Source organism: Perognathus longimembris, chromosome 28, assembly GCF_023159225.1.
Source record: "Perognathus longimembris pacificus isolate PPM17 chromosome 28, ASM2315922v1, whole genome shotgun sequence".
Lineage (NCBI taxonomy): Eukaryota > Metazoa > Chordata > Mammalia > Rodentia > Heteromyidae > Perognathus > Perognathus longimembris.
In genome coordinates, this window is record NC_063188.1 from 17,682,478 (window position 1) to 17,826,656 (window position 144,179).

Here is a 144,179-nt window from a genome sequence, read left to right on the forward strand (position 1 = left end):
ACTCTTTTTACTATTTTGTGAATACAAGCTCTATCAGCATCCTCTTTCAGAAACTAGACATGGGGGCTGGGAATATGGCCTAGTGGTAGAGTGCTTGCCTACATACATGAAGCCCTAGGTTTGACTGCTCAGCACCACCTATATAGAAAACGGCCAGAGGTGGCGCTGTGGCTCAAGTGGCAGAGTGCTAGCCTTGAGCAAAAAGAAGCCAGGAATAGTGCTCCGGCTCTGAGTCCAAGCCCCAGCACTGGCAAAAAAAAAAAAAAAAAAAAAAAGAAAAGAAAAGAAAAAGAAACTAGAAATGCTGAACTGTGAGACTACAATAGAGCCAGCCTGGCCTTTTAGGATTCAAAGATCTCTCTTGAATATGTTTTTCTTTATTGTTATATTTGTTTTGGTGCTGGGGCTCACAATACAACCCATAGACTTGTGTAACTAGCCTGGCATTCTGTCACTGAGCAACATCCCCAGACCATGAATGTATTTTTCCATTTTCCCCGAGTTACCATATAGGACCATTTATTACAAAATTTATCCTCTGTTCATCATTCCCATTGGCATTGAACATGTACAGTGCTTAGTAGCAACCTGATGGGTATTTAGTTGATCACCTGAACACTTGTTTTTGACCTTCATAGATTATTAAATTATAAAAATGGTCATAAGATGCTTAAAATATATCCCCAAAGAATCAGATAGATACTGATGTTGAAATCCAGAGCATAAACGATAAAACGTCTACACATTCTCAAGATGATACTCATCAGACCCTTAAGCTGATCAAAATTCTTAGGTAGCACATAAAAATTTCTCAAGTACTTTGGAAACCCAGAGAGGGCTAAATTCAATTTGCTTTCTCACTTATTGGGAATAAAAATTATTCACATGTGTAAAGAAAATGATGAGATTAGAGATATCACTTAGAAACAAAACATAAAAATGATTAATGCAATGTTTTTTTAAAAGCACTGAATCGAAGAATTCCAAACATCAGATCCTCTGAGAAATTTTTGTCTATAAATGTTACAGGTTCTAGCAATGTTTAATCAGCACTGTGATGAATACCGTGTGATGATTTATGTAGATCTGGGCAGAGTTCTTGCTGATCAAGACATGTTATGGCTGGTTGCCAACAGCTCACTCTTAACACTAGCTACTCAGGAGGCTGAGATCTGGGTAAAATGGTTCAAAGTCATCCCAGGCAGACTAATTAGAAAGACTGTTATCTCCAATTAACCAACAAAAAGCCAAACACGGAGCCTGTGGGTCATGTGACAGAGTGCCACCCTTGAGTGAAAAAAGCTCAGGGATAGGGCCCAGGCCCTGAATTCAAGCCCTAGTACTGGCACAGAAAAAAAAATCATATTAGTTTCTCACAACAGCCTTCCATGTCCAACAGATAAATCTCTCAGAAGTGATAAGAAGGAGGTAAAGAGGAAAAGAATGGCATTTGTGGGTCTTGTGGTCCTACCAAGATGAAGCTGTGTTGGAGGGCAATATAGTCCATGCTCCTATCTGTCTGAGAAGGGTTTGACTATCTTAATAAGGATAACAGCATGAACAGGTAAGTCAGTGACAACTATAGCAAAAATGTAAGTTGGCTTCTCTTTTCTACCACTGTTATTTTATTCTTACATGAACCCTGGAATTCAACGTCAATATAGGATTATGAAGGAGGAGATGGTGAATCTTCAATCCGAGTTTAAATATGAAATTACTAAAAGATCTCCAAATATTGAATTGACCGAGTTTTATGTAGACAAGTCTAGATCATTGTTCTCAAGTCAAATGGCGCCTCTCAAATCAAGTCCAGATACCTACTAGCAGTGTAAAGTGCCTGTGAACTGTCTGTCTTGCCATAGCCATGAGAAATAGGCAACACTATCATTTCCATTGGTACTTGTTCACCGTATCCCTTATAGAAATTTACAAATGACTTAGAATTCTCCTAAGGGTGAATACTGCACTAATCAATTTAATTTTTAATTAAAATTGTTTTGCACTGGTTCTGGGGCATGAACTCAAGGCTAGCGCTCTAATTGAGATACAATTTCACTTTCAACTTTTGTTTTTAACAAACAATGCTTAGAGATAAGAATCTCAGACTTTTCTCTTTCTTTCTTTCTCTCTCTCTCTCTCTTTCTCTCTCTCTTTCTTTCTCTCTCTTTCTCTCTCTCTTTCTTTCTTTCTCTCTTTCTTTCTTTCTTTCTCTCTCTCTCTCTCTTTCTTTCTTTCTTTCTTTCTTTCTTTCTTTCTTTCTTTCTTTCTTTCTTTCTTTCTTTCTTTCTTTCTCTTCTCTCTTTCTTTCTGCCGGTCTTAGGGCTTGGACTCAGGACCTGAGCACGTTCCCTGGCTTCTTTTTTGCTCCAGGCTAGCAGTCTACCTCTTGAGCCACAGCATCAGTTCTGGTTTTTCTGTTTATGTGGTGCTGAGGAATCAAACCCAGGGCTTTGAGCATGCTAGGTGAGCACTTTCCCACTAAGCCACATTCCTAGCCCCCTCTCCCATTTTTTTAACCCAGGTTTGGTCTTGAACTGTGATTCTTAGATCTCAGCATCCTGAGGATTACAGGCATGAACCATCAGTATCCAGTTCCAATGTTTGGTTTTGTTGTTGTTGGTGGTGGTCATGGGGCTTGAACTCTTGGCCTGAAACTCTTTTGATCAAAGCTAGTGTTCTACCACTTCGACCCATAGCACCACTTCTAGTTTTCTGGTGGTTAATTGGAAATAAGAGTCTCATGCACTTTTCTGCTCATGTTTTGAACCTCTATCCTCAAATTTTAGCCTCCTGAGTAGCTAGGATTATAGATGTGAACCAGTAGCACCTGGCTTTTCAATTCAATTTTTTTTAATCAAGTGCTATGTCTTCCTTCTTAGTGTTGATCTGTCTTTCCCACAGTCGCCTGTGACTGCAGCTGCTGGAATCATGTATTTCTTCATTGCTCGCCTCTATTCTTCAATTTCTCTTGTTCTTTGAAGCTTTACTCTGACATCTCTCAGGTGGAAAGCAATGGTTCCTCTTCTGAGTAACAGGATCTCGATGTACCTCTTTATAAAATGTCCTGAAACTTCTCAAGGCTTGTTTTGTAACATATTATTACAGAATGAATGAGCCTGATGGGCTCTGATCATTCTTATCACTCAGCCCTTTATACTCACACTTTTTACTGTAAATGTTTATGAAACAGCTGTGTCTTTATTTTCCTGTAGTATGTCCACATTTTCCTTCCTTTAATGTGCATAAGAGATATGCATAGTTCTACAAATAATTTTAAAGCAAATGTTCATGTAACTTGTTCCTGAGTCAAGAAATCATACATTGTTGTCCCTTTGTCGGTGGCTCTTTATCACTTCAATTCCACCTCCAATTCCATAAAAAGCTTCTGACTTAGCTGGTTGCAGGCAGTTCATGCCTGTAATCCTAGTTACTCAGGAGGCTAAAATCTGAGGATTGCACTTTGAAGTCAGTCCTGGCAGGAAAGTCTGTGAGACTCTTATCTCCCATTAATCATTAGCTGGAAGTGGAACTGTGGCTCAAGTAGTAGAGCACTAGCCCTGAGCAAAAAAAGCTCAGAGGCAGCATCCAAGTACTGAGTTCAAGCTACAGCATCAGCAGGAAAGAAAAAAAAGCTTCTGTCTCTCAATTGGTCAAAGTATGTGCCATACTGGACATTAACATTTTGAAGCTTGGGCTAGAGATTTCACTCAGTGATAGAGCATTTGCTGAGAATGTACACGCTATGTGTTTGATCTTTGACACCACAGGAAAAAGTGTTTTCCTTCTTTTCTATCACTCCTGAACATAACCACTATCATGGTATTTTGATAGTCATCCCTTTGTTTTCATTTTGTACCATTTATGAATATAGTTTAGATAGATTGATCTTTTGGGATCATATAATACATACTATTTTGTACTTTATTTCAATATTATATCATTTATGTGGTAGCATATAGATGCCATTCATTTCACTGGTATATAGTATTCCATTGTGGGACTATATCACAATTAATTCTCCAGTTGATAAATATTTGGTAGTTCCATTATTGGACATCACAAATAAAAGTTATTAGGAATATTCTTAGCTGGGTGGTAGTGGCTCACGCCTGTAATCCTAGCTATTCATAGTCAGTCCGGGGAAGGAAAGTCCATGAGTCTCATATCTCCAATAAATTACCAAAACAAAAAAGCTGGGGATGGAGATGTGGCTCAAGGGGTAGAGTGCTAGCCTTGAGCCCAAGAGCTCAGGGACAGCACCCAGGCCCTGAGTTCAAGCCCTAAGACCAGCAAAAAAAAAAAAAAAGAATATTCTTGTTTCTGATTTTTGGTGCTAGTTTCTTAGCTTGTGACATTGCTATTCCTCCCAAGAACTTCATGAAATATTAGTGTCCCTGGGGCTGAGAATATGGCTTAGTGGTAGAGTGCTTGCCTAGCATGCATGAAGCCCTCGATTTGATTCCTCAGTATGACATAAACAGAAAGAAAAGAGTCTCATGAAAAAGAAATATTAATGTCCCTATTTTATAGATAAGAAATGGTTTTTAGTTGTTTTCTCATTAAGATTTCCACTGTAAAGTAAGAAGCCCTATGAAGAAACAGGGAACTAGGTGAAGTGGGAAAATGAGGTTTTGAGTCAGTCTGGTAATTCAATAGCCAGTCTGTGGCTTTGCCTCTTATTAGCTATGAAGTCTTAAGTGATTTATTCATTCTAAATTTACATTTTTCTAGCATAGTACCTGCTACACTAGTGGAAGGGAGAGAAATAGTAGAGCATACTGCCATTACTTTTCCTCTACCTAGGATGTTTTCAAGAATGCCACTATCATATCTTTTTATACCAGTTCTGGGGCTTGAACTCAGGGCATGTGTGCATTGTCTCTCAGCTTCTTTTACTCAAATCTGGCAATCAACCACTTGGTCTATACTTCCAGTTCTGGTTCTTTGCTGGTTAATTGGAGATAAAAGTCTTACTGGAGCTGGGAATATGGCCTAGTGGCAAACCCTGGGTTCAATTCCCCAGCACCACATATATAGAAAATGGCCAGAAGTGGCGCTGTGGCTCAAGTGGCAGAGTGCAAGCCCCAGGACTAGCAAAAAAAAAAAAAAAAAAAAAAAAGAATAAAATAAAATAAAAAATAAAATAAAGTCTTACCAATTTTCTTGCCTGGGCTGGCTTTGAACTGTGATCTTCAGATTTCAACCTCCCGAGTAGATAGGATTATAGACATGTACCACTGGGTCATATGTCTTTAAAAATAAAAATATTGAGAAAGGTAAGTGACATAAATAGAATGCTACTATAGCTGTAAGCAAGATACTGTGACCAGACTCCTTGTACTAGCTTTGCAAGAACGTTGATCAGTGGGATAACAATGTGGTCTTAAGTCATACTGTGGTTTCAATGACAAGTTTCAGATACAGGATTAGAAAAAGAACACCAAGTTCTTGGCTTTGCATTTACAAAATTCATAAAATTGTTTAATATCACCAATGGACATGCATTCTCATAGTTTCTAAACCAATTTGGCTATGTCAAAATAACTATTCAATATTGTCAATGTTCAAAACCTACCAAAATGGACATATATATTGTACAGATGACTGAGATTAGTATTGAGATTCTCAAGTATGGTCTCCAGCTTTTAAAAAAATAAATATTTGCTTTTTTCTCCAACCCCAAGGGGGTAGAGCAATCAAAGACCTATCCAAATGAAAGAAATATATACCATGGTAAACATAGTAGCAGATGTAGCAAGGTGTGGGGGTAGGATCAGAAAAGGAGTGGCTTGTTGAAGAAAGTCTACTGGATCATGAATTCAGGTAGATCTGTAAATAAGGATAGTGCATGCTCTGTAAATAGCAGCTGTTAGCCATAAGCTAAAGGGCAATATTTACATGGATCCCTTGGCAAGATCTATTGAGTAAGCATAGACCTTTCTAGCCAAATACACACACTTGGTAGCACTTTTAGTCGTGTGTTCTTGAAAAGGAAGGACCACATTATATGTACATGGAAAATTGCCAATTGATAAATATGTTTTGTCCCCAAAATCAGCTTGGAAATTTCTTTCTTTTTCTTTTTTTTTGTAATGTGGGTCACAAGTTTCCCCACAAAAGATAACATAAAGGTATGTGAGTTTTCTAGATTTCCTCACAAAAGTGCATGTAACTAAGACTCTATACTGGCAATAAGAAATCCAGTGGAACAATGTAACCTTACAAACAGGAACACATCAATGCACAACAAATATTTCTCATACCATTGTACTTTGAGGTCCTAGGGAACATGAAGGGAGGGGAATCTTATCTTTCTTTCCTTAGCCTCTATTTGGTGCAAAAAGAATTCCTCCCATTGCTGCTGTATGAAAGGGCATTTCTCCAGTGTAGTCAGGTGACACACGTATTTCAGCATTCTTCCCCTCTGTCCTATTCCAGCTTGTCCAGCAAAGACCCCTTGGCGACTAAGTCAACAGCACATGTGGTTAGGAAGAGACAGGATGTCTATCTGAAAGACTCCAGCTTCTCTTTGGTGAGACTTCATACTTTGTAGCTCATTCCTTAACAGACCTGCAAATTTTAAAAGAAAAAAATTAATTTTCAAACAACTGGTTAAGTGACTTAGTTGTGTTCCATTTGGTTTCTCCTGAAGGTGATGCTCCAGAGATATCAGCTGTTTTTAAGCTGAGACACTATGTCCACTGGATAGCATATCTTTGTGCTGTAAAACGAGAAACTTCAGCAATAGAGGACAAGGGAATCTAAAGTAAACGTGAACATACAGAATCAGAAGGAAGCTAGTACCACCAGCATCTCGTCTCTCATGCACACACCCTATCAGTCTTTTGGGTTTTTCCCCACTGCCTGTTTTTCTCTTTCTAAACCAGTCTCTGGACAAGATCTAATATTCATTTACACCAAGGTGTAAATGCCCTTAAAGAGCTAAAAAAGAAAAGAAGTTTCTTTTATATTACGATTTCATAGTTTTAAAGCATAAAAGAATTTAGTGTATGAGTCCTGGGGGAATGTGTGTATATGTATGTATTCGGCATCAGTTACACAGTATCTTTTTTGCTGAACTCATACCACATTTCAGACTGATAGTTTAGCAATCTATGCCATGGGAAGTTATGTGTTTTTACTTTAGAAGGTATTTGCATCATTTGGAAATTGCATGCTTTCAGATGGTTGTTTGGTATACAAAATGAAACATAAAAGCAATGTTGGAATTTCTTGAATAGTTTGAATGCAGGGCATTGCTCTTGCTTTGCAGACCTACTACCCGTCACTGCACCTTGAGTCCTATAGCAATGTTTAATCATTACATTTGCACGCTGTTGAACCTTTCACAAAGTACTTTTTACATCCTTGGTCATGTTTATTTATAGGTATTGGATAATGATGAAAGTATGAGCATGTGAATAGAACTCCAACTAAAAGAAAAATTTCAGGTGTTCCACACAATTATTATTGCTAAGTACGTATCATATGTTGTCCTCAGTTTTAAAATTTCTTGTTTGAGGAGTTATTTTAAATTTCAGTGGCAACGCCTGGTACTGGTGGCTGACACCTGTAATCCTAGTAACTCAGGTTCGAAGCTAGCTGGAGCAGGAAAGTCCTTAAGAGTCTTTGCTTCCAATTAGCTACAAAATAATAACCAGTAGTGGAGGCATGGCGCAGCAGGAGCTGGAAAGTCCGTAAGATTCTTTGTCTCCAATTAGGTACAAAAAATAATCAGTAGTGGGGGCGTGGCTCAAAGTGGTAGAGCGGTAGCCTCGAGCAAGAGCTGAGGGACAGCCCCCCAGGCCCGGAGTTCAAGCCTCATGACCGACAAAAAAAAAAAAAAAAAAAATCAGTGGCAAAGGCAAAGGAAGAACTCCAGCATACTGGTCATCTGAGTTGAAACAAATATGTGAAACTTAGGATTCAGGTTTTTGCTTTGGAAGTATGTACTTGCCATCAAGAGATTCCAGGGCAGCTACTTTTTCTGTGGAATTTAGGAGTGGGACTACAGTAGTAATATGGTTCCTTTAGGGACCGACGCGCAGTTGCGGAGGGGTTTGAGGGTTTGCGGATCGAGAACGATGTTGTACAATATAGTTAAAGGTTCACGAAAAAGTTCTTTGTGCAAGAACGGGAGAGCGCCCGGGGTACAAAGAGCAGATTTAAGGGAAAGAGGATTCGCTTGGCACACATCTGGGAGACGAACTCAAGCTTACGGCGGGGGGCGTGTGGGAAAGGCGATTTTTTTCGGAGGCTGATGGCTTTGCGTTCCCGCCTCCCGCCTCCCGACTCCACCCCTGCTTGCGCCCCACACTCCCGCAACAGTTGGTTGTTGAGGTCCGGCCTGGGCAGTGCATGGGGAGTGGGAGTCTCGCGATCGTTTAGGGGGGGTAGATGAGAGGGGAGGATGATGGGGGTGGGGGTAAGGCCGTGACGTAGGGTGGGTGGACGGAAGTGGGGCAGGGTTGAGGGTTATTTAAAGAAGGGGGGCCGAGTAAAGGGGTTGGAACCGGAGTGATTCCCCACCCTCTTGCCTCCTTCCAGCGCTTCCCAGTGCAGCCGCTGCTGCTGCCGCTGCCGCCGCCCAGGAGCCTCATCCCCTTCCTCATCTCCCCCATTCTCGTTCCCGCTCCAACGCCATGGAGTCGGACGCCGCTGCAGCGGCAGCCACCGTGGCAGTCTCGGATGCAACCGCAGCTATCGTGGTCTCAGAGGATGAGCAACCGGGGCCGTCCACCTTTAAGGACGAGGAACCGGCTACCGAGGCCACCGAAGCGATCGCGACCCCGGAGAAGGGAGAAAAGAAGGAGGTAAATAGGAAAGGGGGTGTGTATGTGTTGCATGGTGGATAAATCCCGAGCTTGGCCCCTCCGAGGGGCCCAAAGCCTGACGGTTCGGCGCCGACAGGTACTCGCGGAGCACGCCTGCGATGGGGGCGGCGGGAGTGGGAGAGAAACGCGGCAGTGGGGGGGATGGCGGGAGCGTGGGGGAGCGGCGAGTGTGGGGGCGGTGAAACAATCTCGCATTCACTCCCCTCCCCCTTTCCTTGGAGCCGCCTGGAGGGCGGGGGCGGGGCGCGGGCGAGCACGGCGAGGGGGTGGAGTGATGGTGTTATCCTGGGGCGCCAGAACCCTAGCACAGCCGCAGGCCCCCTCTGCCTCCCTGGAACTGGGGTCAAGGAGTGTGTGCGGGGGGGGGGGGGGGTGTTGGGGCAGCGCAAGCAAAAACCTTCTCTCCTCTCGCTTGAGCGCTCGCTCTCCCCCGCCTTCCCGTCGGCCTCTGCCTGGGAAATCTGGGCCCTTCAATCCCACACTCGCGCTAAATGAGCTTTTGGCTGCAGCTTATTTTTGTAATCTGAATATCAAAGTGCTCCTGGTGAGGAGAGACCAACGGATGACAGCGAAGACACTTATTTGATTGGCAGTGTCGATCTTTTAGATTGAATACAATAAAAGAAAAAAATCCCCTCCCTTGTAGGTTTGCTCTCCCGCCTGCTGAGGCAGGGGTGTCAAAAGCTCTGGCGTCGTGCGTACCCCACACATGCATGCTGCTTGAGGAAAATTTCCGACGTTTGCGCTCTCATCCTCTCCTGCCCCGCCCCCGACAGTGTACTGTTTCCCTCCTGGGCCACCCAGATGGTCCCCCAACCCGGCCCCAAGGTTTCCAAGCTTCCGCTTCCCTCTCCTAGTGGGCGCTGCTGGTTCCTAAACACGCAGGTTTCTTTCTCTCCTTTTTCTTCGTGTTTTATTTATTTATTTACTTTGTAATAACCCAGTCTCCAGGATGAGCAGCTACTCATGTAGATAAAGGGTCCGCTGTCATACCTTTTAAAGCCAAATCCACAGAGTACCAATTCTCTCCATAAAGCATATTTCACACGGGCCGAGTCATGCAAACAGAGGTATGAAATGCTTTCAAAAATTGACATTGATAATAGGAGACAGCATAAGGACATTTTATGTATAGAAAATACAGCATGGATTGTTCATGGGTGGGCTTTCACCCATTTAAGAGTAGGCATTCCAATTTAAAAAAACGGAAGGTAATTAAAATTGTGCTTCAGAGACCTCAAGCGGCTTTGTCTGAGTCATTATGCTACTATAGGACTAGAAGAAATGCTTTTCTAGGAAAGTAACACCTTTTGCGTTCAATTGAAACACTAACTTTTAATTCAGTTGCTCAACTCTTAGGAGGTTGACCAAACAGAAGGACAATTGTAGTACTGAGTGAAGCCGTGGAAATCCCACTACTTAAGATCTGTGCAGGAAGTGGCGCTGTGGCTCAAAGTGGTAGAGATCTAGCCTTGAGCCGAAGAACTGTGGGACAGCGCCCAGGTCTAGAGTTCAAGCCTCATGAACGGAAGAAAAAAAAAAAAAAAGATCTCTGCAGCGCCTGCGTCACTACGATTAAACCTGGGCTAAATACTAAACATCGATATAAATCATGTATTGGGATATGTAGTGTGTCTAAATAACTTTTATTTTCTATGCTGCGTGAATGGAAAGGCTAAACTCGAATTTCCACAATGTGTAAGTATTTTGAATTGTGAAAAGACTGAGAAATCAATTAAGAAAAACTTAAATGGTAAGCACAGAGTTGATACCAATATATTCAGGAACTCTATGGCATTATTAGAAATTGCTGAGATGGTACTTTATTTGTGGTGTCAGTATAGGGGAAATAAAATAATTTGCTACAATGATAGGCACTTCCTGAATAAGCTTACTATTGTAGTCCCTGCACTTTTTTCCTCCTCTCTAGTCCTGGGGGGTTTGAGCAATACATAGCTCCACTGCTGGCTTTTTTGATAGAGATAAAGAGTTTCTCATTCTCTGGTGCTGATGGCTCTGTTGGCTCAGGCCCCCCCTAATCCTAGCTATTCACGAGGCTGAGCTTTGAGGATTACATTTTGAAGCCAGCAATCCTGGCTACTCAAGAGGCTGAGATCTAAGGATCACAGTTCGATGCCCAGCCCCCAACAGAAAGTCTGTGAGCCTCCTAAACGCCAATTAACCACCAGAAAGCCTCAAGTGGAGCTGTGGCTCAAAGTGGTACAGTGCTAGCCCTGAGCCAAATTGCTCAACAGCAGTGTCTAGGACCTAAATCAAGCCCCACGACCGATCAAAAACAGACTTTCAGGACTGGCCTGGGCTGGTTTTGAATAGCAATCCTCAGATCTCAGCCTCTTGAGTATCTAGGATTACAGGTGTGAGCCACCGGCATCCGGCTTGGTTTATTTTTAAAACTTTAAAATGTAAAATATGTAGCCAGGTGCGGCAAAAAGGTTACTTTTTTCTCATAGTTATTGTAGTGTGATACAGACACTTGAGATCCAGCAGGTTGTTTGCTTTAAAAAACTGCTTCTCAGACTCATACTATTGTGTTGATTCTTTATTAGCATATATTAATTGTAGAAAAGACCTTTTTGTGATAATATACTTTGTTCACATTCACCCCTTCTATTAATCACCCCTTTTACCCGCCCTTAAAAAAAACTTTTATTGTCATATACATATTGTGATATACAGAGTAGTTACAGTTCCATACTAGGGTAGTATGTTTCTTGTCAAATTTGTTAGCTCCTCTTTCATTTTTATCCCACCTTCTCTCCCCAGTTTTCCCTCCCCCTCACCAAGTTGTACAGTTGGTTTGCTACATATTGTCTTGTAACCTTTTACCCTCTGTCTCACCATTTTGATGTTTCCTTTCCCTTCCTTGATTCAGACAAACATATAAACAATACCCAGGGTACCAGAATCAAATGCAGTGACAACAGGGGCAAAACCACAGGGAAGATAAATAAAAGAAAAAAGAAGTAATTTCACATAGTGTATTAGAAATAACAACAACAATGATAAACTGCTTGTTTCTATCACTTGAAGTTCATTTTGCTTAGGATCATCTTACGTGATCATATATACATAGCTATTGAGCTATTGTAATCATCTGCTAGGATTATCCTAGACATGTACTAATTGTTACCAATGAGGTAAACCATAGAGTCTATGTGTTTTTGCGTCTGGCACACTTCACTTAGTATGATTTTTTCCCAAGTCCTTCCATTTCTTTATGAATGGGGCAAGGCCATTCTCCCCCGCCCCCCCTTTTTTTTTTTACAATTCAATGAGTTTCAATACGATATTCACACATTCATATTAGACCTCCTTTGCTTTCCCCTCCTCCTGCTTATATTAATATGAATATATGTACGCATATATTTCAATATTTATACATACATATGGCATGTTATATTTTGTTGACTTTTAATAATTTCTCCTTCCTCATTTGCCAGGCTGTTAGTCATTAGCTGTTAACTTTTTTTTGTCAGTTGTGGGACTTGAACCCAGAGCCTGGCACTGTCCTTGAACTTGTTGCTTTGAGCCAAACACTCAGCCACAGTTCCACTTTTACCCTGGGCCAGCTTCAAACAGCAATTCTCAGATCTCAGCCTCCTGAGTAGCTAGGATTATAGGAGTGAATCACCAGCACATGGCTAGGTATCACTTCTTTAGCACTTTAATTACTTTCTTTTTGCCAGTCCTGGGGCTTGAACTCGGGGCCTGAGCACTGTCTTTGGTTTCTTTTTGCTCAAGGCTACTAGCACTCTACCAACTTGAGCTATAGAGCCACTTCTAGGTTTTTCTCTACATGTGGTCCTGAGGAATTGAACCCAGGGCTTCATGTATATGAAGCAAGAACTCTATCACTAGGCCATATTCCCAGCCTGTTCAATTACTTTCTTTTGGAAGAACTTACGAGTTTATTGTATACGATATAGTTGTAACAAAATCATAAAATTTCAAACAAATGTAAAATAGCAAAATGGCAGTGATGTTGAACCTCAGGGGCAAGAGACCCTGCTTCACTCTATACAGAACACATTTTAAGTCCTGGCCTCCACCATCTTTTCCTGCTGTCTATGGTGTGCCTTTTTCTGTGTTTGTTTGTTTTTTGCCATGTCACAGCTTTCATATTCAGGGGTGAGGGAAGCCAGGTTATCAAATTAGGTGGAAATGTATGAGAGTACTTCCATGTTCAACATTGTAGATGAGATTTAGTGAATTGACTTATAACACTTAGGTACTTTTTTCCCCTTTTATATATATATATTTTTATTATCAAACTGAATTACAGAGAGGTTACAGTTTCATACATTATTGCTTATCTTTTGGTTCTTGAATTTATTTGGTTTAAACAACAGTTGAATGACTTAACACTAGAAATTAGAAGATGATACCTTTGGTGGAAAGTTATAGGCCTTGTTTTTTTTTTTGGCCAGTCCTGGGCCTTGGACTCCGGGCCTGAGCACTGTCCCTGGCTTCTTCCCGCTCAAGGCTAGCACTCCGCCACTTGAGCCACAGCGCCGCTTCTGGCCGTTTTCTGTATATGTGGTGCTGGGGAATCGAACCTAGGGCCTCGTGTATCCGAGGCAGGCACTCTTGCCACTAGGCTATATCCCCAGCCCCAATATAGGCCTTGTTTTTAAAACAAGGCTTTTTTGGTGCCAGTTCTGGGGCTTGGACTCAGGGCCTGGGCACTGTCCCTGGCTTCTTTTTGCTCAGGGCTAACACTCTACCTCGTGAGCCACAGCGCCACTTCCTGCCTTTCTGCTTATTTGGTGCTGAGGAATAGAACCCAGGGCTTCATGCATGCAAGGCAAGTACTCTACTGCTAAGCCATATTCCCAGCCCAAACGAGGCTTTTAAAAAATTATCTTGTACTATATTCGCATGGCATCAAGCCTCTTAGTGGAGGGTAAAATCCTTGAAGAATATTATTCATCTTTTGTCTTTTCTTTTTTATTCTTTGTTTTTCTTTTTTGTTAGTCATGGGGCTTGAACTCTAGGCCTGGGCACTGTCCCTGAGCTCTTTTTAAGCTCTAAGCTAGCACTCTACCCACTTGAGCCACAACATCACTTCCCGTTTTCTGGTGGTTAATTGGACATGAGAGTCTCACAGACTTTCCTGCATAGGCTGGCTTTGAACTGTGATCCTCAGATCTCAGATTCCTGAGTAGCTAGGATTATAGTTGTGAGTCACCGGCTCATCTTTTATCCTTTCTGATATGAGAAATGAATTTTTGGGAACACACACATAGAATTGAGAAGGTAGGTATTTTAAATTTTGTTGTGGAGGATAGTGCCAATTAAGTAATTATGCATAACTTTTAATAGTACTACTCAAAATGAGGGATTTTAATTAGCATATATTTTTAAATGTGTATTCTACCATAAAGTAAGCAAAGAAGTAATGAATAAAATGCTTCTGCTTTCCACATATATTTGTGTATATGAGGTGACTATGTCATGTTACTCTTTTGACATTTAAAAATTACATGTACTTTTTTAAGGAATGATAGAAGAAGTGTGGATATTGATGCAACATTTTTGTTTTGCCAGTACTGGGACTGAATATAAGTGGGCAAGCAATCTACAATTTGAGCTATGCCCCATTGCCTTTTTATTTTATTTTCCAGGTGGGGTCTCATTGACTTTGCCTGCATTGGCACCAATCTCCCAATTCCCCTAGTTTTGCCTCTCCTGTAGTAGCTGGGATTACAGGAGTGTATCACTATGTCGAACTTGATAATGAATGTTTTCTTGCTTTGAAAATAAAATAACATTTATAGCGTATGTGACAGTTTGAAAGTCTGAGCTTGAAGGGATTTTCATGGTTCTCTATTTCCATCCTTCAAGAATTACATTTTGAACATTTCACATATGTGATGTATACATATGAAATGCTGTAAATAGATGATTTTCTGCTCAGTGCTCTTAACATAGGACTCTGATCAAGGTCAAAGTTTATAATCTTAATTTGAATTTCTTCAAAATAAAAATTTTAGTGAAAATTGGAAGCTATTATTCATTAATTATTGGGGCCATTTTTTTTCTTTTTGCCAGTCCTAGGGGCTTGAACTCTGGGTCTGAGCACTGTCCCTGGCTTCTTTCTGCTCAAGGCTAGCACTCTGCCACTTGAGCCACACCGCCACTTCTGGCCATTTTCTATATATATGGTGCTGAGGAATTGAACCCAGGGCTTCCTATATAGGAGGCAAGCACTCTTGCCACTAAGGCCATATTCCCAGCCCTGGGGCCATTTTTTCTTACATTTAAGGTTGCATTCTGGTGTTGATTTTTGTGTAGGTTTTCAAAACTGGTGGACAAAAACCATGATAAAATTAATATAGCTGCTTTAAAAATTTTCACAAAAGTTTATGTTTTGACTTCTGCAAAGCCTTATGTATTACAACTCAATACTCTGAGCATTGATCTTACTGGTTAGAGTTTTGTTTTTATTATTTGATTTCTTCCAGGGAAGGAGACTTAGTCTACATATGTTCTTATATTTACAAAGCTCAGCTTGTTTTAAAATTACAGGATGTGTAGTATATCACTACTTCTGCTACTAAGATTATTTCAGTCATTAAGTTACTGACTGATGTTAGCTCTTATTAAATTACAGCTTTAAAAATATCAATGGTTAACAGTTAATAGTTCTGACAAACCACTTCTATAAAATATTTATACAATATATTTTAAAAGTTTTCTTTCCAGTTGGAGGAAATTAAACCAACAGTTTGAAGCAGTCTTATTAATTTATTTTTTTAAAATATATGATCACACTTCATTACATAAATTGTAAAGGTTTTACTCTGTGGAAACAGTTTTCAAAAATGTCTTTTCAGGAACAGAAACCACAGTGGTTTCTTCTAAAAACTGGCTTACATTACATAGAGAAATACTTCTGAGAATTAATATTTTCTTGTCTCGAATTCTTTCGTTTGTGGTCAGTTATATTGGCCTGTTCCAGATTTTTAAATCATTTATTTTGTGTATACACATTTCCCCACACTTCTAAAAAAATAGGCAGAAAGTTTCAATGTGTTATCTTTGATTTTATTCTAATTAATGTAATTTCTCTGGCTTTTCAGATTTTTCTTATTGGCCTTCAGTTTCACAGAACTGGATTAATCTTAAGCCCTGCTTCATAATATGATCTCAGCATTGGTCCATGCATGTCCCACAGGGATTTATTAAGTTATTTGATTACTTTTCACTTTCTGCAAGTGAGAACATTGACCAATTTAAAGACCTTGCCTTACACTTTGCTGATATTTATTTCCTTTGGAATTCTAGAAAAACATTTCTCCGTATCAACTCAAACTTGCTACTAAAGCCTCTAAATCTGAAAAGGAAATGGACCCAGAATATGAAGAGAAAATGGTAAATATACGCTTGGCTAGGACAGAAAAATGCTATAGTTAAGTTTTTACAAATTTGAGACAGGGTCTTAGTATATATCCCTGGCTCTCCTGGATCTTGCAATCCTCCTGCTTCAGCTTCCCAAGCGCTGAGATTACAGGCATGAACCACTGACACCTAGCTCCCATGCTCTTTCTTAATCCCAAAGTAATTATTTTACTTCACTTTTTCATTTTATTATTAATTAATTCACTTATTTTTGTGCTACTTAGGGTCTTGTGCTTGCTAAGCAGGCTCTCTGCCACTTGAGCTACATCTCCTGTCCCTGTTTGCCTTGGTTATTTGGCTGTCTGCCTACTTGTGCTTCCTATGTATCGGTATAACAGGCACACACCATTGTGTCCAGTCATTGTTCTTGAACAATATCTGGGATAACAAGATGCTACCACATCCAGCCACTGGTTAAGATGGAGTGTTGAGAAATACTTTTTGCCCTAGCTGGCCTCCAATTGCTATCCTCTGCTGCTCTTGAGCCACCATGTCTGGCCCAAAATAAGTTTTGCTCTTTTTTTGTCAGTCCTGAGGCTTGAAATCAGGGCCTGTGCATTGTCCCTGAGCTTTTTCACTTATAACTAGTGCTCTTACCACTTTGAGCCACAGCGCCACTTCTGGTTTTCTGGTGGTTAATTGGAGGTAGGAGTCTCACAGACTTTCCTGCCTGGGCTGCCTTTGAACTGTGATCCTCAAATCTCGGCTTTCTGAGTAAGGATTGCAGGCCTGAGACACCAGTGTCCAGCCGAGTTTGATCATTTTTTAAAAACAGATGTCTCTATTTTTTGTGCCAGTCCTGTGGCTTGAACTGTCCTGGGCTCTGTCCCTGAACTTTTGTGCTCAAGGCTAGCACTCTACCACTTGAACCACAGCTCCACTTCTGGCTTGTATTTTTGTGGTTAATTGGAGATAAGAATCTCATGGACTTTGCTACCTGGGTTGACTTTGAACCGTGATCTTCAGATCTCAGCCTCCTGAATAGCCAGGACTTTACAGATATGAGCCACCAGCACCTGGCTCCAAAATAAGATGTTTTATGATAAAATACTTTGCCCACTGAGTGATGAAAATATAGTGGCAGTATTAGTGCAACTTTATGTCCTGAGGAAATTCCAGTCACAAAGCCAAACTCATGTGTTTTCTTTGTTCGCATATATGAATGAATGCTTCATGTTAAAGGTGTATATATAACATGATTATACACTTTTGAGACATATTTGCTCAATAACATAGTTATGCAGTACAATCTTAGTTGTAACCACATACTATGTTACTTTTTATTCAAGTATTTAATCTTTACTCACTGAAAAGTTAACAGGTGTTTGAAGCTGATTTTTTTCCCTAAGGACTTGCTTTTGCAGTAATAGGAGTAAGCAGAGATGAAGTACATTTTTTTGGTTGTTGATAGTTATTTTTTAATACTCCATGCCTTAATGTTTTAAGGACACATCTAATGAGACAGTTAATGCTTTAACAACTCTAAAAACAACATTCCAATGAGGATAACATAAAATGGAATGCTTTTGGCCTCTTTCCAGCTTGTGATCTGAATGTATTTGTCTAACTTGTATTTATGTCAATGAACTCTTCTGTAAGTTTCTATTGCTGTTAATCGCATATCTTTCATTAGCAATCATGTATTCTCTACCCCATGGTCAGAAAGTTACTTTGAAAAAAAAAATCATCATGATTTTCTTTTTCCTACAAGGATGTATGTGTATTTTGATCTTTTAAGGTTTTTATAGTGAATAAAGTTTTATTGTATTTATGATGCTTTACAGTTCCTTGGGGGAATTACATATGTGTGTACTTTTTCTAAATCTCTTTTGGGGGCAACTTCATATATTCTAACTTAAAATGCAGTTTTCCAGATCCCTGTAATTGAAGAGACAAATGTTTATTATTTTATTGTACCATGACATTAAAAATATTTCACACAAAACGATACTGTATTTTTAGATTTCAGTTATTTCCAGGTACAACTTGAAAGAATCCTGAGTTCATTTTATTTATCATTCAATAATTTGAATTTCTATAACTGAGATGTATATATGATGTTTAATTTTCTTACTATTTAGGGAAAGGAAATCATATTTTGGAAAGAGGATCAGTTTTCTGTAAGAAGGTTATTTCTTTTTTGGGAGTGGGTATTGGGGATTAAACTCAGGGCCTTAGCTTAACCACAGGACTTCACCCCCTTAACCTCAAGAAGGCTACTTCTTGTTGAGATACTTACTAACTCTGTCAGATCATCTGGCTTCTACTAAAACTGTTTGAAAATATCCTATTTACTAGTTATTGAAGTGTCAACAAGTTCCATACTCCTGTCTGTGCTACAATTTTATTTTCTGTAAAATGTGTATCACACGAGTAACTATTCTTAAGGGAATTAAATGGGTTAGTATGTTTAAACCATGGAACATTGTTTAAACCACTGATGACACTGTACATAGTAAGTGTGATATAAGCATTTACAGAATATTTTTGAGTGAATAAAAAGACCTACTCTTTTCTTTTGTTTTGTAAATCAGAAAACAGACCGAGCAAAGAGATTTGAATTTTTACTGAAGCAGACAGAACTTTTTGCACATTTTATTCAACCTTCAGCACAGAAATCTCCAACATCTCCTTTGAGCATGAAATTGGGACGTCCTCGAATTAAGAAAGAAGAAAAGCAGAGCGTAATGTCTGTTGGAGAGTATGTTGGCATCCTTCTACTTTGTTCATTTTCTCTTTCCCTGTTGCTTGCTCTGTTTCTCCTATTTCCTTTTGGGCTTTACTAATTTAGTAAAATTTTACATAAAATAGGGTTATTACTAATGTGACTCTGTTTTGGAGACAAGAGTATATTTTCTTCACCAGAAATCAATCAGTTAAAATGTTGGTTAATTTTACAAACTTCCAAGTAAGACACTAGCAATATCCTTTATTCCATGAAAGATGTTAGTAGAGAACGCTGATTTCATTGACACCTTGGTATGTGAGGTGAATACAAAGGTCTTTCTGTTTTCAATTCAGTAATCGCCACAGGCGTACAGAACAAGAAGAAGATGAAGAGTTACTGTCAGAGAGTCGAAAAACATCAAATGTGTGTATCAGATTTGAGGTGTCACCTTCATGTAAGTACTTCATTACACACTTTTTAGTTTTCATAAACTTTGACTTGAGTGTACTGATGAATGTATGACATCTCCTTGATTTTTTTTTTCAGATGTAAAAGGAGGGCCTCTGAGAGATTATCAGATTCGAGGACTGAACTGGTTGATTTCCTTGTATGAAAATGGAGTCAATGGTATTTTGGCTGATGAGATGGTAAGGAGCTGGTGATTAAAATACATTATTAGGTATTAGTATTTTAATAAGTTATTTATTATCTTTAGTTGTACAAAGGAGTTGCCATTCAACAGTTTATGAATACAATGCATCATGCTAAATGTCACCCCTTTTATCATCCTTACCCATGTCTCCCAATCCCACACTTTATCTGAATTTTCATTATTTTGTAGGATATGAATTGGATTTTATGACTGTATTCCCCCTCAACCTCCCTTGTCTTCATTCATCTACTCCCTCTACTTGATCCCCCCATTGAGTTCCTATTTCATAGTATTTATTTTGTTGGTCTGTGAGTTAGCTTTTCTAAAGAATTCTACCATCCCTGAATCTACCATTATTTTGGGTAATACATTTGTGTACATTTGCATACTACTCCAGAGTTTTTACTTACATATTTATAAGTTTCATATATGAGAGAAAACATGCATCTTTTGCGTCTTTGGGCTTGACTTCACTTAAGATGATTTTTTTCCACGTCCTTCAACTTCTTTGCAAATGATGCAATATCATTCTTTGTAATGGATGAATGAAATCACATTCATTCATTGAGGTGCATCTGGGCTGATTGCATACTCTGGCTACAGTAACTAGGGTTGCAGTGAACATGGTTGGGCTGGTGACTTTACTGTAACCTGGTTTGTGATCTTTTGGATAAATTCCCAGGAGTGGAATTGCTAGTTCATAGGACAGTTCTATTTCGTGTTTCGAGGACTCTCTATACTGCTTTCCAGAGTGGTTGAACAAGTTTATATTTCTACCAACAGTGTGCTAAGGTACCATTTCCCCCACTTCTGGGCCATCTCTGAATTCTTGATGATGGCCATTCTAACTGAGGTGAGATGGAATCTCAGTGTTGTTTTAATTTGCATTTCATTTATGGCTAGAGATGTTGATCATTTCTTCATGTGTCTGTTGGCCATTTTTACTACTTCTGAGAAGTCTATTTAGGTCATTTATTAATTGGACTGTTGATTCTTTGAGGGTTCAGTTCTCTTTTTATCATTCAGGAAATTATCAATTTATTTCATTTTTTTATCCTCCTCCCTCATTTTCTCCCACCTCCTGCCTCCCCAGTTCCCTCCCCCACGAGTTGTATAGTTTATTTCAATATATTGTCTTGTAAGTATCACTGTTTTCCTTTCCTTTCTATCCAATGGAAGATTTTGAGGAATATTGGTGTTAGCTCTTCTTTGAAGTAATGATAGAATACTTCAGTGAATCCATCTAGTCTGGGCTTTTCTTTGTTCAGAGACTATTACTACTTCAATCTAATTGCTTATCGTGGATCTACCTAGATGTTTTATATCTATCCTCTTGGTTCAATTTTGGCAGGTCAACTGTGTCTTGAAATCTATCCATTTCTTCTAGACTTTTCAGTTATTTAAGTATGTTTCTAAAGTGTTTCCTTATGCTTCTTTGAACTTCTTTAGCATTTGTTGTTATATTCTCTTTTTCATTTGTAATTGTATTGGGTCACTTCTCTTTTGGTCAAATTAACAAGGGCTTTATCAATTATATTTATTTTTTCCAAGAACCAACTTTTTGTTTCATTGAGTCTTTGTATATTTAGTCTCCAGTTCATCAATTTATGCCCTAAACTTTACTATTTCTTTGTCTGCTAATTGTAGGTTTGATTTTTTTCCTGTTCTTCCCACATATTTATTTACTTTAATTTGGTTATATGCCCAAAAGTGGTATGGTGACGTCTTAAAGTAGGTCAGATTTTAATGTTTTGAGGATTCTCCATACTGGTTGTAATTTTCTACCAACAGTCCATGAAGGTTGTTCCTTTTTTCCCTTCATCCTTACTAGTATTTCCAACAATACCATTTTGAAGGTTTTGAAGCATAACATCCATAAAACCTATCCAATTAAGAGACATTATTATTTTTTAGCTTTTCAAATGTAATTTTATTGTTACTATTAATATAATGTATAGAGGAATTACTGTTTCATAAGTCAGGTGATGAGTACATTTCATTTTTTTGGAAAGTCTTACCCCTTCCTTTATTTTCCCCCACCAATTTGCTTCTTTTTAATAGAAAAAACCAATGTATGCATTCATCATCAACAACAAAATAATGAACTGGTGACTTTTGCCTGTAATCGTAGCTACAAAGGGGGCTGAGATCTGAGGATCTCTGTTCAAAGCCAGCCTGGGCAGGGAAGTCCATGAGACTCTTATCTCCAATTAACCACCAGAAAAACTGGACGTGGTGCTGTGGTAGAGCACTAGCCTTGAGCTGAAGAGGTCAGGGACAGTGCCTAGGCCCTGAGTTCAAGAGGCATTATTATTAGGGTTTATCATAAAATTAAACTATGAAAGTGGTTTATAGATAGACTTATAAAGGAAAATATGTTTTCCTTAGAAGTAGATCCAAAAGCTGTTTTATTATTTGTTCATTTGTTTTCATTTGTTGTGCTGGGGGTAGAAGTCAGGGCTCATACATTCTAGGCAAGTGCTCTACCAGTGTACTAAACCTACACCAACTGTTTTCAGAGGTCAGACAGCATAAGGTATGGTCCTTTCCCCATGTTAGCTGGCATGTTCAAGTGTGTGTGTGTGTGTGTGTGTGTGTGTGTGTGTGGTGTGTGTGTGTGTGTTTATGCATGCCAGTACTGGGGCTCTAACTCAGATCTGGGCACTATCCTTGAGCTTTTTTGCTCAAGGTTGGCACCCTGCTGCTTGAGCCACAGCTCTTCCATGTTTTTGGTGATTCATTGGAGATAAGAGTGTCACAATATTTTCTACTTGGGTTCTGGCTTTGAACTGTCATCTCAGATCTCAGCCTTCTAAAAAAGTAGCTAGGATTGTAGGTATGAGCCACCAACATCTGGCTTAATGTGTGTGTGTGTGTGTGTGTGTGTGTTGTGTGTCTGTGTGTCTGTTTGCTGTGCTGGGAATTGAACGTAGGGCCTTGGCCTTGCAAGGTATACATCCTCATTGGTATGATGAGTATGTTACTTCTTAAGAAGTCCATTAGAGTAGATGACCTTTTTTGCCCATGGGCACTGCCTCTGACCACTTTTGGTTTTCTTGTGGTTAGTTGGAGATAAGAGCCTCAAGGACTTTCCTGCCTGGGTTGGCATTGAATCACAATTCTCAGATCTCAGCCTTCTGAGTAGCTAGAGATTATAGGTATGAGCCACCAGTACCTGGGTAGGTGATCTTTAAAGTCCTTCTTGATGCAAAATTTTAATATTTTGTTCCTCAGGCCTGAAGACAGTGATGTACTAGTAGAAGCCACATACCTCTTTAGATGCATAGCCTGAGTATTTCATGTCTGTGTTATAATAATGTTGGGGGCATTAGGAAAGGCTGACAAAGAAAACTTATCTTTGTGAAATACACACACACACACACACACACATACACACAAGCACACACTTCCTACTTTTGCAGCTTAGAAAAATTTTCTATTACTTTGTTCGGTCTTTTAGGAGTAAAAATATCCTAAAATATAAGTTGTTTCTTGAGCAACATTTTGAGTGCAATTTCATGATTTTTTTTTTTTTTGCCAGTCCTTGGGCTTGGACTCAGCCTGAGCACTGTCCCTGGCTTCTTTTTGCTCAAGGCTAGCACTCTACCACTTGAGCCACAGCGCCACCTTTTGCCATTTTCTATATATGTGGTGCTGGGGAATCAAACCCAGGGCTTCATGTACGGGAGGCAAGCACTCTTGCCACTAGGCCATATTCGCAGCCCCTTCATGATTTTTTTTTTTTGTCTTCACAGTAAGTAGTGAATTGAAATGTGCTTTCTTGGTATGATTTATAAAAGACTTTCTTAGGGCAGGGAGAAGGGATACAGAAAGAATTATTTGATCAGCAAAATCTGCCACATTGAACAATTGTTATGTGTCAAAGAGAAATATGCCTTTTTACTTTTAATTGCTAAAATATAATTTCTGATGTAACCTGGTAAGCAAGCCTCTGATAATATTATTACTGTTTCATTACATTATAATTGTTTTATTAAAGCAATTCTATTTATGCATTTTTTCCCCTGTGGTGATAATGCAGGGTCTTGGTAAGACCTTACAAACCATTGCTTTGCTTGGCTATCTGAAACACTACCGAAACATTCCTGGACCACACATGGTTTTAGTTCCAAAGTCGACTTTACACAATTGGATGAATGAATTTAAACGATGGGTTCCTGCTCTTCGTGTTATTTGCTTCGTGGGAGACAAAGAAGTGAGAGTAAGTGAGAAACAAGTCTAAAATGTCTTGTTATGTGTCCTTTAAGCTATGTCTGTATAACTAACATATTCTTTTAATCATCTTGACATCATAGGAAGCAATTTATCATGCATCATCTCTTTTTACATTGAACTAAATCATTAACATAAGCATTTTTTTGTGCTAGTCCTGGGCCTTGAACTCATGGCACTGTCCCAGAGCTTTTGTGCTGAAGGCTAAAAGTGTTTTACCACTTGATTCCCAGTTCCATTTCTAGCTTTTTGGTGGTTAATTGGAGATTAGAGTCTCACAAACTTTTCTACCTGGGTTGGTTTTGAACTGTAATCTTCAGTTTTCAGCCTCTTGGCTAGCTAAGATTACAAGGTGTGAGCCACCACTGGTGCCTAGCTCTTAAAAGTTTTTAAATTGTACTTTTAAGTGACTCTTTTTATTAAAAAAATCTTATTTTACTCGCAGTATATCTGATCAGTGACTATTGTTTGTGCTATTTTGGAGTCAGAAATTTATGTATTACATTATTACATTGTTTTCTATTTAAAAGTTCTCACTTTTTTTCCCCCAGTACTGGGGTTTGAAACAGGGTTGTATATGTGCTACACAAGCACTATCATTTGAACCAGCCTACATCTCATTTTTGCTTTTTTTTCCAGCCTTGGGGCTTGAACTCTGCACTTGAGCCTTTTCCCTGAGCATCTTTATGTTTAAGGCTGGCGCTCTACCACTTCAGCCACAGCACTACTTCCTGCTTTTTCTGAGTAGTTTTTCTGAGATAAGTCGTGGATTTTCCTGCCCAGGCTGGCTTTGAACTTCAATCTTCACATCTCAGCCTCCTGAGCAGCTAGGATTAGAGGTGTGAGCTACTAGTGCCTGGCCCAGTTTTTCTTTTCAAAGTTATTTTTAGGAATACGGTCTTGGGGTTGGGGGAGGAACTAGCCATGGAAGTTGGCCATCCTACTTAAGCTTCCTGAATGAATGATAAGTGTGTTTTTACCACACCCACTTTTTTTATTGAGTTAGAATTCTCACTGAGTGTTTTGAACTCCAAGATTCCAGGTCTCTGTCCTGGTTTTTAGGCATGAGCTGGCTATGAATTCTAACTTTCAACTTGGTATACACAATCACATGTATATATTTCAAGTGGAATATCTATATAAAGCCTTATATTTTGTGTGTACGCATAACATGTACATGTTTATATATCCTCAGGTAATATTACAAACTTGTCTTTATCTAAATTAGCCATTTATCAATCTAGCAGACCATAATTATTTTAGAACTGTTGAATTTTTCTGAAAGAAATTATACAAAACACAAAATGTATAATTTATTTACAAAGCATATAGAATTTGTCTTTAGTTTTGCCTCCAGAGAATGTAATTTAAAGATATCTTTTACATATTTAGATAGATTATCAAAAGATATTTTCAAAAGAATGCTAGCTTAATGAATTATGTAATTTTTTCCTGTTCATTTTGCTTGAAGAAAAATGACTTAAATTTAACTTATACATAATTTAAATATTGAAATACTGAGTTCATCAATTTAGAATTATAAGCTTATAATTGTTCCCTATGCCTAATATCTCCCTAAAGGAAATTAGTAATTTATACTCCTTCTTGGTCATTGCTATTAAGAAGTTTGCAGTTGTAAATTATTGATCTTCGGCTAAAATCGTTGTTGCTGGCAGCCCTGGGGCTTGACCTCAGGGCCTGGGCTCTGTCCCTAAGCTTCATTATGAGATTGGTGGTTATGAAGAGTTATTTTGTCTGTGTCTTTTTGGCATATTTGTGTTATGAAGACAGCCTAATAATTAGTAATCTGTTGATGTGAGCTTTTCTAGTTCATCCAGTGTTCTTAGTACTTATTAAGGAGTATCTTCGTTTCTTTTCTGTTGGTGAATATGTTAGCTTCATATCTGTGTGAGTGGCCACAAAGGTAATTGGGCTCTAATTTTCTTAATCTAAGTGGATGTGACTAAATGATCCTCAGTCTTTCAAACTCTTATTTTCTGGCACTTGAAATGTATGATGATCTTATTGGCAGTTTCTAATGTAAAGAACTTTATTTTTAATTAGGCTGCTTTTATTCGTGATGAAATGATGCCAGGGGAGTGGGATGTTTGTGTTACTTCTTATGAGATGGTAATTAAAGAGAAATCTGTATTCAAAAAGTTTCACTGGCGATACCTTGTCATTGATGAAGCTCACAGAATAAAAAATGAAAAATCTAAGGTAAGTTCTCAGTATCATCATTGAAATTTTAGTTACCAGATCTGTTTGTTTACATTTTTGTATTCAAAATTAATGGAAGATTGTGGTTTTATTCACAGAATGTGAATGAAAATCAGTTTATGAAAATAGTATTACAATGTAAATTATTATGAATACTAAATAAATAAAAGTTGAGCACAAATTTTAATGTAAAGAAAATTGGGTTCTCATTTGAAATCTCTCCTGTTGTAGCTTAACTATGAAAGCTACATTATTTTAGTATTGTTGACAATCTCTGTGTACAAATATCATTTGCATTGACTTTTTTTTATTGAGGAGCTACCTCATGTGTATTCATATGGGTTAGAAAAAAGAGACTTTCCTGGAATTATCTGACTTAATGTGAATTAGATTCTGTTGTTAACATTGGAAAATACCAATATGTTTTTGCCATTCAACTTTATCAACAGTAGAAAAAGCTTCAATTATTTTGATGAACACCTCTCTTTGGATCACTGGGCTACTTTGGGGAAAACAGGGACAGAACTGGAGCAAACTCACCAGGTGGAGCATACTAGTTTCAAATTGCAACTAATACCTGATAAGAGAACGCATGTTAGAGAATAATTATTTTAAGAGTTTTAAAAATGTATTTTTATTAATACTGTTCTTTCTTACTTTTGACTTAATTTTTTGTGGTAGTACTGGAGATGGAACTCAGGGCCTCATATGTGCCAGGGCAGGCACTACCACTTGAGCTATGTTTCTAGTCCCTTTTTGGTTATTTTTTAAGATTATAAACTGGCCTCCACTTCCTCTCCTGACATGCCTACCTCCAGGGACCTCCACATACATTGCCAGCTATCTAGAAGTACTCCAGGCCAGTCCTTTTAGGTTTGTATGGGAGCTTCCATTACATGAGCTTGATTAACTTAACCTTCAGTCCCTCTCCCCTACCTGCATGGCTTTGGTCTCTCCCATGTCCAGTCCCATTCTGAAGCTAACCTAACCAGGGGCTACCAGCCATTAGTGATTCCAATAGCATGCAACCAAGGCAATGCATTCTGGAGATAACAGGGCAGGAGACCAAATATATGCGCGCGCGCGTGTGTGTGAGTGTGTGTGACAGTACATCCTCCCTGTATTCCAGATGGTGCTCAGGGGCTTCTTCCCATAGTGATCTCACAGGCAGGCTGCATATGAATTTGCACCTCTAAGTGTTGGAAAGGACAAAACAGGAACAGAAAAGGCTATCTGTGGCCCCAGCCCTATCTCAATACTTGGTACCCCTATTCTTGATAGGGTAAAACTGCGGTTTACACTGTTTTGAAGGGACCTTTCCCCCCATCCTCTGCTTAGTTTCCCTTGAATAAGGAAACACTTTGCAGTGTTTTGCCTTTGGGCTGGTAGTTTACACAACAGATCCATCTCAAGTGCGGTGCTGTGCGAAATCACCTTTACATAAAATTTTAAAAAATGTACTCATTACCTGATTTATGTCACTGTAATCCCTCTGTACATACCTTTACAATAAAAAAGAATAAAAAATTTAAAAAGCTCTTTTGCTAAAAAAAGAAAACCTTCACTATTCAATAAAAGTATTGCACAACACTGCTACTGCGAAGTATAACTATGTAAAATGTTTGAAGCATTTCTATACTTGAAAGTACCAAGATACTGATATCTGATACTCTTCCCATCATTTCAAAATTATGTAGTCTAGGTTACTATTTTATACAGTAATATCTTCTCAGCAACTATAGTCATTTACATACCTACCTAAGCAAGAATAAAAAAAAACCCATATTCAAAAAAACCCCTCCAGTGCTTCTATTATATTCAAGGATGTTTTCTGTTTAGAGGTGGAATAAGGGGTTCTCTGCTTAGTAGACTGAATTCAAGGTTTGTTGCTCAACTTCCAAGCCAGTAAGGAGGAGCGCAGCTGTGAGGTCTCTAAGCCTACCCCGAATTCTCTAATCTTTTTGTGGCTATGTCTTCAAAATAAAATGTAAGAAGGAACTAATGATTTGTTAAAGCAAATGGATGCTGTTGCTATTAGCATATCCCATCTAGCCTAGTGCACAGGACTTGATATAATGGGTTAATAAAATGCCCATATCCTGCCAGACAAACACAACCCAGGAGATAAATCTTAGCTCTGGACATAGTTGCCTATGAATGTGAGTTTCACAGCAAACATACAGCCTTAACTTAGGTTTTCAGGTTTTACAATCACTGCCTTATTGTTTAACCTCTATTTAAGTTGTCCTAATAAAGGAAAAGGTGCATGTTTATTTATGGCCCTTGTAAATATAAATGTAGTGACCTATGCCTTCAAATTATGTTTCTGTGGCAATGTATATTCCAGTCAATAGTTGTTTACAGAAAAAAATGGAACATGGTAATTGTTTATGTATAAGAATGCCCCCTGTAAAATCTTAGTCCCTGGAATTGTCTGTCCTAAAACAATTCATAAAACCCGAAATTCAGTAACTAAAGAGAGCCTAGAATTCTAAAAAAATTCTGTTTTCTTTAAGTAGTTATATATGTGTTGATTATTTTTAAGGCAGGGTTTCTCATTATGCCTGTGCTTGCCTGTGCTGTCATCCTCTGACTTGTGCTTCCTTGTGTCTCTGAGAAGTCAGGTGTGTGCCCAGCTACATAGCGTAATGGAGTCTTAAGAACTTTTCATTCTTTAGGCTGGCTTGGAATGGCGATCTCCTGAATTCTTAACTACTAAGTAGCTAGGATTACAGACTTGAGCCTTCTTTTGTCTTAATTTAGGAAGCGAATATAAGGCATCAGAGAAAATAGGCACAATTCTCATGCTAAAAAATTGTGACCAGGCTCTGATGGAACTTGATTAGGTAGGTATGTAGATGAGTATAGTTGCTGAGAAGATATTACTGTATAAAATAATAGCCTAGATCACAATTTTCAGATTATGGGAGGGATATCAGATATCAGTATCTTGGTTCTTTCAAGTATAGAAATGCCTCAAATATTTTGTATACTTATACTTTACTGTAGCAGTGTTGCCCAAACTATGATATTTTCCCAGAGAAAGTTAATTTTCATGGCTTAGGTTATTCAAAAAATGTATTGGCTGGATACTGACTGAATGTTGAACATTCCCATAAAAACACAGTATTCATGTAACTATTATATTTTAGCTTTCAGAGATTGTTCGTGAGTTCAAGTCGACTAACCGCTTACTTCTAACTGGAACACCTTTGCAAAATAATCTGCATGAACTCTGGGCATTGCTGAACTTTTTATTGCCTGATGTTTTTAATTCTGCAGATGTAAGTTTAAGCCATACTGTTTATTGTGGGGTGATGGTGATAGGGGTTAAATTTAGTTTGCTTAGCATGCATCTATAACTGAATTACCTCCTCAGCCCAAGCCAACATTTGTACAACCTTACAGGCATCTGTTCGCAAAACATAAAATAGAGACTCAACTTTATAACTCTTCATTTTGTAATATTTTGCTTTTGTGCTAGTATGGGGGCTTGAACTCAGATGCTTGCACTTTTGATCCAGTTTTTCACTCAAGGCTGGCACTCTAGAATGTGAGCCACAACTCCATGTCTGGCTTTATTTTGTAGTTAATAGAAGTTAAGGAAAGTGAGACTTTCCTGCCTGGGCTGGCTTTGAACCTTGATCCTTCGATCTCAGACTTCTGAGTTAGCTGTGATTTTCTTCTTTGAGATTAACATGTCTGTTAAACTTTGGGTCTATCAAATAGCTATTACAATTTCTGACATAGGCTGAGTTCAGAATATTGTATTAAACATTTTCTTTTCATTAAACTGGAAGGGCTTTAAATATCTGTATTAGTGTGGCAAGTGGGAGCTTTAAAGTGATCTTTTATTATTATAGTTTCATGAGTTTCATGCACATTTCATGAGTGCTAAAAGCTTGTAGTCTGATTCCAAAACTGGTGTAATGCAAATGTGTGAATTATTTTGCTTTTTGTCATCAGAAGAAAGTTATGCTAGAACAACAAACCAAATTGAATTATGACTTTGATTTTATGTTTCCTTAACTAGATGTGACATTACTATGGTATGGGGAAGCTTTTCTTTTGTAGGTCATGATGCTTTGTCCTCAGGGCCTGGCCACTGTTCGTGAGCTTTTCTACTCAAGGCTAGTGCTCTACCACTTTGAGCCACAGCTCCACTTTCAGTTTTCTGGTGGTTAAGTGGAGATGCATCTCATGGATGTTTCTGGCCTGGATGACTTTGAATTGTGATCCTCAGATCTTAGCCTTTTGACTAGCTAGGATGACGGGTGAGCTACTGGTGCTCAGTGGGAAGCATTTTTTTTGCCAGTTGTGGGGCTTGAACTCAGGGCCTGAGCACTGTCCCTGGCTTCTTTTTGCTCAAGGCTAACACTCTACCACTTGAGCCACAGCACCACTTCCGGCTTTTTCTATATATGTGGTGCTGAGGAATTGAACCCAGGGCTTCATGTATATGAGGCAAGCACTCTACCATTAGCCCATATTCCCAGCCCGGGAAACATTTTTTAAAAGGAAAAATATGTTGATAAAATATGATTTAAAGCTTTCTTTACTGTTTCAGTATTGTACCTATTACAAAAGTGAATAATACTAGGCATCTCAGTAGAATTTTTTGTGGTATTGGGGATTGAAGCCAGAACCTTACACTTGCTAGGTTAAAGCACTACCACTAAATGAGAACTACATTCCTAGCCCATATATTTTTGCAGGTACCTTTTTTGTGCTGGTACTTGGACTTGAACTCAGGGCCCAAGCACTCTTTTATAGCTTTTTTATTCAGGACTGGTATTCTTCCACTTGAGCCACATTTTCATTTCTGGCTTTTTGGTAGTTAATTGTCAATAAGAATCTCATGGACATTTCTTTCTGCCCAGGCTGGCTTGAAATATAGTCCTCATATTTCAACCTCCTAAGTAGCTAGAATAACAGACATGAACCACTGGAGCCCAGCTGAAAGTACTTTAAAAATGGGTTATTTCTGTACCAGTTGTATGAGGATTTGATAGAATATTGAGTTTATTTTAAAAGTTGTGTACTTATTGTATCATTTTCACCCCTCCACAGGACTTTGATTCTTGGTTTGACACTAAAAATTGTCTTGGTGATCAGAAGCTTGTGGAAAGACTTCATGTAGTAAGTAATAGACAAAAAGTTAAATCATGAAACACACACACACACACACACACACACACACATAAAAGATACAGAAAAACAGAAACAATTATGTTTGAACTATGTGTTTGCTTCTTAGTTCAGCCTCACTGCTTGTTTCTCACAGCCCTTCTGACTACCTCTTTGCCCAGAACACTATATGCCATATCCTCAGGCTCTGTGGAATAGCTTTTACCCTGATTCTCCCTCATGATTATGTGGTCATCTCCTGTGGAGCTTCAGGTTCTTCAGATAGCATCAGTTTTGTTGCCCAGGGCTGGTTTTGAGCTTCTCCACTGTCATGCTTGAACTTTTCCCTCCAGGCCTTGTGTTTATGCCCCAGGTGACACTCCCACACTGACTGAAAACCATTTTCCATTCTTTCAGGACAGCTTCTTATATCCATCTAGGTCTTTGTTACTGCTGAATCTGTTTTACCTTACAGAGACTTTTAGTTCCTGGACTCCCTTTTCTCCCCATTCTGCTTTTCTAACCCATTTCTGTTTAAACTTTTTTGTATCTGTCCCTTGACCCATTCTTTTTGTCAGTCCTGTCAAACTCCTTTGCTTCCTTGTCCCTGTGCTAGACTTGCCCTGAAAACCCCTGGAATTGTCATGAGGGGGTTAGAATAAAGAAAGAGCAGAAAATAACTTCAACAGACCAGATCATCTTTAATGGAAAGCTGAAGAGGGAGGCTTTGGTGATTTTAGGGGTCAAGAGACAAAGTATCATGGGCAGCAGGTTCCCAGGTAGCTCCAGGGTTTAAAGATTTTTCAGAGTTCAAACAGATTTAAAGAATTATTGTTTGAACAAATCTCTTGTCCTTTCCTTCAAGAGCCTATCATCTGAGATGGTGAGGAGAATGGGCTTTCATATTTAGATTAAGATTCTGGGATGGAGAATGGGCTGGAGAATATTGGGAATTCTGAGCCAACCCTTGGGGGCGATACTGACTTGTGAGAGAACAAAGCAGATTTCCATCAGGAATAATGCAACTCCTTCTGTATTCTGAGTTTAATCCTGCTACAGCCCTTGTTAGCAGAGCTACCTTCTGTGTAGTTGGCCTCTCAGTACTGATGAGGAAGATTTTACAACTCTACCTGGTTTGAAACTACTTTAATTTCATGTCCTTTAACATGAGCTGGGATTTCATGGTACTGGTGCTCTTCAACATAGTCTTCTATAGCTTTCTTTCCTGTTTCTTGTCATAGCTATTTCAGATGTTTCTCAATGTCCTTCAGGCTTCCAATCCAAGTATCTCCTGGGAAAGTAGCAGAAAATAAAGAAAAATAGAAAATAGAGGAAAACACAGGTCATTAGATAGAAAGACCTTCAGACATGTCTACATTCGAAAGATATTTCTATCTTCATTAACCTAATTATGTCTCACTAGAAAAGTTACCTTTTTGTGGTCAGTATGAAGTCTTTTTAAATTTTTTTTGCCAGTCCTGGGGCTTGGACTCAAGGCCTGAGCACTGTCCCTGGCTTCCTTTTTGTTCAAGGCTAGCACTCTACCACTTGAGCCATAGTGTCACTTCCGGCTTTTTCTATATATGTGGTGCTAAGGAATCGAACCCAGGGCTCCATGCATGCTAGGCAAGCACTCTACCGCTAAGCCATATTCCTAGCCCTCAGTAGAACTCTTGGCTCTTTTCCTCTTAGGAATTTGTCTCCATGATTTATCCTTTTAATTAAATTTTTTCTCACTTCTCTATATCAGCTTTTTTCCCTCAACATGTTAACATGCTCAGGTATCTCCATTATTCTAAACTGGATCTAGTACCAAATTGGGCCCATTTTGTTTGGGATGCACAGTATTCTTATCACTGAAACAATCACTTTCCCTTTTTGTAACCAAGAAGGAGTTAAATGCAAGGTAGCCAAGTATGGAGGGGGAAGACCCAAATCTTAAATCTGCCCTGTGAGAACAGAGTTTGGGGTTATTTATGGGCTAGAGAAATAGAGTGACTTAAAGTGTGAGGAAAAGTGATGGGAGGTAAAATAATCAGTGAACTTAGCATGCATGATCAATTTTCATGGCTCCTCATGGGATACATATTGAGGAAACAGTTGCATTTAGCATGATCTGAACGTAGAGATTTTTGTTCTCCTGAAGCTGTCAAACAATCACCTATTAGCACTTGCACAGCCCCATGTGAAAATTCAGTAAGTTTAACAAAAGCAGATTTCAAGCTTCAAGTCATAGGCATCCATTACCATCATAATCTGTACGTTAAAGTTGTTACAGAAAAAACAGCGGAAGCCTAATAATGTTGTATTTACTTGTGTGATCTTGAAAAGTTTTAAAGCTATATAAAAACAAGAAACGAAGGGAGAACATACGGCCAGAATAAGAAAACTAAAAGATGCAAGGGTTGATTAGTATATGGGAGACTAGGCCAGCTGTGAACGTTGGCTGTTAATTATCTGAATTAACATTCTTTCCTCCTATGGAGTCTTGGAGACTAAAAGTCTTTCTTTTGGGGTGATTCTGTTCCTGAGAAGGCCTCTCAAGTTCTTGAGAGATGCCCCTCAGCTGCAAAAAGGGACTGCAAAAGACACATTTTTGCAACTGTATGCTCCTTTTTTTAAAAAAGAAAATGCCAGTGTGCAGTGCCCAATTTATGAATTCAGCTTTATTCTAGTTACTTATGTATAGGGGAAGTCATAGTGTATGTAGGGTTCAGCACAACTTGCTGTTCCTTTTTGTGGTCAAGGCTTTACCACTTAAGCCACAGCACCTCTCCTGGTTTTTGAATGGTGAATTGGAGAAGAGAGTCTCATAGGGACTTTTCTACTGGGGCTGGCTTTGAATCATGATCCTCAGATCTCATCATTGAGTAGCTAGAATTACAGGCGTGAGCCACTAGTACCGGGCCTGCACACAAATTTTGATATTATAATGGGTCATCACTTGATAGTTCTTTACTAAAAAAAGTGGGCAACTGCTGTTGGTAGTATCAGATTATACAATAGGGAGTAAATTTCATATTCAAGTATTGTTAATGAAATATATACTTTGTAAAGGTCAACGTTTTATACAATTTGATTAAAAACAATTTTTTTTAGGTTTTAAAACCATTTTTGTTACGCCGTATAAAAACTGATGTAGAGAAGAGTCTGCCTCCTAAAAAGGAAATAAAGATTTACTTGGGCCTGAGTAAGATGCAACGAGAATGGTGAGCCATTTTATTTCCACTAACATTTATTTGAATAAAAGGATTTACTCACAATTAACTTTGCCATTGTTTAGTTATGTCTTTAGCTCAAAATTACATTTTATGTTTTAATGGTAATTATGTAGTTCCAAATGTTTACGTAGAAAATTTAGAAGCATTTTATTTAACTTCTGGGTAGGAATAGAGTTTTTGAAATCTACACAGGTATGTTTGAATCCCATTCATTGTTTCTTCATTATTTTATTTGTTTTAAATTCAGGATTCATTGACAGTACAGAAGGATTCCATGTAAAAATTCCATACATGAGTACAATGTATTTTGAGCAAGTTCACCCCTTCTATTAAATTTTCTTATGTGTTGCATCTTTATAGCTCTTTTCTTTCATGAAGTTACACAACCTAAGTTTTCTAACTTTCCTAAGTTTCTATAAAATGAGGCTGATTATACTTAGCTTATGAGGCTATTAGGATTAAAGGAGATAATGCCACTGATACACTCATTAGTTACTGTTACTTTCTCCATCAGTGAAAATAGTAATAACCACAGTGATAGTTATGATAATAGGGGAGTCTTGCCTAGGGATAACAGATATTGTAAAAGAAGAAGCTTGAGCAGACTACAAGCAAAGCAGGCAAATATAAGCTACCTCCCAAGGAATGATAACATAGCAATGCAATTTGATTAAAAGGAGCAAAATATTGCTTATATAAATAAAATAGGTGATGATTTATGTACAGTACAAGCCAGTTAAGAGTCTAGTCTTTGGACTCAAGTATAAGATCAAACCTTGCTTTTCTCCTTGTTACTACTCTGCGTAAGTTTAGCTTCTCTTATCTGCCTGAATTTCCATCTATAAAATGTAGATACTGTTAGTATTTACCTCAGAGTTGTGATGATTTGGTGGGGGATTCAAAGCTCTTGACTTGGCCTGACACAATCTATATATGTTGGCTGATACTATAATTGAACTCTGTTATTGGTGGATTATAGGTCTCTTTTTGCCTGAGTGAATTTCTAGAAAAGTTAATGAAAAACATTGATATGATAAGAAAAAAAGGACTGTGGGAGAAGTAGGGATTGTTATTGGGTTTTAACACAAATGTTTTTAACTCAAACAAGTAGAAGTTGAATGCCAATTCTCAGCAACTGTTGTAGTTATTGCATCAGATGTAATATTCTCTGAGTAATTATGAGTTGTTTACAATTTTGGATAATAAGTAAAGCAGGAGGAAACAGGTCTACTAAAATGGTCAAGCCTTCTTGGTTTTGCTGATCAGATTTAGTGTCCAGTAAAATCATCTTTAATTTGGTGTGGGGGATGAACCCAGTGTCTTGTGTCTCCTGTGCAAATGTTCTTCCACTGAACCAGGACTCTAGCTTTATTTCTAGTCTTTATCTTATTTTTTCCTGTTGAGGAATCTAATCTGATCACCAAAGGAACGTTTCATGCTACTGACTTTTAATGACCAATGGTTAACTATTTAAAATTTTAGGTACACAAAAATCCTGATGAAAGATATTGATGTTTTAAACTCTTCTGGCAAGATGGACAAGATGCGACTCTTAAACATTCTGATGCAGCTACGAAAGTGCTGTAATCATCCCTATCTGTTTGATGGTGCTGAGCCTGGTCCACCTTATACCACAGATGAGCATATTGTTAGCAACAGTGGTAAAATGGTAGTTCTGGATAAACTGTTGGCCCGACTTAAAGAACAGGGTGAGTAATGAATTTTTAAATTAGTCTGGAATAAATTCATTGCAATGATTTTATAAAGATTATATTTTCCATATTTATCTATTTACTCAGCAGACGTCATTGAGTAACTATTTGTCAGGAATTGTCCTATAGACTGAGTGTACAATGATGACTAGAGCAGTGGTCTTTCCTTGGAGAAGCTCATAGGGTAATGAGAAGGGATAGTTGCAATTCTCTATGATCAGTGCTATGATATGTTGAGAAGCTGGGAGTTGGGAGAGTCTTAAAAGAGATGGTGTTTGAGGTGAGTGCTGGAGAATGGGTAGGAATGAGTCATTGGAAAAAGGAAGGGAAGGACTTTCAAGGCCAGTGGAACAAGTGTAAAGCAAAGGAATGGAATAGGGAGCTGGTGGTATTGGTTAATCTAACATAAATGGGGCCATATTCTCAAGTCTTTTTTTTTCATTTTTTCCAAATATCTTCTAAACTTCACTTTGAGAAGTTTAGACATTTGTTTTTTTTTTTTTTGCCAGTCCTGGGCCTTGGACTCAGGGCCTGAGCACTGTCCCTGGCTTCTTCCCGCTCAAGGCTAGCACTCTGCCACTTGAGCCACAGCGCCGCTTCTGGCCGTTTTCTGTATATGTGGTGCTGGGGAATCGAACCTATGGCCTCGTGTATCCGAGGCAGGCACTCTTGCCGCTAGGCTATATCCCCAGCCCAGACATTTGTTTTGATGGCGGAGAAAAGGCTATAGATTTGGCTGTGAAGAGTGACATGACAAGAATTATATGTTAAAGCTGGGCACTGGTGGCTCATGCTTGTAATCCTACCTCCTCAGGCTCAGATTTGAATATTGCTCTTTGAAGCCAGCCCAGGTAGGAAAGTCTGTGAGATGCTTGTCTCCAATTAAGCACTAAAAAAAAGCAGGAAGTGGAGTTGTGAAAAGCTATGGACAGTGCTCAGGTTCCAAGTTCTAACCCCAGGACGGACGGGCACATACAATAAAGAGTTGTATGTTAGATGTGTGTGTGTGTGTGTGTGTGTGTGGGGAGGGAGTCTGTTGAAAATGAGAGACCATTTCAGCAGTCCAGTGAGAGAGCTATCACTTACAGTGATATCACAGGGACCTATCACTTAAGGTTAAAGTAAAAGCAGAACTTAAGTCATTTCAGTGTGTGTGTGGGATTCTTAAAAACCTTAAATGTATATCTTAACAAATGCCTAATTTTGTGTAACATACTTGATTATATATGTCCGTGTATATAGTGTAGTGTTCATGAGCTGTGTGCTTATATTGCATAGAATGGATACTTTTATTTGTCTGTAGTGGGGCTTGAACTTTGGTCTTAGGCACTAGTGTGTCTCTGAACTCTGTTGTTCAAGGCTAGCATGCTACCACTTTGAGCCACAGTGCCACTTCTGGTTTTCTGGTGATTAATTGGAGAAGAGTCTCACAGACTTTCTTGCTTGGGCTGGCTTCTAATGGTGATACTTAGATCTCAGTCTCCTGAGTAGCTAGGATTACAGGTGTGAGCCACTGGCTCCTGGCTTTAAAAATTTTTTTAAATTGTTAGTTTAAAATATAATTAGCATATATTAGTTGTGTCAAATGATGTTTTATTATGACATTTGCAGACTTTACACAAGTTATTTCTGGTGAAATATTTTAGGTTCAAGGGTTCTCATTTTTAGTCAAATGACTCGTTTGCTGGATATTTTGGAGGACTATTGCATGTGGCGTTGTTACGAGTATTGTCGATTGGATGGACAAACCCCACATGAAGAAAGAGAGGTGAGGAAAAGAAAAATAATACAAAACTTCAGATCTAAGTTCAGTTAAGTAATTTTTTAATCAGGTAGTTTTGTTGAGCTTTTTCCTTGCTTTCCCTAAAGTGCATTGACTATCTCACTCCTATCTTCCATTCTACTGACTCTACAAATAATTTTTTCCAAGGTCTTCAGAGACATGCTTATCTAAACAGTACTATACAATTCCTGTCCTTATCGCTTTAAACCACTGCTATCTCTATCCCTTTTGATTACTGGTTTTACCTTACTCTTTTGAGTCACTTGTCATTTTCTTTCCTTGATTGCCTCCTAGAGGAGACTCAAGTCATTAACAGTGGAGATTTTGCTGGCTTAAGAGCAAGCCTACAGACTAATGGAATGGAATAGTCTCTAAGTAAATAATCTTGTAAATAATCTTTTGTAAAGTATAGATGTTTACCATGAATTTTGGATCTCAGGAACACTAAAGTGTTGGTGTATAGGAATGAGTCACTTAGTAAGCCTGCCTAGCAGGCAGTATCTTTCTCAAATTCAGGAATTCCTATAGGTCTTTATCCTTTACAAATGTCAGGGATCTAGTAACTCATTAAAGCTCTTGTTTGAAAGGCTTTACTAATTCATCTTCAGTTTTCTATGATCTTTCAGGACTCTGTCTTTGGATTTGTTCTAAGTCTGTGCTTAAAGATAAGGCCATAATTTTATGATATAGTGGAAAATGTTGAACTAGGTTTTAGAAGACCTGACATTTAGTATCACCACCACCACTTTGTAGTGTGTACAAGCTATTTAGTTCTCTGATAATGTTTAAAGCTTATATCACTCTTTAATCCATATAGTTTTGTTCTTTTTCCTCACTCTTATTAGCATCAGTTAGTTGTATAATATATAGATACAATGGATCTTGATTATACTCACCCCCTCCATCACTGTCATATCCTTGCTGTATTTCCCTGAACTAATCTCAACACCTTGCTGTTCTATGTTCATACACGTATATAAAGTATTATGGCCATATTCACTCTTCTTCAACTTTTCTTTCCACTAATATTAGCACTCCAGACAGAACCTGTTTTACATTCTTGTCATTCATTTTTTGTGTATGTTAATTGTTCAAAGGGGTTTCATAATGTTATTTCTCACATGCAAGTATATACTTGGATTAGATTGACCCCTTGTTTATTTCCTAGTTTGTTTTCTTTGTGATGATTACTTGAAGCCTTACTGGGTTTTTCTGGTTCCTGAGAAAATTTCTTTAGATCTACATAATAATAGCCCCTTCCATACAGTTCAACATTTGCTAGTACCAATTCAGAATAGGGTACTGAGTCTGACCTCTAGCTAGTTTGCACTTCTGACCCCTCCCCTCTCTCTAATCATTACTTATGTCCAAATTCTCCTGATTTAAAAAAATTTTAATTTTATTGGCAAGGTGATGCACAAAGGGGTTTCAGTTACATATGTAAGGTAGTGAGTACATTTCTTGTTGAACATTGTTATTCCCTCCCTTGTTTTTCTCCCACTTTTCCTCCCCAACCTCCCCCTACAAGTTGTACAGTTAATTTCCAGCATACTGTCTTGCGAGTATCGTTGTGGCATTTGGTTTGCCCTTTGTCTCACCATTTTGTTTTTCCCCTTCCCTTCCCCAATTCAGATAAACATACATACAATACACAGAGTACCAAAAATCAAATAATGTCCTCCCTCTAGAGACTCTACATTATATGTATTGAATTTAAATATAGCAAAGCCCAAGCTGTTCACTTATTTTTGGCAAGACCCTGCTTTCCCATTATGTTCATCTCTTCCTGATAAGAAGGACAAAGCACATTTTATCTCTTGTTCTTATTCTGTGCCAATTGTAAGCAAAGTTTTTTCCTAATAGTTCCCAAAATTGCTCTTCTATTACTGTGCTTAAGTTCAGCTAGCTAGGCCTCTGGCCATCCTTTTGACTTAATTGACCTTCTCACATTTATGGGGAAAGGAACTCATATTTGTCAAACAACTATTAAAAGTTAGGCAACATACAGTCCCAAATGTTCAGGTAAAGTATTGAGATCATTTCCCCCATATGTCTCAAAAAGGGTAAATACTTTCCTGGGATTTGATGCATACCCAGGCTTTTGCTGTTAATTATACAGCAAGGTGCCTCTCATTCCATCATACTGCTACCTTTATTGCCCCTTTTCACACTCTAGTGATTGGTCATGGAATCACCTCAGCCTCGAATGTTGTCCATGCTAGTCCATTCCTTTAAAAAATAAGAACTGCATTTTGTGTTTGTACAAACAATATAAGAATGCTGTAAGAAATTTGGAAAGTGAAGTATTTCTGGCCAATCTTTATGAATATATAATATATGTAACTAATTGCTATTTTGCTATATATGTTGATGTGCTCTATCTAAAGTTCAGTTTCCTGATACATTTTACTCAACATTGTAAAATTAGTTTTAGGGTAAGATTTCATCATAATGATGTACTATAAATAATTTACTCCTTTATGTTGATCATTTAGGTTCGTTGCAGTTTTTCACTGTTATAAGTAATGCTACAATGGAAGTGCATGTAAATCTGGTGCATACCTCTGATTATTTCCTTAGGATAAATTTGTACAAGTGGAGTTCCTGGGTCAAACTGAATGAGCATTTTTAAGGCTCTTGATGCATATTGTAAAATTACTTCCCAGAAAAGTAGTACCAATTTACACTCACAGCAGTAGTGTCTGATAGTACCCATCTCACTGTCCCTCATCAACATTATATATAATTATTTTTAATCCTCAAAAACTGATGTCATGGGGCTGGGAATGTGGCCTAGTGGCAAGAGTGCTTGCCTCATACATGAAGCTCTCGGTTCAATTCCCCAGCACCACATATGTAGAAAATGGCCAGAAGTGGTGCTGTGGCTCAAGTGGCAGAGTGCTAACCTTGAGAAAAAGAAGCCAGGGACAGTGCTCAGGCCCTGAGTTCAAGCCCCAGGACTGGCAAAAGAAAAAACAAACCAAAAACTGATGTCAGGTTGTTTTAGTTTGTACGTATTTTATTACTAACGAGAATGAACATCATTCTTGTATTTTTGTCCATTTGTATTTGTTTTGTGAATTGTTCACTTTGGGGGCTTATTTTTCTTTTCTTGCATTTTCAATTGTTAATGGAAAGGTAATGTACAGAGCAGTTACAGTTACATAAGTAGATAAGTGTACATTTCTTTTTGAGCAGTGTCACCCTTCACTTACTCTCTCTTTCTGTTTTTCCCTTCCATCCCTGCCACAAGTTCATTGCAAACATAGTGTCTAGTGAGTACTACTGTTGCATTTGTTCACCTTTTGTCCCTCTATTTCTGTGACCCACTACCCTCCCAAAGAAGATCACCAAACAAACAAGGCAAAAGGAAATGAAAACAAAAACAAGAACCAAAGGGGAAATAAATCTCATTTTTCATTTCCTATTGGAGTCTTAAACTAATTTGTATGAACTTTACATAAAGGATTTTATCATTAACTGTTACGATTATTTACTAACAGTCCCTTTATCATACTGATGGAATTTTTTATTTATTTATTTATTTATTTTTTTTTTGGGCCAGTCCTGGCCCTTGAACGCAGGGCCTGAGCACTGTCCCTGGCTTCTTTTTGCTCAAGGCCAGCACTCTGCCACTTGAGCCACAGCACCACTTCTGGCCGTTTTCTGTATATGTTGTTCTGGGGAATCGAACCCAGGGCTTCATGTATACGAGGCAAGCACTCTTGCCACTAGGCCATATCCCCAGCCCCTGATGGAAATGTTATCCTACCCTTATTTATGACTTTCATTTCCATTAAAAGTTATTTTCTCTCTTGGTTCTCTTAGCTGACCTTTAGTCTTTCAACGTAAAACTGAGATTTCTGACATATCATCCTCTCAGATATATTGAAGCTCTTAATCTACTAGGGTGTTGTCACTGTTGTTTTCAAGAGAATGTAAATTAATCATTACTTAAGTTAAATTTGAGTATGTGACTTTTTCTATGTTTTTCTATTGGTATTAGCTTTTAAGGTTTAAGAGCTTAATTTATATATTTTCTACAACTATTCACACAATATAATGATGTAGAAAGATACTTTCAAGACAAGAATATTATAAAGTATATAACTTTTCTTACATGCATGTTAAAATTTTTGTTTGATTCTTAAGATTTGGTATATAATTCATTTCTTTCTTCTTTATATTTGTCAATTTAAAAAGGGAGCAATAGAGGCCTTTAATGCTCCTGATAGTAGCAAATTCATCTTCATGCTGAGTACCAGAGCTGGAGGTCTCGGAATTAACTTGGCAAGTGCGGATGTGGTTATCCTGTATGATTCAGACTGGAATCCTCAGGTTGATCTACAAGCTATGGTAATCCTAAATGATGACAAATTATCACAGCTCAGAATGCTATTGTTATTTATATAGCACAGAGGTAATTTATGAGTAAAGGTTAACAATTGGAGGAAGGTTTTGTAGAACTTAGATTATCCCGGAAAATGAAATTGTTGTGCTAAATGTTAACAAAAGTAATATAAGTAAAGCAAATAGACCCCAGATCCAGTTGTAGCATTCATGTATCAATTTTAGCTTTTATCATGAAATAGAAATGTCTATTTTTTCTTATTCTTGAGGGTTGAAGAGGATTGTATGCATTTGTTTGAATGAAACAGGTTAAAAATCAATCTCTCACTTTTACTGTTTCATAACTAAGTTTGTTAAAATCCTTAGTAGTGGGATGGAAATTTTAACTTTCATAATGGAACAACTGGAATGTAAAAATGTAAGGAAGGAATATACATATACATATATTCTATTTTTTACCTAAGGAATCATCTGAAAACTACATTAAACTACATTAAAACTACATTTTTCAGGAAGCTGTTTTGCTTTTTATCATAACCCTAACAAAGTAACAACTTTGATATTTTGTTGTCATTCATTGAATTAGAGATATATATTCTCTTAATGTGATTCTTATTTTAGAGTAAAAATATAATTCCAGAAGTGAACCAATGCAAATTTGCGATGTATTGACAATTTCAAGAAGTAGTGGAACAAAATAGCTGTCTTTTGGGAAACACTGAAAAATCATATGCCCATAAGGCATAGTTTAAAAGTTTTATAATAGGTAATTAGGAGTTATAGGCCATTGGAACATTTAAAAGCCACACTTGGGCTTAATTCTTATTACTTTACTTGTTTGCTTTAACTAAGTAGGAGTAAGCCCCAGTAAGTTACAATGTCATTGAACTAGGAAGCCTAATGGCGAAAGTCCTTAATTTTCTTCATTCTTCAGAGTATTATCTATCTTTCAGGACTTACTAGTTGCAGTTAAAATTTTAAAATACTTGTAGTATATTGCTGTTGGGCTAAAGAGCTCTTTGACTCCCCCACTCCGCCACCGTGACACACCTCTTTTGTATTGAGGTTACCACCTGTGTATTACCTTTGCAAATTATCAAGGACAGGACCAGTTGTAGACGTAAAGACATTAACGTCCTATTGGTTTTTGACCTTGAATAGCCTCGCTAAGCAGAAAGAACTCTTTGATGATGCATTAAGTAGACTTTGCCACCATAGCAATCTTTGCTAGATAGTTTATTTCCTTATTTAGGAAATTCCTTGGGAGTCTGGAAGATGTTTGTACTTAGTATCCTAAAGTTACTTAGTAACTCACTGCTAAAGCTTTTTAGCTTCCCTTTTATTCTCCTTTGAAAGGGGCTTTGCCTTTTGTCCTTTTGGAAGTTTTCCACTAGGGCTAGTCTAACTACAGTTTTTCTTTGCTTTTAGGGATCCTTGGATCTTATTAACATTTATCATCCTAATTTTCATTTTAGAATCTTACAGAATATGATGGCTATGTAATTGTTATCCAGAATGGGTAATGTCTTATAGTAGGACTCTTTCTATTAGGATCGAGCACATCGTATTGGTCAGAAGAAGCCAGTACGAGTATTCCGCCTCATCACTGACAACACTGTTGAAGAGAGGATTGTAGAGAGAGCAGAGATAAAGTTGAGACTTGATTCCATTGTTATCCAACAAGGTATTGTATGTATACATTTAATTAAGTGGTTGTATTCAAAGAGGATTACTTACTCTTACAAACTTAAAGGAAATAGTTTTAAAAATTGCTTGATTCAGGCACTGGTGGCTCATGCCTGTAATCCTAACTACTTAGGAGGATGAGATCTGAGGATCACGATTTCAAACTAGCCTGAGCAGACAAATCCAAGATACCTTATCTCCAGTTAACTAACAAGAAGCTGGAAGTAGAGGTATGGCTCAAGTGGTAGAGTGGCAGCTTTGAGTAAAAAAGCCAAGCAAGAACGTGAGGCCCTGAGTTCATCCACTTTTTTTTTTTTGGACTCAGTGCCTGAGCACTGTCCCTGGCTTCTCTTTGCTCACTCTGCCACTTGAGCCACAGCACCACTTCTGGCCGTTTTTCTATGTATGTGGTGCTGGGGAATCGAACCCAGGGCTTCATGTATACGAGGCAAGCACTCTTGCCACTAGGCCATATTCCCAGCCCCTGAGTTCAATTCTAGTACTGATACACATCCAAAAATGCTTGATTATTCCTGACTTGAAAATCTTGCATTTAATAAATGTCTTGTTTTTAAAATTAATTTATTTATTGTCAAAGTGATGTACAGAGGGGTTACAGTTTTATAGTAAGGCAATGCGTACAAAATGTCTTGTTTGGAAATGAAGTTTTCTTTTTTTGTGATATTAAATAATGAATTCAAGATCCCACTCTTGGTAAGCAGACATTGTTGCCATACTTCTGGCCCTGATTTTTTTGAGCATTATTTTTGAGGTAGGGTCTCATTTCCTGGCCAGGAATACAACTTGGTGAGATCCACCTGTCAAGCTTCCTTGTAGCTAGGATAATATGTTCATGCCACTTCATCCAGCTCTTCTTGAAGGGTGTCTCACAAACATTTTTCTGTCTAGGCTGGTCTTCAACTGCAATCCCAACAATTTCGACTTCCCAAGTAGCTAGAATCACAGGTGAGAACCATTGGTGCCTGGCTGTTTAAAAAAATGTATTGGAGGGCAATTCTCTATATACAGACATTTGAAAAACTAGGTTTAAACATGAAAAGAAGGTTTCCGTCCTTCTGAGTTTTAACTGCTTTAAAAGAAGAAAACTTGTAGGGTTGCTCATTTAATTGATAACTTTGGAACTCACTGAGCTTACTTAAAAGCTACTTTATCAACATATATTGTACTCATAAACTACTTTGTTAAATGGCAACTCTTTTGTACAAATACTTAAAGATCATTAAAAAAGAATAAAAGGCTTCTTTACGCATGGTGATAGGATCTGATTAGAATTATTATGGTTTCTTTGGAGAATAATTGAACATATGCAATTTTTATTTTTATAATTAGGAAGACTCATTGACCAGCAGTCAAACAAGTTGGCAAAAGAGGAAATGTTACAAATGATCCGTCATGGAGCCACCCATGTGTTTGCTTCTAAAGAAAGTGAGCTGACAGATGAAGACATTACAACTATTCTTGAAAGAGGAGAAAAGAAGGTTAGTTAAAATGATATTTGGTTATCGTGAGGACTTGTTTTAAAACCAACATATTTCAGCACACATAGCTTATTTATATTATACCAAACTGCATATTTCGAATGTTCTCTAAGAACTTGGAGATTTATTTCCAGGAAATTAGGGTTTTAAATGATGTTTTTGGATGAGAAAGATTGAGCACCAGATTTTTTAAATGAAGTGTTCTTATGCTCCTCATGCTTGTTAAAAGTAGTGCTTATTGAGAATACTGTAATTAAAAGTAAAGCCAGGCACCGGCGGCTTGTGTTGTAATCCTAGGCACTCAGGAGGCAGAGGAGTGAGATTTGAAGCCAAAAAAAAACAGAACTGAAGATGTGCCTCAAATGGTAGAGAACCATCCTTGAGCAAAACAGCTAAGAAAAGCCAACCTGGTCCTCAGTTTGAGCCTTGTAACTGGGGCCTCATTGTCACAGAAGCTATTTTTCTTATTTAAATTATATACTAGAAATTGTTGTATGGGTACATCTTCAGTGATACACGTTTGTAAAGACAGCTTATGTGAACAAGCTTGAAAAGCACTGTTGGAGTATTTAAAATACTTGAGACAAGTGGAAACTTTTCAATTTTTGGGGATATTGAGGTCAAACTTAGCGCCTCATATATCCTAGGAAAGTGCTTTCTCACTGAGCCACAAGCACAGCCCAGGAATAGTTAAATTTATATTTAAGTTTGATGGCAGCATTGTACTTTTACTTTTGTACATTTGCAGATTGGTTATTTCATGTCAAACTTAAGTTTTTATAAAGGTAGAAAATCTACAATTTTGCTGGGTGCCGGTGACTCGTGTCTCTAATCCTAGCTAATCAGGAGGTTGAGATCAAAGGATTGCCATTCAAAGCCAGCCCAGGCAGGAAATTCTGTGAAACTCTTATCTCCAATTAACCACAAAAAAGCTGGAAACTGCTGTGGTTCAAGTGGTAAAGAGCTAGCAAAAAGCTCAGGGATAGTGCCTACTCCCTGAGTTCAAGTCCCAGGACTGGCACAAAAATTGTTTTTGCAAGTAATGTGGTAATTTGTGCATTTCAATTTATCCAACTTTAGACTGCAGAGATGAATGAACGCTTGCAGAAGATGGGCGAGTCTTCGCTAAGAAATTTTAGAATGGATATTGAGCAAAGTCTGTACAAGTTTGAAGGAGAAGATTATAGAGAGAAACAGAAGGTAACTTGTTGCTTTCTACCAGTGGACTCGGAAATTTTCCTCTCTCGTAATTAAAAAAATAATACTGGCAGTTACCTACTGTAATACTCTGCTCTTGAGTGACACTTCACATAGGGCAAAAGATCTCCTCTTGAATAGGCTATCTTTAATATATTTTGGTTTAGTATCATCATCATCATCATCATCATCATCATCATCATCATCATCATCATTGCTGTGGCCATTATAGGTTGAAAATATGCTTTTTGAATTTTGGGGGCATTTTGGATTTCAGCTTTCCAGACTGGAGATGACATCTTGTGCTACTACTTTTGTTACTGAGAAGGACTGAGGTTGAGTCTGAACCTGAACTCAAGCTTGAATAGCAACTGCATCACTAGTTACGTGACTTGATTCGCACTGGTCAAGTAGAGACTAGTAATATCACAGAGTAATTCAGATGATGAAGAAACGAATTAATATTTGGAAAGTAATTACAACAGTGCCCGACATTTGTATGAGGAGCCAAATTATTAATAGCGTTTTTTTAGTTGGATGGCAGAAGGGCTTCGTTTCATGTGGTCTTTAAAAAAAAATCAACACTTTCCTTTTGATTTATAGACTTGTTGCCCCTAATAGTAGAAATTTCATGTAATCCTTCTCATCTCTTCCTTTAATATTAACAATGTATGTATTAGTTTAATTACTGAACCTAGGGAATTAACATCAATTTTTTTCTTAGTCTTCTGTCCCATGGTATCTATCTAGGATTCAAAACTTTAAAAATACTTGATTTTTAAGAGCAATTTTAGGTTCCCTGCGAAATGGAGTGGAAAGTACCCACATACCCCGTGTACTTCTTACACATGAGGCCTCTTTGATTGGCAACATCCTTCACTCAAGTATTACCACCATGAACCTAGAGCAGTGCATTATTAACATCCAAAGTCCATCATTTACACCCAGGTTTCTTTTTGTTGTGGTATTTTCCATGGGTTTTAACAAATACATTAGATATCTGCCATTATCATATCACAGAGTGCAACTTCTCTCTAGATTTGCCTTTGCCAGTATGGCATATAGTTTCAGTTTGGCCTCTTTTAGTTAGTCATATGCATGTAGGTTTCCTCCATAGGTTTTCAATTTAGTTCTGAGAAATTTTCCATGGGCTAGGTGCACCATCCACTGAAGGCCATCTTGGTTACTTCTAAGTTTTGGCAGTTATTGCTGTAAATATCTATATGAGGTTTTCTTTCATGGATATAATTTTTCAGTTCTTCTCCAATAGCAAGGAGTGTGCTTTTTGGAACCTTATAGTAAGAGTGGGTTTGATTTTGTTAGAAACTCTCAAATTTTCTTTAAAAATTGTCCTACTATCTTTATTCCTGCGAGCAAGAAGTGATAGTTCCTGTTGTTGTACATACATGCCTACGTGTGGTGGTGTCAGTGGTTTGGGTTTTCACAATCGTAGTTACGGGTGTAGAGGTTTCTCATTGTTTTAATTTTCTCTATGACATATTGAGGCTTGAAGTTAGGGTCTGGCCTTTTTTTTGCTCAAGAATGTTGCTCCACTTCCAGTTTTTTGGGTGGTTATTTAGAGATAAGAGTATGTGGATTTTCCTGGTGGGGCTGGCTTCCAACCTTGATCCTCATATCTCAGCCTCCTGAGTAGCTAGAATTTCAGACATGAGCTACTAGCACCCATCTCTGAATATATTTTCATATACTGAATATGTTTTCATACTTTTTGCATATCTTTTTCAGTCTTTCCATTTTAATTGAATTGTTTGTTTTCTTAATGTTAAATAGTTCTTTATGTAATTTGGATAATCATCATATATGCTGGTCATTGGGCTTGAACTCAGGGCCTGGGTACTGTTGTGTAGCTTTTTCGCTCTAGGCTTGCAGTGTATCACTTGAGCCACACTGCCACTTCCGGAGATAAGCGTCTCACAGACTTTTTTTTTTCCTGGACTTGCTGTGAAAGAACATCCTCAAATTTCAGCCTTCTGAGTACTTACAATTACAGGTGTGAGCCTCAGATGCAGTTTTCTGACAGTTATTTTAACCCAGTCTGAAGCGTGCTTCTCATTTTATTGTCCTATATTGCATTTCTGTTAGCTGTGTGTCTTCAGTCTCTTTTCGTCTGTGACAGTTCCTCCATTTTTTGATTGGGGGAAGGTCTGTCATGGGGCTTGAAATTGGGGCCTGGGTGCTGTCCCTGAGCTTTTTTTTGCTCAATGCTAGCACTCCATCATTTCTTGTTTTCTGATGGTTTATTGGAGATAAGAGTCCAGTGGAGCCTTTCCTGTCTGGGCTGGCTTTGAACCACAGTCCTTAAATCTCAGCCTCCTGAGTAGCTAGAATTACAGGTATGAGCCACTGGCATCTGGCTGATTCCTCCATTTTTCCTCATCTTTTTTCATATCGACACTTTGGAAGAGTATTCATCAGTTATTTGTAGTTTGTCTTTCTCATTTTGAGTTTGTCTAAAATTTTGACACAATTTGAGATTAGACCTTTTTTAGCAAAATTGAACAGATTTTATGTCCTAAGGGCATTTAATTAGGGCATATATGAGGACAGTGTACCAAATTGGTGATATTAACCTTTACTACTTAGCAGAAATAGCATCTACTGACTTTTTCTTCTGTGAAATCAGCATTTCTCCCTTTGTAGTTGGTGACTATCTTAGGGTACAAATATTCCCAAAGTTTTACAAAGCATCATAGCATTTGTTATTAGAGTGGTGTTTGCCACTATAATTTTGTATTTCCCTCATTATATTTGTATTTGTTAGTTGGAATTTTTCTGTCAGAAAGCATTGCCCTTTCTTCTTCGTTTATTTACATATCAATTATCTATGTCAGTATGGACTAATGGATGTTTATTTTTTGAATTATAATCCAATTCTATTATTTACTAGGTTTAGTCTATTGCACAAATTCATTATGTTGGTTTGAACTGGCAAAACTATTTTTTTAAATTAAAAAGCTCATACACCTCACTATTACTAAGAAAATGAGAGGCGAACCATTTTAGTTTGTGATGCACATACTCTGAGGATAATGCTTTGTTGCTATCAATTGCTCTTGATTTGTTTCTTGGTTGATACTTTTCTGGTTGTTTTATCTCTAATCTTAATACAGACTACTTCCGTTTTATCCCTCTGAGATGGAAGTGATGGCCTGTCTGCCGAGCTGGGAAATTGCCTTCGTAAATGCTTTTTAGATCTAATTATATGATAGGAATTTTATTAATATTACAATTATTCCTTTGGGCGTACTGCTGGTACTAGGAGTGTTTTATAAAGTAGAAAAATATTAATAGAGTGTGGATATTATTACAGCTTCTTATCCTCAGTTTTATAGGATTGAACCCAGAATCTCCTACCAGCTAATCATGTGTTCTACCGCTCACGTACATTCCCTACTGCCCAACCTGCATTTTCAGAGGAAGATTACTCTTAGTACAGTACTTGTGTATTTATGATGTAAGAGGTTTTAGTATGCTTCTGAGTTTTACAGATTAACTTGTACAGATTCAGAGAAGTTTTCATACTGATGATGATTTTCATAATTGAATGATCTTATAATTGAATGTTCAACAGTAATAAAAATGTCCAAAATCAACATTTTTGAATTGTTAGCTAACATATTTTCTTTCCATCCACTTATATTTTCTACTTTAGGTTCTTAAGTCAGATTCCAATTATCTTTGAGGAGAATTAAAAAGCTGAAAGCATATTATCTATAAATCAGAGTCATTTTTGTGAGGTAGATTTTCATTTACAATTTATTGAGTCAGTTGCAGTATTTTACTATCGTATCTGGTAAATTAAATCACTGTGGCTGACATGAATCTGCAGTGAATTAACTTGATAGGTTACTATTAATATGTTCTTGTCTAAAACAAACTAATTTAAAATTCAGGAATCATTTCTTAACACCTATTTTATATTGGAATGCATAGGCCTTCACACAAATGTAGACTAATTGGCAAAGTACATTTCAAAGAATTAGTTTAAAATATTGCCTGTTTTCAGTCGTTGAGAAAGATAAGGACATAAGTTTAAAAAATTTCTGTAACTATCAGCTTACACTAATCTACTTGGGATTAAAAGAAAGCATTTTTTTCCCTTGTGTGTCTCTTTTTCTTTCTCCCTTGTTTCCTACCTTTCAAATTCATGACCTTGCATGTGCCGGAACTGTGACCTACAGTTCCATCTGTGACAATGCCTCATTTTACTGACACATACATGTTAATATGCACATGCCCTAGCAGCCTTGAGTAGAAGAGATGTTAAGAATTATTTACTCTTGGGCTGGGGATATGGCCTAGTGGCAAGAGTGCTCGCCTCGTATACATGAGGCCCTGGGTTCAATTCCCTAGCACCACATATACAGAAAATGGCCAGAAGTGGCGCTGTGGCTCAAGTGGCAGAGTACTAGCCTTGAGCAAAGAGAAGCCAGGAACAGTGCTCAGGCCCTGAGTCCAAGGCCCAGGACTGGCAAAAAAAAAAAAAAAAAAAAAAAAAAGAATTATTTACTCTTATAAATTCTTACTTTCTTATAATTTAGAAAACCCACTTTCAAGCACAGGTACTGGTAGATCAAGCCTGGAATCTTAGCTACTTAGGAAGCTGATAGGTTGAGGCTCTTGATAGCAGGCCACCATGGGCAAAGTATATGGTAACACTTGCCTATTATTCCAGTTACAAAAGGAGGCCTAAAATAGGTGGATTGCAAATTAGGTATATACCCAGACAGGAAGGAGATCTCACAAAAATACAACCTTTCGAGGCACTGGTAGCTCATGCCTGTAATCCTAGCTCTTGGGAAGCTGAGATCTGAGGATTGTAGTTCATAGCCAGTCAAGGTAGGAAAGTATGTGAGAGCCTTATCTCCAGATAATCATCAGAAAACTGGAGCTATGGCTTAAAGTGGTAGAGCAGTAGCCATGAGCGAAAGAGCTCAGAGGTAGCACCCATACCCTGAGTTCAAGCTCTACAACTGACCAAATATATAAAATAAAATAACTTATTTTTTTATTCATCTGTTTCTTCTTGACACTGATTTGCAAATAACACTGTAGGTACTTATTAATGCATAATTGTTAAGTATAATCATTTTTTGTGATGCTAGGTTTTGAATCCAGGGGCTTGTATATGCTAGGCAAATGCTCTACCTCTAAGCTACACCTTAGCCCTGTTAAATTGTATTGAGTAGCGGTCTGTTTTTTATATAATTTTTTGCATCAAATGTAATTTTACAGATCAACAAAGAATTGTATTCTTTTCTACTGCATAGACTTTCACTTATGTGAATGCCAATAACATGCCTGACTTTAATCTTTACTTCTCTAGACATTGTGACAATTTGTAGATCTCTAACCGTCTTAGTTATCCTAATTTATCATTTACTGTCCACATATGATGCCAAAGTTAAACTCTTAGATAAGATTGAATAGTATAGGACCATTAATGATAGATTAATGGCCTCTTTTAGGGAACTAATGGTCTATTTTATGTAAAGTCACTAGGCTATGCACTGAAATCAAGGAAAGCATAGAAATAAGAAAAACGTTTCTCAGATTTTAAAACTGTTTTCTATTGACTAATAGTATTTTCAAGCTGATAATGTGATAAAATTTTGGAATACTACTAAATTATTGCCCACACCGCTTTGGGTGTTTAATAATACCTTACATTTAACCCTTGACTATTTTACCTAATACTTTCATGTATTTTATTTTATTTTTTGATGCTGGGGATAGAATCGAGGGCCTCACGCACACTTAGCATACATTCTACCAAAGACCATATACCAGCTTATATATGATCATATTTCATTTTCAAGGTAAGTATTATTACTCTCACATTATAGACAGAGAAGATAGTTTTCTCAAAGTTATAAAAACAATGCAGTGGCAGAATTTGGATTTCAACGTAAGGCTTTCTGATTCCACTGACTTCCCTAACTTGTATGTTAGTTACTGTTTCTTTAAGTTGACATATATCAATAGTAAATATATTGCTTAGATATTTTTCAATTGATAAGGAAACATTAATTTTCAACTACTTTGAAAACACAAATAGAAGACCCATCTTTGCAACATTTTGTAGTACAAGGTTACGGAACTTGGAGGTATAAGTGTGATTTATAAAGCAAGTTTAATTCTTTCTAGAGGCTTATTTTCCAATGTTTCTGTGGTCTACATATACTTGTAATGAAGTGTTAGGAGTCACTAAATACTTTGTTCTGGCTTATTTTGCATAGCCTGGTATGGTGGAATGGATTGAGCCTCCTAAACGAGAACGCAAAGCAAACTACGCAGTGGATGCCTACTTTAGAGAGGCTTTGCGTGTCAGTGAGCCAAAGATTCCAAAGGTAAAACAGTGTGAGGTCACTTCTTATGTCGTAGAGTAGAAATTTCGTGTCACATTGTCTGTGATTCACATGTTCTCTTTTCATTTCTAAACTACAGTCATACAGAAAGCTACTTGCCATAGCTAGCCACATAAATGGGCTACGTTTACTTTCCATGTAATAACAAAAGACAAGCACGTTCACTTTATATATACGTGTAATATATTTTCTGTTCACAGGCTCCACGGCCTCCAAAACAGCCAAATGTTCAGGATTTTCAGTTTTTCCCACCACGTTTATTTGAGCTCCTGGAGAAGGAAATTCTTTATTATCGAAAGACTATAGGTTATAAGGTAAGTTTTTCAATTGTTTAGGTTAATATGATGTAATTTTTTAAGATACTATCATCTAGTAAGCAAAACTATTCTCGTTTAGTAACGTGAAAGGATGGAAGTATAAACAACAACGTTTTAAAAAGCAGAGCAGAGATTTAAAGTATCAAACTACTGAACCTTCCAGCAGGACCATCACTAAAAGGGATTATTAGGGAATTATCCAATAGTTAAGATATTAATACATTTGATAACACCTATTTTTGTAAAATTCTTTTTTTTAAGTTTTTATTATAAAACTGATGTACAGAGAGGTTACAGTTTCATACGTTAGGCATTGGATACATTTCTTGTACTGTTTGTTACCTTGTCCCTCATACCCCCTCCCCCCTCCCCCTTTCCCCCCCTAAGGTGTTCAGTTCACTTACACCAAACAGTTTTGCAAGTATTGCTTTTGTTGTTGTTTCTCGTATTTTACCCTTTGTCTCTCAATTTTGGTATTCCCTTTGAATTTCCTAATTCTAATACCAGTACACACTGTTTCCCATACACTCAGATAAGATTACAAAGATAGTGTAGATACAATCACAAGAAGGTGATACACGAACATCATCAATAGTAGAAACTACAGATACACATGGGATGTTGAAAGTAGTTACAACTCTGATATAACAATCATTTTCATAAAATGGAGTTCATTTCACTTAGCATCATCTTATGTGATCATAAGGATACAGCTCTTGGGCTCTTGTGATCCTCTGTTGTGACTTGCCTAAACCTGTGCTAATTATTCCCAATAAGGGAGACCATAGAGTCCATGTTTCTTTGGGTCTGGCTCACTCCAAGTCCTTCCATTTCCTTACAAAATGCTTGTACAAGGGGGTTACAACTTCATATGCCCAGAGTCAGGTCTTCCATCATTCTCCTCTACCCATTCCCCATACTCTGCCTGCCCTTTCCCCTCCAGTCCATTTCCTTTTGCACACATGTACGCTGATTATAATGACTGTAGTTGTCTACTGTTGACTTTTCCATCTTCCCACTTCTATTACCCCCAATTCAAAACATGTTTCAGCTTCCTGATAGTCTTTTTTGTTAAACTGTCTGTTGATTGTTCCAGTGGTTTACACCATTTAGTTTTCCTTCTGCATGTTATCTTAGTCATGTATATATACATATTCCCCTTTGTATGTTGATGCGGGAGTTTGTATTTTCAGTCTGTGGTCATGCACATAGGAAAGAAAACCTGTGCCATTTTTCTTTCTTAATCTGACTTAACTTCCCTCAGTATATTCCCTAGATCAATTCATTTTTTTCTGCACATTACTTAATGTTGTTCTTTCTGGTGGCTAAAGTTTCATTGTATATATGTGTGTGTATACACAATCAAAATACACATGTATATGATCCATCTATCCATACCTATCATCTATTTGTCTGTCTGTCTGTCTGTCTGGTCTGTCTGCCCGCCTGTCTGCCCGCCCTCCTGCCTATGTAATCTCCATTCATCCACTATAGGACACCTGGGTTGTTTGTATAGCTTGACCATTGTGAATAGTGCTTGACCAGTGTGAATAGTAGTAAACACAGGTGTGCAGTTTCCTTTGTTGTATCCTGTCATGCAATCTTCTCCATAAATGCCTAGGAATGGTAACTCTATGTTTAGTTTCATGAAGAATATTATTCATCTTTTATCTTTTCTTTTTTTTTCTTTTTTGTCAGCCATGGGGCTTGAACTCTGGGCCTGGGTGCTGTCTCTGAGGTCTTCAGCTCAAGGCTAGTGTTCTACCACTTGTGCCACAGTGCCACTTCCAGTTTTCTGGTGGTTAATTGGAAATAAGAGTCTTATGGACTTTCCTGACCAGGCTGGCTTTGAATCGTGATCCTCAGATCTCAGCCTTCTAAGTAGCTAGGACTACATGTGTGAGCCACTGATGCCTGGCTTCAGCTTGTTTTTGAGCTATGCTCTCATTTACTTTTTCCTGGGCTTGCCTCAGGCTCTGATTTTCTGTCTCTGCCTCCCGCATAGCTGATTACAGGCTTGTGCCACATGTTTGGTATATTGTTTGTAGCAACCTCATTAGGAAAGCATCATTTTCATCTCTATACAATAGGTGAAGAAACTGAAGTTGAGAGAAGTTAAAATACTTTGTATAAGACCCCATAGTTATTATAAAGGTTGCCATGGGTGCAAGTGTCAGTGTCAGTTGTCAGTGTTGTAATACTATTCTCTCTTTGCCTGGACATTCTATGTGTGAGTGATATAACCCTGTTTCTTTCTGTAGTCCTAAATAAGAACTGTCTATAATGGTGTGACATACCATTTAGGAGATAGGCCAATAGCAATAAAAATGATCTCTGATGATTAAACTGTTTATGCTCCTTCTTTGGAGATAGTGAAATTTTGTTCCTTGTCATAATCACAGTGTCCAGTACATTCTGGCCACAGACCTGGTTTCAATATAAACAGTGCCTCGCATTACATGCAGTATAGAGTTGAGTGAGGGCTTACAGTGATAGCTTGACTGGTGGTAAGCTGGAAGAAGATGGAGAGAGGAAACTTTAGAAGACAGGAAGAGGAAGGGACAGCTGCACAGGGCAAGGAAAGAGAAAAGTGTAAGAAGAGGGGAAATGACCCAGTGGGGAGAAGAAAGATAGCACACAATTCAAGATATTACATCTTACTATTCTGCTAGCTCACCTCCTATGAAGAAGTGCCAAGAGAAGGAAAATAAAAGAGGAAGGCTTATTGAGTACTGCTCTATACCAGATTCTCTTTCTAGCACTTGGGGTAAAGCAGTGAACAAGTGAAGGTCTTTCACCTCTGGGAACTTAGATTCTAATGGCAGAGACAGACATTAAACAGATACCACTGTGTAATACGTTATTATTTGTGCTTACTAAGGGTATCGCACCAAGTGAGTCAAATAGGTGTATAATGTGGATGGGAGATCAGAGTAGTGTTCCTCAAGGACATGCTTAAGATGAGATCAGAGCTGTGAATGAGTCATATGAAGTGTGGGACAAAGAAGTGGAGGGCGGTGTATCTCTTGTGCCAAGGTGTTTGTTGAGGAGTAAAGGAGTCCCTTTATCTGTGGATAATATGAGCATATGGAGCCTTGAGAGCTCATAGACTGAAGTAAAAAATTAGCTTTGGAGTAAAGACAAACTATTGACATACCTTTTTTGTGTGTGCTGGCATTGGGGCTTTAACTCAGGGCTTTGTACTTTGACCTGGCTTTTTCATTTAAGACTGGAACTCTCCCACATGAACCAGTTCTGTTTCTGGCTTTTTGCTGCCTAAGCAGAGATAATTGTTTCATAGACTTCACTGCTTGGTTACAATCCTCAGATCTTAGCCTCCTGAGCAACAACAATTACAGATATGAGCTGATAGTGTCAGACTCCATTAAAGAAAGGAGATGAGGGGCTGGGAATGTGGCTTAGTGGGAGTGTGCTTTCCTAGCAAGAAGCCCTAGGTTTGATTCCTCAGTACCACATAAACAGAAAAAGCTAAAGTGGCACTGAGGCTCAAGTGGTAGAGTGCTAGCCTTGAGCAAAAGAAGCTCAGGGACAGTGCCCAGGCCCTGAGTTGAAGCCACAGGACTGGCAAAAAAATGAAAAAAGAAAAAGAAAGGAGATGAGTGGGCTGCTAGTGTGTCACAGTAATGGCAGATTCTTATTTGGGGTTCACTTGTGTTTCAGGATTGAACTCAGGGCCTCAACCTTGCTAGACAGGTACTGTACCACTTCAACTATGCCTCAAGTCCATATTGCTTTAGTTTTTTTTTTTTCAGGTAAGACTCATGATTTTTACTTCGTCTGGATTTGAATTGCCACTTTTCTGTCTCCACTGCTGAGTAGCTGGGATTATAGATGTGCACCTCCACACCAAGCCATGTTCTCTGTTCTTTATACATACTAGCTATAAATATCGCTTTAACAGTCCTGGAAGAGCAGCCTCATTTTTATAGATGAGTAATTTGTCCTGAGGAATCTGTGTAGTCATATGGCTCATACAAGTCTGTGATTAAGTGTAAATTTTGAGGAAATCACTTTGGCTATGATGCAAAGAATGGTGTTTATCTAGGGAGAACAGCAAGAAGTCTGTTGAAGTATTAGGGTTAGAGAAGATGGTGGTGACTTGGACTGTGGTGGTGGCACCGATGTTGGTGGTGACTCCAAGAGAACAGCTTTCTTGCCTCTCCCTAGCTTTGTGCTCTCCCCAGCCCTGTCCTGTTGGGCCCTTTTGAACCTCGTCTCTTTGCCTTTCTGTGTGCCTGTACTGGGACTTCAACTCAGGGCCTCACAATCTCATTTGGCTTTTTCACTCAAGCCCGGTGCTCTACCATTTGAGTCAAATCTTCACTTCTAGTTTTTTTTTTGGTTATTTGGATATAAGAGTCTCACAGACTTTTCTGTCCAGGATGGCTTTGAACCAACATACTTATCTGAGGAGGAGCCCCAGGAAGCACAGAGATATGTAGCTTCCTGACTAGCTAGGATTATAGGGGCAAGCCACGATGCCCATCATTCTCTTCCATTCTGTACCAGGAACTATGGACTTGAGCTAAGGCGGGGGTCTTTCTCTGGGATGGTTTCATGTGTGAGTTCAGAGCATAAGTGGATCAACATTTCTTCATCTTCAAATCTTTAAGGATGATGTGGTCCATAGCTATTAGACACATCTTCTCAAGGGATATGTAATATTGATCTCTGGCCCCCCTCCATGCCTTTGGAAAACTAGGCATACACTAGTTTATTCTCAGATGAACAAAACTGCTGTATTGGATTTACCTGGTGATCTACCTGTATTGGTTCTATAAAAGGTATTCTCCTTTTCTGCTTGAAGGATTTGTCAGCTCAAAGAAGATGAGTGTTACACATGACAGCTGGTACTATGGTTCATGCCAGTATTTTAATCTATTTTGAGTCACAAAGTCTGACCTCAAGGAATGCACTAATCTGGAAGCAATTGGTAGTATTCGTTTGAGAGCTTGCTTTATTTGCATTTTTTATTTTCTGTTTTGTTTCTCCTTCCATATTCAGTACAACAAGGTCACAGCAGTATTGCTGATAATAAGATCTGGAGTTGAAGGATTTTGTTTTATTTTAGGCTGAGGGGAATGTTTGTTTGTTTTTTCCCTAATCACTTGGTGGTTAGCAGGGCATTAGGTGCCAGCTTCTCTATCTAAGCTTTGGCCTTGTTGTAAGGTAGGCATATTCAGCTGTCTCCTTCATCTTGACAAATTATAGAGGTTGTTGTTTAATGCATTTGTTCACTTAAAGTCTTTATATTGGAAGAGGATGATTTAATTGAACTTTCCATTGTAATATAAAAAGTTCAGAGTATCTGTAGGTTCCATTCGATTTAAAGACATGGAGCCAAAGAGTATTGCAATATTCAAAGCTGACGAAAGCTACAGAACATTCTAACATTTATCCCCAATAAAAATTGTTCAGGGATAAATATGAGCACTTGAAAAATGGAGGAAGTTCTATAATCTTGGTGAGTTTTAGTAATGTGTCATTGTGGGCCACCTGCTTTGCAATAGGAGAATTAAAATACGATGAGATGATTTCAGGTTATTGCTTTCATTTTGTGTACTGTCACATTGAATTCACTATTCCATATTTCTATGAGCACATTGCTAAAACTCCCTCTTAGAATCAAGACCCAAAAAAGTTTTTCATGTATCAAATCTAGCTCTTAGTCACAAATTCCATAGAATTTAACTAGAAGTCCAAACAATAATTGATATTTTTTTAAATTTATATTTGTCTAGAGGGGCTATAGTTACTTGTCATACTTGTTATCCCCTTCGTCATTTTTCTCCCACCTTCCCTTCCCCCTCAATTCCTTTGAAAGACAAATTTTCACAAATATACCATGTTACTGAATGATAAATACTTCAGATACTCACTAATATCTCTTTAGTCCTATTGGTCTCTAGTTTATCTGCTTAATTCTTGAGTGTGATGTGTGTGTGTGGGGAATGGGGTGTGCTGGTACTAGGGCTTAAACTCAAGGCTTTGTGCTCTCCCTTGGCTTTTTTTGCTCAAGGCTGGTGGTCTACCAATTGAACCACGCCTTCAGATCTTTTTTGCTGCTTAATTGGAGATAATAGTCTCTTGGATTTGTTTGCCTAGGCTGGCTTTGAACCTCCATCCTCAGATCTCAGCCTCCTAGGAAGTTGTGAGTTACCAGCACCCAAATACTACTAACTTCTTATGTAGCATTTTGAAATAATTCCACAAAGCTTAATGTTAATAAGGTTCTCATTAGGTAAATAGTAAATTTATGAGAAGTGATGAGTATTCAGGAGTGTGTGTGTGTGTGTGTGTGTGTGTGTGTGTGTGTGTGTGTGTGTGTCGGAAGGAGATACAGGAATCCAGGAATTTGAAATGATTTATAACTCTAAATATTTTTTTCATCTTTGTATTTGAGTAGTGAAATAGTAAACAGCACAGATTCAGTCACTCTGGGCACCAGTGGCTCATGCCTGTAATCCTAGCTACTCAGGAGGCTGAGATCTGAGAATCAGTTCCAAGACAGCCTGGGCAGGAAAGTCTGAGACTGTTACCTTCAGTTAACCACCAGAAAACCAGAAGGGGCATTGTGGGTCAAAGTGGTAGAGTGCTAGTGTTGAGGGAAAGAGTTCAGAACAGTGTGCTTGCCCTGAGTTCAAGCCTCACAACCAACAAAAAATATGTCTTTGTAAAGCTTTAGTTTTTATTTAATTAGTTAATATGTAAGAATGAATTTGTTGGTGTGCCTGTAATTTTACAATTGAATTTAATTAACTGTTGAAAAATAATTACTCTTAATCATTCTTACCACTGGGCTACATTTTATTTTATTTATTTATTTACTTTTTGTCAGTCCTGGAGCTTGGACTCAGGGCCTGAGCACTGTCCCTGGCTTCTTTTTGCTCAAGGCTAGCACTCTGCCACTTAAGCCACAGTGCCACTTCCAGATTTTTTTGTTTATGTGGTGCTAAGGAATCAAACCCAGGGCTTCATGCATACCAGGAAAACACTCTACCGCTAAGCCACATTCCCAGCCCTATATTTTATTTTTAACTTAGGCTTTATTTTCCATTTCTACCTGCCACCAGGTGATCTTATCTGATTTCCAGGTTATGACAGTTTAACGGGTTCTCTTACTCCTACTTGCTTCCTTACTTTAATCCATCCAGCAGAAGGCTTATAGTAAAAACAGTGCATTTGGACACTTTACTCCTGTGATTAAAAAAAAGTCCAGTGCCCATAATGTAATTTCAGGATTCTCTAAGTGCATCCACACCTGGCCTTTTTTTTTTTTTGCCAGTCCCGGGGCTTGAACTCGGCCTGGGAGCTGTCCCCCCAACTCCTGGCTTTTTGCTGGTTAGTTAGAGGTACGAATCTCAAGCACTTTTCTGCTTGGGATGACTTCATTTTGAATCTCAGTCTTCAGATCTCAGCCTCCTGAGTGGCTAGGATTATAAGCATGAGCTACTAGTACCCAGCTAAGAAGGCATTTTATTTTGGTAATGCATTATTAGCAGAAATGTGGAAAGAAATGTGTGGTGTGTCATTTGAGGTATGACTATAGTATTTACTTTTGAAATAATTCTAAGATTGATACATATGTATGTTCACTTTTATTAATTAAAATTTCTCGTTTTATTCATTATTCATCTCTTGACTTACAGGTTCCAAGGAATCCTGAAACGCCAAATCCAGTTCTGGCTCAAAAAGAAGAGCAAAAAAAGATTGATGGAGCTGAGCCTCTTACACCAGAGGAGACGGAAGAAAAGGAAAAACTTCTCACACAAGTAAAATATTTTACGTGGCTGAATATTTCTAGTAGAAAAAGAAAGCATGCATAACACTTTTTATTGTGTATGCCCTAGTGCCCTGATTTGAAACAGCAACAAAACTCCCCTTTATGGAATACACTCTTCTGAAAACAATAGAAAATACATTTATGCAAAATATGTGTCAATTAGCAGAAATATGACACGCCTTTTTACCAATTACACTATGGTCACTGAATCCACATTTGAATCCTGATAGACAGTAACCACTAATGCATTCTTGAAAGTTTAAATTTCTTTTGTTGATTGATGTGACGTTCCCCTGAAATTATACTGTAGTTATCTTTTATTTATAGAGTAATTTCATAATTAAAACAATTCCTTTTATCTTTTCTTAGAACTTTAATACAATGAGGAGAGATTTCTGATCACTGTATAACAGCTAACAGTCATTGACTAGGGAAGGTTTCCATTTGAATAAACTGTTAATATTTTCAGAGTCATTGTTGGCTTTAGTGAGTTTTGTATCATACTCCTCAAAAACTATAAGATAAAGGTTCAGCATAAAAGACTGTTAGAAAGTAGTAAAAATGTGTACAATAGGATGTTTCTTTTGAGTAGGATGTTACTGGCAAAATTTATCCAACATTTTTTTTGAACAATTTGCAAGGCACAGTAGAAAATTCTGTATGTTTGTTATCAGAAGGTAGTTTTTTAATGTTTCCAACACAAACGAAAGATAAATGCATGAGGTAGTGGAGGTGCCAATTACTTTGATTTGATCATTTCACATTTTGTATGCTTGTCAAAGTATCATACTGTGCTCCAGGAATTTCAATTCCACATAAACTAGAAGTGAAAAAAAGAATTTCATATTCACGTGTTATTTGATATAGGTACTTTTCTTGTTATAACATGCAGTTTTGTTGAATGAATTTTTATAAAGTGCGTGTATAAGTTTTCATTCTCTTCAAAATAGAAAAGCATTTATAATAACTTTCACACTTTGATTCCAACATTAAAACGAAGTGATTTCTACAAAGAGGAACATTTAAAGTCTTTTGAACTGCTTTTAATATGTCATTATATAGAACTGTGCAGGACAATAAATGGATTTATAATGAAACTTCTACTGGTGATCATTCACTTTTTGTTCCCAGGGTTTTACAAACTGGACGAAGCGTGATTTTAACCAATTTATTAAAGCTAACGAGAAGTATGGAAGAGATGACATTGATAACATAGCTCGGGAGGTAGAGGGCAAGTCCCCTGAGGAGGTCATGGAGTATTCAGGTTTGTCTATAATTCCAAACATAATCATTTATTTTGATTTTACTTTTTTTTTTTTTTGCCAATCCCAGGGTTTGGGACGTGGCCTGAACACTGTCCTTCTTTTTGCTGAAGGATAGCACTCCATCTCTTGAGCCAAAGCGCCACTTCTGGCTTTTTTTTTTCTGTTTATGTGGTGCTGAGGAATCGAACCCAGGGCTTCATGCATGCTTGGCAAGCACTCTACCACTAAGCCACATTGCCAGCCTGTAGTCATTTATTTTGATCACATCCATTCATTGTCAGTTTGATTTTGCCTTTGATGTTTTTTTAAAACTTTTGTGAATAAGATGTAGGTGAAAGTATAAAATATAATTGTATTTCTATAGAAGGTTATAAGACTTATCATAACAAACTACTGTTGTTTCCAGGAGGTAGCTAAGAAAACGAAGTAAAACTGATAAAAGAAGAATGGCAATTGGATGAGCATCGACAGAATTAGTTTCTAGAATTTGGTTCTCATCTGGTCTAGTTGTGAGACTAATTGAAGTAGTCTTTCTAGAAATGATCTCAAGGTTCCAATCTACTTCAGTCAGGTCACATGGGTCCTATTAACTTGAGGCAAGCTGAAATAGATTAAAAAGATTGCTTGAATAAATGTGTTCGTTAGTCTGCAAATTGTCTCCCTCTCTTACTCAGCTTTAGCCAGAGTCAGTGTAGCTGACTCTGAAGTATGTGGAGTTAATATTAATTCCCATGCCACACTATACACAACCTTAGATATCTGAAAGGAAATCTTGTTAAAAATATGCCAATATTTCCGTTTTGTATTTGTAGAACTAAAGATATTTCTAACTGCCAAACACCTTGAGCTCTCAAATTTAGTCCAACTAATCAGCTGATTCCAATCTAGAGCATTTTCCCCAGGGACACAATATAAAAAGTAGGTCTGTGTTTCTCTGCTAGCCTCCCAAAGCCTATTATATCAGCTAGCCACTGAAATTCTGTTTTTGTTATAGTAGGAAAGAAATGTCTTAATACCAATAAATAATAGGAATAGATTTTAATTATCTATAGTATTTATGCATCCAAATATTGAAGTTTAATTAAGAGAAGATATTTTTTTTCTCCTGGAGATCTAGAAGGGTCTTGTGGCAGGTACTACACAGTTTTGTTATGTTGAGTTTTTATTCAGTATAATGTAGCATCAAGCTGTTAATAAAGTTTCTTTTTCCTTGATACTAGGATTAACATATAAGATGACAGCATTTGGGAATTTAAAAGAGAGGGGGTACAATGGATGAGAAAAAGAAAATTTAGCAGCAAGAATTGAGTGAGAAGAGTGTAAATGGCCTGTACACTGATAAGTTCTGAAGAACTTCCTTCAGAAGCTAAAGAGATAATGTCATGTGCTTCAAGTTTCCAGAAAACCATAAATTTTAAAAGATACAATAGAGCCAAGCTAGGGTGACACATACCTATAGTTCCAGCCCTCAGGAGGTAGAGGCGGGAAGATCACAAGTTCATTGTTATCCTTGGCTACATAGTGCATTTAGGGACAGTTTACACTATGGAGCTAGATTCTGCCTCAAAAGATAAGAAAGTTGGGGATGCAGCTTAGTGGTTAGTGTGTTTCCCTGGAATGTGCAAGGATCTGGCTTGCATCCCGAACAGCACAAATAAACCAAAGAAGATAGCATGGACTTATAGAGAGCTTACTTATGTGCATGAGGCCCCAGTATAACAATATAAAAAATCATTTCAACTGTTTCCTTAGATTTGACACTAGGTTGGGCAAGCCATCGAATTACTGCCCATCAGTTGCCAGAGAATGGGGAGATTGGAATGGTTTTATTTGGTTGCAGAATGAGAAATGTGTGCAGTTGGCTTTTCATAAGTATATGTTATTTTATGTGTAGCAGGATGAAGTGGGTAAATGAATAAATGAACATAGCTCCTTAGAAAATCAGAGTGCTAACATACCTTTCTTGATAGGCTGTAAAAATGATGAATTTGAGAATGTAGAGTATGTCATTAGAAGGCTTTCACTGGAGTCATAATATGTGACATATTAATGTAGCAGATTATTTGTCTCATTTATGAAATTAGCTTGGATGATTTGGTAATTTGAACATTCTTCTGTATGTATCTAATTAAGATCCAGTGAGGTTTAAAGAAACTATAGGTCACTGGAAATATGATTAGTGAGTGATTCCAGAAACAAGTAACAGCTTTAGTTAGCAGTTGAAAATGGTTCTATTTTCATTTTGGATCACTGGAAAGCCATGTTTCCATTTCTATGCTGCCCTCTCCTGTTTCACTTAAGTATTTAGTCCTTTTTGTATAATATTCGAATAAAAAGCCTACCTGAAACTAGCATTTCTGTTAGCATTTGAAATACTGGTAATTTAGAATGGATGATCATACGTCAATATTTCATACCCCATGCAAAGAAAATTGCTAACTGAAAGCCTCATTGGGTTCTTATTGTTAAATGAAAAGTTAGGAGCATTAAATAATTGAACATATTATTCATACACATGAATCTGAGATTTAGTTTTTTTAAAAAATATATGCTTTTTGTTATTCCTTCTGTGTTTTTTTTCTGACATTCTATAATTCCTAAAGTCCATTTGTATTTATTTATTTACTTATATATGTATTTGCTGGTCCTGGAGCTTGAACTCAGGGCCTGGGCACTGTCCCTGAGCCTCTTTATGCTCAAGGCTAATGCTCTACCACTTGAGCCACAACACCGCTTCTGGCTTTTTCTGAGTAATTTAATGGAGATAAGAGCCTCACGGATGTTTCTGCCTGGCTTTGCTTCAAACTTCGATCTTCAGATTTCAGCCTCCTTGAATAGCTAGGATTACAGATATGAGCCACTGGAACCTGGCTTATTTATTTTCTTTTTACCTGGATGGGGCTTGAACCTAGAGCCTAGTGCTTTTGCTTGGCCTTTTCTGATGAAAACTGATGTTCTCCCAATTGAACCAGATTTGCTTCTGGCTTTTTCTTTGTTAATTGGAGATAAGAATCTCATGGACTTTACTACTCAGGCTGGCTTCCAATCTTGATTCTCATATCTCAGCCTCCTGAACAGCTGGTGTGAGCCACCAGCCGCTGGACCTCCATTTTTTTTGCCAGCATTGGGCCTGGGCACTGTCCCTCAGCTTCTTTTGCCCAAGGCTGGCACTTTACCACTTGAGCCACAGTGCCAATTGCGGCTTTGCTTATGTGGTACTGAGGAATTCAACCCAGGGCTTCATGCATGCTAGGCAAGCACTCTACCACTAAGCCACTTTCCCCCATCCATTTGTTTTTTATTTGTTTTGTTTTTTTTTGCCAGTCCTGAGGCTTGAACTCAGGGCCTGAGCACTGTCCCTGAGCTTCTTTTGCTCAAGGCTAACACTCTGCCACTTGTGCTATGACACTATTTCTGGCTTCTCCTGTGTATGTGGTGCTGAGGAATCAAACTCAGTGTGTTCATGTCTGCCAGGCAATCACTCTACCTCTAAGCCACACTCCCAGCCCCCCCCCCCCACCAATCCATTTGTTTTTAAATTATAGTATTTCAGACTAATAAACTCTTGTTTTCCAGCTGTATTTTGGGAACGTTGCAATGAATTACAGGACATAGAGAAAATTATGGCCCAAATTGAACGTGGAGAAGCAAGAATCCAGCGAAGGATCAGTATCAAGAAAGCTCTGGATGCCAAAGTACTACTATGTTTTACATGAATTTATTAGTAGAGCAATTTATTTGATGTAGTGATTAACATTGACATATTGTACCTGTTATACATTCATTTAAAAGCACTATTTCATTGAAATATGCAGATTGCAAGATACAAGGCACCATTTCATCAGTTGCGAATTCAGTATGGAACGAGCAAAGGAAAGAATTATACTGAGGAAGAAGATAGATTCTTAATTTGTATGTTACACAAAATGGGCTTCGATAGAGAAAATGTGTATGAAGAATTAAGACAGTGTGTGCGGAATGCTCCCCAGTTCAGATTTGACTGGTTTATCAAATCTAGAACTGCCATGGTACGTATCTTTTTGGTTACTTTTTGTTTCCTTTTGAAAAATGAGCATCTTGTGTCCTTCATGTAGATTTTCTAATTGTCACTTTTGTCACTTTGGCTTTCTTTGCCACTCCCTTTCTGTATATACTTCATATATATATATAATATACACACAAACACTTTATGTATAATTATACACCTGGGCATATATCTTTCTATAGTATGCAATTATATATTTTGTGCTCAGGAAATGGAAATATCTGTATTCTGTATTCAGAAATATATTTACTTATGAATAAGTGCATATATTCATGATCCATCCAAAACAAGTTGCATACAACATGAGTCTTCACATCTCAATACTTTAGCATGTACTTACATAACTACAATCCCACATGAAAATGTTAACATTGATTAATGTCATCTTGCATACCATCTATGAACAAACTTTTCTATTTGCCCCTAGAATGTCTTTTATAGCTTCTCATCTGAAATGGATGATCTAGTGAGTTCACACACTGGTTGTTGGGTCTCTTTAGTCTCTTTTAAATCCATAACTATTTTTTTCCTGACAGTACCAGTTTAAAGATGTCTTGGCTAGTTTTCTTATAAACTGTCCCATACTGCATCTCATCATTTGCTCACTGTTAAATTTAGGTTCAACATTTTTGGCAAGAAGTGCTACAGAAATGATGTTGTATGCCTCCTATTGTGCCATATTATCAGGGATGTTTTGTCAGGTTGTCAAACTGTTGGTGATACTGAGTTTGGTCACTTGGTTAATATGATGCCCAGAGCTCACCATTTTAAAAGTACATTTTCTCGTTTGTAACTAACCACGTGATGCTGTAGACTGTATAAGAATTTATTTTTAATGAAAAGGAATTGTTGCCTAAGTTGAGTGTTTATAAGACATGATAGAGAATATGTTAAGTGAAAGTTAATCATGTTTTCTACAATTTCCCCTATTACTATTAGGTGCTAGCATAAATTATGTCCCTATTAATACTAGTGCTGTTTATCACTATTCATGATGATATTGAAATGAAAGCAGCACATTATTTGTTTTTTCTTTGAGACAGGGTCTTGCTTTATAGTTTGCAATGACACTCAGGCTGGCCTTATATTCATAAACCTCCTGCTTCAGACTCCTGAGTACTAAGATTGTAGGTATAAACCATCACAGTTAGCCACATTTTAGTATTAATCCTGTCAGTCTCTTGTCAGCCAGGGTTATTAAGACAAAAATAGATTTATATAGTCCCCAAATTAAAGTCAACTGGAAGCTAGCAATCCAAATCACAGTTCTGTGACTAATTATAAACACTTTCTTGCTCAAAACTTCACTTGAATATGAAATATTGCATCATATTCATATTTGCAGTTCAAGTCCAATAAAAAGAAAAATGTGAGTTGGTGAATTAAAGGCATTAATTTTGACAGGTTGTTTGAAAGATTACCTGTTAACTTGAATAAAAATTTGGGTTGCATATAGATTATGTCATTATTAGAAAGTGCCCATCACATTTATGGGTAATAGAATGCTGAAAGAACTAAAAATAAAATTAGACCAAGCAATAATCCACAAGGAACTAGAACAGTTCCAATAACGTTTCTGTTGCAAGTAGCAACATAGTATTCATTAAAGATAATTGTAAAGTACTATAGCAAAAGAAGATGTAATATATATTACCAAGATTGTGGAAGAATTGAGAAACACAAAAGATATGAGTTAATGTGTAGCATGTTTGACAGTATTTTTTGGATCATTGAAGTAGATTATTGAATGATACAGAATAGCTTTTGGAAATGAGATTGTTCTTTGATTATCTGAAGCCTGACCGTGAGTTAGCTAGCCTTTTAAGGTGCTATCTGTGACCATACTTAGCAGAGAACTCCTTTCAAAATCCATGCATTTCTAATTTCTAGCCATTTGCGTTTTTATGCATGTAATAACATAATTTAGGGTGACATTAATAGCCTGTAATAGAAAAATGCCTGAACTGCATTAGTCAGTGAATCAGGTTTTAGAAAATACATGCTCTTTTCTGTTATGGAGCATTTATTGCATTCTGAGTTTTATTTCAGTGATGTTTTTCTAATATTTAAGAGGTTGATAGTTTAATGCTGTTTCTAAATTCTGGATTCATTAAACTAAAGAAGTAGTATTATAGAGATTCAAATGGAAAGGAAGTCTTACGTAGAATATAAGCATCACCGTAGAGCTACATAACCTCTTACAGCATTTCTCAAGAAAAACTCCAGTATATTATTAACAACCACTAGATGTCTCTGAATTCCCTTGTAAAGAAGCTATTTTCCTCCTTTTTAAGAAGAAACATTTACATCTGTACTTCTTTCTTTACTCACAGATTTAAATCTTTAGTGTATATGCTCTAAAAATGAGATAGTTAAATGAAATATTTGTCTAATAAAAAAGACCTGTCTGCCCTCAATCATCTCCTAGAAAATATAATTTTTATTAAATAATTAAAAATATAAAGTAATTTCATATTAAATGTTAGAAAGTTTTAGAATAACTTTTATATTATTTTAAATTTTGATTCCTTTTCTGGTTGATGGTTATTTTTGCTTATATTTCTAGATTTAGAATGTAAGTCATATTAAAATATGCATTTATTTATGTCAGTTTTGGACTATATCACGACATCAGCAAGGGATTATAAAAATGGATTATTAATATTTGTAGTTGATCTCTTTACCCCCTCATCAAGAAATAACTTATTCCTTTATAGTGAATCGTATTCACAATTTAGGATTCGAAATAGCCCCCTCGAAAGAGGCAGCTGTGATTTCTGAAATGAAAACAAATTGTTTCATTGGAAATTTTCATCTCAGAACTAGAGAATGTGATTTGGTTCATTTTGTGAGTGTCACTGTGTTCCAATTAAAATCTTGCTAATGATTGAACTCATCTCTCTAAAAAAGCTATGAAATACTTAGAAAAAAACTAGAACCATTGGTAGTTAAATTTTATGCACAGATCTCAAAATACTGAATTCACCGTTTTCTGACTAAACTAACAGTCATAAAGTGCTCAAAGGCACAGTCTTCTACTTCCAAATATGCCTCATTTTGAAAGCCTTCAACTAAAGGTTGATGATTTCTTTGAGGCTCTTCTCCATTTAAAATGCTGGCTGTACAAAAGAAAAAAATGAGTTTCAATTCCATTTCTCTGTGCTAAAAAGATTGTGATTTTTTTTTTCCTCTGAGAACTAGTGTGGTCTTTAAGTAAGCAATCAGCCTCTATTGAACTACATTAAACAAGAAGGGAGGGATACATTTAAGCTCAGAGCCATATGAATTGCTTTACCATTTTCTTCCCAAGAAAAATAGAATGGGATTCTTAGGATATTAAAGAGCTATCAGAATTAAAAGAATCTTTACCAAATGACTCTAAGAGGAACCGATAATACTTTGTATTTGCATAGTACTATATATAAAATGCTGTCAATCCCTTTGCCAATATTAGCTCATTAATTTTCTTGACACTTCTGCTAGGGAATTGATATGAAGGTGCTATCCCTATTCACTTAGTGACTAACATCACTAGGAATTTTTTTTGTCTTTTTCTTTTTTTCTTGGTACTGGGGATCGAACCCAGGATGTTGCACTTGCTAGGCAAGTGCTTTGCCACTGAGCTACATCCCAGCCCCATCACTAGGAATTTTGAGAAGAATCTGCAAGGTCCTCAAGTAGTCAGTTTACTGCACAGGACACATGGAGTAAGTGTCCAAAGTTTAATCAGGAATGTCTTGGACATTTTTCTGTCCTCTTTATTCTTGTTTCGTGGGGTTTGCTAGGTCTGCATTCTATCACTTATTAAGACATGCCTCCAGCCCCTTTTGCTTTGGGTATTTATCATATAATAATATTATTATTATCTAAGTTGTACCAAAGTGTTTCTTTTTTTAAAATTTTATTTATTTTTACCGTCAAGGTGAAATGCAGAAGGGTTACAGTTACATATGTTAGGTAGTGAGTACATTGCTTGTCCAACTTGTTACCCCCTCCCTCATTTTTCTCCTACCTTCCCTTCTCTTCAATCCCTCCCTTCTCCTGAGTTGTACAGTTAGTTTACAACATATTTTCTTGTAATTATTGCTGTGTTGCATTGGTTTACTTTTTACCCATTGTCTCAACATTTTAATGTTCCCCTTCCCTTCTCTAATTCAGACAGACATATATAAAATACCCAGGGTACTAGAATCAAATACAGTGACAACAGAGGTTAAATCATAGGGAAGATGAACAGAAGAAAAAAGAAATGATTTCACATAGTACCTTGAAAATAGCAACATGAATGTTAAACCACTTGTTTCCATAGTTTGGGGATCATTTCTCTTAGTGTCATCTTTTGTCATCATATGTACATAGCTATTCAGCTATTGTGCTCATCTGTTAGGGCTATCCTAGACATACAGCAATTATTACCAATAAGAGAGACCATAGAGTTTATGTTTCTTTGGGTCTGGCTCACTTCACTTAATATGTTTGTTTCCAAGTCTTTCCATTTCCTTATGGATGGGGCAATGTCATTCTTTATGATAGAAGCATGGAATTCCATTTTGTATATATACCACGATTTCTTGATCCATTCATCTACTGAAGGGCATCTGTTTCAAATCAGCTGTAATATATTTTTTTTGCTAGTCTTGGGGCTTGAACTCACAGTTTAAATGCTGTCCTTGAGCACTTTTGCTCAAGAGTAGCACTCTATTACTTGGAGCCACAACTCCACTTCTGGTTTTGAGTGGTTAATTGGAGATAAAACTCTCACAGGGACTTTTCTGCCCAGGCTGGCTTTGAACAATGATCCTTAGATCTCAGCCTCCTGAGTTGCTAGGATTATGGGCATGGCCAGCACCCAGGTGCTATAGATATTTTTCAGATAGGGTCTCAAGTTTTGCCTGGGATATCCTGGACTATGATCCTATTTATATTTCCTGACATAACTGGAATGACAGGCATATGTCACCACAACTAGCTTGTCTTTTGAGATCGAATCTTTTTAAAAAAGTTATTATTAAATTTAATAATTTTCATTAGATAGTTGAGCAAAGGAGTTACCATTCAACAGTAGTTTATGAATACATTGCCTCTTGATCATTGCCACCCTTTTAACATTCTCACCCACCCTTCCCATCCCTTCCTTCACTTTCTTACTTCTAGGTTGTGTATTGATTTTTTTGCCCTTTAACAAAGCAATTTATGTGTATGATACATCTTGATCTGTGTCATCCCTTCAACATCCCCACTTCCCCATCTACCCAACCCTTCCCTTATTTTTCACAGTTCTATGGCATATGCAATGCATTCTTGGAATCATCCCAGATGCCCTCGAATGGACAAATGGATCAAGAAAATGTGATATATATATGTATATATATATATATGCACACACATAGATATACCCACATACATAAACACACAAATTCTGCTCATCCATTACGAAGAATAAGATTGAACCATTCCTAAGGAAATGGACAGACTTGGAGAGGATTATGTACAGTGAAGTAGGCCAGACCCAGAGAAGCCCAGGTTGCCTGGTTTCTCATTAGTGGGAACTAGCATGTGCCTATAAATCTAGGAATAATAAGCACACTGGGTAGAACCCAAGTGGTTATAAACGAATTATAATAGAATCATTGGAGAATGAAAATAACATAATTATTTTAGAAAGACCAAATCAATGCCCAACAAAATGAATACTAGGATATGGGTATTTGCAAAGGACAGACAAGAGGAGAGAGGGGTAGAAGAATAAAAGGGGGAAATGAGTAGAATGAAATTGAATCTTGATCTTTTTTTTTTGCCTGGGCTGGTTTTGGAATCATGATTCTTGTGAACTTAGCTTCTTCCTGTGTAGCTAGGGTGACAGTCACATGCTACCTCCCCCAATTACTCATTGAGCTGTCCGGGAGGCAGGGGAGGGATGTGTCTTATGAACTTTTTTCTTGGACTGACTTCGAACAGTCATCTCCCTGATTTCCCAGGCAGTGTGAATTAAAAGTGTGTATCATGCTTGTCTCTTAGGTCCCTTCTTAGAACTTAAAGTTTAGAAAAAAAAATTTAATTCTCTGAAGTAAAGATCAGTTTTGATAAAACATTTACTGCTTCCTTTACATGGTTGCTTTGACTCTTTAGTTTAAAAATTCTCACCTTTTAACTTCTGGAGAGCTTTTTTCTTTCCTCTTGAGCCAGCTCAAGAAGCTATGTGTGCATTGCCTGTGGCCATGTACGTTGCTGTTGAAGCAGAGTATTAGTAATTAGTCATTACAATTACTGTGTCTTTTGTAGTTGTTTAAATGAATTTTTGTGATAGCATCTCAGAGAGAGAATCACAGTGTTGAATATAATGTAATAAAAATTTCATGTTATTAGTTTGTTTTCAAATCACAACTTTATTATTAATGAAAATGTTCCTTATTTAAAAGTAAGAAAATGTCATTCCTTATTACAACTGTAGGAGAAAAAGTACTTTTTAGAAAATAATACTATAGCTTTTTATTAACTTGCTTCTCGTTTTATAGGTTTATCACAGTAGCTAGTAAATGTTAATTAGGTTATGGTTTCAGCTCAGGATATTTTATATATTCTCTAGCCAGTTGAGAAAGGATTGTCTTTATAGGTGTTTTAGAAGAACAAAGGTGAAACGTGTGAATTCTCTACTTGTTACATTTCTCTTTGTTCCTTATGAAAACTAGTCTAGTAAATTTCATAAAAATTATTCATGAAGTTTGATTTATATGTTTGTACTTGTGTATTAACAACTAGTAATGATATTGTAGAGTATTACATTGTTAATGACAAAGAAATCTGAATAAATCTTTAGTAACATTGATAAACTGTAAAATATATGGATGGGTTTTTTTGTGAATATAGAATTAAAATCTTTTTTTTTTTGCCAGTCCTGGGTCTTGGACTCAGGGCCTGAGCACTGTCCCTGGCTTCTTTTTGCTCAAGGCTAGCACTCTGCCACTTGAGCCACAGCGCCACTTCTGGCCATTTTCTGTATATGTGGTGCTGGGGAATCGAACCCAGGGCTTCATGTATACAAGGCGAGCACTCTTGCCACTAGGACACATTCCCAGCCTCATAAAATTAAATTAAAATCTTAAAACCAAATATATCGGTAATCTCACAGATTTCTTTTTGCTCGTCATACATGGGAAAGACCAAAAAGTCCCTTTTCTGCCATAATTTTGAATAAGTCCTATGGAGAGGAATGTACAGACAAAATAGTGTTTAAGCAAAGGAATCAGAGGAGTAGCTTCACAAAAGAGGTCTTTCTTGGAACCAATCTTGAAAACCTAAGAGTTGACCTAGGGAATACAATTCCAGGTTGTGCCAGCAGGATTACACACTGGGCACTGGTGGCTCATTCCTGTAATACTACATCTGAAAATCGTGGTTTGAATCCAGTCTGGGGAGGAAAATCCATGAGATTCTTATCTCCAACTAATCATCAAAAAACTGGAAGTGGAATTCTGGTTCAAGTGGCAAAGGTCAGGGACAGTATCTTTGTCTTGAGTTCAAGCCCCAGGACTGGCAATAAAACAAGAGCAGTGACATGATCAGATTCATATTTTTAAAATACTGCTTGGGTAGATGGAGGTAGATATCTATCTCATTTAACTACAACTATGCTAACAATTTCATATTTATTTCTAGTTTTTCCTCCTCACTTTGTTTTTCTGTCCTTTGGCTAATATGCCACTATCCACTGTCTGCTCCAGAGTCTTTTTTACTGCTGCTGTTCTGTTTTTTTTTTTGTTTTTTTTTTTGGCCAGTCCTAGGCCATGAACTCAGGGCCTGAGCACTGCCCCTGGCTTCTTTTTGCTCAAGGCTAGCACTCTGCCACTTGAGCCACAGCGCCCCTTCTGGCCATTTTCTGTATATGTGGTGCTGAGGAATCGAACCCAGGGCCTCATGTATACAAGGCAAGCACTCTTGCCACTAGGCCATATCCCCAGCCCCTACTGCTGCTGTTTTAACCTTGAAGTGTAGTTGGTTATATTTAAGCTAGTCAGCATAGTTATGGAGCTCAGAGTAGGTACCAAGCGAATGAAGGAGTATCAGACTTTTGTACACTTCACTTTGCTTCTGTCACACAGATTCCTACAATTGGACCAGATCTGAATAGAATGTAAGCAAATGTACCAATATGTCAGAGTTCATTCTAGTTTTTTTCCTTGTACTCTATCTTTTTCCATTGATAGAGGTTGTCTGTCATTCCTGAAGCAGCTTTTATATAGTCATATTTCAATATCTAATTGTAAATTCTGAAATGTTATGCAGCCATACCATTTCATTTAGGGCACTAGACTATACGAATGAACAGAACTACAATTAATGCACTAACAAGAATCCATATTAGGTACTTATATTTATGCATTATCTCTTGAAAAAGGTAACAATATTTTATAATAAAGACAGTTTATAGGTGGTAATAATTACATACAAGTATCCTCATTTGGTCCTTGTTTAGGAAAGGTAGGATATACTTATTAGAGTATCAGTTTCCATTTTTACTCATAGTATTCTTGGGCTATGAGATTTTAGTATAGACTCTTAAGTTATTTATTTTTTGTGCTGGTATTGGGCCTTGAATTCAGAGCTTGGGCACTGAACTTAAAGGTTTTTTTTTCAAAACTCAAGGTTGACATTGTTTCACTTGAGCCACAGCTCCCCTTGCAGCTTTTTGGTGGTTAATTGGAGATAAGAGTCCCATAGATTTTTCTTTCCTGGGCTGGCTTTGAACCATGATGTTCAAGTCTTAGCAAAAGGTTCACATGTGACTCAAAATGTGGAAAGTATGGCACAGAATTTATAGACAAACGTATTAATTAAAAAATTGTCTTCTAGAGGTAAAGTAAGGGTATATATAAAAAACAGAAACAAATAAGCTTTTTTCATTTTACTAAGAACTGTAGAACAAAATCCTGACATAGAATTTGATCACAAATTCAGAGGAACAAATGTGAAGTGTTTCTTTTTTTTTTTTCATTTTTGCCCTTGCTCATTCAGCCTCTTTTGACTTTCAACCATAAAAGGCGCAGACCTTCTGTCATTCAGACTTAGGTAGGCTTAGTGTCTAGGATTTTAGTACATAGGAAATGTAATGTGGAACCTCTTTAATCTCTTTCAATAAGTCACTTCAAGTCTACTGATGTGCCTTTTGAATTGATGCTTTGAAGCTGAGTAGGGGCAAAGAATATTTGAACTTGGTGCCTGGGGTGATTAATATTCACCACACACCAAGGGGCAGCATTGTGCACTGCAAACATTACATCATTTATCACACATATACATATATATATATATATATATATATATATATATATATATCTCTCCTACTATTCAAAAGTTGAAATGTGAATGGATTTGCATTGAGTGGACTCCTAAGCCGTTGGAGAGAGATGAGAAAACAGAACAGCACAATTTTGTTTAAAGTAAATAGGAAGCCTGTAATTTATAGCAGGAGTTGGCAAAACCTGTTTTGCATAGTTTCCAGGCTGCAAATTTTTTTTTTTTTAGAATTTTTTAACTGGTTCAGAGAAATAAAAAGAAGAATAGTATTTTGGGACATGAAAAGTATACCAAATTGCAATGTTAGTGTCTGGAAATAAGGTTTTATTGGAACAGAGGTACATACTCATTTATGTATTGTTTATAGCTGTTTTCATGCTAGAGCAGCATAACTGAATAGTTGTGACAGAGACTGTGGCATTCGCAAAGCTGAAAATATTTACCATCTGGCTCTTCACTGAAATAAATATACTGAAATCTGGTTGAAAAGAATGTGTATGAAAAGTGGAAGGGAAGAAATAATAGAACCAAGGGTAGGGTGGTATTTATCATCAAACTTCCTGTTAGTGGGATAAATACCTGAGGAAAAAACAACTTGAAGGAGGAAGGATTTATTTTGCTTCATACTTTCAGAGGTTTCCATGGATCATAGTGGGGAGGGTGTAGCAGAGTGAAGAACTGCTTGCATCATTGTGACCAAGAAGTGGAGATAGGATATGTGTATGTATACTGGCTGTCTCCTTTATTCTTTTGTTCCATCTGGAGCCCCAGACTGTGGGATGGTTACTGCCTACTATAGTCAACAGCTCTGCCTCCCTTATTTAATGCTTTCTGGAAGCACTGTCACAAATGGCCTAGGCGCTTCTCAGTGAAATCAAGTTGATATCCAACAACCATTAGAAGTCTGTTCCTTTTCATTTTACACCCATACATACCTTTTTAACATTCTTAACATACTACTCCTGCCCCCAAAGACTCTTGTTCATTTCTTTGAATTTTCTTCTTTTTTTCTTTATTGTCAAAGTGGGGTTACAGTTTCCTATGTAAGGCAGTGAGTACATTTCTTATCCAATTTGTTACCTCCTCCCTTATTTTCTCCCCGCCTCCCCCATGAGTTGTACAGTTGGTTTACGCCCTATAGTTTGTAAGTATTTTTGTTGCATTGGTTTGTCTTTTTATCACTTGTCTCTCGATTTTGGTATTCCCTTTCCCTTCCCTAGTTCCAATACACACACACGCACACACACACACACACACACACACACACACACACACACACACATACAATATCCATATAGTGATTACAGTGATATCAGGGGTAAAATCACGGGAAGGGAATATAAAAAAAAAAAAAGGCACGGTTTCACATGGCATGTTGAAAATAACAACAATGATATACCACATGTTCCATAACGTGGAGTTCATTTTTCTTAGCATCATCTTATGTGTTCTTATGTACATAACTCTGGAGCTATTGTGATCTTTTGTTAAGTCTATCCTAGACATATACCAATTATTTACTATGAGGGAAACCATAGAATCCATGTTTCTTTGGGTCTGGCTTGTTCATCTCTTAATACAAAGTACATTCAATCCATCTCTACAAGTCCCCACAGTCTCAACAGTTCGAGCATTGCTTGAAAGTTTCCTTTGAGACTCAAGGCAGATTCTTAGCTGTGAGCACTTGTATGATTAAAAAAATTGTGTACTTCCAAGATACAATGGCACAGAGTAAACATTCTCATTCCGAAAGGGAGGAATAGGAAAACAGCGTGGAAGGATTGGACCAAAGCAAGACTGAAAGCCCAGCAAGGTTAGTGTTAAATCCAGTAGCTTCATGTTTGGCATCCAGGGCACACATGAGTGTGATGTGAGCCCCAAAGGGCTTGGGCAACCTGGTCTCTGTGGCTTTGGTGTCTGGAGCTCACATAACCTCTCTCTAGGACTTAGTTTACTCATTGCCTGCCACTTTCCCCAGTGTTTCCCCAGTTGCCCATGTTCACAGAATCGCCTGACTCCTTAGGTTTCCACTGCAGCTTAGGTTTCGGTGTCACAGCTCTCAGTGGCTTCCTGAAGAGACTCTTATGCTTTCACAGACATTTCTTGGCCTCCCTGGTTTTCCTTGGAAACTACGTGGATACCTACATGACTCCATAATTCTTTCATTTTGCATGTTTGTAAAACCAGCATCATGTGGACCACAACAAGGTCTGAACCTAGTTCAAGTGGTACCTAGGCCCCCTTGCACCATGGCTGCAGCAGTCTCCGTGCCTGGATGGCTGAGCACAGACAATACTTTCCTCAATGGGTCTGTATGAGCATTGTTCTCAGAAGCTTTCTTCTGTCTGAGAAATGCAATAAAATATGTTCCCTACTTTCCGACTGGAATTGTCTTCTGAGCTTTTTCGAGAATCACCCATTAAGCTCTTCTGGGGCTACTCTAGCCCACATCTCCATGGTTCTCCAAACTCCAAAGATTTCTAAATCATATCATCAGCTAGTCACAGGAATGGCTCCCCCTCTCTGGCATCAATTTTCTGTGTTAATTCGGCTTTCCATTGATGTCACAAATACTTGAGAATCTTAGAAAGAGGAAATACTTGTTTTGCCTCACAGTTTTAGAGATTTCAGTCCATCATGGCAGGCAAACTATCTCAGGTGGAGGGAGGAAAGACAGACTGGCACAAGAACACATCTCCACCGTGAGCTTTCCCTTCTCCCTTTTATCTTTCTATTCTGTTCAGGATCTCAGACTATGAGATGGTGCTTCCACATTCAGAATGTATCTTTTTCTCTCTTAGTTAATATTCTCTTAGAAATGCCCATATAGATATACCAGAAGTGTGCTTTACTAATCTCCTAGGTGTCTTTTAATAGAATTGATCTGACAAGGTTAGCCATCACAGTCCTTTTAGAGACATATTAAATGAATGATAGGAAAAGGGATAGGACGTTTAGTTAAAGAGTGGTGTTTGTAGGTCTAGGGAATAATTATGGTAAGATACAAGAGCTGCCTGGAAATACTTGATGTCAGGAGAAGAGGAAATTTGTTTGTTTTCTTTCTTTTTTGCCATTCCTGGGGCTTGGACTCAGGGCCTGAGCACTGTCTCTGGCTTCTTTTTGCTCAAGGCTAGCACTCTGCCACTTGAGCCACAGTGCCACTTCTGGCTTTTTCTGTATATGTGGTGCTGGAGAATTGAACCCAGGGCCTCATGTATATGAGGCAAGCACTCTTGCCACTAGGCCACATCTCCAGCCCTGCTTGTTTTCTATGATTACCAGAAGGTAGCAAATTGTATCTTGCAAAAGAAAATCATTTATAACGCCCAGAAGTAGAATAGCCAGCCTTAGGATGCAGTTGCAGAATTCTTACAGGCAGCCTCCATGACTGACTAGCAAGTACATACTACAAAGCATTATTCAGGAATTAACTTGAATAATTTTTATTGTTAGGTCCTTTCTTGACTTTCCCAGTGAGAATCTGTATCAAGAGATATTTGGGTAGTAAAATACTATGACTGTATCAGTAGTCCTCCAAAATTTTCAGAGATGCTTTTATCAACTACTTAATAATGTAAAACTACTTAGTTTTTTGTTCTTACATCTACAGTCTTTGAGCTAACTCTGATCTTACTTAATCTTAGCTCTTACTCTTACCTTGCATAGCATTTATCAAGTTGGCTTTTACTAAACATAGTTCCAGAATATGTAAATGTGTTGAAACACATTTGGGACATACCGACACTGAATCCTGTCATAGATACTTCCAATCTATATCAGAATGCTAAAAGCTCTGAAAAGTCCTGCCATGGGAATATATGTTTGACCTTTTTAAAATTCAGAATTTTGTACATAGTTAAAGATAGAATGATTTTTCAAAAATTGCCATCTTCCTATTCTCTTCTGCTGTCTTCATTGTCTTTGCATGTCTTTTCCCTCAGTGTGATATTTTTCTCTCTCTTGCTTAATAATTCCTAAATGAAGAGTGCAAACTTGGTGAGAAAAAGACTTCATTATACCACAGAATTGTAGAAACTGATTGAGGCACGACAATTCCTTGTATAACAGGAATACAAATGGAACAATAAGAATCTAGGGGAATATGTAAGTGGAGAAATTAGAAAAAGACACAAAGTGCTAGAAAACTTTTCATATCACTTAATTATTTAAGCAGTGAGTCACTGCTTTATTGGTAATCTGGCTTTTGTGATTTTGAGCAATATTCTGTTTGTCATACCATCTGTTTAGTTAGGCAGTTGTTAAGTGTATAGCTAGAAAATTGGGCTGGTTTGTCTCTAGAGAATGTGTCATGACCTATGCAGGAAGGTAATACCCATACTCAGCCAGTCTTTGATCCCTTCCTCTAGAGAGTTAGATTATTTTTCTCTGTCTGGAGGAGTTAGTGATAAGTTGAAGGTAATGAAGGTAGAAATTTATTATACAGTCTATTTTTAATCATTTTGCAATACTCTACTTCCCCACATATGAGAATGTCTCAAAGTATTAGTGTTTTCCTGTGAATCATTCATATGAATCATGAATATGTATCTAAAGATATCTACAGTCACAGGCAACTGTTACTTACTGAGAATAATAATAGCCACAGGGTATAGCTTAATGATTCAAAAATCAACTTCATATAAAGAATCTTATCTAGTCTCCCTAGAAACCAATGATCAAATCTCATCAGGGTCAACTTCACCCTTTCTAAAATAGGTAAATTGAATAACATGCTGTTTAATTTGTATGTGTATTACTGAATGAAGCTATGAAGAGTATTTGATCTGCATATTAAATACATCACCACTATTGTGGTACGTAAGGAAAATTTCAATGTTATTTTTCCTAAATTGTTTAACTTTGGATAATTGGGGATATATGGGAAACCAACATTCGAGTTTTATGTAAGATCATTTTTAAAAAATTTATTTATTTGTTGTTTTTTTTTGCCAGTCCTGGGCTTGGACTCAGGGCCTGAGCACTGTCCCTGGCTTCTTCTTGCTCAAGGCTAGCACTCTGCCACTTGAGCCACAGCGCCCCTTCTGGCCATTTTCCATATATGTGGTGCTGGGGAATCGAACCCAGGGCTTCAAGTATACAAGGCAAGCACTCTTGCCACTAGGCCATATTCCCAGCCCCAGTAAGATCATTTTTAATTGGTAAATAATCTGTTAATCTGACTTTTCTGGCTAGACTGTCTTTACTTTTCTGCCTCTTTGGGGGCTGAAGAAAAGAAAGTGTTTGGATAGTTTATAACACTTAGAATTTAACATTTCCTATGTTGGTATGTCATTCCTGGATTTTATTTGGAAATATAAAGCTATATTGAAAATGCCATTTCTTAAAAAAGAAAAAAAAACCCAAAACTTTAAAACCCAGTGCAGGTGATCACGCTTGTAACCCTAGCTATTCAGGAGGCTGAGATCTTAGGATCGTGATTCAAAGCCAGCCCGGGTAGGAAAGTCCTTGAGACTCTCATCTCCAATGAACCTGTGGCTCAAGTGGTAGAGCACTAGCCTTGAGCTGAAGAACTCAGGGACAACGTCCAGACCCAGAGGTCAAGCCCCACGACCAAAACACACACACACACACACACACACACACACACACGCACGCACACACGCGCGCACACACACACACACCCCAATTTCGAAAATGCAAGCTAGCATAAAGAACAAAATAAAACTTTCTAGTCCAACTACTTGGTGGCAGATGATCTCTTGGGCCCTGGGCAGCATGGGCAAACAAAGTCCTACCCTATCTCTCTCTCTCTCTCTCTCTCTCTCTCTCTCTTCTCCCATCATTCCTCTGATTTTTTAAAATTGGGTTTGTTATTACATATATATATATCACAGTACACATTTTAACTTTCACAATGATGAAAATTATCATTCTACTCAACATGGCTTACAAAGTCTATGACCTTTAACAATAAAATCATTTTCTCCATTCCGGATGATATGTTCATTATGTTCCTTTTGTTTAGCAAAATCTGTTCCTTCCTTCATTCATTCCTTCCCATTCCTACCCATGAGTTGCTTAGTTCCCTTTCATCGCTGTCCACTGTAGCGATGGTCATATTATTATTACTATTCTCACACACTTTCCATTCATTCTGTGTCCTCTTTTTACTGTATTTTGGTATATTGAGACCTGTTTACTTTGTTCTGTCTCTGCATTTTAATTCTAACACCTGCATATCAGGGAGACCATATACAGTTTGTCTCTATTCTTGGCTTGTCTCAGCATGATTTGTTTTAGATCCATCCATTTTCTAGCAAATGCCATTATTTTGTCTTTTCTAATGGCAGTGTAAAATTCCATTGTATATAGGTACCTTATTTTTTGAACCCATTCATCTGTAGTGGGGCACCTGGGTTGTTTCCATATCTGCTTATTGTGAATAGTGCAACAATGAACATGGAGGTACAGATGTCCTTGTCATATCCTGCCTACCCCATCTCTTAAGAAAAAAAGAAAATATTGCTGGTCCCACTTTCAGAAATAGCTGCTGTTAATTACTGGTTACATTCTTGTTGATACTCTTCCAGCTCTTAATTGTGTCTATGTATGTGATTTTCAAGTTACCCAAAAATATAACTAGTTACCAGCCTTTCCCCATTTACACTGTTGAAAAATTCTTTTGAACTATTTGTAGGCATTTCTTACTTGCTAACAGTAAAATAATAATAATAGAACTGTTAGGTCAGAGTATAAAAGTTTTTTAAAATAAAAATTTATGGTTATTAGGTGTTGTAGAGGTAGTGAGTACAATATTTTGGACTATGTCACGCCTTTCTTCACTTTCCCATTTCCCCCTCCCAACCCCCATAAGTTGCACACATAAGTTACACATAAGTTTTCCACACTGTCTACTGAGTACCATGACTGCATTTGTTCACCCTTCCTCCTTCAATTTCTACATCCCATTGGTTCCCATTAAAAAGACAAAAAAATTAAATACAAAAAGAACATCACCACCAACAAAAATCATTACTTTGTTATTTTCAATTTGCTTTCCAGGAAGGTATTATATAAAGAGTCTGGCTTTGCTGCCATAACAGCATACCACAGGCTAGGTGGCCTATGTGACAAAACATTTTCTCACAATGATGGAGACTGGAGGTCCAAGATTATAGTGGCAGCAGGGTTGTTTTCTGGTTCACATTCTTCTGTATATGGTATCGTCACATCTGAGTGGAAGCAGAAGAAGCAGCACTAAAGGAGGAAGAGGAGGAGAGAAAAAGATACTAACAGTCCTGTTGCCTTTAGGTCCTATCATATGGGCCCTACCATTATGGTCCAACCATTTTTTATCTCACATAACCTTATTTAATTGCTTAAATAATCTAAGTATAGTCACATTGAAAGTTAAGACGTTTAAGATATGAATTTTGAAGAGACAGTTTATTCCATATCAGGTATGAATATTGACATTCATTCTCAGTGAGTGAGAACTCCAATTTTACCATCTTACTGTTACAGTACATATACTATATTTGTACAGGTGCACAACTCATATCATTGCTAATTTGATATTAATAGAATTGTTTTACTTTATTTCCTTGACCTTTAGTTTCAGTTAAACTGTGTGTGTGTGTGTGTGTGTGTGTGTGTGTGTGTGTGTAGTTCAGTGTAGTTTTGGTACGTGTAAATTTGTGTAACTAATAATCACCTACCCAGGATTCTATTGTTTTCTGTTGTGATTCTCACTCGCCCCTCCCTAGCTCTCACAATTGACCTTTTTTCCATTTCTATAATTCTGTCATTTTAAGAATTTTATATAAACAATAATATATGTCACCTTTGAAACTCATTGTTTTACTCAGGATAATCCCTTGAGGTTTATCCAGGTTTTTATATTAATATTCTTCCTTTTTATTTCTGAGTAGTGTTCCATAGAGTAGATGAACTATGGTTTAGTTACCTCCTAGCCATAGTTTGTTGGGGATTCACGCTGCCCTTCCCCCAGCCCTGGGGCAGTGTAAAAAGCTAGCCACTCCCATCTTCCGGCTTCAACCGGAAGAGAAGTCCCCGCCCATGGGGGGGCAAACACGTGCGTGCCATCATGGCAGGGACTTCTACAGAGACCCAGCTCTTGGGAGGGCTGTGATCTCTGCCCACAGAGGAAGTTTCATGACATCACCTGATGGGCAGCCCAGCTCAGCCAATCAGCTAGTCACCCCAAGCCCCTCTCCTTCCCGCCTTTGTCACCGTAATAAATTCTTCTGCCCTACCTCTGGACGGGGAGACCGGCGGAACATCCAGACCTGGCTCCCTGAAACCTCTGTCCTGTGTCGGCTCCTGACACGTGAGGGGGACGGGGGAGGTTTCGGCAACTTTCCTCATCTTAGCGTAATCCATAAGAACACGCTTTGTTCCTTCCCCGGGCGGGAGGGATAAAGCCGAGTGTTCTTTCATAGTTTGGGATTCAGGCATCCCCCTGGGAGATAGGGAGAAGGGGGTCCCGAGCCCCCAACAATAGTTGTAGTGCATCTTATAATATATACCCTGTATGAATATTGTTCTGAGGAATACCAGTTATAGAAATTCTCTACCACAAAAATGACACAGGTAAAGAATTGTCACCTTTGGAAAGACTATGAGGTAATTTACAGAAACGAAGTCATTCTTTTATTTCATTTAGGAATTTCAGAGACGCTGTAACACTCTCATTTCATTGATTGAGAAAGAAAATATGGAAATTGAGGAGAGAGAGAGAGCAGAAAAGAAGAAACGGGCAACTAAAACTCCAATGGTAAAATTTTCAGCATTTTCCTAACTTTTAGGTAGATCTCATTTTTTTACATAACTAAAATGCCTATATTATGTTAATGGCAGAGTGATATCCACAAGCTGTTTCTATAAAATGCTAGTTTGTTTTGGAGAGGAAAAAGAATCATACCACAATCATGTTTATCTGTCTGTAGACCATATGATTGGATTCTTTAGCAATGTGACTCAGTATTTTATAAATCCTCACAAATATAAACAGAAGTATAATGAGAGAAAAATCCTTTGACTTGAGACTAGGATATTGTGAGGACAAGAAAAGGTTGGTTACAGGTGGGATGGGATGATGCTGAACTTGAAAGCAAGAGTTCTGATTTGATCAAACATGTCATCTGATCTCTGTGGAACCATGACTGCAAATAAGAACTTTGAGCAGACAAAAAAAGCTTTACATGGTAATGAGTGAAATGTTAGATAAAAAGATAACTTGATTTTAATCAAGTTGCTTTTTGTATAGCTGTAATTTATTCATTAGTATATCATATTATTATTTAAGTGTGGTTAAATAAGCTGCCATATTTCATGAAATCTAAAATGCCTTCCATTGTAAGACACAACATTACTGTATGTGTCACTAAGGAAAACATACTGCCAAGTTTAATGTGACTGATTGTAACATGCATCCTGATTTCAGAGATGCTAAAAAATGAAAGAAATGACCATCATGGAGGATGTGAAATATGGTATGCTAAAATCTATCAGAAGTTTTTAAACAGTAACATAAGTGAAATTTCTGCTAAAACTTAAAAGTTTTGAATAGTCCTTTAAGATAAGAGTACATTTATAAATCGTGTGTAAGTAGATACTTGATGACTATTTTTGATGGCTATTTTATGTCTTTTCATAAGAAGAAAACATCTTTAAAGGTTATTTTACATTGGGTTATATAGTTTGTTGGGCTATGTAGAACGTTAACTGTAAGTGTGACATTGAAGTGAATATTCATGTTAAAATTTTTTAATGCATTTACATCCTAGATTTAACATTGTTCGGCCATTTAAAATGTGCATATTGGAGCAGAACATTAAATCTATTTCCATTTTAGTCACAGAAAAGAAAAGCAGAGTCAGCTACTGAGAGCTCTGGAAAGAAGGATGTCAAGAAGGTGAAATCCTAAAGCCTAGAAATAAAGTTTTAAATGGGAAACTGCTATTTTCTTGTTCCCATCTTCAAATGCTAATTGCCAGTTCCAGTATATTCATGGTACTCTTAAGAAAAATCTCTTTGGTTTTGATTTCTTGCATATTTTATATATTTTACAATGCTTTCTACCTGAAATGTGTAGCTTTATATTTTATGCATTTTAGTATTTTGTGTACTGTATTTTGTGCATTTCATGTCTTCATCAAAAACCTCTCAGTCCTTGTTTTTTGAAGCTTGTGCTGAGGTTTTAGCTTTTCTATGTTTTATATGCCGCTGCTTTGAAAGAGAACCTAGATTCTATAGTTGTATTATTGTTGTTTCATACTTTAAATTTATATGGCTGTGGAAAATCGAATTAAAAATGATTTGAGGAGAAAGACGTTTTCACTTCTTTGTTGCTTTCTTTTCTATGTGTTACTGCATACCGTGATTAGCATAATAATTGTTTCTTTGCGGTCATCTACATATTTTTTCCTAAAGGAATAAAGGGTGAGAAAAGAAAAATATTAAAACCCTAATATTTGATACTGTGCTTGCTGTCAGTATACATTACATTTAAATTATTCTCTAAATATTAAAGTGGGAAAATATAATAAAGAAATGTCTATAAGAAATTTAATTATTTCCTGTTTTTTGTGCAGTAGAAAGCAATCTTGTTTACTGAATTATATTGCTCACTACTGTATACTTGGTTGAAAGCTAAAGCTTTGCTTGTTGAATTGTTCACGATCTTCTATAGAGCCAGTTCAGAGGAGTCTGGGGCATGACATGTAGATTTATTTACATCTAAATTAAGAATATGAAATAACTGTTATGCATTGCAGATGGGGGAGGTCTATCTTCATTAAGAATCCTATTATGTATGCTCAGGTAGTATTCTCAAAATGTCAGAGGGTTTCTCACATGAAGATTTAATTTCTGGCTCACAATACCTATGTCAGGCAGGCCAGAAGAATAGGTTGGGATGTACTTCACACATTCACTCAAGGTTCCAAGCTGACTGAGACTGTTGTTTTGTAGCCACACTATTCAGGATGTGAATCCTGTCCACCTGCCACTGTAACAGAAAAATAAGAGGCTGGAGAATTTCATGTATGTTTTCTAGTGCTTCAACCCAAGCATGACACAAGTTGCACCCACTTAGACTGTGTGTCCTTAAACCAACCACATGGTCCTGTGCACCTGCGGGGGGGGGGCGGGGTGGGAAATGCAGGGGGAACAATGGAATGTCTTCCATCACTGCCTTCACTAGCTTGTGTTTTAGGTTCCAAAACTCCAATCTAGAGCTCTTCAACCTTGAATCACATTTTGAAATTCTCCATTCGAGTGAGGTGAAAAGCTACCATCACTCACTTGAGCTGGATAAAATAGTACCTGTCAGAATTTTACCGATACCTTCGAGTTCTATTGTGCTGGAAGAAAAAGCTGAATAAGCGCCTGGATTCAAATCAATCAGTTTGGCATTTTTCTCCCTTAAGGAAGATGAAGCTAGAGGGTGGTAACAGGTAGAGGTAGAGTCTTTGAACACTTCCATGGAAATTTAACAATCTCTACTTCTTGTTCTTTTTCTGTTAACTCAAAGTGGTTAATAGCTGAGCTGTATGTGATTGTCTACTGTAAGGGAGAAAATCTGCAGGTAAGTTCAGCCAGACTTTCCATATAAGATCCCTATCTTATGGTACTTCCTTGGACCAAAGAGATGTGAAATTCAGTTCGTCAAAAGCATCAGTGAATGTTTAAGTTGTCATCCTTACAAACTCGTGAAATGGTTCTATGCAGATCACGCTATGTCTTTGGTGAAAATTCACCTGTACCTATTTCTCATCTTAAAGAATATAGAGCGGTATTTTCCTTCGCCCACCAAGAGGACAAACACGGCAGATGATAATATATTCCAAATAATACCATGTTAAGGATACAAAATGTCTCAAGTCTAAATATGAAACTGCCCATGTGGCCAAATTTGGAGAGAACTTAAACTAAGAAAAAGTATAAAATCTTTTTCATTTCAGCTTAGCACTGGTGACTCAAGCCTATAATCCTAGCTACTCAGGAGGCTGAGACCTGGGGATCTCACTTCTGGTTTGGGCAGGGACGTATGTGAGACACTTCAGTGACCTAGCAAAAAGAGAGAAGTGGAGATGTTGCTCAAGTGGTACAGTACCAGCCTTGAGCAAAAAGCCAGTGAGAGCATAGGTCTTGAGCTCAAACCCAGTACCAGTACACACACACACACACACGCACGCGCGCGCACACACACACACACACTTGTTTTTTTTAACCAAAGTCTAGACTTACAGAGGAATACCTTTATATCTGGAAGCCACGTTGAGAAAAACAGGGCAGAGTTTATTTCACATTGCTGCTTGGGGTCTAGAGGAATCAGAATAATGTTCTGTATCTACCTATAGTCATACAGAATCTCAACGACCCTGTTAACTAGCAAGAAAAGACTTAGTTGCTTTTACTGGAATCTGACTGAATTTGATTGTTTGCTTGGAAAATGTTTGAGGAAAGGGAGTGGAGGAATAGGGATGTTGAGGAAATTTTATTCACACAAAGTCTCTTTCTCTGTTGAAAATAAGCAGTGAATAGGTTTCTTAGCAATTCCCGGGCTTCCCTGGAAACTCTCAATTTGTTACTCAGGCCCTATGTTCCTCACAACCAGATGAAAGTGGTATGTCAGGAATCATTGTCTTCATAGCCATTTGCTTTTTGCCAATCCTGGGGCTTAGACTCATGGCCTGAGCACTGTCCCTGAGCTTCTTTTGCTCAAGGCTAGCACTCTACCATTTGAGCCACAGCGCCACCTCTGGCCTTTTCTGTTTATGTTGTGCTGGGGAATTGAACCCAGGGCTTCATGCATGCTAGACAAGCACTCTACCGCTAAGCCACACTCCCAGCCCCTTCATAGCCATTTGTATTTTAGTCTCTGTTGCACAGATCCTTTTCCCCTGACTCTGGTATATAGGTATTTTGTTATGGAGAAAATGTGAATACTTGTTTTAGAATTCAATGAAACATGTCTCCAGATTTGGTCCTTTGGCTCTCCAGGTGAAACAAGTTACTGAACTTGAATCATTGCAGCAGTCATATTTGCTTGATGTTTGCTTTCAAGTGGTGAAATTACCCACTGTCACCAAAACAAAATGTTATTTGTTCCTGATTTCTGGCAAAGGTTCCCACTGACCATTGTCCCTCTTTTATGGTACAGTAGCCAGTGCAGTAGTTTTTAAGTTGCCCAGGCATTGTGAAGATGATTCATTTTGATGTTCATATTGCTTTCTTGCAACAGATCCTGAATTCTAGTTGCCATCAAACTTCAGATTTCTTGTGTTCCATTCAGTGTTCCCTTCATTTATTCTGCCTCAGCTATTTTCCCCAATAGACAAAGGGGAGATTTTTCTGTAGTTCAAATATATGTAGCTAATGTTCCTTGTCACGTCCCCTATTTCTCAGCCTTGTTTCTCTGTGTGCAAACTGATTTTTAACTACCAGGGCTTCTTCAGAAACCTGGAAGGCTTCTCTAATCTGCATGGTAGGCTGTAAGATATAGAGGTTAACACTTCTGGGAATATCCCTGAACCAAAAAATGGATAGAAAATGGTTGTGTAAGTATCCCGGCTGTCTTTACCTCTTGTGAGGTAACTAATGCACATTATTTATATGAGTTTTTCAGAGTTTATCCTCACAGTTATGTTCCAATCACCCAGAGAAATGACTGTCTTCACAGTGCATTTTAAAAAAATTTTTTTTCAAATTTTTATTATCAAACTGATGTACAGAGAGGTTATAGTTTCATATGTTAGGCATTGGATACATTTCTTGTACTGTTTGTTACCTCGTCCCTCATTTCCCCCCGCCCCCCAGTGTATTTATTATTGACTTCTTTCACTTTATCATTTTCCTACTTCCCAGTGGGTGTTTCGTGAGGTTAGTTCTTAAAACTATCTGCATTGGAATCTTTGTCTTAGGGTCTGCTTCTGGAGTAATCCAAATTAATAGGCTCACCTTGCATGTATAGCTTTTCCTAACCTTGAATTAATTGATAAAAATGTGTGGGACATTTAAGGAAAGTAGTGTTTAGATAGCATATCATAGCTGTTCTTATAAGATCTAGCTCTCTGTTGTAGTGGTAGTGGCTAGTGTGACTGGATTAGGATATTCTGCCCTGCTACCAAGTACTGGTCTCTTGAGTTCTCTCCACTAGCACATTTTCTTTGCTATGTTATTAGAAACTATTAGGGAGGAGTTACAAGGTGTTTAGTGAGTCAAAAGAATTGTGTCTGGTCCACTTTCTAAGTGTTCTCTGTGCTAATTGGTACCCCTTTCCTGCAGTTTTATTTAGATAGCTTTACTGTTAGGCTTTCTCATGGTACTGTGGTTTAAAATCCCTTCTGGTGATGCTAGCTAGGCTTTGCACTTTTTTAGTGACCTGATTACTTGTCTTTTAAGGCAACTTATCCTTTTCTTGACACATTGTCTTGTAACTGGGGAAACATTCATCTACACCAGCCAACCTGTCTTTTTTAAAAGTTTTGAGCTCTGCCTCTACGTTGTCCCCAAGACCTGTATTTTGAACTTGTTCTTCCTGTAATATAAACTACAATTCATCATTATGTTAAACTATCAAATTATTTGGGTTGTTTTTGAATGTTTATATTTATTGGAGATTGATGGGGAACACTACTTATATTTGTTTGCCTGCCATTATGATGAGAGGGAGTTTTTTTTTTTTTCCTGGTGCTAGTCCTAGAGTTTGAACTCAGGGCTGGGGCTTGGTCCCTGAGCTTTTTACTCAAGGCTAGCTCTCTAGTACTTGAGTCACAGATCCATGTCTGACTTTTTTGGTGGTTAATTGGAAATAAGAATCTATCTTTCCGACTGGAGCTGGCTTTCAACCAGGATCCTCAGATCTCAGCCTCCTAAGTAGGCTAGGATTATAGGTGTGAACCACTGTTTCCTGACTCCTTGAGTATTTTTGCTTAAAGTTAACACTCTTATTACTTGAGCCGCAGTTCCACTTTTGTCTTTTTTTGTGTGGTTAACTGGAAATACGATACCCCACACTTTTTTGCCTGGTCTGGCTTAAAACCATGGATCTCGGCCTCCTGAGTAACTAGGATTGCAGATATGAGCCACTGGTGGTCAGCTGTAGTTTGTTTTGTTTGGTTTGGTTTAAGCAGCAGAATCTGTGGGGATAATTTTTATGCCATTTTTTTCTCCCATGGAGTTCATCCACAATCCTAAATTGCTGTGTGGCCTTCCTTCAGCCTCATGGAACCAGATCGCATGAATATGTCTTAGGAAGCAGGGATTCAAACTTACTCATAAAGGAAAAACATTGAGTTGTATTCAAGCTTTATCATTTATTGTCAGTTTCTCTCCTATTTGTGTATGTATTGCCTTACTAGATATACTCCTGATTTTGTTTCTTAGAATTCCATATTGTGTAGTCTGTCCTACATTTACTGTTATTTTTCCTGGCCATGATCTCTAGCTGTTCTTTCTTTTTAGATAGCATTTGGGGTTGAACTCAGGGCTTTATGTTTGCTTGGCTTGCTTGCTTAGCTCTACCATTTGAGTCATAACTTCAGTAAAGTTTTTGCTGGTTATTTTGGGCATGGAATGTATGGATTTCTCTGCCCAGGCTGGATTTCAACCATGGTTCTTTGTATCTCAGCCTCTTGAGTACTTATAGATTATAAGTCTATGTCACCAATGCCGGGCTCTAGCTCTTCTTTCTACCTACCCCAGGTTTTGTGGTTTTTAGTGAGAGAACCATATAGGTACAGGTTGTAATAAGCTGACTTCTAGATAAGTGGCTGGGTTGCTGTGGCCACATCTCAGTCACGGACACACCCCCTGTGGTTAGAGGATGGTAATGTGGCTTAAAACTGGGCAGTGTGGGTAACCTAGGCAGTAAGGACAGAGGAATTGGGGTCGAACATATAGTGATGGACATGTTAAGTGTTTATATTGACTGTCAGGGTTGATTTTTCAGATATGATTTATCATACTGCTTTTTTTTTACTAATGCTGGTATAAAATTAAAATATAGTATCAATTAAAATGTAATGCAATTATTTAATCAGCCAAATTGTTTATTAACATGTTAAGTACTTGGTGATGAGTAAATAGTTCTTCTCACTAAGCCCCTTAAGCACCCTCACCTCAGGTGAAGTAATCACTTCTGGTTTTCTAAGACATTTGGTCTACCTGGCAAATATAGTTTAAACTGTGGCATAGGAGAGCTCTCTATACTTCTGCTCCAGGGCTAAGACTGGTCTCCATTTTAATTTGCTGATGTTAGTATCATAGATTTAATATCAATCCCATAATGTGGATAGAAAGAGGACCACATTACAAATGGCATATATATATATATATATACACACACATATATATATATGACATTCTACATGTATTGGTATAGTTATAAATACTGTAATTCATGCTTTCGATCATTCTAAAACAATTACAACATTTGTTTCTCTAAAGTTTTCATTTTTAAGCATTTACAATTTATTTTTGTAAAAGAGTAGAAGCCAATCACTGGTGGTACACACCTGTAATTCCAGCTACGCGGGAGGCTCAGATGTGAGGTTGAGGTTCAAAACCAGCCTGGCAGGAAAGTGAAGTTCTTATCTCCAAGAAGAGGAGCTGTGGCTAGCTTTGAGCAAGAAAAAATTCAAGGACAGTGCCCAGGCCCTGAGTTCAAGCCCTGGGACTGGCAGGCATGTGCAAGTACACAGACACACACACACACACACACACACACACACACACACACAAACACAGTTTTAAATGATACTCTTTGGTTCAATATCTTTTGACAAGGAGTAAATTTGGGGGTCACAAATCAGAATGATTAGGTTGTCTGTAGGTTGGTACTACATCCCAGTAAAAGGGTTCTAAAGAAAAAATTCCCTTTCTTTACAAAGCACTGATTTCATAGTAGAAACAAATTTATTAGAATCCTCGAAAGGGCTGTGATGAAAAACAACATCAAAGCAAGCTAAACACTGTTGGATGTTTTCATTTCTACTAGAGATTTGGCAAGATGTACAGTCTGCGATGGATGATTGAAGGATTCAATAAAGTCCACAAATGGACATATGATAATTCATAGAACATATGATCCCTTGAAACAAGGCAGAATTCATCAGCCAGTAGTGAAATGTATTGAATGCCAAGTATTGCCCTGAACTTCTACAGAACAAAACTACTTTGGGTATTTTCTACAGCACTTGAAGTGTATTTGCTGCAAGGAACTGCATTATGTAGTTCAAACTTAAAGAATATAGACATTAGGAAAATGGAGAGGGAGCCAAAAGCATCACTCAAGAATTGTTTCTTGTTACTAACCCTTTCAGTGTATTATTGAAGTACCAAGCATAACTATAAAACACCATGATTACTTGTGTGTTACTTTTGGAATAAGAGCTGTTATTTTAGAGCAATAAACTCTGATTATTCCTATTTGGAGAAGCGAAGTCGACTAGTGAATAGACATTGTACAAAATGTCAAGAAACTTAGACTTAAGTTCTCACATTCCTGCTAGGCTTAGTCAAGGTAGAAGGAAAGTGTAATAATACAGTGTTTGGGAATCTGAGTCATCTAGGGCCTGGTTCTTGCTTCTTCATTTAGCAAGCTTGTCACATTCTCAAACTTTTGTGAACATTCATTTGCCCATCTGTAATGTGGGGATGATACACTCAGAATTGACATTCAACAGCATGGATGGGATAATTGTTTACATATGATCTCAGTTCTGATTGGGCCAGTGTCACCCCTTACCCCCATTGATGGGATTATCCTGATTGTTAAATATTTTGACTATCATTCTTATGATCTAATGGGTGTGGTTACTAGGAGCATAAAATGAGAAGCAACAGATGGGCTTCAATACAAACAAGTATAGATTCAGCATGAACCTGTAAGGTACCTTTGTGCATATTTAGTAGATATCTTTTCTATCTAGGCAGGTACATCCTGGTGTGGCAGTTGAGCCTAAGCTGGATTTCAACTCCCACTTGCTCCCTCATCTGTGCCCTAGCTGCCCTTACTATGCAACATGTATGATTACATGTGGCAATTCTGAGAACTGTTCTAACAGAGGCATCCACCATGTGCTGTAGGCCTGTAATGGTAGGAGAAAAACTGCAGAATAAATGACATTGTGCCCAATGTAGATGAGGAGAAAACACTAGGCTTTGTGCAAAAACAGAGGCATGGAAGCACCAGGAATTAGGGGGCTGTGGTTGTTTCTGTCAGATAACATATTTGGACTCCATTTTCAAGAATACAGTTAAACAGTGAAGTTACTTTATGTAAGGTTTCTTATTTTTTTGATTTGATAACTTGCTTCTTATTTTATTTTTAGTAAACAAAAGGAGTTTATTTCTCATAGTTCCTGAGATTGGGAAGTCTAGATCAAAGTAGCGGCTGTTTTAAAATTTTTTACTTGTATTAAAATTTTTGCTTTGAATTGGTAATAGCACAGTCATTTAAGGTTAATTACTTGAGGTCATCTAGTGCTTTTTCCAACAGACCTCAAGCATAGAAAAGAAATAATCAAAGGAGACAGAGATGATGTCTTTTAGCAGAAAGAATATGGAACACTACCACAGAATCAGGGATCAGTGTTTTCTTCATAGAAAGGTTACAGTTTCATAAGTCAAGTAGAGTACATTTATTTTTGGATAATGTCACCCCTCCCCTTGCTCTCTCCTCGGTTTTCCTTCTGTTCCCACCCATAAGTTGTATAGTTCACTTTCAGCATAGAGTCTACTGAGTATCACTGCTGCATTGGTTCACCCTTTGTCCTACCATTCCTATGTCCCCCTTACTCTCCCAAACACAGATAGATGAACAAACAAGACAAAAGGAAAAGAAAATGAAAACAGCAACAAAGGAAAAAACTCTCTAGTTTCCATTTCTTGGAGTTCATTTCAAGAAATACTATTTGATATTATCAGAGGCACACAGACATGACATCTTTGTGTTTCTCCCCTAAAAACATCCTCTTTTGGAACAATGAGGAAATCTTATGTGCTAAGGTATTATCTGAGATTTAGAGCTAATTACTACCATGTAAGTCCAGCTTATTCTGATTCATATAAAATTCTTGTAATTCTTGTTGATATTTCTTATATTAGTTTTAGTGTCCTCTTATGAAACTTACGTTTTCATCTAATATCCATTTTTCCATTTGACCTACTTAGTAGTTTGTTATTGATTTGTGTTTGTCAAGAAATAAATACTATGCAGAGGATGAATTTGATATAAAAATACATTATATACATATGTGGAAATATAAAACCCATTTGTCCATGACATGAATAAGTACTGTTCATCATTCCATTATTAGTCATGTATTGAAATTATAGTTTATCTTAATGATATTTATTATATCTTATATAGACATTTTAAATTAATGTTGTCATACTGGTCAATTTGTTCTGATGTTTATGTGTACTGTGGTTTACTTTTTGTTTTTGGTGCTGGGGCTGAGGCTTAAATTTAGGGCCTGGGCCCTGTCCCTGAGCTTTTTTGCTCAAGGTTATTGTTCTACCGCTTGAGCTACACCTCCACTTCTGGCTTTTTTTTTTAGGCAGTTAATAGGCGATAAGCGTCTTACAGACTTTCCTGCCCATGCGGGCTTTGGTCATCCTCAGATCCCAGCCTCCTGAGTAGTAGGATTATTGGCATGAGTACCTAGCACCCAGTTTGTGTTCTTTTTATTTGGTCCTTTTACATGTTTTAAAGCAATGCTGGGGCTTGAACTCAGAGCCTGGGTGCTACCTCTGCGCTTTTGTGCTCAAGGATAGCACCCTACCTCTTTAGCCCCAGCTCCACTTCTGACATTTTTCTTTTTAACATAGTTTAGTGGAGATAAGATTCTCACAGACTTTCTTGCCCAGGTTGGCTTCGAACCACATTTCTCACATCTCAACCTTCTGAGTAGCTAGAATTACAAGTGTGAGCCAACAGTGCCTGGCTTGAGTCCTTTTACTTTCTTTCATGAATCAATTGTGCATTTCTAATTAAAAATTTAAATGTTGCCTTTTGCATTTAGGTCTTTAATTCATCTGAAACTTATGTGTATGCTATAATGTAGGGAATCAACATTTGATTTCCTCAACCATTTTCAGATAACAAATTGTCCCAGTATTGTTTATTGAACAGTCCTTCCTTTCCCCACTAATTTTTAATGTCACATCTGTTATATACCAGGTATGTGGACTTTCTTTGGGGCAATGCACTAGGATGCACTGATCTATATATACATTTTGTGTGTGGTGGGGGTCAATGTGCTATGTGTCTCAGGCCAAATCAGGCCCACAAGCACTCTAAAGCAATCTAGTAATATAAGCCATAGGGTTCCTGTCCTGGCATTTGCTTCTGCCTACATCCTCCTCTCTGCTTCCAGTACCTGTTTCTTCTTCTGATCATCACCATTTGTTGCTTCCCAGGGTCCATATTCTCTTATCAGTTGGTATGCACTCCACTCATGGTGGCCAGGAATGTGGGGGACGGATAGAGATAGAGAGATGGAAGCCAGAATGAGGCTTTGTTGTTAGTAACTGATAATGTGGAGAATTAAATCTTTGTCTACTAGAATCAGTCTTGGAGTCAATGACTTAGAAGTTAGGGTGGCCAAACTCTGAGCAGAGAGCCAGGTGTCCTACCATCCTGGTATAACTAGGGATGAAAGTGAAACACTATGGTGGCTACCCTCTCTTCTTTGCTCCATCAGAGCCATCTCCCTTATTAGAGTGATGAAATGTGACAGCTTTCTGGAAATGGAGAGGGTATTCAGGACCTAGGACTTTCAGGGCCCAAATACAGACAGTTCCAGGCAGATGGGAACGGTTGACTTAAAGTCATTTTACTGTTTGGACAGTGGTCCTTCATCTAAAGAACAGAGCCAACAGAGGGTGCAAAGCCTGTTCACCACCTAAGATCACAGCCCAGGCACACAGCATGGGGTAGTTCCAGGAGTTTCTTGTTATATAAGATTTACATTAGGTCTTCAGTTTGCCCCTTTCTATGAAAAGCCTAAACATACTATCTGAGAATTTATAAAAAATTGCCAACCTGTTAGGTATTTGATTCTTTGTAAGCTTTTATATTGTTTCAAAATTAATACAGTTTAACAATAAATTTTTGGCTAGTAGAGTGATTCCTTCCTCATATTCAAAGCTTCTTAAAGAATTCTTGGCCTGCTATACTTCCATATCATTCAGAATTACCATGTCAATATCAGTAAAAAGGAACTTTTAGGATATTGGTGGGAATACAATTGTGGTAATTTTCTCCTTCATGAGGATTCATGTTAGTTTTATTCCTATGCACATTACAGGTTTGATTGGTACTATGATATTTTTAGATAAACATCTTCTAATAGTTTCTTCAAATTTGTATGTTGATTAGATACCCAGAAACATTGCTGATATGTCAGTAGTGCCAGTAGTTTGTTGCAAAAACAGTGTTAGTCAGCTTTCCATGACTGTATCTAAATACCGTAGTAAGTCAGCCTGAAGGAGGAAAGATTTATTTTGTCTCATAGTTGCAGCCCATGGATACTTGTCTCCATTAGAGGGTATGATGAAATGAAAGGAAGGTAGGGGTTGGAGTGGGGAGACCAACCCATGTAACACATAATGTGGCAGTTTAATTTCAGTGTTCTCTCTCATTTTCTTTTCTTGCTTATTTGTTTTATATCCAATAGAAATTGTGATGAAGATTTTTAATTGTTTTATTTGAATAGATATAATTTTAATGTTTCAACATTAAGTATGATGCTTATATAGCACGTTTTTGTAGCTACTTTTTATCCTTAGACAGGTTAATTTACATTCTGAGCTGGCTAGGAAGTATTTTTCTAAATCATACAAATGACTGTTGTACCTTGTCAAATGGTTTTTGTTTTTTTCTGCACCTACTGAGATTTGATGCATTTTCTCCCCTTGGTACTTTTGTGAATTACATGGGTTTTATAATATTTAATTTACTGTACTTTATATTGCTAAGATATGTACTACTTATTCATAATACTTTAAAACTGTAATACATTGCTATTTAGTTTTCTAATATTTTATTTAGGATTTTACATTAGTGACTTCAAATTATATTGTCTTGGTTTTGTTTTCTTTTTGAAGTGTTCTTTTACAATTTTAACGTCAAGGTATATTAGATTTACCAAATGAGTTGAAGAAATTAGCTTGTTTCTGTTTTTCCTGGACATTTTAATATACAATCTACACTATACATTTTTGAAAATATGATTAAAGTTGCTTTCCAAATCATATGGGTACTTTGCTAAATGTGATCCATTTTCATTTATTGAGGATAGTGGTACATTTGGACAATTCTTTTTTGTTTTTGTTTTACATTTACATAGTTACTATGATTCTGGGAATTGTAACTAGGGCCTCATGTATGTTAAGCAAGTGCTACATCACTGAGCCATCCCCTAAGCATTATTTCTTGACTCCTGTGGTGTGTGTGTGTGTGTGTGTGTGTGTGTGTGTGTGTGTGTGAGAGAGAGAGAGAGAGAGAGAGAGAGAGAGAGAGAGAGAGAGAGAGAGAGAGAGAGAGAGAGAGAGAGGGCTGGTCCTGGGGCTTGAATCAGGGCCTGGGCACTATCTCTCAGCTTCTTTTGCTCAGGACTAGTGCTTTACCACTTGAGCCACTTCTGGATTTTTTCCCCTATTTTACTAGAAGTAGAGTCTCACAGATTTTCCTGCCCATAGCTTTGAGCTCTGGTCCTCTGAGTAGATAGGATAATAGGCATAAACCACCAGCACCTGGGTCCAAGCTCTGTATCCTAGGTATAGATCTACTGAGGTATAATTCACATAATTTGTTTTCTCATTTTTAACATTAATAGTTCAGTGGGTTTTGTTATAGAGAAAAATTAGTGCAATCACCACCAGAATCTTAATTTTAGAACATGTTCATCAGTTAATAAAGAAATATTACATATACAAACAGTCATTTCCAATTTTCTCCATCTGTTAGCTTCGGGAAACCACATACATATTTGCTGACTCTGAGTTGCCTGTTCTGGGCAATTCATTTGAATTGAATCATAAAATGTATGGCCATTGGCAGGGTGCTGGTGGCTCATGCCTGTAATCCTAGCCCAGTGAAACTGAGATGAGGATTGTGGTTCAAAGCCAGACCAGGCAGGAAAGTCTGTGAAACTCTTACCCTCAATTAACCACTAAAAAGTCAGAAGTGGAGTTGTGGCTCATATGGTAGAGCAGTAGCCTTTAGCAGAGAAGCTCAGGGACAGTGCCTATGCCCTGAGTTCAAGCCCAGGACCACCCATCTTCCTAAAATGTATGACTTTTGACTTTGGTATCTGGATCTGTTTAGTTAGCATAATACTTTCAAGGCTTGTGTATATTGTACCATATATTCAGCCATTGTATGGACATACTGTATTTTGCTTATCCACTCATCAATTGGTCAACATTTCTGTTGCTTCTGTTTTGGCTATTATGAATAATACTGCTAATAACATTCATATACAGGTTTTGGTGTGGTCTTATGCTTTAAATCCTCTAGGGATTATGTTTAGGAGTGGAATTTTTAGGTCCTATAATAACTATTTTGCTTTTTGAAGAGCTGCCAATGGTGATTCTTTTTATTTATGAACTGTTTTCTTTTCATATTCTAGTCATTTGGAAGTGATGCATTTTTATTTCTGCACTTGTGTAGTATTTTTAAAATTAAACTAATATGTATCTCCATACTTTTTGGGGTTGTTCCTGGGGCTTGAACACAGGGCTTGGCTGCTATCCCTGAGCTTTTTTGTGCTCGAGGCTAGCGTCCTACCACATAAGCCACAGCGCCACTTTTGATTTTTGAGTGATTAATTCGAGATAAGAGTCTTACTTGGACTTTTCTGACCAGGTTAGCTTCAGACTGCAATCCTCAGATCTCAGCCTCCCAAGTGGCTAGGATTACAGGCATGAAACACCAGTGCCCGACTATCCATACATTTTTATAAAAAAATGTGACAGCTTGGTATAAAATATTTATTTTTTGAGAGTATGCTTTACTATGTAACCAAAGCTGGCCTTGGACTTGACAATCCTCTTGCCTCAGGCTTCTGAGTCCTGGTATTACAAGCATGCCTGGAATAAAGTCTGGTATTCATTACTATTTCTATTGTTTTGAACAGTGCACAGACACCAGAACACAAATGCCTAAAGTCACCTTCTTTTCTACATTATTTTTCTAGTATATTAACTTTCTTAATAAACTAATTTCTACTGCTATTCTTGTTTATTTTTATACTCAGTGCTTTTTCAATTTGCAAACATTGTTTTTCATTTTCTCTCATCAACGGTGTTTCTTGTGTTCTAAAATTTCCTTCAGAAATTATTTTTTTCTTACTGAAGTATTTTCATTGTCTTGCTTCAGCAAGGGTTTGTGAATGGAAATTCTCATAGCCTAGCTTATCAGACAATGCTTTTGTTTATTCTCATTTCTTAATGATTGTTTAGCCAGATATAGGCAGCAGAGTAGCAGTATTTTTCTCATTACTTTGAAGCTATCATTCCATTTTATTTGCACCTCCATTGTCAATCTATAGTCATTCCTTTGTAAGATCGTTTGTTTTGTTTTGTTTTATTTTATCTTTGATATTCTGCATAATGAGTTGCCAAAAAGCTAGTGATTGGCACTTAGGATAGAAGAGTTCATTACTTTGAAGCTAAATATAAAACTGCTTCCTGAATATTCAGCTGTGAAAAACACATTCTGCTGGTTTGTGGTGATTTGGGAAGTTAATTTAAACTTCACATGGGGCTGTGTATTAAAGAAAAGCTGTCATTATGGCATGTGCACAATTCAGAAACTGATATATACATATTCCATTTCTTGAGCAGCAATGGAGTGTCAAGAGGGTCAAGTGACTTCTTACAAAGAAAAAAATAGACCATAGGATGAATAAAAGAAAGATTACAAGAGAAATGAACATAAAGAAAAGAGTACAGTATTATGCACTAAATCTTAAAACCATGGAAAAGAAGTCATTTTGAGCATTGGCTATATTGTGAAACAGTATGGTGTATGTTTTTAACAACAAAAGAGAAATCAGCATGGTATTTCTTTATATCTAAACCACTGATTTACAAACTACATAAAGCGTCTTGGGCTATAAAGTAAGAGGAGAAGTAGGACAGTGTTACTTTTCTTTCTTTGTTTAAATGAGGCCTAGTTGTTAGCATCATATAGATTTTTATAAAAACACAATGCTAAAAATGAAGGTCTGCATTTACAAACTAAGTATGCTATCAGTTAACTGTGGGCTTTGAAGCTATCTTTCAGCTAGTTTCAACATTTTCTCTAGGATTTTTTTTTTTACATTGAAAACCTATGTGTGCCTGTTCAGGCCCAGCTTCCTAACTGGTATGCACACATTACCCCAGTTGCCTTAATTGAATGAATTATTTTCAGCTTTTTTTTTTATCATGTATCTTGTTTAGTTTTGCTTCTGTACCCATTGATCATAATGTTAAAGGGAAAAGCCCCATTTCCATTCTAGGTAACATACTTCCTCAGCATAAAACTCTTATTTCCCAGATTACTGCACCAACAAACACAATGGTTTCATCCACATCTGGTCTCACACATTCAGCTTCATGGGAGTTCTTTACTACACATTTCATGGGTACCTGAAGCTAATTTACATTTTCTTCTAGCTTCTTTTAGCTTCTAAATGTTCTTTTGTTAATTTCATTTACCTTTGTCTTTACTATCTACAGTGGAAATCTACCATTTCCAGAGGAGGACCAGGAAGTTTGTGTTGTAATTTTATCCCCAACAGAATTTACCACAATGGTTTATAGAAACAGAAAGTGCATAATAAAATTGGACTGACTTCATTTGAATTTGTTCTTCCAGAAAGATTTCCTCTTGCTTGTGAGCCACTGTGAAAGTCACAGACGGCTTCGATGTCACTCTGGATGTCACTTAGACCTCCATCAGTGCCTCTTCTCTATTTCCAGTCCATTTCTTTTTTTTTCTTCCATTGGCTGAGTTTCAGGAGGGAGATAATTGGCTCCATCAATTTTTATAGCTTAATGAAAGTCTCAACCATGTTTACCTGCTTTTTTTCCAGGGTAAATGTGCCACAAGTCAAGACAAAGTCATTCCCACAAGTCTTGTTTAGAGAATATATGATTTTTATATTGTCCCAATTAAGCAATGCAGTTCAGTAGCTATAACCTCAACCATGACCTTCTTTAAAAATGAGTATCTCTCAGTGTGAAATGTACATTCTTAAGACCAGGCCGATGCCGGGGTTTCAGAGTTTGCAGCAAAGGTCCCAGATTACTGAGGAAAGTAGTAATGTTGTTTTCTTTCCTGTGGCATTTGCTGTGTGTGTGTGTGTGTGTGTGTGTGTGTGTGTGTGTGTGTGTGCATACATGTGCATGTGAGCGCATTCATTCTTAAACTGAAATACTGACATCTTTCTGCTCCATCCCACTAGCCATGGTAAATGGCTATAGATAGATAACAGAGTATAGGGCTTGTTTTTGATTCCTTAACAGCTCAAAAGACAGGCTGCATACCAATTGGTCTTTATTAGGCATTTGTTGAACACAAAGCCTATGTGAGCAACAGGGACATAGGTAAACAAGTATTAATGGAAAAATAGGGAAAATCTGGGATCACAGATTTGTACTACCTTTTTCTTGTTGTTGGATATCTTTGGCCCAGGCTGGCCCTATAAACCAGTCTTCCTGTCTCTGCCTCCAGAGTAGCTGTGATTGTAGTAGTATTATAGATGTAATTACAGTTTTAAGATTTAAATCTAAGTCTGTAATCCAGTTTGAGTAATTTTTGTGTATAATGTGCAATAAGGATTCAATTTCATGTCTGCTTCCAACGTCCTTTATTGAAGAAACTGCCCTTTTCCTGCTGTGTTCTTGGACCTTTTGTTGAAAATCAATTGACTGTAAATATATGGATTCATTTTTGGGTGCTCTATTCCATTTGACTGATTAATGTATCTCTTTAATGCCAATACTATACTGTTGTAAATACTGCAGCTTTGCAACCCAAAGTCAGATAGTTTGATGCCTTCCAACTTTTGCCTAAGATTATCTTGTCTATTTGTAGTTTCTTGTGATGTCATATGAATTTTAGGATTTCAAAAATTTTCTGTGAAAAATGACATTGAGCTGGATATGATAGCACACACCTGTAATACAAGTACTTGAGGCAAAGACAAGAAGACTGAAAGTTTAAGGCATTCCCTTCCCTGCGTTTTCTTTTCCTTTTTTAAAAAATAAATTTATTTCTTGTCAAAGTAATGTACAGGGGTTTACAGTTTCATCCATAAGGCAGTGAGTACATTTCTTATCAAACTGGTTACCTCCTCTTTCGTTTTTCTCCCATCTTCTCCCCTCCCTGGCTCCCTCCCCACCCTCGCTACCCTCTCCACCCTCCCCCGAGTTGTACAGTTGGTTTACAGCATATAGTTTTGTTGCATTGGTTTGTTGCATTGGTTCACCTTTCTCCCTTTGTCTCTCCATTTTGATGTTCCCCTTCCCTTCCCTACTTCTGATAAATGTATATACGATACCCAGTGTACCAAAATCAGGTATAGTGACATCAGGGGTAAAACTATGGGGAAGAGAGACAAAAGAAAAAGGCAGAATTTCATACAGTACCTTGAAAATAACAACAATAAAGATAAATCACTTATTTCCAAGTCTTATAGTTAATTTCACTTAGCATCATCTTACGTGATCATAGGTACATTGCCACTGAGCTACTGTGCTCCTCTGCTAGGACTATCCTAGACAAGTACTAATTGTTTCCAATGAGTGAAACCATAGGGTTTACATTTCTTTGGGTCTGGCTCACTTCACTTAGTATGATTTTTTTCCCAAATCTTTCCATTTCCTCATGAATGGGGCTAAGTCATTCTTTCCGTATATGTGCCACATTTTCTTGATCCATTCATCTACTGAGTGGCATCTGGGCTGGTCCCATATTTTGGAGATGGTAAATTGTGCTGCAATAAACATGGTTGTGCTGGTGGCTTTAGTGTGATCTTGCTTGTAATTCTTTGGGTAAATGCCCAAAAGTGGAGTTTCTGGGTCACAGGGAGCTCTGTGTTTAGACTTTTGAGTAACCACCAAACTGCTTTTCAGAGTGATTGAACAAGTTTACACTCCCACCAACAGTGTAGTAGTGCTTTTTCTTAAATTTGTACTATGTACATGGAGTTCATGCCTGTGGTTGTTTTCAGTAGCTTGAGTTTTTAATCCTTTACTAGAGATAAAATTATCTTAGTAGAGATAAAATTACAGTCCTAGAGGACTCTTAATAAGATTTTGTGTTATGTATACCGTTGAATTTTGTAAATGTATGTGCTTTATGTTTCTAATTAGTGTCATTTTTGTTTCCGTTTAAAGAACTTTAGTTATTTTTGTGAAGAAATCCTAGGGTTGAAGAACTGGTTTAGCTTTTGTTTGTCTAGAATAAGTTTTATTATTCACTTATTTCTGAAGAACATCTTTGCTATATATTTTATTCTTGGTTGGTAGTTTGCTGTTCTCTTCATTGTTGTTTCAGCATCTAAACTATATTTATCCTGCTCTCCTTATTTGTAATGTGCAATGATTATGCTAAGAAATCTGTATTAGGACTTCCTTCTATGCAATGTGTTTCTTATATCTTGCTGTCAGAATTTTTTTGATTATTATGTAGGTTTGGGTTGAAAATTTGATTGGAGACCTCTTATTGCCTATGCTTGACTGTTACCATCTTTTACTGTATTTGGGAAGTTTCTAGTGTTATCATTAAATGTTTTCTAGGTCTCTCTTCTCTCCCTTTTCTCCTTTCCTCTCCTTCTCTCTGAAGTTCTTATACAAAATGAAACTCATATAAAAGTAATCTCCCTCTACCCCCCAGTCTTGTGGCTTGAACTCAGGGCCTGAGCATCGTCTCTGAACCTCTTTGTGCTCAAGGCTAGTATTCTACCATTTGTGCAGCAGCACCACTTCTGACTTTTTTTCTGAGTAGTTTATTGAAGATAGGCATCTTGGTTCATGGTTCAAAGCTAGTCCAGGCAGAAAAGTCCATGAGATACTTATCTTCAATAAACTACTCAGAAAAAGTCACAAGTAGTGCAGGGGCACAAATGGTAGAACAGTAGCCTTGAGCACAAAGAGGCTCAGAGATAATGCCCAGGCCCTGAGTTCAAGCCCTAAGACTGAGTAGAAAAAGCTGAATCCTCCAATCAGGTGTGACGATAGGCTAGAACATCAAACTTTGAACGTGTGACCACTATCAAGGTCTGTGTGCTTGTTGCTGTGAACTTTACCTCCTTTCTTTATTACTACTTCTTGTCCTCTTTTCCCTCTGTAGAAGTCATGAGATCACGAGAACCCCCTGCTTGACACTTTGATTACTTGGTAGGAGAAGTGCATGTGTGTGTGGGGGGGAGGGGGGCTTGACACAGCCAAAGTAAGACTATCCTCTTATCCTTCTAATGTGGTTTTTGCTTGGGTCCGCACTCTAGTGGGTGTAGTAGTTTCGTTTCTGTTTCATGGTTTTCAAAACAGTGTTTTTCTTTTTTTTTAATGTGTGGATAGTTGCTAGTTGGGATTTTGTGTCACCAGGTGTGAACTATTTTATTGACATCACTCTAGCAGAATTTTTGAAAAATCAGTGAAATGACTAAATGAGCAAATGAATCACACCATCCATTGAAGCATAATACTTTTCAGAAAGTGTGAGACAATATAGGGAACGATAAATTGGCCATATTTCTCCCAGTTTTTGTTTTATAATTTTCTAAACCACCTTAAATGGATACCTTTTTTAGATCTTGAAAATGTCTGCAAATGCCAAGGATGTGCTTGCATGTGATAATTAGATATTTGGCCAAGATGACTATGGCTAAAAATCTTGCCAGTGATTCGATGGCAGGGTTTTTCTTTTTACTTGTAATTATGGTTACCTAAAGTCTACAAAGAGTCATTGGGGAAATTAAGAAAAAACAAAAGATAATTAAAATGTAAGGGGAAATAACACTTTCTAAACAAATACAGCCAACTAAAGGCATAGACGCTTTTTTTTCATCAGCCATGTACAATTTCTGAACCTCAACGTGTTTTGCTGAGAAAGGGTTATTTTCTCTGTGTTATGGGCACAATGGCAGAAGGCTAAGCAGAGGAAAGCTCAGATGGGAAGAAGGAACTATTAAAGGCCAATTCAACAAATGGACATTTCAACTTCACAATTCTCTAAATCCCATGATTTCATTCTTAATGAAAAAGGGTGACCAATTTTGAGCCCTGGAGGTAAATCATCCTGCCTTTTCAACTTGCAAGCAAGTTAGTAGCTTGCAGCTTTCTGGTCAGGCCTTTGTGACCTCTTGGATAAAACCTGCTAACTGAAAGAAGGTCTTGGATTCCTACATCCGGTTCATAGTTAGGAAATCACACCAAGGCTGATAGAGAACTGGGCCCAGCCTCCAGCTATTTTTGGAAAGTGGAATTGGATATCCCAATTCAATACAGATGCTGCCTCTTCACAGCTTCTTCCTCCTATGAAGGTGCCTTTTAAAAGTAAAAAAATCAGCCCTCAGTTAAACAACATATGAGCTGAGCGCTAGGCAATGCCTTATTATGATGCCAGACTGAGTAGCTTAGAGGCAGAAGACTTGTCTCAAGCCAATGCTTCCCCTGAAGTGATTGCGTATTCCCAAGAGGCTTTCTCTTTAGATGAACAGAAATAAAATCTCAAAGGAAAAACTGTTGGTTATATGATAACTGGACCACCCTCAGATAGACTAAATAGTATCCTAACAAATGAAAATGGAAGTAAGTTTGTATGGCTTTTATATCATTCTGAGTCTTCCATGAACCTAGCACCTTTATTTTTATTTTGTGGTGCTGGTTTGGGGCTTGAACTCAAGGTCTGAGAGCACTGTCCCTGAGCTTTTGTGCTCAAGGCTGGAACTGAACCACAGGTCCATTTCCTGCCTAGTACCTTTATAATAGCTCCTATTATCCGTAGGCCCCAGTTTATGGCCTCTACATAAGCTGACCCTTCTTACAAGTATTGTACTATAGTAATTTGTTACCTACAATGGCAGAGAATAAATACACTTCACCAACCCACCCTTGCTGTTTAATACTTTCCAATTCATTTTTTTTTTTTTTTGCCAGTCCTGGGCCTTGGACTCAGGGCCTGAGCACTGTCCCTGGCTTCCTTTTTGCTCAAGGCTAGCACTCTGCCACTTGAGCCACAGCGCCACTTCTGGCCGTTTTCTGTATATGTGGTGCTGGGGAATCGAACCCAGGGCCTCATGTATACGAGGCAAGCTCTCTCGCCACTAGGCCATATCCCCAGCCCTCCAATTCATTTTATTAGTATGTGACTATTAATTTTTTCAGTTTTTTTAAAAAAAATGATAAAGCATCATCACAAACTAGGTGCCTTGGAAGAATGAGAATTTATTGGCTTAGTTCTGGAGGATAGAAGTCCTAAAACAAGGTGTTGGCAGGGCTGTGCTCCTGAAGGAAGTAGGGCAGGATCTCAAATGGGCTTATTTTATTTTTTCTTATTGTCAAAGTGATGTACAGAGGGGTTACAGTTTCATACGTTAGGCCTTGGGTACATTTCTTGTACTGTTTGTTACCTCCTCCCTCATTCAAATGGATTTCTTTTCTAGCTTCTAGTATTCACTGGTTTGTAGCAGAGTAACTCTGTTTCCATGGTGGTATCCCTGTATCTGTGTGTTTGTCCCTTTATATGGTACTCTTTTGTAAGGACCTCAGTAATACTGTATGGTCCTGCCCCACCCATGACCACATGACCTTATGTTAACTAATTACATCTACAATGAAGTCATATGTAAATAATGTCGCTGAAGTTTAGGACTTTCACACATGATTTGGGGGAGATACAATTCAATCCATATCAGCTTGTGAGTTTGCAGTAAGACTAATGACTTAAAATTGCGTAGTACTCTCGTGAATACATTTATTTCAAAAGAAGCCTTCTGGAATTTCATTGAAAGTGTACCTGAGAGTAAAGTTCTAGAGACCATCATTCTAGAATATTAGCTACTTGGAGACCATGTAATATAGAGTTCTTCAGATATTCTAACTTTCTTTGGAGACAGTTTTGCATATTTATACAGAGGAGAAGTTGCTTCAGAGGAAGAGGGTTCTGCAGTGGAGGAGTTATTTGTATTAGGTAGTGTTTTAGTTTGGGGTAATGGGAAGTTCTGGAGATGGATGATGATGATTACACAATGATTTGAATGTTTTTAATGTTACTGAATTACACTAAAAAATGGTTCCAATGGAGATTTTTGTATGTGTATTTTACCACAGCAAAAATCCCAGAGACACAAGCAAGCAAGCAAACAACTACAACAAAAGAGAGACTTCCTGTGACTTTCCCTGAGGTGAGTCAGAATTGTGTGGGTGAGGAGATAGTCTGAGGCCATAATCAGGATTGAGAGTAGAAGGCAGCATCCCATGGGGGCCTCTTGGTCAAGACTGACTAATGAGGGAGTTAGGAATTATATACTGCAGATGGTGACTTTGAGATCCCTCTAATGTTCTCTAACTTCTTTAATAATTTTTTTGCCAGTCCTGGGCCTGAACTCAGGGCCTAGGCACTGTCCTTGTCTTCTTTTTCCTCAAGGCTAGCACTCTTCCACTTGAGCCACAGCACCACTTCTGGCTTTTTCTATATATGTGGTGCTGAGGAATCGAAGCCAGGGCTTCATGCATGCTAGGGAAGCACTCTACCACTAAGCCATATTCTCAGCCCAATACCTAAATTTTTATGTTATTAATCGAGTACTTACTAATTGCTACATACTTTGTGGGGATTCTTTTGTTTAAAACAATAACTATTTTATTTGTTCACAGTCTGGGGATGGGCAGTATTTTGGTTTGAATTCTGGTTGGTGGTGTTTTTGTTTATCTGGCCTGGGTTCATTATTATTATTATTTTAAAATAGTTAAGAAGCTGTACAAAGGAGTTTTCACTCAATGAAACAGTTTATGATAACTATATATCTTCATCAGTGTCTTCCTTTTCATCATTCTCCATCACTCCAAGCCCTACCCCTTTCCTCAAGTTCCTTAATTTTGTAGGATATGTATTGAACTTTATGACTGCCTTCTCCCTCCTTCCTCTCTTCATTGGTCTATCCCATCCCCTTGAGGTTTTTGAGTACCTGTATTTTAATTTTTATAACAACTTTGTAAGGAAAGAGTATCTACTATTTATATAAGAAACAGACTTACATGTTAGCTTACATAGGAAATTGTGCATTTTCAAGTTAGGATTTTAATTTAACATCAAAACATTTTTTGTTTTATAGATAAGTTATTCTCCATATCTCTGAAGGGACAAGTCAAACTCTGTGAGTCTTTCTGTTTTCTCCATTAATTTTGTTTCCCTAAACTTAAACTCTTTCATAGAGTTTGTCTTTTCTCTTTAGCAGTAAATTTTCCTTAAATATTTGATAGTTCATTTCTTTGCACAATCTGCTTGAGGGACCAATTGGAAATTGGCACTGTGTATTGTAACTATCTTTAGAGACACTAGAATATATTGCTGGCTCTAGTACATGGGCAGCCATTTTGGATGTGGCTGCTACTCTCTTATTCTCTTGTGTTTTCTTACCTCATGAATTAATGTTACCAGATTTAGTAAAAGGATTCCTAGTTATGTTTGAATTTCATTCAGATAACATACTTTTTTATTATAAGTATATCCCCATGTGTGATTTGGAACATGTTTATAATGAAATTCTTATCTGCTTATATGAAATTCAAATTTAACTGGATATTCTATATTTTGCCTGCCAACTCTACACCTAAAGTATTACTGTACTGCTTCCAGCTTGATATATACACTTCTGTTGGTATCATGGCTACTCCCTAGCCATAGAGAAGAAGGAGGGATTATAGATCTGATTTGATCTTTCACAACTGTCCCACAATTGAAGGTCTGAAACACTGTTTGTACTACTCTCATCTGCTCAGAAGAGTTTCACTGCCTATGCCTTTGTTGGGGTCCATCTTTCTCGCCTTGATGGAAGGGGCTTGATGCACCTCCCCCAGTCCTGGGGAATGCGACCCTGCTACCCCCTCTGGATTGGAATCCAGAGAAACCGGTTGGACCAACCGGTTGCCAGCCAGCCCGGCGCCTACCAACCCCGCCCTGGCTCGGCGCGCTCAGAGTGACGCTAGCCCTTGGGGGGTCAGGTGACAGCTCTTGGCCTATCGGAATCCTGGCCAACCCCCTTCCTTCGGAATCCTCTCCCCTTGTCCTTCTCTCAATAAAGTCAGTTCGCTCTCAGAAGCCAACTCCGTGGTCTGTGTACGCTAGCTCCCAGGGAATGATAGTGGCCACATTACCACGTAGGTCACGCGCGCGCGCCAGGCCGGACCGAACCCCCACGTCTTACTCTAATTTACCTGCTGGTCGGGAGTTGGGGGAGAGGATGTTACGGAGGGCAAGAAGAGGGAAGAAAGAGTCCGAGCTGGGAGGGGCAAGAAAAAACCCCAACATGCCTTGACCTCTGTAGTTTCTTTCTTCAACACAATTATATCTGTTTGGAGTCTTCCAAGTATTTCCCTGTATTTTAGTAGTGCTGGATGGAGAGATTCTAGTGTGTATTAGTAATCTTGCATTTTTATGTACCATACTCTGTTTTCTGGCATGATTATTAGCTGTTGATTGTTTGAGGCTTCACGTAAGGAGGAAACTGGTAGTTTGTATCCTCTTTAGAACTAGGCTGTAAGGATGAACAGAACTCCATGAGACTAAATGGAAGATGGCATATAGAGAGAGATGAAAAGGCAATGAGGCCTTTGGCAAAGAAGGAACTTGTCTGTATCCCTATAGACAGGCACATGCATGGGGTCCAGAGATATAGGCTTTAGTCTTTTCACTTTGGAGAGATCATTTCCTCTTCTATAAAATGGAAGTGTTACCTATTTTCCTAATTATAACATTTCAACACTTCCTGTATCTGATATCTGGCTTCCAGTCTATACATAAAATTTGTATAGGATTTAAACAATTGAGCCAATGGCATTTAAATGGCATTTAAGCCAATGGCATTTAAATCAGAACAATGGTGTAATTACTCATTTCACAGCGTTTTATGAAAATTCAGTGAGATAATGCATTTGATGTGCTTAGCTGAGTGCCTGTTACCTAAGTAAGTACGCACTGGGTATCTGCTAATATTGCTGGAAATGTGGGAAACTGTGGTACTAAGAAGAAAAGAGTTCTTGCAGTTTGAGGGTCTTGAGGCAGTTAGACCATGATAGGAATTTTGGACACTAGGACAACCTCCTGGGGAAATCTTGATTAGGGAGTAGACTGTAGTGCCTTTCAAAAAATGAAATCAGCCTGGATTTTCCTGAGAGGTGTATGTCAGCATATTATGTGTAATTTGGACTCCTAGCAGCAGGATCATAACCAAGCATAAAGAACTGTTTAATTTCTGGACAGGTAGCAAATCAGGAACAACTGCCTTTACTGTGTGGTCTATGGATCCGTCTAATCGAAAATCTAGAGGGATTTGCAAAAGAAGAAGGAAGGAAAAGAGTTAACATGTTTACCTTCTTTGCAGGAGTTGACTTTTAACACTGTTTACCTTCTTTTCAGGAGTTGACTTTTAACACTGGAAGGGAGGCACATAAGCTGTGAGCTCAGTGCATTTGTATTGGGGATTTATCTGCCTAGCATACAACCTACAGTGTCAAGAATGATTCGTTTGCTTTAAGCTTTGTGGGAGTCCAATCGATAATTACACATATTGATCAAAGGCATACATTTAAAACATTAATTTACATTGAGCATCTTAACTTCATAAAATGGCAATAACTGAATTGGTTGGAATTGATTTCTATTTTGTTTTCAAAAGACAAAATTCTCAGTGCTGTGGACATCCTCAGTGTGAATCAGAGCTCAGATGTGGCTAATTATCCAGCAATATCACAGAGCAGAAAACCTGGTAAACATTATTGTAAACATTATTCAGATGACATTTGGAATCCCAGTAGAGATTGTTTATACGTGTTTTCTACAATTCATTTGCACAGATAGGAACCTCTTAATGACATAGAAGGGCTAGAACATGAGGATGATGTCATGGTCAATGCAAAAGATGCCTTGGCTCACAGGGATGGGCTGGAAGTGACTTTCCCACGACCAGAATGTCCACATATTTGTCAGTATGCCAAATATCAATTTTGTATTTTCATAACAAAGACAGACCTCACTAGGTTGGTTCTGTTGTGATAATTCACAAAACTGTCGAAAGAGACTCATTGTCAGTGAAGATTTGCAGGTACTTTTTGACTTAGAATACATTGTCAAAAACTAACTTTCTGCACCTAGCCTTGCTGTTCTCAGCCCACATTATTTTGAGAGTCACCTCAGAATTGAGGCCATCCAGCCAAACTTCTTGATTTGTTCTAGTTTATGTTGGTCTCTTTCCAGTTCTAAAGCTCATTTAGATAAAAGCATTGTGTTTACTGTGTCCTTTTTTTTTGTGCTGGTCTTGGGAATTGAACTCAGGGCCTGAGAGCTGTCCCAGGCTTTTTTTGCTCAAGGCTAGCATTCTACCACTTGAGCCAGAGTTCCACTTCTGGCTTTTGGGGGGATTGATTGGAGAAAAGACTCTCACACAGTTTCCTGATAGGGCTGGCTTCAAACCGCATTCCTTGGATCTCAGCCTCCTGAGTATCTAGGACTATAGGCGTGAAACACTGTCACCCAGTTTGCTTAGTGTATTTTTCTTTTCTTTTCTTTTTCTTACCATTATAATGATTCCATTTCCCAGAAAATAATCGAAATTGTTCTGACCTTAAAAGAGAACCTTGGTAAAGTGGAGGTGATGAGGTTGCTGGAAGAAAGCTGAGCTTAGAAGTGGAACACACTGGAGCTATTCAAGAGGACTAAGGAATTTTCAGAAATGAAATTATGACAGCAAAGCATATTATCTTAAATTAGTAGGCAAAAAGAAGATTTTTCAGCAAGCTCTCTGATGAAGGTAATTAGAAAATGGAAAGAACATTCAGTGTAAAGAAAGGAAAATGACGAAAATGAAGAAAATTATGAATTAATCATTATCGTTGCCATAGAGATCAGAAAAGTCTGAGCGTCTTATCTTCAGTTAGCGGGCAGAAGACCAGAAGTGGAGGAATGGCTCAAGTGGTAGAGTGACAGCCTTGAGTGAAAAAGCCAAGTGAGAAACTGAGGCCCTGAGTGCAAGTCTTAAGTACTGTTACCAGAAAGAAAGCAAACAAACAACAAAGGATGACATGGGATATGGTAGTACATGCTTCTATGTCTCTATGGGCATCACTTAGGAAGCAGAGAGAGGAAGACCAGTAGTTCAAGGCCACAATGAGCAATATGTTGTTGAGGGATGCAGACCTTTTTTGTGATTATGGCTTCTTCACTTGAATACAATGACCTGGGATGAATAATCTTAAAATCTGTGACCTTTTCTTTCTGTAAAATAGGGATAGAATTTATCTCATAGGATGATTGTGAGAATTTATTAGATAATACAAAGATTGTGGTGGCAATTTTGATACAATATTTTGATTATATAATGCAAGTACAAAATTTCAAATTTGAAAGTTGGAAATTCAAAAGGAAATAGTATAAAAAAAGACCTTTTCTCAATCAGGTTCCTGGTCTTTTAGTCCCCCCCCCCCCCCCCGGGAAACTCCCACACTCACTTATTTTTAGAGTATTCTTCCAGATATATCCCTCATAGCCATTTCATATGCATTTATTTCTTTCTGCTTCTTTTTTTTTTTTTTTTTTGGCCAGTCCTGGGCCTTGGACTCAGGGCCCGAGCACCGTCCCTGGCTTCTTCCCTCTCAAGGCTAGCACTCTGCCACTTGAGCCACAGCGCCGCCTCTGGCCGTTTTCTGTATATGTGGTGCTGGGGAATCGAACCTAGCGCCTCGTGTATCCGAGGCAGGCACTCTTGCCACTAGGCTATATCCCCAGCCCCTCTTTCTGCTTCTTTTGAGACACAGAGCATTTTGTAGAGAGCTGGGAACTTTTCAAGATCCAAAGATATGATTGCTCATTTACTGTTCAGAAATGTAGATTAAAGTCAGGCTTGGTGTCTCATGCCTGTAGGCCTAGCTTTTTAGAGGCTGAGATCTCAGGATCCAAGATTCAACGCTATTCCAAGCATAAAAGTTCATGAGACTCTTATTGTCAATTACCTAGCAAAAAGCTGAAATGGAAATGGGATAGTGCCCAACATCCAAATTCAAGTCCAAGGAGGAGGGAGAAGGAGGAGGAGGAAGGAGGAGGGAGAAGGAGGAGGAGGGAGAGGAGGGGGAGAAGGAGGAGGAGGAGGAGGAAGGAGGAGGAGGAAGAGGGAGGAGGAGGAGGGAGGAGGAGGAGGAAGGAGGAGGGAGAAGGAGGAGGGAGAAGGAGGAGGGAGAAGGAGGAGGAGGAAGGAGGTGTGAGAAGGAGGAGGAGGAAGGAGGAGGAGGAGGAGGAAGGAGGAGGGAGAAGGAGGAGGAGGAAGGAGGAGTGAGAAGGAGTAGGAGGAGATAGAGGAGGAGATAGAGGAGGAGGAAGGAGGAGGAGGAGGAGGAGGGAGGAGGAGGAAGAGGAAAGAGGAGGGAGGAGGAGGAAGGAGGAGGAGGAAGAGGAAAGAGGAGGGAGGAGGAGGAAGGAGGAGGAGGAAGGAGGAAGAGGAGGGAGGAGGAGGAGGTGGAGGAGGAGGAGGAGGAGGAGGAGGAGGAGGAGGAGGAGGAGGAGGAAATGTAGGTAGAGATAGAAAATTAGAGAAATCAGAGAAAATTAGTGCCAGATGCTTCTAGGGAAAATGTTTGTCAGTCTATCTTTCTGTAATTGCTACTTTTTCCCCGTAAGAGCTAAGTGCAGGAAATTTTCAATTAACAGAGGGTTGGTTCATTACTTGGGTGCAAGTTAATATAACTTTTACTGTTACCACTACTTCTTCTAAAGTGCTGAGACAGGGAATACAGACTTCACTAACCCCAACTGAAAAGCTAACCAAGCAGAGGAAACCAAACTAATAATGTGGCTTATATTGTCAAATGCTATACATACTCAGAGAGAGGAAACTTGTATTGACATAATAATAATAAATATGTAAAGAAAGCTCATGGCTTACCAATAAAATCATTTACCGTGTTGCTGACTTTACTGGAAAATGATGCTTTATTACCAGTCTCTCAATTTGATTGATACCTAATTAAAAATTCACCAGGCTCAACTTCAAGCACCTCAAGCTATATTAAAGTCACTGCTCTACTAATGGGGGCCTAATATCATTTAAAACCAAAGCAAGTATGATCATTTATTTAAAGCTTAGAAATAGTTTTGCGAATTGCAAAGTTGCATAAAATCTGTGGCCTTGTACAGAGAAACAGCAGCATGGTTCAGCGCAGGAATCTGGAGGGTCAGGAGTGGTCTCAGTTCTGGTGCTGTCTTGGTCATTCTGCATGATCTCAGGGAAGTCACTCTTCTCTGTGGCCTAGTTTCAGCCTTGAAATAATGAAACATCTTTGTGTCTATACCTCACGGGATTTTTCTTAGGCTTTATAAGCTGATGTATGTGATCTAGCTCAAATGGTATAAGGCAATATTCACATAGGGTTCCAAAAACTAATATTGAGGTCTTGCCATGTGCTTAAGGCTGAATATGCTGAATAATCACAAATTTCAAGAAACTCATAATTGATCTACCAGAAACACTAGTGCAGTGTATCATTAAAGTAGTTAGATAAAATAGAGTGTTCAGTTAAGACTGAGTTTGAGAAAATAAGTGATTTTGTCCTAAATATGTCCAAAATACCACAAATATGTCCCAAACATCACTATATTACTACAATTATTTATCTGAAGTTCCATTTTAACTGAATTTCCTGCACTTTTACTTGATAAATCTGAGTTATGTATCACATGATAGTATAAATATGTGCATCACAGAAAAGTTGTGCAGTGGAGAAAGAAAAGGATTCTGTCTTGATGTCTCAGAGAAGGCTTCATGGAGAGGCTGAAGAGATGAACAAGCATTTGACAAGTGAACATGGTTGTGTACGATGTTGAAAAGTGGAGGCGACATTTCAAGCAGAGAGAAAAACAGTAGCACACGCAAGAAACACCTTGGGGAGTATAAGCAACTCCAGGCTTCTCAGTGTTTCTGAAATATCAATTGTGAAGGAGAGAGTAACAAAAAATTTAAGACTGTGGAGGTTGGGAATGATGGCTCAAATGTGTGGAGGATTGCTGGAACCTGGCCCATAGAAAAAGAACAGGAGACCTTATTGGAAATATCACAAGCAAAAAAGGACTGGGGGGAGCATGGCTTAAGTGGTAGATCAACTAACTGCCTAGCTTGCATGAGGCCCTGAGTTCAAACCAGAGTACTGCCAAAAAAAAGAAAAACAAAAAGCACCCCAGATTCTGGAAAGAGACTCAGGTGGACTTTATGAAGGAATTTACGTGTCTATTCCATATTCACAGGATACTAGCCAAGGAGTATATGGAAATATGTTAGATAGAAAACATTCACACACAGAGAGACTTTTTGAACCCAAGAAATTAAGCCCTGGGCTACATGGCAGAGAAAGCCTGCAGAATCCGTTCTTTTGGAAGCCTCTTCAAAGACTCTGTGTGAAGCTGGTCCTGGGCCAGAATTGCTTGGCTGATTCCAGAAGGGCTGAAGATCACCACATTGACACAAGCTGGGAAGTTAGAGAGAGCTGAATGCTCTTTGATATCTTGTTTGTTCTCAAAACACCTGTTTCTCTGTGAAATGCCCAAATAACACATGGAAGGCTGTAGTTGTGGGGGTAAGTGATGGGTAAATTTGGCCACAAAAATAAGGCCTTAAACTACCTATGTGATAAGAGAGGATGGTTCACATGAAAGCGATTTTTGCTCTCAGAAAGGTGATGGAAGGTGGTAAGAAAGCACAAGGAGCTGTTGTTTAAACACTGTATCCTGAAAAGAGTAGGTAAAGGACCCCTTTTGAAGCTATGGGACCAATGAGATAACTTTAGAATAAATAAAGTAGAGGATTACAGACTTCATTCAGTTGAGAGGATATTGAGATTTTATTGCTCTGAAGAGTAGTATAGACTGAAAAGATAGAGAGGTTAAAGAAATGCTGACATGTGGACAGAAGTCCCAAGGTGTAAGATAAACTATAAATATTCAGCTTAGTTACATATCTGGAGGGCTGGAGAGGAAAGCAGCTAGGTGACGGTTGATAGTTGATAGGAAGAAGTAAGGAGCTTGATGAACAGATTAAATAACTGAATGATTAGATTATGACCCTTAGACAAGGATGTTCCAGAGTTGGCCCATACTAGCTTGTGAGAACCAATTGCTAATTATTTTTTCAGAAATTTTCTAGCTTGTTAAATAAACAAAAATAGAGGTAATAATAATTCAAAAATGTCATTTTGTGAGCTCTTGAAATTTAGTTAACATTTGTATGGTGGAAATACTACGTAATAGTATGTTTTATATATTCTTATATAATATATATATTACAATTCCCTATTCAAGGAATATCAACTTATATATTTATGATTGGCTTTTATGAGAGTATTCACACCATAGAAATCAATAAGAAGTAATAATCAGGACATTTTCCTCCAGAGAGCTAGTTGTTAAACATCTAGCATTCAGCTACTACTCCTTATTAGAGTAGTGCTAGGTTCAGGAAGAGAAGTGGTTATCATAGGGTCTATAGAGAGCATGGTTAGAACATGGTTTAATTGTTCCTATATTAATGAACTGTACAATCTTAGAGAAGTCATTTATTGGCTAAGAAGGTTAGTTAGCTATGAATTAAGGCTAATATTAGTAGCTACATAGACATATTACTAACTGCATATCACTGTAGTTCACTATAGCTAACTATTGCTGTGTAACAAACCACCCTAAAACTGAGTGGCTTAAAAAAAATAGGCATTTATTATTGCTCATGAGTCTGTGAATCAGCTGAGTGATTATAGTTTTAGTTAGGCTTATTCATGGGTTAGTGGTCAGGTGTGGGTCTTGTAGGCAAGTCTATTAATATTTACAGAACATACACAAATGTTTGGGACGTGGCTATCTGTAAGATGGTATAAAATGGCTTTCCTTCAGTAGTCCAACCTGGGACTTTTTACAAGATCCTAACAGGGTTCTAAGAGGGGGTTGTTTGGGAAGAGAGACAGACAGAGCTAACTATCATTCATACTAAAGGAATGATTACAGGGAAGAGAGAGATGTGGAGATTATGAGGGTATTTGTGCAAGTAATCTACCACAGGTTCATTTGTAAGACATAAAAAAACTATCTTCTTTTTATGAAAGAATTATTACATTGAAATTATGAAGTGGCTGATATTCTGTTGGTTTTGGATCTATAAAGATGACAATGTTATATGGTCCAACTAAATATAAAAATTCACCCCTTTTAATATCAAAATTGAGAGACAAAGGACAAAAAGACAAACCATTCCAGAAGCAATACTTATAAAACCATTTGGTGTAAATCAACTGCATAACTCTGGGAGTGGGGAGGGACAGGGGGAGAGGGGAAGGGGGGAAATGAGGGAGGAGGTAACAAGTTGAACAAGAAATATACTTACTGCCTTACATATGAATCTGTAACCCCTCTGTACCACACTTTAACAATAAAGAAAAAAGATTAAAAATAATATTTGTGGGGCTGGGGATATGGCCTAGTGGCAAAGAGTGCTTGCCTTGTATACATGAAGCCCTGGGTTCAATTCCCCGGCACCACATATACAGAAAACGGCCAGAAGTGGCGTTGTGGCTCAAGTGGCAGAGTGCTAGCCTTGAGCAAAAAGAAGCCAGGGACAGTGCTCAGGCCCTGAGTCCAAAGCCCAGGACTGGCAAAAAAAAAAAAATTGTTAAAGGTACAATGCAAACATGTAAATGTAAGTCAAATATGATTGGAATATATAAATATAAGTTGAAATTTACCAAAAAAATTCACCCCTTTTTCTAGATATACTGAGCCTTGAGTTAGAGCACACTTATGAGTAGTGGCAAGTAGCTATATTTTTTTTCTCACCTTCCTTACAGCCTTTTAAAATTTTACAAAGTGCACAGTCATATGCAGGATCCTTATCTCCACTTGTAGTAAGGATTGCTACTGGTATCTCAGAATGCATTCCTCTTTCTTCATCAGTGATAGATCCATAGTGTAGATCCACAGTTCACTGACTGGAAAGCTATGTGATCAACAGGAATAAGGACTGTATTTTCTAGCCACTCTAAAATGGAGGTGGCATGCCCTTCTTATTCCACAATGATTGAGGTCATCATGTCTAAAGGCTCAAGAGGTAACTATGTCTGTGAAATGACAATGACAGTGAAAGTTCTAATGGTGGGGGCAGTGCAGGTCTCTGACATAGTAAAGTATCTTTTCAGTTCTATTAGAACAAGACATGAAAACTAAAGTGCCTACATTTAAGGTGTTATAACTTCCCTTTCATTTCTGTTCTTCCAGGCCAAATTGATTCTAATTAGGTATTACCAAGTAGGCTAGTTTTGAGGATTAACTATGACAATACAATAATTATCAGACTACTTGACCGCAGAGAAGTTATGCAATAACTTTGTAACAGAAAGCGGTAGATCCTCTGACCTGGTGTGAAGACAATGTTATTACACATAGAGATGGATTGTCAGGTACTTTGTGGTAGAATGACACTGATAAGCTTCTGGCATAGTCCTTTGGAATGAATGTCAGAGTCCAAGGTGACAACTCCCATGGAATGTCTAGAATTTACTAGAACATTCTGCTTAATACTTTTATATGAGACTCAGAGTAGCCTACTGCTGTCCTAGTTGTGGCATAGTTGTGGCTTTGGTCCCTTTAGTCTGTGCTCTTGAACATGGAGTCACAAAACTACTGTGATCATTTTCTTAGACTTACATGGCAGCAGGAAACTGGCTAGACTTTTATCTATCTTATATTTTCTTGACTCTAGCGTGTCTCCTGTCTTTAAATTTCTGCAAATGAGAAATAGGCCCCAACCTCAATATTCATACACATCTTTAGATATGTCATACCCTCTTAAGAATTCTTACCATGCACCACTGAAAGGCATCAGAGTCTACAGATCATGTCTACAGATCAACAAGTATTGGATGGGCAACAAGATGCCAGTACTCTTTTCTTACAGATTTCTCTCCCAAAATCTGTGAAAGTGAGTGTCCACCCCCACTTAACTTAGTTTTGCTGAAGGAAATAGAGAAATATCTTTCCTTTTCCCACCAAGTTGAAAACTTCCAACAACTAACTCCCTCCCCTGAGGGCTCAGGGGAATTGATTAGAGGTGGACAGTGGTAGATAATAGAAGATGACAGTTATGTCCAGTGAGCTTAGGTAATATGTGTGGTCCCATTGGTTTGTGGCTCTTTTTATAATATGAGATAACCCAGCATACAAGGCATTTTAAGCCCAGAGTAAGAGTGCCCAAGTTTAGGTACTTGCTTATCTGTAGTTTGAAAGCAAGTAACTATGGCTGGGAAATTCCCTTGAAATGTTCTGTGCCACACTTTCTTCATCTTTAAGAACAAGAAGTTTATAGTAGAAACTACATCATATAATTACTATGAGGATTCATTGGATTAAATATTGTAGAGTACATACTACAGAACCTGGTACATAATAAATGCCATACAGGTTCAATTGTTTATTTATTTAATTATCATCATCATTATTATTATTATTATTATTACTTTCTATAAAGCTTTGTACTACAGTTACCCATTTGGGGATAAAAGGAGAAGTCTTTCTGGTGAGTGCTGGTAGCTCACACCTGTAAATCTAGCTACTTAAGTAGCTGAGATCTGAGGATTAAAGTTCAAAGCCAGCCTAGGCAGCAAGTTCTATGAGACACTCATCTCCAGTTAGCTAGCAAAACATATAGAAGTGGTAGAGCTCCAGACCGGAGTGAAAAAGCTAAGGGATAGTCTTCAGGCCCTGAGTTCAAGTCCCAGGACTGGCACACAAAAAAGACACGTCGCCTTGCACGTTCTGTTGCATTTGCTGGAAGGGTCAGGAAAGCAACCTAGGAACAAAAAAAGACATTACAGTTGCCTTGAGGTGTAGTTAAATATGCATACTTTAATGTCCCATTGAAAATGTCAGGAAAATAATCCTGTGTGGATCCTTGGTCCATCTCTCCTCAGTTAGTGAATCAGGCAGGATCACTTATGGAAGAAGATGCTCTGCCAGAGAAGTATGCTCTTTCCGATTAGGAGCTGACACTTCCGTAATAAATGTTCCACATGCAATCAAATGAGTTATCATGCTGCATAAACTCTGAAAGGATTTCTCTAAGTTTCCACTGGATAGAAAAGCTTGTTTTATTAATATATTGAATAATAGCATTCTGTAAACAACTCATACTTTTCAGATTTACTTCTGTTAAAGAATGCCATACATAAGTGCTTGGAATTGACACTTGAAAATGAAATACTGGTACAAATAATAGGGAAATTGTAGATGTATTTTATACTGCTCCTTTCCAAATCAAAAGGTCTCATAAATACAGTCTCTAAAAGTGTCTGTGGGGGAGTTAACATAACTGTACAAGCAATAAGCCTGACCTTTCAATGTAATTTATTTTCGATTTGCTCAATCCTTTTTTATTAAAACTAGCACATCTGAAGCAGAATTAAATCCTATTATAACAGGTGTGTGATCATATCAAGTTCTCCCTGCCACCAGCCCACTTTATTAAAAATTACTTTGTTTCAAGGAGGATAACCTGATCAGGGCAGTGGGATACTTTTGGAAGGCTGGGGACAGCACTGAAAGGAGGCTTTTATTTCCCTGTGAGAAATTGCTGTTACCGGTGAAATCAAAGAATATTTATGACTACTTCTTTTGTATTTGACAAGTCATGGTGGGACATAAGCTCTCCTCTGTGTTTCTAAAGGTTATTTCTCTCAGGGGTTATTTAGGTCCGAGGACAAAATGGGTCGTCAAGCTCTTCTGTATCATGATTCATGCAATAGTTGCCCACAATGATTTTCATGTGTGGCATTCTTAATCCAGTGACCATTGAGGGAATGAAACCATCTTTGAAATAATTTAGATACAAACCCATCTGGTGGAAACTGGCTTTCCATATTTGGCTTACCTCAGAGAACCAAATTCTACCATATCCTTGAAGAAGATTTAGAATTTTTAAAACTCTCTCCTTTCACTAGCATCTGGCCTGTTTTCTCTGGTTTAATCTTTTGGAGTGTATCTCTTTTTGTTTGTGTGGTCCTTTTAATATCCAGTTGAATTGCTACCTCCTCCAGGAAGTTATTCCTGATATACCCCTGCAACAGTGCCTTCTTCCTTCTCAAATCTTAGATCCCTGTTACTTAGCCACAGATCAAACTGGGGGCTCCTAGAAAACAGAAAATCAAGTCAGTCTCATTTCCCTCTGTAGTGAGTTGGAGGATGTATTGGGCTGTCAATGACATGGTAGTATCACAGAAAAGCTTTGTTTAGGTGCCACTGGAGCAGGTTGGCATGAGGTAGAGGGACTTACCTTAGAGAATAAGACCTTTTGAAGGCCATGGTACAGAGGCTACCACATAGAAAGAGAGGAGAGCAAGGAAAGTCTGGGGAGAAGTGCATTGCTGAATTCTGCTGTTCTGAAACACATGGAAGCCTTTGGGTTAAAGATCTCTAGACGTCAGTATTGACTGTGAAGCTTTTTATAAGTGCAGGTTTTATCACACACACACACACACACACACACACACACACACACACACACACACTACAGGCCATGCAAAGCAGTTAGGACCTAATTAGCTAAAATTTGCTGACTTGGGATATGTTTAAAACAACTGGATATATAAAAATTGTACTTTGATGCCTACTTTATTTCATCAAAGTGGGAGAATATACACAGGCCATGTTTGACTAACACTTATTGGTACTGTTAAAAGCTAGTGCTCTATTACTGAAATAAAAAGTAGTATTTATGACTTGCTTAAGCAATTTCATTTATGAGGTATAAACTCCCTGGGTAAGAGAAGGTCTCCTGTATACAAGGCTTTAGAAAATGTGGAGTCCATGGATTGGTGAGTTTTTTTGTTTTCTGGTCCTGAGGCTTGAACTCAGAACTTGGTCACTGTCCCTGAGCCTCTAATATGCTCCAGGATAGCACTCTACCATTTGAGCCACAGTGCCACTTTTCCAGCTTTTTCTGAGTAGTTTATTAGAGATGACAGTTTCACAGACTCCTCTGCCTGGGCTGGCTTCAAACCACGATCCTCAGATCTCAGCCTCCTGAGTAGCTAGGATTGCAGGCGTGGTGAACTTTTGGAAGTGAGTATGTTCAGGAACTTTACACCTAGCCAGTGAAACATGGTTACTGGAGTGTGTTTACTCTGACTGGATGGCTTTCTGAAATATGAGGTTTTCTTTGGTTGTTTGGCCTTTAGATGCATGATAATAAATTCTAAGTATCAGTGACCAAAGAATGAATTTAAAACTAGTTCTGGAGATTCCTTGTTGCTATGGCCAAAGAACAAACCAATCTTTTCTTAGAAGAACAAGAACTTTTTATCTTAGCATCCAGCACGACATTTTGTAAGAGTATTCAGTATAGACTTGCAGAATGCATGATCAGTGTATGTGTGTCATTTGAAACACATTGCCTTCTAGTCTCTCTGCATCAAAGCTTTCCCCTATGGTTTAAGTGTGATTCAAACAACATCTATCACAGATTCTTATCATCTTTTTTTTCAAGAAAAGAACTTTCTTTCACATCCATCCTTTTACTTGGTCATTGTTTTATTCTTCAAGGCTGGGAAGAAAAGGGAAATTTACTATGATTTCTATTTGTAAATGAGAAGGTGAAGGTAAATATCCAAGGTCACATAGTGTTAGATCTCTGGACTCTAAATTTCTCTTTTAAAGAAAAATATTAGGCCAAGAGATTAAAAAAAATTGTGCCTAGTGTGTAGAGATACTGATCATTGCACCCTTAAATGGGACAGGGCCTGCAGATGGCTCTGGCTGCAAGAAACTTGGTACATATTTTTCTCAGTGTGCTGATAGCTATTATTTTCTATATATGTTCTGATGTGTAAAGGGGGAAAACTCTACACACACGTGCCATCGAGTACATATGTGGGTCTATACAGATTGTACATAACTCTTCAGGAAATAATACCACTTTATATCAGATTGTTAGTTAATAGTTTACAAGGCGATTGCATTTATGTCATGGCCTCATTTAATCTTCAAACTAAGGACAGTATGTAGCCAGGGCAGAGAGTCACATTTTAATATCTACATTTAGAATGGACAGTTTGGAAAATAGGGGAGAGAAGAGGAAAACCTTGACTTTTCTCATCACAACAACATAATTTTGGTAGTTGTACAATAGTAAAGTCCTTTGCTAGCACAATTAAAATCATATGTGATCATTTTCCATGCCAGATTGACTGGAACAAAGGAAGGCAAAACATATATCTAGGTGTTTCTGTGAGGGTGTTTCCCAAAGCGTTCATCATTTGAATTGGGGAACTAATGAAGCAGATGGCTCTCTTCAGTGTGGGTGGGCAGCTTCCAATCTGTTGAGGACCTGAATAGTGCAAAAAAGGAGAGAAAGGTTGAATTCATTCTTCTTCCCAATTGAGCTGGGACATAGATCTCCTGTCCTTGACACTCCTCATCCTGAAACCTTCAGATTTGAACTAGACGTTATCTATCAGCTCTCTAGTCTTTATTTTATTTTTTAACATTTTTTTATTTTATTGTCAAATTGATGCACAGAGAGGTAAGAGTTTCATATGTTAGGCCTTGGGTACATTTCTTGTACTGTTTGTTACCTTCTCCTTCAAATGTACACCACTGGCCATGTTGAGCATCCGGTTTGTACATTAACAGATGATTAGATAATGATCTCTATTAGCTCATAGCTGATACATTAAAATCAATGTCTTTATATTTTATATTTATGCATAACGTGAATTTCTCTGTTTTAGTCTCTGTGTCAGTCTGTCTCTCTCAACCCTATTGGTTCTGTTTCTTTAGAGCATTGTGACTACTAATAACTCTGGCCTTTCAGGAATGAATATCTGAGTCATATACTAAGGAAAATTCCATGACCAACTGAATGTTGGGCATGGTGGTTCATACCTATAACCCCATAACTTGGGAGGCTGAGGCAGGAAACCCATGAGTTCAAGGCCATACTTGGGTTTACAATGAGTCCTGGTCTGAAATTTTTTCTGAGTCCTGGTTTTCCAGAATACCCTGCAGAATATAGATTTAAAAGCCCCCACAGTTGTGTCAGCCAATGAGCTACTTCCTCAAAATAAATTAATCATTACTCCATCACCCATTTTACTGGAGAACCCTTCTATATGTGTAAGGCATTCTGTTTCTCATTATGTATTTTTGCTTCTTTCAAAATCAGTCTTTCTGAATGTCGTCTTTGGCAGTTTTAAGATTTATCAAGAGGTTAGTATTTATTGAGAGTTATTACTCTCTAATCAGCAGGCTCAGAGTCTTTCAACTTTCTTCCTTCAGTTGTATTAATCTTTGTCAACATTCCTCATAGACTATTTGCAAAGTAGTAGATAAAACACATTTTATTGCTTTCCCCCCCCATACTTGTGTTAGATCTGTATGAATGTCTAGGGTTATGGATCATCTGTAATTTGCAGATAATTCTTTGCCCAAATATTTCTTGTTTTTATTGCTTATAATCTGATTTATTGTGATCTAGATGTATTTTTCTTAGGCCTGGTGAGACAAGATTATTTGTAGCCTATAGTGCCTAACAGAAAGTCCTTAACTAATAATAACATGGAGTAAAAATTGATTGCTTTAAATTCAAGTTGTACCTTTCCTCTGAAGTCTCAAGTCCTCACACAAGGACCATTGAAATCGGAAGAGTGAACCCAGGAGATAAGTATGAGTGGGGAGAAGCCTAGATCAGCAGGCATGGATGTTGCCTGTGAGATGAAGATCTCACACTCCACCCAGACCTACCGAATCATGATGTGTATTTTATTTTTGTTAACATACTAATTATCCAAAGACGTTTCACTTTCATATATAACTATAATGTTCTTTGACCATATTCACCTCCTCTTATACTCTTTCTTATCCTCTGCCCCTTTTTACTTTTACACACCCCTAATTTTCCTATGTACCTTCATGCCCTCCCATCTACTAGGTTTCATATATGAGAGAAAATATTTGATATTCTTTTTGTAATACTGGCTTATTTCACTTTATATGAGGATCTGATTTTCAAAACCGTCACCAGTGGAACCAGGTGCTGGTAGATTATTTCTGTAATCCTAGATACTTGGAAGGTAGAGGTTGGATGGATAGTAGTTCCAGGCCAGCTCACTCAAAAACTTCATGAGACTCCATCTCTAAAATAACTGGGCACAGTGGTTTATGCCTGTCACTCCAGCTACAGATGGAAGCACATAAATATGAGGAGCATTGTCCAGGTTTGCCCAAGGAAAAAAGAGAGAGCCTATCTCAAAATATAACCAGAGCAGAAAGCACTAGAAGTGTATTTAACCCCTCTACCCACCAAAAAAGTAGACTCATATAAGAAATGTTGATGTATATTGTGTACTTTTGACATTGTTTAGTAGTTCCATTTATGGCCAGTTACTTAATTTATGGCATGAGTGTTGTGGTTAGGAGTTAAGTTATAACTTTATTTGGGAACACAGGAAGTATTAACATTAGAGCTCCGAGTAGGCACATAGAGCAGACAGCAACAACAACAACAAAAAATGGACCTTGGGGAGGGCGACACTGGCTCACATCTGTAATGCTATCTACTCAGGAGGCTGAGATCTGATGATCGCAGTCCAAAGCCAGCTCTAGCAAGAAAGTCTGTGAGATTCACCACCAAAAAGCCAGAAGTGGAGCTGTGGCTTATAGTGGTAGAGTGATAGCCTTAACCAGAAAAGCTCAGGGATAGCTCCCAGTTCCTGAGTTCAAGCCTCATGACTGACCAAAAGAAAAAGGAAAAACTGGCCTTGGAATAATTGGTATTGGCTTCCTAAAAATAGTTTTATTTTTCTTTAATTCATCTTTCTGTTCATCCCAACTTTTTTTTTCTGTAGAATGATTTCGAGCAATGCCACCCCATTGCCCTTTTAACTCTTTTCTCATTTGCCAAGTCCTCTCACTTCTGGTTCAAGTATGGTGATGTGACAGACTGAAAGCCACTGTGAGAGAAGACACTTCTGAGTGGTGCTAGTGACTGAACCATTGAAGTCTTCCAAGTGTGATGCAAAGCAAAGCATTCCGGGATAGTCCAGTCCTTCCTCCACTATCCTCATTCCTTCTGCTCCAAGAAAAATTATATTTCCCTGCTTCTGGTATGTGGTCTTTTTTTTTAATCAGTGAAGATTCACATCTGACGAAGATGATCCTCTTGCCATTTAAGTCAGTCTACTTTCAGTTGTCAGTCACTCAATACCAAGTAATGTCATAAAGGAAAATGATTTATTTGATACATGGTTCTGGTCATGGTTCTTCACTGGATGATGGCCTTCTTGCTGGTAGCATCCTGGAAGTGACATGTGGGCAAGAGACAGGCAATACATATGAGAGACTTTGCCAAACTGGCCTTTATAGTAGATACATTCTCAGCATGACCTGTTAGTACATTAGTAGCATGAATGAAATAGTCTGTTCATGAGCTTAGAACCCTGACTTCTTACGGATCTCATTTCATAAAATCACATTATGGGGATGACATTTCAGCATGAGTTTTAGAGAGGGAAATCCATACCACAGCATCATTTTAGACATAAATCCAAGTGCAATTTATCCTCAGTACTACTGGAACCATATTCCTTCAGGGATATATTCTGCTATTTGAATTGGTTTGATGTACACTGAATGTACCACGGAAAAAGCTAAACAATGGGGGTACCGAAATGACTAAAATGTAGGCTCTGATCCTCAAGATCTTGTAATGGGGGCTATAAAACATTCTCAAGTAGACACTGAGTTCCTGGAGGGCAAGGAACCATCATCTAGTTGTCAGTGAGTCAATAAAATACACAGCTCTCTACTATAATGATCACTTCATTTAACAAACATTGGCTGAGCTACTTGCAAGCCTGTTCAGGCTGCTAGAGATGAGCAATAAATCAAACACAGGCCTAGCCCTCAGGTGGAACTTCTGATGGGAGACACAAAGAAGTAGAGACTCACAAGACCCAGAGGGTATTGCACTGCACTTTGCTGAGAGGCACTGGAAAGAAGCAAATGCTTGTGGGGAGGATGAGTTATATATGGGATGATATTTAAGACTGAAAAACTAGGACCTTGGGGAATATATTAGTTAAAATAACAATATGTTAATTTCATAATTCAGGTCTGAAATGTCCTCCATAGGTCCATGTGGTGAAGGCTTATTTGCCACCCTCAGATACTATTTGGAAGTAGTATAATCTTCAAGGTTCTACATAGCTGGAGGATATTATTGAAGGTGTGCTCTTGAAAGCAATACTAGGGTCCAGCCCTTTCCTCTCTCTTTTGATACCCAGCCATCAGGAGGTAAGCAGCTTTGCTCTACCACTTGCTCCTCTCCATGATGTTCTGCCTCATCACAAGGCCAAAAACAACCAAGTCAGCCAAGCATGGACTGAAACCTCTGAAATAGGAGTGAAAGCATGAACCTGTCCTCCTTATAAAGTGTTTGACTCAGGTATTTTATGTCATAGTAGCAGAAAACTGATGAACGCAAAATGTTAAGGGAGCTGCAATTTTTTAAAATTTATTGTCAAAGTGAAGTATAGAGTGGTTACAGTTTCATATGTAAGGCAAGTACATTTCTTAATCCAACTTGTTACCTCGTCCCTCATTTTCCCCTGCCTCCCCCTTCCCATTTCCCTCTCCCCACCATGAGTTGTACAGTTGGTTTACACCAAATGGTTTTGTAAGTCTTGCTGTTGCAATGGTTTGTCTTTTTATCCTTTGTCTCTCAATTATGGTATTCCCTTTTCCTTCCCTAGTTCCAATACATGTATATACAGTGTCCAGGGTACTCAGATCAGTTACAGTGATAGCAGGGGTAAAACCATGGGAAGGGAATATGAGAGAAAAAAAAGTACTGTTTTTCATAGCATGTTGAAAATAACTACAACAATGATATACCACTTGTTTCCATAACGTGGAGTTCATTTCGCCTAGCATCATCTTATTCATATGGGCATAGCTATTGAGCTATTGTTATTTTCTGCTAGGACTATTCTAGACATGTACTATGAGGGAAACCATACAGTCCATGTTTCTTTTTGTCTGGCTCACTTCACTTAGTATGATTTTTTTTCCCAAGTCCTTCCATTTCCTTGTGAATGGGGCAGTGTTATTGTTTCTGATAGAGGCATGGAATTCCACTGTGTATGTACCACATTTTCTTGATCCACTCATCTACTGAGGGGCATCTGGGTTGGTTCCATAATTTAGCAATGACAAATTGTGCTGCGATGAACATAGTTGTGCTGGTGGCTTTAGTGTGGTCTTGTTTTTTGGGTAGATGCCAAAAGTGGGGCTGCTGGGTCATAGGAGAGCTTTATGCACTTTTGTTTGAAGCAATTTTTCTGTGGCAAGAATTTTTTTTCATAAAACCTTTGACAAAACTGTAGCAGATAACTTCAGATTGAATTTATTAGGATAACAGTGGCTATCAGGTTTTCTACCTTCGTAGTTCAGTTGCACATAGTCTGTAATCACATGCCTGTAATTCTAGCTAGTCAGGAAGTGTTGGTGGTAGGATCACAGTCCAAGGCTGGTCTGGGTAAAAACAAGGCTGGGGCATGGTTCCTAGCAAATGTGTTCAAGTCATAGAACTAAAAAAAATTTTAATCTGTTGCAAAAATTCATATAATATAAAATTTTCCATTTTAACCAAAGTTATTCATAGAAAACTGCTTTAGTGAGTGTTATCTACTCACCTGGATGATGCTAATGTGTTGAGATTGAAATAAATGAAGAGAGCAGTTGCTTGAGGGAATACTGTGTATACTGTTTTCTTTCTTACCACTATTGTGGAGGAAGTAAAGGTTAAGACCATACAGTGATCTTGAGATGCATGGAGTTTGTGGCTCTTCCATTCTGTTGTTGAATTGTTCTAGGGTAGAAGATAAGATTAAGAGGTGCATTCAGAGTAAACTATATTCAGACTGACTGTGACCAGATTTGGGATTTATGTTGGTGCTTTCTTGGAGCCATTGAAAAAGTGTCCCCCAAATTATTTAATCTTTCAGAGTCATAATTCAATGGAAAGTCTATGAGGGTGGATTATTCCATTTCTCAGCAGCTGTGGGTAGAAGGTATAAGTAGCCAGCTTGAGAAAAATGTGTCATGCAAAAACAAGTTGGAAGGCCACAGTGGGCTTGTCTTTGAGGAATATCTGGGTGGTATGGAGGTAAGATAGCATCCTTTATCAGTTGTGATGGTTGATTTCATGTGTTCACTGAGCTATGGGCTACCCATGAGGTTGGTGAAATGTTATTCTGGGTGTGAAGGTAATTTGGACATAACATTTGAATCAGCAGATTCCTAATGTGGGTAGACCCTATCCAATCAGCTGAAGGCTTGAGGAGAAAAACAACAAAATACTGACCCTTACTGAGTAAGAGAGGATTCTTCTTATCTGATTGATTTTGAGCTGAGACATCAGTTCTTTCTTGCCTTTAGATGTGACCTGAAATGCTAGATCTTTGGGGGTCTGAAGTCTACTGGCCTTTGAGCTAGACACATCATCTATTCTTTAAGTGTACAGATTTTGTGAATTGTTATCTTCTATAATGGATTTAACCTCTTATGTAATATAGTTTTATTGTGGTTACATACTTCCTATTTGTTCTGTTTTTTTCCAGAGACCCCTAATACAATACACCTGATGAGTAAGATTTATCATATCCCTTATTTTTTCTTCATCTTCCAGGTCTAACCTGGGAGAGTGATTGGCATTCTAGAGATGGGTAAAGGAGGGGGAGAAAACAAACAATCCTATGGGGAAATAGAGAAGAAACTGCTCTCTGCATGACTTCCATAATATATGATCTTGTCCAATAGAAGATAGGTGTGGGTTAGAAGACATTTTGAGGGCTGGGGATATAGCCTAGTGGCAAGAGTGCCTGCCTCGGATACACGAGGCCCTAGGTTTGATTCCCCAGCACCACATATACAGAAAACGGCCAGAAGTGGCGCTGTGGCTCAAGTGGCAGAGTGCTAGCCTTGAGCGGGAAGAAGCCAGGGACAGTGCTCAGGCCCAGAGTCCAAGGCCCAGGACGGGCCAAAAAAAAAAAAAAAAAAAAAAAGAAGACATTTTGCTTCCAGATGGATTAACTGTTGCCTAAGTTATAGCAAAATGAGACAACTTTTCCTGGAACCTGAGCTTTCTAATCCTCGAAATGGGTTTAAAAAGCCTTGCCTCTCTTTCAAGTTGTCCCAATGACCCAAAGAACTATGTGAAAACTTACAATGCTAATCTGTCTATCTATAATTTCTGTGATATGATTTCAGAGGTACAAAAAGCCTCTGGCCTTTCCCAAATTTCTTTCACCTATGATTTAATAACAAACTTTGAATTTTTACTTTGTAGCAACATGAATATTTATCATCTGAGTGACATGCTCTGAGCCAAGCATTCAAAAAAATAACAACCCTAAACCAGTTAATCCCCATGACATCTCTGTTTCCTTGTGTTATCTCCATTTTACAGATGAGTAGCCTGAAGCTCCATGTGCTATCTTTTCCAAGATTGCACACTTAGCAAGTGTGAGAGGTGAGGCTATAATTCAAATTCATCTGACTCCTTAAATTCACCTCTCTTAATTGCCAAGCTATTCTGCCTCTTAAAGTTGATACATTCTAAATTATAATTCTCCCCCAAGAGGAATACTGAATGACAGTTGTTCTGTGTGAGACAGCTCAGTGTGAATGAGTTTGTCAACACATTCCCTCAGAACACATTTCGCCCGGGGTTAAACATGGAGGCAGTGGGCACTGTTTATCACACACTGATATTACAAGGATCAATGGTATGGAAGATGTAGAAAGAGTAAGGACATTGGTAATTAGTTAAAATTGGCTTTACATTCCCATTCTATTACACAGTGGTATTATTTCTGGAATGTGACTTAGATTTTTTGAGTGCAATGAGAAGAAGCTGAAGAATTAAGGAATGAGGAGATATTTGTGAGGCTGTCATTTGATGTTTGGTTTTGTGCCCTTTGAGAGACCTGCTTTTTTCTCTGTTCCATGCAATGTCGATGTGGTGATGTGGTTGTTAATCATGATGATTCTCCCTCCCCCCAACATGGGCTGTAGTGGTAATCAATATATATTGAAGTATGTAATCAATGATAGGCTGTTTTTATGGTCTATCTGCTGGCAAAAACTGTTGGTCTAGAGATAGACACCAACATTAAATGGGGCCAACCAAATGCCTTCTCTGAATTTTTTTTTGTGGGAGAGAGATTCTAGAGACAATATAACCTTTTTGTTTTCTATTTGGGTGTCTAAACTGGGAGTATAAAAACCTGAAGCTATGAATAATCTTCATCCCTTTTATCTGGAGAGAATGTCAAGAGAATGAATCCAACATCCAGAAAAGTGAATTGAGAAACATGTTCTCAAGTCCACTTGTGTGGACTCTCTTTTGAACTTCCCAATTTATGACATATTATTTTTACCTGAATAGCTTGAATTTGTTTTCTCTTAAACACAAAGAATCTTGACTTATACATCATTATAGTGCATATAAAATGCATGTAGCATGTATAATGCTTAATAAATGACAAAAATCCATTATGGAGAAATAGTTTGAAAACATACAAATACACTTTTATTTATGTATTCAGGAATATGTTATTTCCTTAGTGCAAGATATTTATTTATTTACTGCTAAAGAAATAAGATTGAAAATAAAAAGATTTGGAAGAAGGATATGGAAAAACATCCTATGCCAGAACTTACTATAGGGAGCATTACTCATAGAGAACATAAAGAGTTGATGCTGTAATTTGGGATACAAGTCAGCTTGACTAGGTGAGCTGATATACGATGCTAGAAAAAGCAAAGAGTAAAATCATTAGCACTCAGCATAGCACAAAGCAAGTTGAAATTCCATTTTCTTTTTCTTTTTTTTTGTTGTTTTGTGCCACTACTGGGGAATGAACTCAGGGCCTCATACTCTCAGCCTTTTCACTTAAGGCTATCACTTGAGTCACACCTCCATTTTGTGTGCTGGTACTGGGGCTTGAATTTGGAGCCTGGGTACTGTCTCATAGCTTTTTTACTCAAGACTGGTGCTCTGCTACTCGAGCTACTGCTACACTTTTGGCTTTTTTTCCTTTTGTGGTTAATTGGAGAGAAGCGTGTCATGGACCTTTCTACTTTGCCTGACTTCAAACCATAATTCACACATCCCAGCTTCCTGAGTAGCTAGGATTATAGATGTCAGCTTTGGGTGCCCCTCCATGTTCTGAAATTCCATTTTCAAACGGACTCAAGTGTCTACGGAATTAAAGTAAAAAAAATGATCTGCCAATTGGGTAAGATTTCAAGTTTTCCACAGTGTTTCTTCTGCAACCCTCTTGGATCTGTTTACAGTCTGAAATACGGACTCAGTTGGAGATTTCAATGATTTTAGAGGTTGCTTTTCTCCAAGGTCATGTGTGCTATGATACTAAGTTTCTAAGAAGAAAAACCTAGATATTGTGTTTTCCAGATGCTGAGTTCTGCTCAGGTGGGTTTTTTAAAACTAGAAACTCCAGAAATCCAGGGGCTTCATTGCCAGACAAATGAATGTCCTGGTATCTAGTGGAAGACTGTTGCTTCAAGGTCTTGACTCCCAGACTTTGTGAGTATACTAAGCCTCAAACTTTTGTTCCTAAGATCCAAATTTCCCCATTTGGTTTGCATTCCATTTTTAGATAGCTTTAATTATTTGGAAGTTATTTCTGTACTGAGTTGAAATCTTTTCCTTTTAAACACTGAACCATACTAATTGTCCCATTTTTTGCCCTAAATTTTTTGTCTAGGAGTTACTCACAGTAACTACTTTATTACTAATAATAACCCTGCCACATTGTGCCTAAGTGAACTAAGTCAGACACTAAAAGACAGCTACTGCATTCTCTTACTTATATAGGAATCTACAAAAGTCAAAATCATAGCAATAGAATGTAGAACAATGATAACCAGGAACACAGGTTGGAATAAAAGGAGAGACATTAGGCAAAGGTTACATACTCATAGCTACCAAAGGAATAATTTCTGGATACATACTATCCAGCATGATGATTATAGCTATGAGTATTGACTATTTGAAATTTGCTAAGAGTAGATCTCAAATGTTCTCATCAGACATACAAAAGTGTAACTTTGTGAAGTGATGGCTATGTCAATAGGCTTGATTGTAGTAATCATTTTACAATGTCTATGTACAGCAAAACGTGCTATACCTCTTTTGGTTTTTGTTTGCCAAAAAATACCTAAAAAAAAACCTGGAAAATAATGAACATGAAAAACTCCCAGCATTTGAAGCTACCAGGTCTTTTCCATACTAAATGTTCTTAAGCTCTTCAGTTCTCAAAGGCTAGGATTTCAAGTCCCCTGATAATGTTTCTTGCTGTTTTATGAACACTTCAATTTTCAAGGTTCCTTGTTACAAATGGTGCCCATATTGAGAGTGAGTACAGTCTGAGATGTGTTCTGCCTGATACAGTGGGATTATCATTTCCCTTGATCTCAAAATCAGTCTTTTTTTAGGGTAATTTACAAGGCTAGAACAACTAATTTGTCTTAAGCTAGGAAGAGGTGGTAATGACTTGGTAATCAACTTTAGGACATGAAAGTTTTGTTGGTGGAAATAGGTGAATCCATCTTCTTCGTTGTTGGGTTTTATATTTCAGTACACTTGTAGTTTGGATACATTTTCTCTTCCTGTGCCATGTATGGATTTACAAATAAAATTAGAAAGTTACCAGTAGATTGTTCTGTTTGTTCTACATTTGCTCCTGACTTTCTGGGACAGATTTAATACATTATTGAATCTCATCAGAAAATCAATTAAAATATTTTTAGGGGGCTGGGAATGTGGCCTAGTGGTAGAGTTCTTGCCTTGTGTACACGAAGCCCTGGGTTTGATTCCTCAGCACCACATATATAGAAAAAGCCAGAAGTGGCGCTGTGGCTCAGGTGGTAGAGAGCTAGCCTTGAGCAAAAAGAAGCCAGGGACAGTGCTCAGGCCTTGAGTCCAAGTCCCACAACTGGCAAATACACACACACACACACACACACACACACTCGTATTTAAATCCAAGTAACCTTTTAAATTATGACATTTTTCTTATCTAGATTCCCCAGAGGTAGAAGACATATTTATGCTATATGTTGGTTTCTGTTTAAATTCTTTAGGTAGCATTTATCTTTCCCCTTTATTCATTCCTATAGTTCTAATGTTATGTGAGATGAGAGGTGCTGAAGGTACTGTTTGTTACATGGCACAAGTAGTATGGTTTGTGGCATTTTATTAGAGGATGAGGAACTGTGAGTCCCTAGATGCTTCCCAAAGTAGCCAGTCCCAGCTGATTATTACCATTAAATTCCAAGTTTTATATGAATGTATACTTTTCTTTCTTTGTCTAAAAAGATATAGTCAAGATACCTGAAAATAGCAAGCATTAAGAATATCAGTACAGGCAGGTGCTGATGGCTCACACCTGTAATCCAAGCTGCTCAGGAGGCTGAGATCTGAGGATCATTGTTCAAAGCCAGCCTGGGCAGGAAAGTCCGTGAGACTCTTGTCTCCAATTAACCACCAGAAAACTGGAAGTGGTGCTGTGGCTCAAGTGGTAGAGCACTAGCCTTGAGTAAAAGAGCTTAGAGACAGCATCCAGGGCCAGAGTTCAAGCTCCATTACTGAGGAAAAAAAGAATATCAAGACAATAATTCTTTTGACAGGAGCTTGATTTAATTAAGAGGAAAGGGACATCAGTTTATCGGATTTCTACGTCATTTAATGAGTCTTTTTTTTTTTTTTTTGCCAGTCCTGGGCCTTGGACTCAGGGCCTGAGCACTGTCCCTGGCTTCTTCCCGCTCAAGGCTAGCACTCTGCCACTTGAGCCACAGCGCCGCTTCTGGCCGTTTTCTGTATATGTGGTGCGGGGGAATCGAACCTAGGGCCTCGTGTATCCGAGGCAGGCACTCTTGCCGCTAGGCTATATCCCCAGCCCCCATTTAATGAGTCTTGAAGATATCAGTACAGTAGTGTAAACTGGGTGCAGCTACTAGTCCATTTACTAATGAGATTCTATGTCAGCATCCTTCTATGAAAAGTAGGACTTCATTCAGTAAGCACAGAAAATAGCCGACTGATCAGACTTAAAAACTTTTTAGTTGTGTATCACAACAATATTATATCTGCTTGATTTTCTGGGCTTCAGTTTCAATTTTTGCAGAGTGAGCAAGTTGGACCAAGGCCCTTAAATCTCTGTACTATTTTTAGCACAGTTAATGTGTCATGTAACAGTGTTTCAGTCAACAACAAACTACATGTGTGATGGTGGTTCCACAAGATTATAGTGAAGAGAGCATAATGTGTAGCTCCACACACAAAGAATGAGTTTTAATTAGATTGTTCAGAGTCAGGTACTCTGGTGTCAGAAAAAGAGGGAAATAAGTGTGAATAAGGTTGTGGTAAAGAGCTAAGAAGGGTCTTAGATTTGAATCTATTTGCAAAATAGCAAGGCAGGCTAGTGTAGTTTTGTAGGTACTGGAAAAAATATGATACTTTTGGACTAGAAATGAAGGATAATTTATTACTCATGGTAATAGCAGTAATCAGAGTATCAGCATTTTTGCATGGTTCAGGCGTTCTAACTCCTGTAGAGCAATGTAAAGTGGGTCAAATGCTGCCAGAACATAAAGTATATTGCATTTTGAAAGAGGAACTCTAGACTTAGGGAGCTCAGGCTTATAGAACCTTCCATAATGGGCAGGAAGCATATTTACCCTTTGCTTCATAGGGAGATAGCACTTCAATCATTTAAGGGGTTTTTCTCTGTACAAACGTCCCAGAATAAAAGAACACAGAGCAATCAACAGTTTGTGTCTTACTTGGAAGACATTCAGACATGACTCAGTAGTCAGATACAGTTTAGGAAAGCCATGTTTTTGGTAGGTGAACAGGTCACAGCACAAAGAAATGATACAAATCTGTATCTGTTATGGAGCTCATAGCTTCAAATGATATTTCATAAGCTACCAAATAAAATGAAGTCATAAATTGTTTAGTGACAGGGGCTATGATCGGAGAAATGTGTCACTAGGTGACTTCATCATTGTGGGAATGTGGTAGAGTGTGCTTACGCAAACCTGGATGGTGCAGGTCAGTCCCTTGGCAAGGACTCTTAATGGAATTGAGAGATTCAGTAAACTCAAGATATATGAGCTGCTGCTGGCTAACATGGCCTAACTGTTTTAGAGCAAAATTTTTTGTTAAATAAATAGGACGACACTGTACAATAATGATAAAAATCACACCAAATACATAAACAAGTAACAAGCATTTACTATCATTATCCAGTACTATGAACTGTACATACATTTTTATATGACTGGGAGTGCAATAAGGATTTTTTTGTACACCAACATGACAGTTCATTCATCAGAATTAGCTTGTTATTCTGGGCCACTAATAATGTTTGGCCTGTTGAAGAATTGGAATATAGCCTCTGTTTTTGTAGAATTGAATAGCCTTGGGATGTGTCTATACTAGTCTACTACTTTCAGCACCAGTGGGAGCTCATTTGACAGGACAGGAAAGGATTTTACTCCTTATGAGTGCATTCCCTGAAGCCATCCACTTGCTGCTTATATTCTTCTGGGTATCCTATTATTAGTGTCTTATTAAACCAGAAACAAAAATGTCTATATATGCATTTTCATTTCGTGTATCAGTTCCAATAGTCTGGATTAGTTAGTTACTGAGGTAATTCAGTTTTCTTGGAAGGGATGAATATGGAGACACTGTTGTTTAATGTGCTTGCATAGTTACATATCTCTTTTCCTTACATCTGTATCTTTACTTTGCGTCTTTCCTCTTCCTTTTTAAGTATTATTGGTGTTTCTGGGTGCTGGAGGCTCACGCCTGTCAGCCCTAGCTACTCAAGAGGCTGACATCTGAAGACTGAAGTTCAAAGCCACCTGGGGCAGAAAAGTCTGGGAGATTCTTATCTTCAATTAAGTATCAAGATAAAAAAAGCCCCAAGTGGAGCTGTGACTCAAGAAGAGAGCAATAGCCTTGAGCAAAAATGCTCAGGGATAGAATTCAGGCCCTGAGTTCAAGCCTCTGGACAAGCGCACGCGCATGCGCACACACACACATCTGTGTTATGTGTTTAGTGCTAAAATATCAGACAGGACTCTTTTCTTGTGGGTATAATGCTGAGGATATATTTTCTAACCATAGAATATTTTTTATTCCATACTTCCCCTTCCTGAATCCCCCCCCCCCTTTTTTTCAGTTATCAGGACCGTAATACACTACCAGTTCAGTCTTCCTGACTTCAACTGATACTACTTTACAGATGTGACACATTATCATTTTCTAACTTTAGCTTTGCAAATTTGTCATTTTCTAACTTTAGTTTTCTGAGTTCAAGCTTTTCCTTTACAAAATTTTCCTCCCAATTGAATTTGAGTATGCTGCCACCAAGTGGCTGCCAGTTCCTTGACTCATATGGTCTCATAATTCAAACTTGGGGGGTGTTGTTTTTGCTGCTGATGACATATGTGTTAGGATAACCATGTAGGGATGAAAGAATCATGCAGTGAAGGGATGTGTGGTCAGTTTTAATGAAATGGCAGGAAGACACTGAAGACCAAAAGTAGGTTGTAACTTGAGGAAGGGAAGAAAGTAGTCTGAATTCCAAAGAATGACATCAGGGAGATGCAGAATAGAGGGAACAGAGACATAATAGAAATAAACAAAAACAAAAACAAAAAAGGAGAAATTATCTTCAGTGAAGAGAACTGGATGACTGAAACAATTTGTGGTTTTTGTTTCTGCACTATTCTATGATCTCTGCACTTGTTGGGAAATTTGAATAGCAAGATACAAGCATAATCATGGGCAGAATGTGTCTCGTGCATCTTTGTGTCCCTTACAGTATCAGCCTAGTATAGTACTAAACACATACTTGGTCCTTCTTAATAATCTGTTACATGAATATTCCAAACCTGTAGGGGTTGAGATGATATGTAATGGAGGTGGGGTTCCTGACTTGAGTCACTGGAGCAATCCCCAGTGAGGAAGTCTGGACCATATCCTGCCTTTGTCAAGTTGATGCCTTGTCCAACTTCAGCTGGTTCCTATGATCCAGCTCCCCCATCACATCTTTTCCTGAATCTGAGGAATGTACTTACATACCTTCTTGCCTTCTCCACTTTCCCCATTTTCTTCTTTAAAGGCTCTGGATGATATCTTCATACTTCTGAATTAGTCTGGGTGAGTAGAATCTGTTTACATTTGGAGGACATGAGATCTAGCCTAGTGTTTCTTCCATTCAATAGGTATATAGAGCGTGGCTAGATATTGTATTTAAAAATACCCAAGAAATGCAGGGAACAGGTGGTTCACACTTGTAATCCTAACTGCTCAGAAGGCTGAGATCTTAGGATCGTGGTTCAAAATGAGCCTGGGCAGGAAAGTTGGTGAGACTCTATCTCTAACTAACCACTAGAAAACCGGAAGCGGCACTGTGGCTCAGTAATAGAGTGCTATCCTTGAGCCAAAAAGAGTTCAGGGACAGTGCCTAGGTCCTGAATAAAAGCCCCATGACTGGAAAAAAAAAGATACATAAGAAAGAAAATGGAGACTTATTCCATGTAGGATTTTTCTGGAATCAGCACTTGTTTCAGGCACAGTTCTCCAGAAAGAGCATACTTTATATGATGAGGTATGTACTATAGTCTGGGTGACTATATTATCCCATAACTAGTTTCTCAAGATGGACATCTAGATTATATTCATTACTTAAGTATTACACTTCATGAAAGTTTGGTAAAACTGTTCTAGATATTCTTTTTTTTTTGGTGGCAGTACTTGGGCTTGAACTCACTGTCTCACACTCTACCACTTAAGCCATGCCTCCAGCCTAATGTGATCCTCAGATTTCAGCCTGCTGAGTAACTAGTATAATATGTGTGAGCCAGCAGTACTGCACTTTCCTGATGTTCTTACCCTAATGTGGATGCTAAATATTTGAGGACAATAGTATTAATGCACAGGTGTGATGACCTATAATGCACATACATTTCTAACACAGAAGTCCCCAATCAGGATTCCATATAGAGGAGTATAAAATTATGCACAAGTGTGTGACATATTCAGGACTATTTAGGCTCAAATTCCTTTGTTTTGTAGGAGCTATTTAATGTTGCAAAGGTCATTCACCTCTCCTTAATTCAGGCTACTGGCCTGCAAAATGGAGTAAGATTAATTGCCTTTCCTGGTTGCTATGAAAGTTAAGTGTCAAGCGACATGTAGTGTGCATATAGTAAGTAGACAATCACAGACAGTAGGAAGTGGTGGCCTTGGATAGTGTGTGTCTTACCACTATGTCCTTAACTGTCAGTTTCTCAGGCTTGTGAAGATTCTCTGGGTACAGAGATTCAGGTTATCTTCTGCCCTACAGAGTGCTGAACAGGGGGAGCTGGTAAGCTAAGTAGGATGTCATTTTGAGTCACTGTTGCTCTAATTTCTTTGGACACATCTGAAGAACGATCGTATTCCCTTCAGTTTTAATTTCCTTCCCTTCCCAGATAAATTGTCCAAATGTCTACTTCCTATTTCCTCTATCAAGGCCAGAGTTGAGAGAAGCTGGCCTTCAATCTCCAAGCAGGATGAGAGTACCATTTGTGCTCAAGAACAAATTGTATTGGAAAAGCAACAGAATCACCGAAATGAATTGTCATGAAATGAAGCTTCAAATGAGAGCATGTGGCAGAGCCTGATCCTAATTGGCAATGGACTTGGTGGAGTAAGAGGTCAGTTCCAATATTTCCTTGACAAACTTTTGTAGCATACTTCCCCATTTCCCTCCCACTGCACCCAACCACTTCTTTGCATATTCACACAGCCTGAGGCATTTCAGTAGTCTCCCCCCTACATGGGGCTTTAACTTGGGGCCAGGGCACTGTCCCTGAGTGCTTTTGCTCAAGGCTAGCTCTCTACCACTTTGAACCTTAGCACCTCTTCTGGTTTCCTGGTGGTTCATTGGAGATAAGAATCTCATGGACTTTGCTGCCTGGACTGGCTTTGAACTGTGATCATCAGATTTCAACCTCCTCAGTAGCTAGTATTACAGGTGTGAGCCACCAATGTTCAGCTGGTATTTCAGTATTTTAGAAATCCATAATTTATAAGCTATGTACAGTTATGCCATGTATGTGAGATTTGGTACAGTTTGAAATGTTCCTTGTATTGGGATGAATACTAGTTCCCTGAATGTATCTTCATATCAATCCCTGAAACCTGTAAACTTGCTTCTTTATATGCAAAAGGAATATCACATATGTGATTAAGAATCTTTTCCTAGTTTGAACTTGGATCATGATCCTCCTACTTATAAGTCTCTCATAGATGGAAATTGAGGATGTGCCATAATGTCGCCATTATCTGTTGACATGGAGGTCTCACTAACTTCTCTGGGCTGACCTCAAATCACAATCCTCCTAACTGTGCCTCCTGGATAGCTGAAATGAAAGGTGTGAACCACAATGCCTGAGAAATCTTAATATAAGAAGTTTATCCAGGAATAACCAGATAAGCTCCTTATAATCACAAGACTCCTGAGGAGATAGATGAGGGAGGGCTCAGAAGCAGACAAGATAATAAAACAGTTGAAATAGACATTGCAGTGATGGCTTTGAAAATACAGCAAGGGGCCCAAAGCTAAGAAAGTGGAAAAGGGCAACTAAATGAATTTTCCTCTCACAACTTCCAGAAAGGAACAGTCTTGTCCACTGTGTTAAAATCACAATGTGTGCATGTTTTAGACACTTAGCCTATATTGGCATATATTGGTATTCTTTAAAGCCAGTCACCCAAATTCTTCTAGATGGAGAATTGAAATGGAGTCAGAAATTCCCCATATTAGGATTATTGTTTTGAGTGACTTCAGAGATCCATTAAGATGGACAGGGAAAATCTTAAGCCTATTATGCTTTGATGTGACAGGCAGCACCCAGGGAGGGACCCAGCATGCAGAGACTTGTGGGCTTGAGAAATTGTAAGAAGATAGAATTGGTAGGCTGGGTCTGTGTGGCTATCTTGAACCCAAGTCCCATCTGTCATACGTTTCCTTGAGTCAGCCCAGTGCAAATCTCAACACTTTGAATATGAGCAACATCTATGTAGCTATTGCAGCATCAAACTTGTTCCATAGAGCTCCTGATGAGGTTATAGGAAGAAGTGACATTTAATACTTGCCTACTATTGTACATTTTGACTTGGTTGTTCTTTTGTCTGTTTCTGCAGGATTTGGTGTGCTCTTAACACTCTAAAATCTGCCACTTCTGCTGCCTATTTTGGATTCCCAGTCTTCTCTAACTTCAGCTCTCTAGTCTGCCTACTGGACACCTTTCCATTCTTTCTGAGAGTCTTGCATTTCATGCTTCTAAGAATTCTCTGCCTTGACCTGTTAACCCTTACTCCCTAGATACTGGCATTGGAATCACAATAAGCCTTTATCGGGAGTCCTCCTCCATTCTTTTGGAATAACCCATTTAGGCACGTAGTTCTCCTATCCACTGCACCCCTTGCATGCTTCTTTGGCCTTTACAATAAGAAGTAACAGCTTTATAGATGATATTCCATCCTAAACCTGCCCTCCCTGTTTCTACCAACGCACACTTGCCTTCATTGCTTCTGGTCTCACCCTTTGATGAATGCCATTAAAGTCTTTGAATCCACTAATAACGTTCTCTCCTTCTATCTCTTGATGAGTATGAGGAACATGACCTGATCAGATAGATGGGCCTTTAAGATACTTATCGGATCTGTACAGACACTAAGGTCTTCAAGCAATTGAACAAGGAGAGATTTCCTAGTTCATAGGTCTACTGTCCCACAACAATGGCACTCAAGAAAGGGCTCAATTTTGTAGTCTATAATATATAACAGATTGTCATGTTAAGCTACCAAGAAGTTTCAGGTAGTTTAATATCCAACCAAATATGACTTGGATTTCTGAAATCTATCCAAGGGAGCGCAGATATTACAATGGAGCTCCTCTGACTTGTTTACTATACATAAGCTATACAGTCACATGAGCCCAAGAACATCAAATAACCCACATCCAATTCAGAAAGCAAGACATAATGCAGTCGAAATCCTAGGATGCATTTAGTATTAAATAATGTTCTAGCCCTTTGAGAATACCTGCTAGTAAAACTGGGGCTTGGGTGTTGTCAGAATACCACACTTGAACAGATAAGTACTAGGACTTTAGAAGGGTTGTTTGGTTAGTATAAGGCTACCAGACTTCAGTCATTTAATTTAGTTACTATAGGCTTGAGCACACAATAGTTAGATTTCAGGATTAAGTTTAGAATTAGACTGGACCACAGAGGGATAAGATCAGGTAAATGCGAGTTTAAGTTTCCACAGTGATGGAATGAATCAACAAACAAAATATTGGTCAAGCAGGAGTGAGGGAAGTGATCCAAGGTGTTCATAATTGGCAGACTCCAATTAGCTGTATTAGCTGCTGGTCAATTATCAAAGGATTGTGGCAGTGGACATTAGGGATTCAAGTAAAGATTCAGATTAGGAATTAGATTTTTATTTTGGAAATGTAATCCCCTTACTGGGAGACCAGGCAAGGAATCAGACCCAGAAGAAAGATATGGAACTGCTTGGATTATGGCGATTCCAATCTTATGTCACTAGTAAAATATGAGTGGCTTGGTGATATGTTGGTGAGTTAGATCTGCACCTAACTGGTGACTTGCTATGGGTTGTTTTCCACAATGTAGTCAGAGTGACCTTTGAGCAATGCTAAGATGACTGCATTGCTTCTAATCACTTAGGATGAGACTATCAAACTCTGTATATTTTGTTTTCCTTTGTTCCCATCTTTTTTGTTGTTGTTGTTGTTGTTGGTCATGGGGTTGTCCCTGAGCTTTTTCAGTTATCACTTTATCACTTTGAGCCACAGTTCCACTTCTGGCTTTTTTATGGTTAATTGGAGATAAGAGTCACATGGATTTTCCTTCCCAGGCTGGCTTTGAACCACAACCTTCTGATTTCAGCCTCATAAATTGCTAGGTTTACAGGCATGAGCCCCTGGTACCTGGTTGTTCCCATCTTTTTGAGCCGCGGGTTCCACCTTCCACCACTTCCCCTTTCACTCTTGAAAC

At 38.0% G+C, this 144,179-nt stretch overlaps 1 protein-coding gene across 5 annotated transcripts; it reads left to right on the top strand.

Moving 5' to 3' along the window:
* The first annotated feature begins 8,405 nt into the window (after window positions 1-8,405).
* On the top strand, window positions 8,406-86,033 carry Smarca1 (SWI/SNF related, matrix associated, actin dependent regulator of chromatin, subfamily a, member 1). 5 transcript variants are annotated; one of them, XM_048336345.1, is made up of 25 exons: window positions 8,493-8,813; window positions 16,143-16,229; window positions 18,791-18,957; window positions 19,278-19,378; window positions 19,471-19,571; window positions 23,619-23,798; window positions 25,874-26,029; window positions 29,182-29,313; window positions 31,100-31,168; window positions 34,256-34,365; window positions 35,860-36,086; window positions 37,736-37,857; window positions 42,076-42,228; window positions 43,774-43,906; window positions 44,818-44,874; window positions 45,259-45,407; window positions 46,488-46,607; window positions 52,865-52,975; window positions 53,194-53,307; window positions 60,981-61,103; window positions 62,246-62,378; window positions 65,956-66,074; window positions 66,195-66,407; window positions 84,366-84,476; window positions 85,557-86,033. In XM_048336345.1, exons 1-25 carry the CDS (start codon window positions 8,643-8,645, stop codon window positions 85,626-85,628), a joined length of 3,231 nt encoding a protein of 1,076 aa, XP_048192302.1. In that variant the 5' UTR covers window positions 8,493-8,642; the 3' UTR covers window positions 85,629-86,033. The 5 variants fall into 5 exon arrangements, with proteins under 5 accessions (XP_048192305.1, XP_048192302.1, XP_048192306.1 ...); XM_048336349.1 differs by having other exon boundaries at window positions 85,489-85,650; XM_048336346.1 differs by having other exon boundaries at window positions 84,366-84,507; window positions 85,557-85,636.
* The last annotated feature ends 58,146 nt before the right edge of the window (window positions 86,034-144,179 follow it).

Bases quoted from the DNA above. Each gene is read 5' to 3' on its own strand.
- Smarca1 (XM_048336345.1), top strand. From the start codon at position 8,643: ATGGAGTCGGACGCCGCTGCAGCGGCAGCCACCGTGGCAGTCTCGGAT. The intron at 37,858-42,075 runs GTGAGGAAAAGA...CAATTTAAAAAG, and splicing joins CCCCACATGAAGAAAGAGAG to GGAGCAATAGAGGCCTTTAA. The intron at 62,379-65,955 runs GTTTGTCTATAA...CTTGTTTTCCAG, and splicing joins GGAGGTCATGGAGTATTCAG to CTGTATTTTGGGAACGTTGC.